At 41.0% G+C, this 144,179-nt stretch overlaps 2 protein-coding genes across 2 annotated transcripts; one reads left to right on the plus strand and one right to left on the minus strand.

The window, feature by feature from the left end:
* Positions 1 to 18,229: 18,229 nt before the first annotated feature.
* On the minus strand, positions 18,230 to 61,411 carry Fam91a1 (family with sequence similarity 91 member A1). The gene is made up of 24 exons (XM_047539277.1): positions 61,064 to 61,411; positions 56,135 to 56,219; positions 54,642 to 54,793; positions 53,072 to 53,129; positions 52,283 to 52,350; positions 51,642 to 51,755; positions 50,285 to 50,375; positions 49,812 to 49,874; positions 46,110 to 46,216; positions 45,079 to 45,117; positions 44,435 to 44,547; positions 43,523 to 43,638; positions 42,608 to 42,720; positions 42,226 to 42,312; positions 40,218 to 40,350; positions 35,020 to 35,168; positions 33,621 to 33,755; positions 33,377 to 33,490; positions 28,830 to 28,902; positions 26,403 to 26,552; positions 24,299 to 24,403; positions 23,630 to 23,753; positions 22,360 to 22,429; positions 18,230 to 20,235 (listed from the first exon to the last, which is right to left on the minus strand). The coding sequence occupies exons 1-24, from the start codon at positions 61,133 to 61,135 to the stop codon at positions 20,050 to 20,052; spliced, it is 2,517 nt and encodes an 838-aa protein (XP_047395233.1). The 5' UTR covers positions 61,136 to 61,411; the 3' UTR covers positions 18,230 to 20,049.
* A 24,552-nt stretch (positions 61,412 to 85,963) lies between these two features.
* Anxa13 (annexin A13) lies at positions 85,964 to 140,365 on the plus strand. Its single transcript, XM_047539285.1, has 12 exons — positions 85,964 to 86,065; positions 87,176 to 87,298; positions 110,286 to 110,361; positions 121,658 to 121,752; positions 124,801 to 124,971; positions 127,824 to 127,857; positions 127,962 to 128,041; positions 129,430 to 129,498; positions 129,900 to 130,001; positions 133,918 to 133,993; positions 137,161 to 137,273; positions 139,838 to 140,365. The coding sequence occupies exons 1-12, from the start codon at positions 86,051 to 86,053 to the stop codon at positions 139,955 to 139,957; spliced, it is 1,074 nt and encodes a 357-aa protein (XP_047395241.1). The 5' UTR covers positions 85,964 to 86,050; the 3' UTR covers positions 139,958 to 140,365.
* Positions 140,366 to 144,179: the final 3,814 nt, after the last annotated feature.

A 144,179-nucleotide genomic window follows, 5' to 3' on the forward strand; every position in this document is an offset into this window, starting at 1 on the left:
CCACAGAAGAAACTGGAGCCCACCATGGTTATAGCTCCAAAGTCCCAGCTTGAGGCCCATGGCACTCCCTGTGACTTCAGGGGGCTGGCAGGAGCAGCCCGGGCTGGAACATGTGCCAGCTGTGTTGATTTAGGCTGACCTGACCCCCTTTGACCCCAGCGTTCTCTGTGGAACGAGGGTGCACCTTCACAAGGTTACTGCAAGGGTTCAATTTGATAACACAAAGATAGTTCCCACACCAGGGATGACAAACGAGTTTCAGTTATCCCAACTCCAGTCATTGGGAACACTGTGTTCAGGTCTCTAACGCAGCTGAGGTCAAGGGAAAGACTGTTGGATTGATGGTGCTAGGGATAGGAGACCGATGACCCAGGAGAGTCTCTTTTCTCTTTTCCTTTTTTCTTTCTGCACCTACAGGGTATTCATTAGGACCTTCTCAGTTATAGGAGACTTAGGCCCAATTCCAAAGGTCAAAATGAGGTTTATTTGGTAGGATGCTAGAGTATCTCAGAGAAATGAATAAGAGTCACAGGAGCCAGGAGGGCAATGCAGCAACCTTAGCGACAGAAACCAGTAACCAAAATCAGCCAGGATGTCGAGCACACAACCCTTCTCCCCTCTCCACTCCCTCCCTCCCTTCTCTCCTCTCCACTTCCTGTGTCTGCTCTGCTGGGGTCCATACTCACTCTCTGGCCTTCCAATCCCTTGCCTGTAAGTTTTGAGGGATGGCCTCAAGTCAATGTTCCTTTCCTCTGGTCTCAGGACCCCCACGGGAGTGCCCCTTATCTATCAGCCTCCAAGCCTATTTGTGATGCCAGGTATTGTTTTGATGCCAACTGCCAATCCCAGGCACTTGATGCTCCCTGAAGCTCGCTGAATGCATGGCTGGTGTGACTGCCTTTTCCTTGATTGTTACCACATGGAGAAGCTCTTGTGTATCGAGTGCTTCTCCACTGAATACATAACTAGGGCCATTTTTAGTCACTGCCAACCAGACCAGCCGAAGCCATAGAGCAACTTAAATAAAGAAGCTGGTAGGACTCAGGAGGTTAGGGCCAAAGGCCCACCACTAAAGAGCTAGCCTCTGAATTTCCTTTCTTGGCTGAGATTTGGAGATGGAGACCATCATACCCTGCACAATGGCAACAAAGGGTTAAGACCTTGCCAGTCTGCCAAGGCCACTGGAAAACAAGTGACCACTGCTGGTTTAGCAAATACCTCTTTTAGTTTACTCCTGCTCAAGTGGGAGGGAGTTAGGTTGTTTCTTTGACTCCCCACAGTCCCATAAAAAGAACTAGTAGTTCCACGTAGTCTTGAGAAACTGAGATGGCTCATTCATTCCTTCACTCATTCATTCACACATTCTTTCATTCACAAATGTTTACTGAGCGCTTCCATTTTCCACTCTAGAAGATGGAGAGGCAGAGTAAACAGAGCAGAGAGAAACCCCTGAGCCTCGGAGGTTACATCCTAAGGAGGTGGGGACAGAAAATAAAGAGGATAAAGAAGCATGTGCTATGCCAGGTGGTGACAGTGGTGATAAGGAGGGGTGGCGGGGTCACTGCTATTTGATTTCAGGGAAGGTTTCAGTCAGAGGTCAGCTGAACAAAGCTCCACAAGCTGAGTGACCAGAAACAACAGAAATGTATATCCTCTGAGAGGAGGATACAAAATCCAAAAGTCCAAAGTCAAGCATGAGCAGGCTTAGTTCTTTCTAGAGGCCCTGCAGGGTCCATTCCGGGCCTCTCTCCTGTCCTCCTGGGGTGCTGGAAATCTAGTCTCTATTCTGTGGTTACCTGGCCTTCTCCCTGGTGAGCCTCTTCTTTTTTAGTACCTAGTCATGGGATTTAGGCTTCACCCTACTTCATTATGACCTCGTCATTGCTAATCACACCTGTAAGGATCCTATTTCCAAATAAAGTCACGTTCTGAAGTTCCAGATGGAGGGGATTTGGGGTAGGGGTGACACTTCTCAACCCAATGCAGCTACAGTCATATTTTTTAGGAAAGACCTGAAGTAAGAAAACAGGTATCATCGCAGCAGCTGGGGAGAGTGTTCTAGAGAGGGAAAGAGGCAATGGGAAGGCTCTGACGGGGCGTGCACCTGGACATTCCCCTGCCAAGGAAGCTGATGAAATAGACTCCTCTAGGTTACACCATGCAGCATTGCAGAACCCCAGACCTCATTCTCCAAGACGAGGGACCCACCACAGCTACCAACTACAGGGTGCCCAGGGTCAGAGGGTCCCATACTTAACCTGTCTCCGAAACACCCCATTCCTATCCAGCCTCCATTCTCCAGGCTGGTGAACTTGTCCATGGCCTTCCTCCCCAGGGTTGGCAGAACCAAATTTCTCTTTCTTCACTCTCCGTGTCTCATCATGTTGGGATTTAAGAAGGTTTGGATTAGGGACAGCAGTTAGACCTGTTACCCAAGCCACATCCTCCAGCCAGCCATGGGGCCGTGGGGACGGAGCACTGACCGGCCTTGCAGCCCTTGGTAGAATGGTATCTTGTTTCCCACTTGGCTAGTGCTCCTTACTGGGGCAATGCCACAGGGGAGAGGTGATGGAGCCCAGTAAAATTTGGGCCACCTGGGCCCTGAAGTTAACATCAGTTTAAAACATGCCCCAATTCTTCACTAATTGTATGTGCAAAGAAGCTGCCCACAGTCTGCTTGATAAACTTAACAGTCAGCATTACTGATGCTGCTCTCATGGCCCCTTCTCCCTGCTTACTCCGTCCAGGGAGACTTTTCTCATGAGACCCTGGGCCTCTTGAGGGCACGTCCTGTTTCTGTTTCCTCCAGAAACAGAAGACCTAACAGCATCTCTCCAGAACATGCAGTCACCCCTGCCTTTGCCAGAAGCTCTAAGAAACAGAATCCCCTGCAAGTCTGAGACCAGAAGCAGCCATGATCTGCAGGGAAGGTGGCTCAGGAGCCCTCAAGGACCCTTGGAACAGTTCTAGACCTAAGCTCTATGTCTGAGACCCCAGAAAATATAAAGACCAATATATTTAGGAGTTAACATAAGCAGAGAAAGTTCAACTAGTAGATGTAGAAAACATTCCACTGTAGTCCAGAAAGAGGGGACTTGAAGCTGGTCTCATCTGCCCTTGAAAAGACTGACCACCCCCGCGTCGGTGTCCAGGCCTGGGCAGTGGAGAGAGTGAGGGATCAGCTTCAGATTTTAAATGCCACTAAAAAGCCTTGACAGGTATACGCTTTCATATCCACGTGGAGGTAAGTAATCTTGTCCACTTTGTAGATGTGAAAATTGAGGCTGAAGAGGGCAAGCTGGCTACCCAACATCACAGAACTCATAAGGGACTCCCACTGTCATGACAGTCTTCATGGCTGAACCAGGTGTCGGCAGAGCATGCTGCCTGGGCGTGGATGACACCTGGAAAGGTACGTAGTCTCCATCTTAGGGTCTCCTGCACTGTGGGCTCATCCTGGGTCGCTCTGTCTGTACAGCACAGCCCTTCCTTACTGTTCCAAATGCTAACATGGTGAAAACCTCTTTAAGTCATCAAGTCACCTGATTAGCAATCATTAGGAAAGGGGTTCCAGAGTCCCAGCAGCCTGCATTGAATGGAACTGTCTGAATGGAGACTGAATCTCTCCCTCACCTTCTCTCTCTCTCTCTCTCTCTCTCTCTCTCTCTCTCTCTCTCTCTCTCTCTCTCTTCCTAAAATGACTTATTCTTCTGAGCCTCTTGCAGAATACCTCCTACCTGACCACCCCTCCCAGAAAGAGACCACAGTGTGGGTCCTTCTGTCTCCCATAAACTCACCATCCCCATCATTCACACAGGTGTACTTGCAGGGTGACGGAACAGGGCCTGGCCCATTGGAAGTGCTGGGGAATGCAGGCAACTCTCTTATTGCTCTGTGGTTATCCAGGAGGGATCAAGCTGACCCAACATCAAGGGCAAGGGTAGCCTTGAATGAGGCAAAAGGCAAAAAAGACCGACAGCTCACCCGGCAGCCCCACCCACCTTCGTCCACACCAGGGAAGGTTTGTGGGTGACTCTAAGGCAACCAACGAAGTGCCCGCGGGGGGAGCTGCCTCCTCCTCAACTCTGCCTCCATGAACTATTGGGTGCCATCAGGCCTGGGATGCAGCAGCACCCTGAAGCAAAAGAAAACCTGGTACCTAGCATCGACCCTTAAGAGAGGCAGTTCCTCAGCTTCTCCCGAGTGACTTCTGCAGAAAGCTTTGCTGCCTTGATCAAGTCCAAGGTGGCACAGATACCCCAGCCATCTCTGGCTGGACTACAGGCAGCTGTTTCTGCAGGCTAGCCACAGCAGTGAGCCCAAAGCCCAAGTCCGCAGAATAGAGTTCCCATTCCCCACGGCGGCCGCAGTCTCCTGATGCGGCTGCCTCACTCTGGTAAATGTTCTCCAGCAGTGAAACCTGGGGGATCTCTGCCCAGCCACCCTGGGCTTTGGTTTCTTTATCAGACATCGGAGGATCTCTTAGGACCCACGTCTTCAAACACCGCACAAACAAATTGTAGTGGATGTGCTTTTTTGCCTGCTCAGATCCATCCCTGATTCCACTGGCCCTGATGCAGCTGTCAATTACAGAATCACATGACCCCAGGGAGCCAATCAGACCACCCCATTCTCCACAACAGTGATGGGGGCAGGGACCCACCTTCCTCTTCATGACTTTTTCTCTGGAGCTGATGGGAAAACACATTTTGCCTTTGAGAGGACAGAGCAACAGGGACACAGAGAATGAAACGGGTGCAGAGAAAGAGCTGGGTTTCTGTCACTTGCCCCTGAAAGCTGTCAAGTCCCCAGTACCAGGAAGTGTGTGTGTGTGTGTGTGTGTGTGTGTGTGTGTGTGTCAGGAGAACGCCAACCTGTAGCCACAGCCCAGAATGCTACCCCTGACGCAGTTCCCAAGGGGGCTCTGTGCAGAGGCCAACCTGGTGAAATCACAACAGGCCTCCACACACCTGGGTCCCCAGCCCCACTGATATTCCCCTGGTCTTCCCCAGAGACCACCTGCAGCTTCGGTTCCTGTATATGCTGGTGCCTTCCTGCCCCCAGCCCCTGTTACTCTACCTCACAGAGTCCTCTGGCCAGGCCATGTGCTCCGTCCTCTGCAGCATAGGTCAAAAGTGCCCGAGTTAACAGGAGCAAGCCTCAGCCAGTGAGAACCAGGCTAGAGAAGCAATTCCCCACTCCTTGCCCCTCAGTGGGACAGCTCTCAGGTGGGCCGATTAGAGTCCCCAGCGGGTCCTTTTTGAAATTGAGTACTGATTGCTCACAGCCTTAACCCTCTCACTAATCCACCCAGTAATGGCTTTTCTTCTCTCCCTGCCCCCACTTAACTGTGCTTCTTGGAATCTTTGAACTATTTGTACCAAATCCTTATCATCTGTGTCTCCTTTGGAGATTATTCTTCTCTCTCCAAAAGAGCACACCTTTAAGTTTACCTGAAAAGCAAGACACGGGAGCTGTCACTATCACTTCACCTTGCATCACTGCACTGCTTCAGTGCCAAACCTAGGGCAACTCAGTGCTTGACGCTGAGCCAGAGCTGGCGTGCACCTGCTGAACCAGCCGGTGGGCCTGGCCAGAACCAGGTGCAGAGTAAACGTCAACGTCTCTTTCCTCCATTGTTTCCATGCATTGTTCATGACTTTCAAACTCCTTTAAAATTTTTCTAAGGTATTGCTCTTGGGATAGTAAGAAGAAGTACTTGGGAACTAATGAGGCTTAGCGTGCATGCTATCTCAGCCTGCGTTCTGCCCGCTTCCTGGGCACAAGGGTCTCTGGTCAAGTCAAATTGGATCACTGAGGCTTAAGAGCCTTCAGGAGATCTTCTGCTTCTTCCAAGAAACTAAGCTGACCCCTTGTTCAGCACTGGCCCTCAAGTATGTCAGAACAACGCAGAAGTGGGAGACCAAAGAGGCACACCTGGGTTGGCCTCAGGAGGCCAGTCCTGCCCACCTGCCAAGCCGAGGAGGAAATGCGCTGCGCAGGCTCCTCTGTCCTCCTTCCGTTCCTCAGCAATGCTGAGCTCCGTCCGCCTCTGCGCTGACTGCTTCAGACACCTGGGAAGCTTCTCCAGCTCCTCCCTTGTTGGCTCCCCTCATCCTTCAGTCCTCGGCTCAAGGGCACCTCTTCAGAGGCCTTTTCTAGAGAGCCATGGAAGGTGAGAGCTGTCAACAGTCATTCAGTACCTCCCTATTTATTTTCTTCATGAACACTTTATCTGGAAGTGTCCTGTCGATTCAACTCTTTGTTTATTGTATGTCCCCCAACCTAACGTCTTGAGCATGTAACTCCACAAGACAGGGAGCTCGGCCTTTTTGTGGGGTTCTAAGACAGCTCTGGTCTTAGTTCGTTCAGGTTACTATAACAAAATACCGTGGGCTGGGTGGCTTATGAACAACAGAGATCTATTTCTCACAGTTCTAGAAGTCAAGAAGTCCTAGATCAAAGCTTGTGTAGATTTAGCATCCGGTGAGGACTACCTCCTGGTTCAGAGACAGCCATTCAGAGACACTGTAACCTCATAGGGTGGAAGGGTACAAGGGAGCTCTCTGGGTTCCCTTTTATAAGGACTTTAATTCCATTCATGAGGGCTCTACCCTCGTGACCTAAATTACCTCCTAAAGGTTGCACCTCCTAATACCATCACAGTGGGGACTAGGTTTCAGCATATGAATTTAGGTGGACACAATCAGTCTACAGCAGTCTGCAAGACTCCCAGCCCCTGGTACATGCACACATGCTCTCAGTTGTCCAACTGGACAGTCATTAGTGGTGCTGTGAAGGGACTGAGCAGATGGAGATAAGGTCCCAAATCAGGAGATCATGTGGTGGGCCTGGAGGTGAGACTGAGAAATCAGAGTGTCAAAGTTGAGGATTCAACAAGGGAGATTATCTGTTGCCTTGGAGATAGCCGGGGACATGTGTCAAAGAATGCAAGTGGTATCTAAGAGCTAACAGCAGCCCCTGGCAGATGGACAACAGAGAAGCAGGGACCTCAGTCCTACCAGACCTCAAGGAACTGGGTTCTGCCACATCCTGTGAGCTTGAAAGAGGGCCCCAAGCTCCCAAGGATGCCTTGTCTGAATGCCTTGATGTTATCCTTGGGGACTCAGCGCAGAGAATAAAGCCACTCCATGCCCAGACCTCAGACCTTCTGAGCTGTGAATAAATAAAGGGATGTTTTTAAACCACTAAGGTTGTGGCAATTTACTACACAGCAAAAGCAACCTAATAAACCTGGCATGTTTTCATTTAAGTGAATGATAGCAAAGTGTTAGCCCTTAAGCCTCCAAAATCCACTTCCTTCCCCAGCTCACCTCTGCCCTTGCCTTGTGATGTCAGCACTGAGTCAGAGGCTCCTATGGCCCATGGTTAGGGAGAAGAGTGTTTCCTGGAAAAAATCAGATAGGAAGAGGAGGCTGGGGATGCTGGGCAAACCAACCGAGTGGCCTCTCACCATCATTGCCACTCGAATGCATTTAAGTCACCTTCTAAGAGAGCTTCTGTGTCATCCTCCACACTGTGACAGGCTTACAGATTTGGCTCCGTGGAAATGTTACAGGCCAGGCTATATGGGCAATGACTAAACAGACTCCATTTTGCTCTGAAACTCCATGTTATGTAGGAAATGCTTCTCCCATGGGAACACCCCACCTCTGTACCTATCATCAGTTTCTTAGCATGACATGTTTAGCAATACAGAATGACAATTCTTTTATGATGAAAAATCATTTTCTTTTGATTCCTCTTTCTCCTAAACAATGCACCATGTGAACGGTGATGTCAACAATGATTGTGTGGATGTTAGCAACCATTATTTAGTTTGTACCTAGGTAGGGTCGTTTTGACCCACTTCCCCCTCTGCTGATGATTTCATGATGTTAGTTGTCATTCTGAATCATAGCAGCAGACACTTATGATTGATGTGATTTATGGTACAAGAACCCCTGCAACTCTATGGTCAGGGCCATTCTCCCAATAGCCATTTTGGGGGCATTGTGTGAGACAGTCAGCTGCCGGCTTAATAAAGACTCAAATTTGGACTTCTCATTGGTCGTGGGTCTGTTCTTAAATTGCGCCCCATAACAAACACCAACACTCCCAGATGAGACCCTGTCCCCTGGAAATGCATTCACAATCAACCTGCAGTGTGAAGTCCTGATGTTCTCAAAGTAGTTCTGAAAGTGACCTCAACATTTTTGGTTGAGACTACACTTGGGGTGAAGAAGAGGATATGTGAACTCTGCTGGTTCTTTCGGAAAGAAAATCTGCCACCCTCATGCAAGTTGAGAAGTCCTAATAGAAATGAGGATTTGAAGGTGAAACACTGCCGCCCACAGGAAGAGAAGGAAACCAAAGCCACGAGGCTCCCCGGCTGCTAGGGCCGCACAGCCACCAGAGCTGCCCCCGCCCTCACAGTGAGCTGGACCATGGCTGGGTCAACACCGACAACAGAGCAAGAAACACAGAGAGAAGGTAACGAGGCAACCGTGCCCTTGCGGTGTTCTGGATTACTGCAGAATGGTGCTGTTCAAAGGACAGAGCGAGAAGCGCGTGAAGTTGAAATTCTGCTTGACGGTTCTGCTTGGGATTAAGTCGATTCATTGCTTTTCCTCATGTGGAAAACACACAAATGCAAGAAAACATTCCAAAGGAGACTTGCAGTTTCATAAAACTCTGTCCTTGTCTCGTACATGAAGAGAAAAGCCATACGTCTGGAGGTGGAGGCCTGACAAGGGACCCTCAAGGTGTATTTAACCAATGCTCATTAGACTGTGATTTGGAGGCTTTTGATTGAGGAAATGAGCCACTCAGCTATGGACTTTGTTCTAAAATAAAAACTTGCTTTTCCTTCAGTTGCCCTTGGAGTACCAGGAAGTTTTTATCTCCAGGAGATTTGAGGATGGTGTATTTCTGGGGCTCATGGAGCACACCGGGCAATGATGAAATTGTTCACCGATTTTCTTTTTTTTATAATTGGTCATACAGTGTTATTTATTTCCACTGTAGGACAGGGGTCTGTGGGACAAAGAGAAAGCAAGCCCCTTGCTGTGCCATTGTTCCCACAATGCCGGGACTTGGATTGGAACTGAGGCTGCTGCGGCCACAACGCAGAGCACTAACCACTATGCAATCATGGCGGCTGCCAGGGCCCTTGTCCGATGATATGTTGGAAGTACAGTCTCAGAGGCTATCTAATATGCGAAAAAGAGAATTTTCTAACGAAATTCTAACTTTAATTCTGTGAAGTGGAAAAAAACAAGAGACCAAGCTTCACATGGACTGTGGTTCCAAACTCTCAGGCATTTGTGTGTCTGCATGGTTGTGCTTCTGTGAGGATGTGTTTAGGGGCTTAGTGGGAAAAGTGCTGCAAAGAAACACCCCTGCTGTTTATCTCTGAGCCATGAAATTGGGGTAACATTCTCCTCCTCTTTCTTTTCTACATTTTCCAATTGCTCTATATTGAATGTGAATTATTTTACTATCAGAAATAAAACTACAACTTAAAAAGCTTTCTAAAACTAAAGTTTAAAATAAATAACTATATAGGCCATGACTAGTGGCAATTTAAATGTGTACATCCATAATTTCTGAAACACTCAGAATAGTGTAGGTCAGCAGTTCTCAAACTTTTTGATCTCAGGACTCCTTTACAAGTTTATCAAGGACCCCAAAGAGTTTCAGTTTGAGTGGACTATATTTATTGATGTTTGCTGTATTAGAAATTAAAACTGAAAAAAATTCTAAATATTTAAGTTAAAATTATTTTAAAAACTCAGTATATATTTACATATTTTATGAAAAATAAGTACATTTCCCAATGAAAAAATAACTTAGTAAGAAGAAGAGCATTGTTCTCAATCTTTGCAAATGTTTTTCGTGTGTGACAACTGGATTCTCACCTACTGCTGCATTCCATCTGTTGTGAAATATTATTTTGTTGATATATATGAAGAATAGCTGGTCTCATGATAAATATGTCTGTGGAAAAAGGAGGAGTAGTTTAATAACCAGTTCAGATAATCGTGGGTATTTTTTTCTAGTGGCCATCACAGGTCAGTGGGGGAGGGGGTGGCCACTCGCTGCAGTCCCAGCTGGAGCACCTACCATCTTCAATGTTACCAGTCACCTCATCAGACAGACAGGTCAAGAGGATGCTGCACCGGCAATTAACTCTTCTGCCCAGAAATGCCACCATTACTTCCACTCACCATTGAATTATGAATTTTCAGTTGCCCATTATACTTCTTTTATGAACTGCCTGTTCATACCTTGGTCCACCTTTTCATGGTCTAACTTGTCTTTTCTTCTCATTGGGGGTTTTTCTATAGTAAGTGCAGCAGGCACAGAGATGGACCCGTTAGTCCCCCTTCAAAAATGGATGTGCTGTCCAAACTGCAAAAAGGGTAACTGTCTGGCAGCCTCCTGCTGTCAGTTCCTTCAGGGCTGGCCTCGGTTTTCTAACCCTGGGCGACAGTCTTCTCAGGGCAGTCCCCAGTCAGTGACCATGTGAAGAAAGAACATTCAAGAGAGACAAGAACAAGATGGCCACCTAGCCAAGTGGAAGGCAGACAGACAAGGAGTGTGCACACACGCATGCTGACCTCCTGACTGCAATGTCCCACCCAGAACACCCACCACCACGGTGGTTTCCCTTGAGAGAAGCTGTCTCCTAAGGAAAGAGGGGGAAAGAAAGGCAGCTGACATGCAGCCTAGCCATTCTGTCCCCCAGGGGACTCCTCCACAAGGGACCCATGGCTCCATGCTGACGGGTCTGGCCGGTGCGCATCATGGACTGACAGATCCCCACCAATCCTGCTTCCTCGCTTTTCCTTCCCAGGCATTATAAGACTCCCTAACCTCCCTCTCAGCATCTGCCTCCTGGAAAACCCAACCTGCAATGGTAAAAAGTAAAACAAAAGACCAGGCTTTGTTATATTTATAAGATTGTTCACTGTCATTTGTCTTGAGGTCTACTTTGTCTTGTGTTAATATAGCGTGTATTTTGGTACCAATTTCTTTGTATATCTTCTTCATTGCAGAGAGTCTTTGACTTATAATGGGGTTATGTCCCAACAAATTCATCAAAAGTGGAAAATACCCTAAGTCAAAAATGCACTGAATACACCTAACCTGAACATGATTCTATATTTAGAAGAACCAAAAAAATTCCACCAGAAAACTTCTAGAACTCATAAATGAATTTAGTAAAGTAGCGGGATATGAAATTACCACCCATAAATCAATTGCATTCCTATACACCAATGATGAATCAGTTGAAAGAGAAATTAGGAAAACTATCCCATTCACAATGGTCTCAAAAAAATAAAATACTTGGGAATCAATCTAATAAAAGAGGTGAAATACCTCTACAATGAAAACCACAGAACATTAAAGAAAGAAACTGAAGAAGATCTTAGAAGATTAAAAGACCTCCCATGTTCTTGGATAGGCAGAATTAATATTGTCAAAATGGCCAAACTACCAAAAGTGCTATGCAGATTTAATGACATTCTTCATAGAAATACAAAAGGCAGTCATGAAATTCATTTGGAAAAATAATGAAGCCCAGAATAGCCAAAGCAACTCTTAGTGTGAAAAGTGAAACAGGAGGTATCACAATACCAGAACTTAAATTATAATAAAAACAGCATGGTATTGGCACCAAAACAGACATGAAGACCAATAGTCACAAACCCACGTGAATACAATTATCTCATACTAGACAAAGGCATCAAAACCATACAGGCCTCTTCAACAAATGGTGCTGGGAAAACTGGAAATCCATATTAGTAGAATGAAATTTACACTGCACAAAGCTCAACTCAAAACTAATCAAGGACCAAGGTATTAGATCAGAGACCCTGCACTTACCAGAAGAAAATGTAGGCCCAAAACTTCAACATATTGGCTCAGGAACTAACTTCCTCAATAAGATATCCAAAGCATAAGAAGTAAAATCAGGAACCAACAAATGGGATAGTATCAAACTAAAAAGCGTCTTCACAGCAAAGGAAACAATCAAGAATGCAAAGAGAGCCTACAGATTGAGAGAAAATCTTTGCCACGTTAATCTCCAGGATATACAAAGAACTCAAAAACCTCAACACCAAAAATAAAAACAACCCAATCAATAAATGGGCAAAGGAACTGAACAGGCACTTCACAGAAGAAATATGATTGGTCAACAAATATAAGAAAAAAAGTTCAATTTCTCTAGCAATCAGAGAAATGCAAATTAAAACAACAGTGAGATTTTATCTCACTCCAGACAGAATAGAAATTATCAAAAATACAAGTAACAAATGTTGGCAAGTATGTGGGGAAAAAACTACACTCATACATTGCTGGTGGGACTGCAAATTGGTGCAACCACTTTGGAAAGCAGTATGGAGATTCCTCAGAAAACTTGGAATGGAACCACCATTTGACCCAGCTCTCGCATTGCTAAGTATATGCCCAAAGGACTTTAAATCAGCATACTACAGGGACACAATCACATCAGTGTTCATAGCAGCTCAATTCACAATAGCTAAGTTATGTTACCAACCTAGGTGTCTTCAACAGATGAATGGATAAAGAAAATGTGGTATATGCACACAATGAAATTTTTACTCAGTCATTAAAAAAAAAAAAAAGAATGACTAGGACTTTGGCGGGTAAATAGATGGATCTAGAGACTATCACGGTAAGTGAAATAAGCCAGTCCCAAAACACCAATGTCTGAGTGTTCTCTCTGATATGTGGATGCTAACACACAATAAGAGGGGGCAGGGAATAGAAGTTCACTGGATTAGACAAAGGGGAATGAAGGGAAGGGAGAGTGAATAGGAAAAGGAAAGACAGTAGAATGAATCAAGACATAACTTTCCTATGTTCATATATGAATACATGACCAGTGAAACTCCACATCATGTACAACCACAAGAATCAGATCCTAATGAGTTATACTCCATGTATGTACAATATGTCAAAATAACTCTACTGTCATGTATATAAAAAAAGAACAAATTAAAAAATACATTAATAAAACATTGGAATAATACTAAAAAAAAAGAGTACACTTTGGATCCAGATGGTTTCTTTAGCAAACTTAAAAATATTTAAGGAATAAAGCAGAACTTCCTAATCTCTCCAAGGAAACAGAAGAGGAAAAAATTTCTAACTCATTTTATAAAGCTCAAATTGCTTTAATAACAAAGCCAGATTATGATACCGCACAAAACTATATACCAATATCCCTCAAGAATACTAACATAAAAATCCTCAGTATTAGAAAATCAGGTCCACAAGTATGTGAAAGGATAATCCATCATGAATACACGGGGTTCATACAAAAGCACAAGGCTGATTCAATGTTCACAAATTAATAAAATTTATCCATATTAACAGACTAACAGAAAAAGCATGTATAAAGCAAAAAGATTTGACAAAAGACAATATTCATTCATGGTAAACTCTCAACAGAACAGAAGGGAACCTCTTAACCTAAAGCTTATCTATTTAAAAAAAAAAAAAAGCTACAGCGACTGTTATACTTTCTGACAGATCTGCTCTCATAGCTCGTGTTCAGTACTGCACTGGTAGTCCTGGGGTTTGTAACAGACATAGAAGAAAAATAAAAGGGATAAGACTGGAAAGGAAGAATAAAATGTCTTATTCATAGAAAACATGATAACTATGTAGAAAATCCCCAACAATCAATGACAAAACAAAAGTTTATTCATAAGTGAATTTAGCAAGGCTGGAATATACAAAGTTAACATAATCAAATTGTTATGTATCAGCAATGAAAACTTTCAATTTGACATTAAAAAACATTTCTAACAGCACACACAAGAAAATGAATAACTTAAGTACAACTCTCACAAGATATGTGCAGGATATGTATGCCAAAACCTACAAAACAGTGACAACAGAAACCAAAAAAACTGTCAATAAATACCGATCTCAGAAAAGATGTCAATTCTCCGCAGTCTGACCCATACATTTAGTGCAATTCTGATTAAAATCTTTGCAAACTTATGTGTGGATAGCAACAAGCGGATTCTAAAATTTATGGAAAGGCAAAGGAACTAAATGTGCCAAAATCAACTCTGAGAAAGAACAGAGCTGGAGACCTCACACCACCCAGTTTAAGGGTGGCACCGAGGAAAGGGCACACTTAGTGGAAATGAACCCAGACCACAGACAGTTCACATAAACGCTGTCCACTGATTCTTAATAGTTTTATTTAAGTATAATTAACAAGATAAAATGCACTTAAGTACCCTGTGCAATGATTGTTTGTAAATGTACAGGTTCACAACCATCACCACGTTCGTTTTTGAACGTCTCCATCACTCCACACAGATGTGTTATGGTCATCTGCAGTTGCCATGCCCCATTACCCCACCAGGCAACCACCAATCTGCTCTGTCTCTACAGATTTGTCGAGTGATCTTTGAGTAAGGCGGTTCAATGAAGAAAGGAGCACCTCTTCAAGAAACGGTGCTGATTTATCAACTGGGTGTCCACACACTTCACAGCATTTATAAAAATTAGTATAAGATGATCAAAGACCTAAACATAAAACAAAGACTTTTAGAAGAAAACAAAGGAAAAATCCATATGGCCTTGGGTATGGTGATGAGTTTTAGATAACAGAATCAAAAACACCTCCTTTTAAAAAAATAATAAATTGGATTTTATCAAAATTAAAAATATTTGTTCTTCAAAGGCACTAACTCTATGACCATAGGACTATAAAGTGAATTAAAAGGCAATCCAGACTGGAAGTAAATATTTGCAAAACACATACCTAATAAAGGACTCTTACAGACAACATACAATGAATTCCTAAGTGTTAACAATATAACAACCCAAATATTTTTTTTTTTTTTTTTTTTTTTTGGTGGTACTGGGGATTAAACCCAGGTCTTTGATCATTCTAAGCAAGTGTTCTACCACTGAGCTACATGCCTAGCTCATTTTAAGACTGGTCTTAAACTTGGGTGACCCTTCTGCCTCAGTCTCCTGAGTAGCCAGGATGACAGATATGCACCGCTGCACCTGGCAACAACATATTTTTTAAAATGTAAGCAAATGATCCATACAGACAAGTCACCAAAGAAGATAGATGGCTGGCAAATAAGTACATGAAAAGATGTGCAACATCAATTCAACCACAGTTCCTACTGCAACAGGAACTCTCGGTCACCGCTAGTAAGAGGGAAAATGATGGTTGCTTTGAGAATGGCTTGGCAGTTTCTTATAAAGTTAAATATATACTCACCAAATGACTCTGCAATCCCATTCCTAGGTATTTATCCAAGAAAGTTAAAATCTCATCATGAATGTCAAGTGATAAACCTTAATTTATCCATAGGTTGGAGTACTCGGCAACAGAAAGGAAAGCTACTGATTGATACAGACATGGATGAATTTAAAATGTATCTTGCTAGACAAGAAGCCAAACCAAAAAAGCTACATACGGTGTAATTCCACTACTTATAAGACATTCTGGAAAAGGCAAAGTTAATAGTATGGGAAAACAAGTAAGTGGTTGCCAGGGGTTGGGGGAGGTGTTGGGTACAAAGGGGACTTTCTAGGATGAGGAAAATGTTCTGTGACCGTATAGAAACTGTGTGGTATTGTACTTGGGTGTTAGACACAACTCAGCACATGTTAATGCCCACACAGATGAATTTACTGTATGAATAAATAAAATCAACTGTCAGGATCTCAGATGGAATGCACAGTGTAACCAATGAAACTGTTTCACAAATGTGTGACAAACCTCAATGAAAGGAGTGGGGAATAAAAGGAACCAAACCAAGTTACTTGGGAAAATGGTGTTTGGGTTAGATACTGTAAGGTTAATGACCCCTGCACCCCACAAAAAAAGGAAAGAAAGAACATATTAAATGCTGTATTTGGTCATCATCTTTCTCACAGAGACATAATTTAAGTATTCTGAAATCACTTTTAAGTATACTAGACTTGGACATGTAAGTATATAAATTGTAGCTAAAAGGAGCCAAGTTTTACTGTCAGACAAAGAAAACAAATAAGCAGAGGTAAAGTTAGAATGAACCTTGAGGTACTGGATTATAGTCAACATAACCTCATGCTTAACTTAGATCTGGATAAACAGATCTTGAAATTGTAATTCAAGATGTGTGCTAGTACATCCATTGTTACTTCCTCGTGAACTCACTGAGAAGGCCTGGAAGCAGCACCAGGGCAACAGCACGAAGCGTACCCACTTCTCAGATTTTAGTTTCTAAATAAGTTTCCAATAAAGGGAACCAAAACTCCCCAGAGAAGCCGCTAATTCCAGGGCTGGTACCAGAAAGAGGAATGATGGTTGTTTAAAAATAAACAAACAAACAACAGGGGGTGAAGGGGGAGTTATGTTTAAAAAATTTAGGTGCCAACCTCAAAGAGCTCCCATGGCCAAAACCGAAACAATCTGCCAAACCCAAAGGATGAAAAAAAAAAGAAAATTAAAAAAGCCATGCTCATACCAATATAAATGATCAAATAAATTTTAGAATGGGAGGAAGGAACACATTTTCTTTAAAGAAGTTTTCTAAATAATATATGTAAATACTTCCCCCTCTGGGAAGTGGACTTGATTTCCTTCATCTTGACTCAGTGACCGTCTTCAAAGAATAGAGTACAAACGGTGGGCGGGGGGTGGATAGTTAACTTTTGGTGGAAAAACCTAGGAGCCACCATGTTAATCAATGAAGGAACATCAGCAGTAACGCGTATTAACATCACTGTTCTCCTTGACATGACATACAGAGAAGAGTGCATCACTTCTGCTGGATCCTTCCTGATAGAACAGCTTCAACCTAGTCATGAGAAAACATCAGATAAAACACACTGAGGAATAACCACCCCCAACCCAAGCAGCTCATCAGTACTCTTCCTAAGAAACTGTCACATATTAGAAGAAAGGAGGCTGATGACCAATTAGGTACAAGGCATCCTGGCCTGGATTCTGGAACAGAAGACTGACATTAGTGGAGAAACTGGTAAAAGCCCAATAAAGTCTGTAGCTTACTCAATGCCCAGGTTAATTTTTTGAGTTTTGACAACTGTGCTGTTATTTACTTAAGGTGTTAATATTGGGGGAAGCTCAGTGAAGGGTACAAAAAACATCTGAAATTGGTACAAAATAAAGTTTTTGAGACAGCATGGCTATATTTAAGAAAGGAACTTACAGAAGATTGTACACAGCTTCACAGCAAGTTGATCAACACCACAGTTTATTTGTAAACATGTTATATATGTCAATAATCAAATTGACAACATTTTATACATTTCATTGTGTAATATTAACAGAAAACAATCCACTGTACTATTACAGTTTTGGTACTTTAAAATCTTTTAATACAAACTGTTTCTGAAACACCGAACATAAAAAAAGAACATGAATGGCAGAGAAAACAAAGCAAAAGAAACCAGTATTTCCCCAGAAAACAAATGAAAAAATCATCTGATACAGACTTTAAAAAGGAAAGAAGATAAGGAAATGACACGGTAGCATTTTTCTAAGTGATATAAAGTTGCATTTCTTTAGACCCAGTGGAGATATGAAATTTTTCCCCTACCAAATTATATTCCCTTTTTGATATTTGCTTTTTGTTGTTTCTAAAGAATGTTTGCCCTGGTTTATGATGCATTAAAGGGCAGGAGAGGAAAAGAGGGGAGGTGGTATGAAGCCAAATGAAATCAACCATTTGCAAAAAAAAAAAAAAAAACAACAACAAAATTGAATACAAATTTTTCAAGAATCTTCTTTGGCAAATCACAAAGTATTATTTAAAACTTTTTGTTGTTGTTAAACTGGATCAACACTTGTAAGACTTAGGAGATACATCTTTCTTTACATGAGTCAACGTATAAATGAAACAAAACTACATTCAGACAGCAAAGCAGGAACATCAGAATTTCACATTTTGCTAACAGCTCTAAAAATGCAAATTCTCCCTTTGAAAGATTATGAGAGGTCTTCAGCTGGGTATCAGATGATTACTGTCCTCACTCAACAAGAGGAACCAGAGTGGACCCCGTGTCCTCTCGAGTACTTTCGCTGAAGTTCATGATCATTATTAGGTTCTACTTCTCCCTCCATTCTCTCTCAAAGGAAGTACAGCAGCAAATCACTCCCATATTTTAAGCTTTCGACTCAGCAACAACTGGGTTCAATGTCAACAACTACAAATGTTCAATTCTTTATTAGTGTGCATGTCATTACAGTTGGCTTAGATGGTTAACACAAAAATAAATAAAATAACTACAGTTAATTCAAACAAAGCACATTAAAATGAGATTAAAGAGCCCTGATCAAAAGAAATACAACTTTCAGTTGAAACTGTAAAAGTTACATACATACATACATACATACATACATATATAACTAACAGCACTAGGAATGTACAATATCAATTATTGGAAAAATAAATGAGTGATTCACAGTCATAAGAAATTATTTTAATATTAGTATGTAGTTTTCCTTTTATAGACGCACAAAACACAGACGTGGTTCCTACCTTCTAGAAAACAAAGTAGAAAATTAAACATTACCGTATTTACCCCAAACACAGCAGGACTGTGCGATAGGTAATCTGGTCCAAAATATTCAACTCTATAGATAGGCCATGTTATTAAATGCATGGTTAACAATTTTAAGAAAGGCATATATTTCCAGAAGTATGTTAAATACACAAATATCAGTTCTATAAATAACGAAAATCACCAGCAAAAATGTTTGGTTATGACATTCCCAAATTTTCTAACTTTGTAAGTGTTTTAGATATATGCTGCTTAACTAGTTAGTTTGGTTACAGTTTTAAACTAGCAAAGCATTATCCTATAAGAGAAGCCTAAGCTAAACTATAACACTGCACAAACTTCCCAAGGAAGGTAACTTGAAAAGTCTTTAAAAAGTGATTCCAATTATTCTAATTAACATTTGAGATGCTAAAGAATCAATGACTCAAGAAACACTTTGAAATTATTCAATTTTCCTTATCATTTCCTCCAAAACTATTAACACAAATTTAAAAATCCAAATTGCTTAAGAATATGCCTTCACAATAGGTTTATCACTGAAGTGTTCTGATCCAAAGACATAGTCTTAAAGCTTCTCATATGTACTTCTAATCTAAACTCACAATCCTTGGTTTGAAAACATCAAATTCAATTTCTAAAAAAATTCATTGGTAAAGCTACAAAACAAAACAAACAAATCAGGGTGAAAACATGTAGCAGTCTCAGCTATGAGTGGAAAATAAATTCTATTTTCCCATAAAGACTCTATGAAAATATAAAGCCCAAGGTGAATGACAACAGAAGTCCATATATAAACACTGTTTAAAAATAGAATGTTTTCCAAAGCTTCTCATGAGATGTCAATGAAGAGTCATAGCCTAAGACCTTATGAATCAAGGTTAAGTTATACATAGCTTCTGCTTACATACCTTCAACAATGTCCAATTGATATACATAATTTACAAACATCCACAGGAATTCTAAATGCCCCATCATATCACCTCTCAATACCAGATGTTTACTGTTTTACAGTTTCACTACTTTAAGTACCAAGAAGCCTTTTTAGAGGAAGAGTTCTGTCTCTTCCCTTGATCCCCTAAAGTATAGGTAACAAAATATAAAATTAAACAAGATTTATGTCTGATAAACTAACATATAAAATTACCATTGCAATATTCATAGTGACTGCTTATAAACATAACAGTCATTATAAAGCCTATAAAGTATATTATTAGTATTATAAAAGAAATGCAGATTGTCTCAAGGTAAAAAATACAGTGCTGGCTGCTAAAAAGCACTTTGTTGCAATAAGATGTGCAATAATGAACAACATGTCAGAAAACATGAACATGTTCCCCAGTTTTAATATCAGTTAAGCAAGAATTGCACTGTAGCAGCAGGATGCTTTTTAGTGGCTGACACTATAAAGCTAACAGTAAGAAAGAAAAAAGGCAGGAAGTGTGAGCAACAAATAGTGTAATCAAATTACTGCAAATGAAGATTAGCAATAAGAAGTGAGGAAGGTGACCGTCCACTCCATTCTGATAAGATGCCATCTTTAAATATTAAGTTTTTTGCAGGCAGTGGAACTCCCATATCCACATAGGATGACTGTGAAAGCAGACTTGAAAAACTGGGCTCTGTGTGGATATCCAGTGTTGAAGCACCTTCCTAAAAGACCAAGAAACAAGAGAAATAGCCCACATTCAATTTCACCAAAACCACTTACCAAATTAAAACCATTTAATTATAACTAATGAGAAATAAGGATCCTGATTACCCAAGAACTATTCATAGACTATAAAGCACTACAGGAGATTGAAAGATCTACCTTGCAAGCCCAAAATAATCAATGGCAGGTATTAATCTACACAAAAATCAAAGTACAAGTCAGACTATAATAAATGCTTTGAAATAAACTGAAATAACATGCTATGAGACTGGGATAAGAAGAGGTTAATTTTTAGAAGACTGGACCTACCTTAAGGTATCACCTAGTATGAAATCACCCCTAAAACCTGTTACAGCACTAAGCACCAGAACAATACACACACCCCCAGGTTTCTTAGATTGATACACTCTGCTCTCAGTCCTCCATCTAACTGACCTGTGTTCTCAGCTATCTCCCATGTATTCCACGCTGACCATGTCCATAATTGAACTCTCCAAGTTCTCCCACCTCTTCTTCCCCAGTCTTCCTTACTTTACACATCTAGCTAATCAAGAAATACAAGAATTGTTCTTGATCCCTGCCTTCCTCCACATCCTGTCTTTTTCTCACATTTAATTCATCATCAAGTTTTGCCAGTCTATCTCCAGAGTATATCCCAAATTAGTTTATTCATTCACCACTGCCAAGGCCAGTGGTCCCTGGAGTGAAGTACAGTGCTGAGAGAATTTCAGAACTTCTCACCTATTTATGTCATCCTTATAAAATTTCTCTTCTGTGTATTCTACAATATACTTAATTTATTGGTACAATAGTATACACACATAACAAACAAACCCTTATTAGAGTTACATCTAAAATTGGTTTGGTTTGGTTTGGTTTGGTTTAGTGAAAAGAGTGCTCAGCTGTCAGCATCTCTTGGGAGATGACAATGGCCTCTGAATGGATCCTGCTTCTACCCTTGTGACTTTCCAATGAGAACATGTATTTTACAACACTGAAACAGAAATAATGTCTCTCCCTTGATTAAAAGCCTTTAATCACTTCTCTTTGCACTTTGCATAAAATGCAAATCCTTTCACACACTACCCCTGCTCTCCTCTTGCTACCTGCCCTCCTTCATGAGGTCTCTGCTACTCTGGTCTTTTGTTCCTATGCACTGAGTACTTTCCTGACACAGGCCCTCTTTATCTCCTAGGCTCTGCCTGGAATACTCTTTTCCATCCTACAGATTTCATTTTATATATTACTTCTCACCCTTGAAATTAGGCCTACCTTTATAGTCTATCCTAGCCTGGCTCCTCAAACTAGTTATCAAATCTATAATTAGTTTTACATATTTCAATGTTTATTTGACTGTTGTCTCATATAACACTGCATTCTCCATTAGAGTCTAACACATCACTTTTGCCCTACTATTGAAACAGGCTCTGGCATAGGGTAAACTCAAGTATCGACTAAATGAATGAATGAAATAAAACTCCAAAATATTGATTTCCTAAGCTAGATCAGATGTTATGAACAGAAATATTCTACTCTAAAAATCTGTCCGTAAATCAAGTTTAGAATGCCCTTTCCTTCCTAAGGGAAGACACAAGGTCCACAGCACTGGCCTCTACTGCTGCAACAGACAGAGACATTTCATCCCACCCAGCACCTGGCACGGTGTGCAGTCCCCAACGAATGCTTAGCACTGGCAAAGAGCAATGCAAGATTTAGTTTAGGAAGATCTGGTCAATAAAATATGCAAGTCAGTGAACTTCATGAATATCTGAATCTTCATTTAAAAAGCAAAATTAATGAAATCAGTACTTATTTCATGTCTTCCTGCTGTGGAAACTCAAAAACAAACATGGAAGTGCTTCAAATACTATAGAGCTATATACACATACCATTTATTTGGCTGTTATTTTAGCTGTGGCTTTGGCTCTGGGGACTAAACCCAGGGGCAGTTTACAACTAAACTACAATGCCAGACCTTTCTATTTGAGAAGAGGGCCTCACTAAGTTCCCCAGTCTGGTCTCAAACTTGCAATCCTCCTGCCTCAGCCTGTCGAGTCACTGGGACTACAGGTGTGCACCACCAAATCTGGTTATAAATGCCATTTGGAAATCACTTTTGTTACCTGGAATGAGTGAACAAAGTTAAGTACTTGTAGAGAGAGTTTTCTACTGGAATGCAAAAGATTTTGAAGGCTGAAAAAAAAGGAAAGAGAAAGTTCAAAACAAATATAATGGCAAATTAAATCTCACAAGATAATTTCAGCAATTTAAATGCATTTATGTATATATATGTATATATATATATACTTTCTAATTAATCACTAAAAATTTTTAAATACAATTTCAGTGATTTTCATCACTAACATTTTTGCCTATGAGGATAGTAATAGTGTATAAAAAGGCCATTTTGAAATAAAACAATAACCAAAATTAAACTGTTAAACATATGTAAATATTATGTGAAAGAAAGTTTGAAAATAAAGACTTAGGCACACTGAGGGACTTCTGACTCTGACACAAACTTCAAATTTCCAAAGTAATTTTAAAAGACAACCTGGGAAAAGGCCTGACAGATTTAACACATGGCAACTCATGCACATGAAATATTCTTCAAATCTGTAAATTAGTGAAAATCTTTAAAATTCTATATTTCCACTTTTTATTCATGTACGTTATTTTCAGAGGGCAGCTACTGAAATTATCAGGTGAGCACTTTTAATTTTCTGATATAAGCTACATTAAGCCATCTAAATAAACTGTTATCAAATTTTGTTTTCCTAAATAAAACGGTGATCTGTGGCTATCACTTTCCCAGCCACCCATCATGACAACAGACTCAGTGTTATTCTTTCCTGCTATCCCTTCCAGCACTGCCTCCTAGCAGCCACTCCCCAAAATTCAGAGTTTAATGAGATAAAACCTGTGTGTCATCTCTTAGAAAGGGGCGGGGGGGACACATGCTCATTTCAAAAAAAGGTAGAAAGTAAAAAATTTTTTGCAAAGTCAAAATTCCACCACAAATACAATCATTATTAATATAACTTGAGTTTGTATATGCTGAGAGAAATGCATAAGATAAATTTCCTAAAGACATCTACATATTTTTCTATATATTTTTAAAAAACTACATTCACATTCCATTATAGGCATGCCCTTTTCACCACACCCTCACCAAACCTAGGTACTAAATACAGTTAACCAAAACATGGCAGAAGTTTGCTTGTGACTAATTTCTGATATACTGAAACTTAATTTTGAAAAACACAGCAAAATCTTTAAACTAGCAGTCTTTATTCAATCAATAAATATATAGAGAGAGCAATTACTACACTATATAGAAGAACAGTTTCAAATTAAGTAGATGAAAGTATGACAGTGACTACATGCCCTCACCTTTCTTTTCTACAGAGACCATGTGTGGCAATCTTCCTACAAACTTTGCGGTTTAATTCAGAACTGAACAGAGGAATTCCAAAGCACAACTCAAGAGGAACCCAATCTGCTTCTGTTGTGGCACCTAAAAAAGGACACAAAACTTATCCTGAACACCACACATACTGATATGTACTGTATAAGCAACAACAGCAGCTCCTTAACCTGAGGTCCCTAGGTTCCTCCCACCCAGTGATATGCAGCAAGGGCTTGCCAAGGGACAGGGACTCAAAGAGACTCAATTAATCTCTGAAACAGAAGAGCATGTCTTTTTTGAGTATGTATATGTATCTAGGGAGAAGGCACAACACTTTCATCAAATATTTGAAGGAGTCTTTTGCCTCATAAAGGGTATTACAAGATAACTGCAAGAGAAAATGAAACAAAATATTTACCGTTAGACTAATGAAATTGAAGTCACTATTCTCAGGTCACAATTTTACAGTATTAAGTTATTATTCTAAGTATATAAAAATGTTTCTTAGAAGATTCATATTAAAAAGTCCACTGTGGATAATAAGAACAGATGAATAGTATTCAAATGACTCAACAGAAAAGTTGAGCCTCTGAAATCAGTCCAATAAAAGAATTATTAAAAATTGGTATAATAAAGAATTTCTGACAACTTACCAGGGTTTTGTTTCATTGCTGAATCCATAGTTGCTTCCTCAATAACCATTTCAAATGACTCTGTACTCCCATTTACATCTGAGCCAGAAGCCAAATCAGGTTCTCCTTATAATTAAAGGCCATACACAATATTAGGATTCTAGTAGTAAGCAGAAGTTGTCAATAAATCAGTCCTAACATAAAGAAGACTTCAGGCAATAGACACTGTGCTGGGAAAGAATGAAGACTCACTGGTCTAGCATCATGGTTCTAAAGCAAGGGTATACTGCAAAATGTCAATGTCTGGAGCCCAGCCTGGCTAGCCCCAGTGGGAACAATGCTGTAGATACCCATGAATGTTAAACATCCACCATGTACAACACCCACCACAAAGAACTGTCCAGCTCAAAATGTAATTGATGCCAAGGGTAAGAAACCCTGGACTAAAGAAATTAAAATTCAAAATGCAGAACGCAAGTTAAGATTTTCACTTAGGTCACTTTCAAAGTCATTTTCATTCCTGATTACATTAGTCCTCTTCGAAATTCTTTTTTAGACTCCCTACATCTTTTTTTTTTTTTTTTTAATAAATTGCACACAATACCTTTATTTGTTTATTTATTTTTATGTGATGCTGAGGGTGGAAACCAGACCTCACACACACTAGGTAAGCACTCTAACACTGAGTCACAATCCCAGCCCTCCCCACATCTTTTAGTTTATAGATCCTCCTACATCTGACCTAATTCTCTATTCTCCAACAAATCTTTTCTTCTGGCCAAATTAAAGTGGTTTTTCTAATTCCCTCTGCCACCCTCAAAAAAAAAAAAAGGCAACCATCTTCTTGTTTACTCCCCTTTTTCAAAGTTCAGTTCCAAATGTCCCTTCTCATTTAACAGGTCTTCCCCGCTAGCTCAGTGGGCTGAGATATGCCTTCTCTGACTCCTCCCAGCCCTCTAAGCAGTCCCCCATTAGTATTTTAACTTCTCTCTTACTCCTTAAAATACGATCTCCAGCTTTTAAACAGGCATTTATTGCTTACATGTTTTGTGAAATGAATGACATAAAAAATGACAGCTCTGAAATGACTAAGCCCTCTTCTCTGGAAAATGCCCCTGCAATATTTGGCAATGAACTGTTGAAAGCATCTCAACTCCTCTGGCAAAAGACAATGGACCAGGAGTGGAGAACTAACTCAAAGGGAGACAATTCAATCCACTGGATGAGTAGCAATCAATCACATTTTCTCAAGATTTCAAACTAAATGGAATAGGGTCAACCATAACAGACACTTGAATTGAAAGGTCTTGCAGAGTCAATGGCCTAGAGCTGGCACCACGGCAACCAAACCAGATTCAAGCCAATATTATAAAAGCACAAAAACAACTAGTAAGCAGGAGAAGGTGATTTGAAAATGGATTTTTTAGATTAAAAAGAGAATATGGCATAATAAGCTGGTGTTAATATGCAGGACAGATTGGAGATATAAAAAGGACAGAAAGGCTAAGCAGGAAATAGTGCAATACAGGTTTAAGGTATCAAGAACCAGACTAGATTGGCAACTGCAGAGAATTAAAAAAGGAAAGGGAAAGAAATGAATATAAGAGACACTTCTAAAATCTGATTCACAGAACTTGGAAACTAACTACTAAGTCTATTTTTTAAATGTTTATAACAAAATGACTTGAGTTTCAAAACCATCAATACTGAGGCTAACTTTAATTCAAAGCCTATAAACACAGATGTGACAGTAAAGGGTTAAAGTCCAATAGCCACTCAGTATTCCAACCTGATATCACCATTTTTTAAAAAAATATATTTTTGTAGTTGCAGATAGACAGCACACCTTTATTTTGTTTGTTAATTTTTATGTGGCGCTAAGGATTGAACCCAGTGCCTCACACATGCTAGGCAATCACTCTGCAACTGAGCTACAGTCCCAGTCCTGAGGTCATTACTGTTTAAATTATGCACCTTGGTGTTTGCTCCATTTAAACAACTGACATTTGTTGAAATAACCCAGAATATCATTAACTAATTCAACATTCCCACAAAGGTCTGCTGCTTTTTATATATTAAGATTGTGTTAAAACCAGTTATTAAAAAAACTCAATTCTTAGCTAACCTCTCTCATCAGAAGCATCACTGAGTTTTCTACTTGCAAGTTGGCTAGAAGAATTCAACATGGTGATATATCCACAGAAATGCTGCAAGTCCACTTTGTTCCTTAATATTTGTAATGCTTTATGAACACCCATATTGACACGAGTAAATTCTAAGAACAAAAAGATGATGTTGCATTAATGAACAGCTTATTACATAACACCAAATACTTAAAAATACTTTTCTTTCCTAAATAATTCTTTGAAGTACTTTTATTCTTTAATCAATCAAGATTGAATCCAACAAAGAAATATATATATAAGAGACATTTACTATAGCAAAACAAATCACCTGCTAAGCAAGCAAACAGGCAAATTTGGCAAAATTTGCTAGTATTCTCTTTGTAGTTCTATTCTGCTTTGAATACTTGGAGGGCTATAATCAGGAAATGTACTAAGCATAAATTATGTTTTTTAAAAATCTGAATAGTTATTGAAATTGATACTAAAAATCATATTTGAAATCATGTCTGATAAATTATTTATATATTAGCTTTTCATAAATATGTGAATGAATAAAAGAGAAAGATGCTCTATATCCCACTGTGAAGATACCTTTCCTTTAAATTCACACTATAATTTTCCATTAATCAGTTCTTGAAATTTTAAATTTCTTTTTATTTCTATTCACTAATATTTCAGTGGTGGGGTTTGAATCCAAGGCCTTGTACACACTAGGCAAGCACTCTACCACTGAGCTATAGCCCTAGCAGTTATTAAGATTTTATAAAACTTAAGATCCTCTTGTTACTGTCCTTTATGTCACTATCCTGTAGCTTCAGGTAAACAATTATTTTTTTCTTAGAATTTATGAAGTAGTATAGATTAAGTAGAAAAGTTAGATGCAGACAAGTATTCATTTCTGAATAAGACTATTTTGAGAAAGAAATCTCTATTTTCCAGGTTTTGTACATATTTACTCACAACAAGCAGAAGAAAGCATCTTAATTTCAAACATGATAACATATAAAAAGGAAAACAAAATTCTCCTTCCTTTTCCCTGCTTTGGAGAAGTGGGAGGGTAAGTGGTGGCTAACTGTGGAAGAACATTAAGTTCTATTAATGTAAGTTCAATTATTTCAACTATTCACTAGTCTCTAAAAGCCATGTAATATGGCTTTAAGAATCTGAAAAACAGATTACAATATAACAGTTGTACATGAAGGAGGAAAAAGAAGTGCTATATAAATATGTGTAAGGTTTAATCACATAGAACTTTTCTTTTGAATAAAGTTGACCCTCTGTATCTGAGAGTTCTGCAACCACAGATTCAATAATCCATAAATCAAAAATATCTAGGGAAAAATAAAGCTGCATCTATACTGAATAGACTTTTTTTTCCTTGTCATTATTCTTTTAAAAACAGTCTAACAACTATTTATATAGCATCTACAACATATTAGGTAGTATAAGTAATCTAGAGTATGCTGGGAGATGTGTGTCAGTTATAAACACCTTATATAAGGGACCTGAGGATCTGCAGACTTTGATATCCTTTGGAGGGGGTAGATTCTTGGAACCAATCTTTCACAGCTACCAAAGGACAATTGCATATCATTTCTCAATATTCAACAGAGGAAAGTTAACTTCTATATTATAAGAGGACAAATGAATTTGTTTTTACAGAAATTTTCTGAGCATCTTTCATCAAATGTATTGTACTTCATATCTAATTCTAGAGATGATAGTAAACAAAGCCTCCTCCCTTATTTCTCACTAGCTCAACCCAGCACAAACCCTGCATCCACTCAAATCCCTTCTACTGGCAAACTAAAATTTAATAGCAAAAACAAATATTATAACAAGAAATATATGCATGTGCTCTGCATACTATAAATTCATACAAATGTTCATTAATTCATTTTCAAACTATCTAAATTTTTTTATGATTACCATTAAAATTCTAGCAGCACTCCATAAGTGTATATTGTGTGTACACACAAATGGATTTCCAATGACATTGGAAACTGCCTTGAATACTTTGAATAGTTTCTGAAAAAGAACGTATCAAACATATGGGGAAAAATATGAACTTCCTAAGCACAAAACAGTCCCCTATTCTGGCTTCTTCCTCAACCTTTAAACAACCTCTCGAAGGAAACTAAAAGGCTAAACATACAGAAAATCTTCCATCTAGGCAAATATCTACTTACTCTCATCATTTCCAAGACAAACTAATATTCTTTCAAAGATATTAAATGGGTATTCATCTATGAGTTCCATGGGGAAAAAGCAAATAACAAAAAAGCTACCTTTTCCAATATGCTTAAATAGCAGAATGGTAAAAATCTAGAACTTAAAAATGCTAAGAATTAACTTCCTGTCAAGTTTTCCATCAAACAGTTGACATGATTAAGGATAAAGTCAAATGGATACAATTCAAAGAATACCTCCTTGCAGTTCTGTTTCATCAAATGGAAACGGTATATGGACAGTTTCTCCTATCCCATGCAAACCATGTCCCTAAACATAAGGAAACAAGAGTTGAAAAGTGTACAAGAAACCTACACTTCTAATCATTGATACACAAACAATAAATAAGATTGTGACCTCTGATGCTATTTTCCACAAAAATACTCCATCAGAATGCTTTCAATTATTTTTTTTTTATTGTTCTACAGACAACAATGACAATCTTATGTGTATGTGAACATATAGGGCAATATTCCTCAAATTGAGCACATGAAAAAAAATAGAGGCTTATTAACAGATAAATCAGGTAGATGTGAACCAAGTGAGGAGTGAATGAGGTAAAGTGCACAACACTGAAGAGAAGTGCAAGAATCTCCAGCCACATGGCATACCACAGACAGGAACAAAACTCAAAGACCCACCCTGAAATGGCATATAACCAAAGACACCTGATACGACAATATAACTACATATAATTAAAAACAAAATAGTCACTGACTGTTTAAATAAATTATGGTACAATTTTCATACAGCAGAAAAAAAAAATAAAGCCTTCTATGAACTAAAAATGGGAACACTTCCAATTGGCAAATGGAAAAAGCAAGAACATGGGTGTATAACTGCTTACATTTACGTAAAGGATGCAATAAAATCTAATAAATGTGATCATCTCATATGAAGGATAGATGAGTGCAAACTGGGTAGACAGGTCAAGAAGGAAAGGGACTTTGTACCCCTTTACTAGTATTTTTAAAATTAATTAATCAATTTATTTATTTATTAAATTTTTTTTTTAGATGTTGATGGACCTTTGTTTTATTCATTCATTTTTATGTGGTGCTGAGGATCAAACCCAGTGCCCCACGTGTTAGGCAAGCGCTCCACCACTGAGCCACAACTCCAGCCCCTGTTTATTTATTTATTTTAGTACCAGGTATTGAGCCCAGGGGCACGTAACCACTGAGTGACATCCCCAGTCCTTTTTAATTTTGTTTTGTGACACGGTCTCACTAAGTTGCTTAGGGTGTCCATAAGTTGCTGAGGCTGGCTTTGAACTTGTGATCCTTATGCCTCAGCCTCCTGAGACACTGGAATTACAGGTATGTGCCACCACGCCCATCTAGTATTTTATTTTTGAAGAATGTGAATATACAATTAAATTAAAAAATTAACTTTAAAAAAGTCTGAGTCTACCCACGCCACTCCAATGTTATAATTTAATTTCATCCATCACATTCAATAACTTCATTTTAATTTTGTTTTAAAGTTTTACTTTAAATTTTTTCTCAAATTCATGAATCCCTGGTATAAACGAGAGAAAGCACACTCATTTTAGCAGTTTGAATATATTTGACAGCACTTTTGTATCCTATTAAAAGATATATGACTTAGTCCTAAACTGGATGGCTGCAATAAAATCATGATTTTAATTAAAAAATCTGTAATATTTTAAAAATTACAAAAAAGGTGAAAATTTTCTGTAAAATATAATTAAGGAGGTATTCTTTTTTTTTAAGCAAAAATACAATTCTTTAAAAAACACTTTAAAAACAGGTGCCATCTATTTATTTAGTTGTTTTTCTATCCATGTTTTTCCATACCAAAAAAGTTAACTTGGCTTGACTTACTGAAAACTGCCTATAGAATAGACCTTGGCAATCTCACCCATTGTTTTACAGGTAAGGAAAACTGAGGCTCAAAGAAGTGAATGACTGATCAAGAGTGACAGAAAAGAGTAATGGGTCACCACTGCCCCCTCACTCCACTTCCATTGCCAGTACCACCACAGTCAACATCTGTGAGATCTGCCTATGTGCTAAGTACCACGCTAAGCATTGAGTCAATTATCCACCTCAGCCTGGGGACCATACTGGGAATGGATGGGCAGGGCAGACACCTGAAGCAAGAGGGCAAACTAGGATGGTGTGTAGCAGTCTAGTTAAGGAATTAGGTTACAGAAGTGGTAAGAAGAGAAAAGAAATAACAGACTTAAGAACTACTACAAACAGATTTGGACTTTGTTATCTCCAGGTGACAAGTAAAGACACTCAAGTTCAGGGAGGTTATTTAACTGGCTCATAATGACTAGTAAGTGGTAGAGTCAAGATGTGAATTTAGGTCATCTGACTTATTATGTCCAGTCAGTTCCATTATGTTCTCTCTCACCACCACTCCTACCAAATGTTTTCCCTGGCTAATTTCATCCTCTTGGGGGTTCAATTACCACCTCTGTGCAGACATGGACACTTAGGACATTCCCCTTGTCCAACCTTATTTGAATTTCACAACATTCCTAAATGCCTCTCTACCACCTGAACAGGCAGTTTATACTCAACATGCCCAAAAATAAAATGACAATTTCAATCAAAATCTTAACTTGTAATATGTTTTAAATTCCGATAAACCAGCTCTTTCTCCTATGTCCTCTTGAATAGTGGCATCAGCAGCACCCTGTACCTTCACAAGCCTAACAACCAGGGCCGTTCCTCCTCTTCCCACAGCTTTCTCAGACATCTGCTCGATTCTATTTGTTTGTAGTAGTTCTTAAATCCATTATTTCTTTTCTCTTCTTACCACTTCTGTGACTTAACCCCTTAGCTAAAGTACTACACACCACCCTAGTTTGTCCTCTTGCTTCAGCTGTCTTCACCCTGCCTATCAATTCCCAGTACGGTCCCCAGGCTGATTCCTAAAATACACTTGACCGTGCGGCCACCAATCTATAGGCTAAAATCTAAGCTCAATAGCAGGACATTCAAGATACACTATACTCCAGGGCCTGCCTGCTTCTCCAGACTTATTTCTGTTCATGATCCCCAAATGCTCTAATCCACCTCTCAAAACTACCAAACAACTTGCAGACCCCAGTGTATGTTATGCCACTTTATATTACTATTCACTTGTTCATCAAACATTAATTAAGCAACTACTGAGAGTCAAGCGCTATGTTAATACTTAGGGAAATAACAATAAAGGGAAAAAAAAAACCCAAAAACCTTCCTGCTGAAAGATTTATTCATGCTGACCCCTCTGCCCAGCCTGGCTCTCTTAAATCCTCCTCTTAATACTTACCTGACTCTCGCTTTCTCTAAGGAGTTTAGCCCCCAATTCCCAAGGCTGGATTAGGTACTTCCCTTTAAACAATGGAGATAATTCTATTCAGCATAAAGTAAAAACTGAAACATATCATTCAACTTTTCCCACCAGACTTAAATTGCTGAAGATGGAAAAGATGTCTCATTTGCATATTCATATTAATTAGTACAGAATTTAGCACATTCAGCTGCTAGCTGAAATAATTAGTGAGATCTCTATTAAGAACCTATCAAAAAATATCACAAAAAAGAACCTATCATATAGGAGAAAGTATGTTACATACTTCATATGCATATTCTTATTTCATTCTCTCAACAACTCTGAGTGTACATTTCCCACCTCATTACTGGCTGCTATTATTATTTTTTGTTATTAAACAGTAGATACTGCCATCTATTTTATAGATAGGAAACAAAACATAAGAAATATTACCAAAATGTCACATAGTCCAAGAAATACATGAAAAGAGGTTTGATATTATTAGTCATCAGGAAATGGCAAATCAAAACTATAATGATATGCCACTTCACACTCCCTATGGTGGCTATGACTAAACAATCAGATAATATCAAGTGATGGTAGGAATGCAAATTGGAACAGACACTTTGCTCAGTCTGTTCTGGCAGTTCCTTAAATGGCTAATAAGCAAAGAATTAACACATGACCCAGAAATTCCACTCCAAGAGAAACAAAACACGTGTCCATATAAAACATGTACACAAATTAGTCTGATAGCACTACTCATAACAGCCAAAAGATGGGAACAATCCAACTATCCATCAATGTAGTACATTCATACAATGGAATATAATTTAGTCATAAAAAGGAACAAAGTACTGATACATGCTTTAACATAACGAACTTTGAAAACGCCATGCTAAATCAAATTATCTGTCTCTTTCACACACAAATACACACACACACACACACACACAAAACACAAATATGAGTCTATGTACATGTACACTCAGAATAGGCAAATCTATAGAAACAGAAGGTTTATTGAGAAGTTAGGGGGAAAATATGAGAATGATAACTAAAGAGTATAGGGTTTACTTTTAAGACAATGAAAATGTCTAAAACTGAATATGTTAACAACTGTATATCTGTAAATATACTAAAAACCACTGAATTGTATAATTTAAATTCATAGATTATATAGTAGGTGAATTATACCTCCATAAAGCTATTATTTTAAAAAATGATACTGGCCACAGAGGTAGCAAAAGGTGAAGCTGAAATTCAAACCTGACTCTAACTTCAAAACTGTCAAAGGACCAGGACTAAAACCTGGATATATGATTCCCTATGTTTCAACTTTATAAATCTGAATTACTGATGTCTGACTGCAACTCAGTAGAAAGCTAGACAAATTAAGATCTTTATAATAAAAATGCGTAATTAATTTTTTCAAATGAGGTAAGTGTACCTGAATTAAAACCGCAGAATGTGTTAAAGCATCATTCAACATGGTGAGTACATTTGACGTAGGAACTACCCCAGGATCGTGACCCCAAGATGTTATAAGTAATCGATCATAACCCTATTGGAAAAAAATGAATAAAAGATAGAATGGCATTTATAAATGAAAAAAAATTTTTAATTATCTGTAATACTGCTTACCAATTTCTATCCTTAAAATTTTTAAATAAGAAAAACCCTCACATACACACCTGGAATATATCTGGCAGTTTTCGAAGTCTTGTACCTTTGGACAGTAATAGAGACGGTGGTCCTTGTCCAGTGACAAAGTAAATGTACAGTTTAAACCAGACAGAACTGACCTCTGGGATAGCTGGTCCAATATGCTACAATCATAAAATAAGTAAGCTCAAGTTGTAATAATTATCTAAAGAAACCAAATCTCACAAGTGATCAAGTGTAATAGTCTTATAAACAGCAAATGCCTCATGTAAATTTTAATTGCCATTGTTGTTTTGAAAGTGAATGTTAAGTGTTCAACTAAAATAGTTTTGCTTTATATTGTAATTAAGGAGGCACAACATTTCCCTGCCGTTAAGATACTGGACTGTCCACGTCTGAATCTGGGCTTCACCCCTTCAGTCATATCACTGTACAGTTACTTATGCTCTCTGTGCTTCATATTGCTCAGTCTATAAAAGAGCAACAAAATATCTACATTATGAATATGTTGCAAGTTTATTCAAAAAGGCTTACAACAGTACCTAGCATATAGTCAGCTCCATATTAATAATGTATTAACTACTGTTTTCATTAACCTCGTGCAATTTTTCAAAAAAGGGACTACCTTCTTTTTTTCCATCTTCCCATTTATCCAGACAAGAACAGATTTCTACTACACATACTGGTTGAGTTAAAGAATAAAATGGGAAGGGGAAAGTTTAAGGAATTACACAAAACTGGTTAAATAGAAACTCTGAAACATTCCTCTTAAATACAGAAACAAAAATTTGGAGGGGAGCGAGGTGCTCAATGCAACAGCTAGCACATAGGCAATAAAAACACGAGAACGCTTTTCTTCCATACTATTAAACTCTGCACACCTAGGAAATCTGATAGGCTATAGCACTGAAGAACAGCAACATGAGCTCCACTCTGAAAACGGAATAGTTCACAACTTCCTAGCTAGATATAATTGATTTATTTTTAAAAAGTAAAAGACCAGAATTAGTTTTCACATATAAATTTCTGTAGTTAGCAGAATATTTAGAGTTCTACCTTTCGAGTACCATCTCTGGCCAATTTAGCACCACAGTTCCCCTTCTAAAACATCTGATTTTTCCTAATTAAACTTATCATACCCTTCAAAATGATCCAGACTCTCTTCTTAGAGCACCCCAAATATTTAAAATATTCTGTACAGGAATAAATTTTAATCTAATGTATCACAAGTCACTAGATGATACATCAATTAAACATACCAACTGGACTTCATAAATTAAACATAAAATAGTATAAAATATAAAAGAGCTTTTTGAGTCAGTATTTTTAACATTTAGTATCTGCAAACTGAACATTAAGAAAATAACAATTTTATTTTCTTAATGAAATGATGGTACTACCAAATGCATCTTCCACGTAGGGATTTACCTGAGGGGTACAGCTGCTGATGGGCCGGATTTCATTGGTGAGAGGAGCCATGGAAACAAGCAGGGTATAATTTTTGTTTAAAACTCTGCTGCAAGTGGCAGGGTCCAAACCAAGGAGGCTTTCACAGCGTAAGAGATCCAAGGGAAAACCTAAATTATGATTAAGCACATACAGAGAATAAAACAATCATGTGAAATGAAAATATTGAAGATAAATTATTGGTAATTGCCTTTAAGCACCCCTGGGTTTAATTCCTGGTACCAAAAAAAAAAAAAATTAAAGGTAAAATACCTCTATTTTAAGAAGTACCAAATTTCCAAGGAGACCACCAGGATACTTTGAGATATAAAGTTTTTATTCTGTGGTCTAGAAAGATAGCTGTCTAATAATGCTTCTTTGGTCTGTCTTCTACTTTAACAAAACAAGCTTGTTTTCCCCTAATATCCCAGCCACTATATGGCATATTGCGACAACCTAAGTGCCAAGGGAAGCTGTGTCCCCCTCTCTCTCAGCTTCTAAGTTCTACAAAGAGAATCACAGTTAGTTCTGATTTTAGCACAAGGATAAGCATTCCCCATTTAGAAATCTGTGCCATAGACCACTGGTCCATAAAGCATGGATTCAGTGTTCCTGTTCTTAATCCTTTAGAAAAACACCAAATCCTACTGCTCTCTAAAATGAGAAGGTTGAAAGACATTGCAGATCAGTGCACTATCTCCCCCCTCAAACAAGAATGCATCTTTAAAAAAATATGACCTAGTGAAAGGGGCCACTGAGCATAACCATCATCAGGATCCTGATCTCTAATACTATTCCCCAGGAAAAGAAACTGTGCTCCCAAGAGAAATGACCAAATCCAAAGCTGTGCAAAATAAGTAAAAGATAAGATCAAATCTCCTTTTGACATAAAGGAAATGCCCCCACCCCCAAAAAAGGAGGCAAGTCACAAGGAGACAGGATCCAGTTTGAAGGGATTCCCACTGACAAAATCTAACCAACTAGACTACAAAAATAACTAAGACAGCAATGACTTAATTATAGGAATAAATCCACACTAAGAATATAAGAGAATGATTAATTTCAGCTGTTAGATATGGAGAAAGTGCTGAAGTTGGGGAAAAAATTATCAATTTGCAACCATTATAATTCAGGCAAGAACCATCACTGGATGCTAAATCTAGGGGGAAATACTAATGAGTTGAATGCTTGCATGGTCTTAAAAGTACCTCCTCACAGACTGCTTATTAGTTGTGGGAAAAAAATTAGTTAATGATACATAAATCAAACAACACGATAACTAGGTAATAAAAACACATCACCAATGACAGGCAAAAGGATATCATGCACCTTTAAACATCACATCCTTAGAAACACCCAGTATCACTTATGTAGTACTCTAGACAGGAATTCCTAAACTCAATCTATTCATGAGAAATCATGCCCCACCCAAAATATAACTCTTCAGGAAAACCAAAAGTGGAACAGTATTCCCTAAACATAGGAATGTCATAAAAGGTAAAGGCTATGTGTTCAGTGTAGAATGAAGAGATCAAAGAGACATGACAACTACATATGTATTATTTGGTACTAAACTAGATCTTGAACTTGAGCGGGTAGAAAATGCTACAAAGGATGTTAACACTTTATCAGCTGACAAACTGAAATGTGAATGTTAGATTATCAATATTAAGTCTTCTGAAATTGTTATACAAGAATAGCCCTATTCTTAAAAAAAATATGCCCTAAATAACTTAGCAGGGAAAGGCAGGAGAAGCAACTTACTCCTAAACTCTAGGTTACAAATTACTAGTCTTATTATTGCAATGTTTCTATACATTTAGTTTATTAAAGATTTAATAGTCTGATTTAATGGAGGAGATAGAGTCCTCAGATTTCTGGAGGAGCACATGTTCCGCACTGAAGAGCAGGTAAAAGCAAAAGAGTGGAAGCATCAGTAGAAACAGCTTCTACCAAGTGACATGCGTGGCTGGAGCAGAGGATATAGCCTGAAGTGAGGAGACATTAGCAAGTCGCTTGAGAAAGAAAGAGAAGGAAAATGTAACAAAACTAAAATTCTATAGAGACCAGAGACATTTATGTTTCACTAAGTATACTGAGGAACTGTACAAGACATGAGTGGGGAAACATCCAATAAAAATGGGAACTTAAAAAGGAAAGATTATGTGAAAGAACTCAGGAATGGAGTACTGGTGCAATAGGAAAGAGGATACTATAGCAACAGTGATCTTAAGGTCTGCAAGAATCTGGAGAATTAGGCAAAACATGGTTGTTGTTGTTCTTCTTTTACAGAGTTACAAGTCAACAAAGTATAATGAACCAGGTGTGCGGGTGGGATCAAAGAGTAGGAAAGAATGTTCTACTATAGGGTCTGGGTTGTTTTTAAGTATGGGAACCTGAAGAAAGGAGAGAAGCATAACCACAGTTGGGTTAACAAGTATTCTGTTCTGATTCATCGGCTGGGATCAAAAGTTCATCAAATCATTTATGAGGCAAAGAAAGGGAATCTGAAGAGTCTGTTTCTGGTCTTATCAAAGGTGAACAAGGGGACATCTATGACTCTTATCTAACTTACAAGGAGAAAGGGTAGGTCCTTGTAGTAAGACACTTTGCCAGCACAAAAGGATAAGATTTTCTGAACCTTTAGGCAAAATTCAGCACTGTCAGTATCAAGTATAGAAAATATTTAAGGTAGACTAGGACACAGAAGGCATGAAGTCTAAAAAGTTCATGGTGGTTACACATTTTCTTAAGATTTTTACAACTGTGATTGATCTTTACAAATGTGGCTTAATTTAAAAACATTTCCACAGTATTAGGCTGCCGAATTACAAACAGTAGTTTTTATGTTTTATACTGATCAGAGCAAAAAAAAAAAAAAAAAAAAGTTCTTATTTTTCAGCAGGGACCTCACATTATTTAAAACCAAAAGATTGCTAGAAACTAGTTCTTTTCACATACTTCAGAGTTTGTTTCTAATGACAATATCACAAGGCTTTGCTTTAAAGTAAATTCCAAATACCACATAATATATCTAAAGTATAAATTGTTAGTGACATAAAAGGAAAATCCTACCTACACAAGGTGCTCATTAAAACCAATACCACAGAATTTCTTTTCTAAAAAAGATTAAGATTCAGTAATCAAGTCAAGCACCTAGAAAAAGCACCATTGCTCAATAGGCAGGTTGAAGCCTTAGTGCCTGGATATCCTCTGTATGGAATGAACCACCTTCTCCCATTGTACTAGTGATGCACCGTCATTCCAGTCATCTTCTGGGTTCTCTGGTTCAGATGAGAAGGCCAGCTAAGAATGGCTAATTGAATAAATGAAATTCACAAGTAACTGTAGGTTTGGTCTTATGGGACGGAGTTAATCATAATTCAATTCTGGAGTTCTAACAATAATGATAAGCAATTATAGCTCCGCCTGATGCAAGAAGCAGTTGTCCATTAAACCTATCTTAAAGGTCAGAATTATACTTAACTATTTTCATACAGAATATTTACGTTTACCATTTAACTTACTTGTTGGTACATACACTATCTGTGGCAAAAGCAAAGTATACTCCAGACTAAAGCAACAAACTGTACATGAGTAAAACAATAAAAAGCTTAATGTCCAAGAGAAGAAACTATAAGGGACAAAGCATTAGAAAACATGTCAAGAAAAAAATTCTGCCATTCCTAGCTTTTCTATACACTAATCATAAGGGCCTTGATGACTAAATGGGCAGGAGATCTAACCAAGATAAATTTCAAATTTCTTAACTACAAAAGGAGTTGACTGGTCACAATCACTCTCTAACATTCTCAAATTCTATGACAGGTAGGAAACAACAATGTATATAAAGGCAGCTGAAATATATGCTTTCAAATGTTCTTACCCACTATCTATAAATCACTAAAAAGTCCCAGAAATTGCAGGAATTTTATATCCAAAGACATCTTTCAAGGTTGGACCACTGTCTGATCATGTGATCTAAAATTTAGTAACAAAAAAGGTTACTCATCAATAAATCAATATTAGTAAGTGCTTCAGACTCTTGGCATTTGGTGACTTAATATTTAAATTCAGTTTTAACTATTTATGAATGACCTCAAAAAAAGAGCCTCAGTAAATGACAATTTGTAATTCTGCTAAGACATGATAAGGCTGCAAAAGTGAGTCACTAGATATTGAGTAAGTCCAGCTTCATTTGGCTAAGCTACCAAGCAACTTTGTTCTCAATTATTAGATAACTCTTGTTAAAGTGCTAATTGATTCCTTCCTTAATTTTTTAAACTGAGCTGAAGAGAGAGCCAGATGCTAGTGAGAGAAATAAAATGAAAATGGACATGACTAAGAAAATAATGGTTCTTGGCCAGAAAAACAGATTTTTTTACATAAATGAAATTAAATGTTACAGTGGCATTGAGAATTTACAAATTCCCAAGATGAACTCTTGTGAAGGTCCAAGGACTTGAGCCAAATACTGTTCCAGGAGTGCCCAACCCCAGCTGAACCCTAGAATCACCTCTTTTAAAACATGCATTTCTAGGTGTCCTTCTCCAACTCAAAATCTTCTGAATCAGAAACTCTGGGTAGAGATGCTGGGACCATCAGTGCAACTGAAGTGTGGGAACCCTCATCTGTCACAAAACTGAGTGACTAACAGAGCAACAGCTACATTAGAGTTCAGCAACACACTAAAAGTGCTACCACTTCTTTTTATTTGTTTCCATTTTCATATTTCAAAGTAAAATACTTTACTGAATATCATAGTAGCCTTTGAACAGGAAGTTCATGTTTATTATACTCATATGATGGAATCTATCATCCCTACATTATCCTCCTACCTTAACTAAGTTTTAGCACTTGTTTACTCCTCAAGAGCTGATTGACGCCTGTTCTAAATTCTAGTCAGCTACTTAAATATATATTTCAATCCTATTTGTAGGTATTAAGATTTAGATACAACAAATGTCAATGGCAAATGAGAAGAGAAAAAGTAAAAGTAAAAAACAGTTGGCAAAGAATTCATAAAGCAGCCTCAGTTATAAATTCAGTATTTATACAAAACTTATTAAATAAGTGATTATTAAATAAGTGATGATAAAATAAATGAACATGATCTTTTCAATGTCTTAAAAATACATTTCTTATGATCATGTCTTCAAAATTATGTATACTTATCATACCATAATTGGGTTGGTCTGGTTGAGTAGTATGTGCAACTAGATCTTTATTATGTCGCAGAAACAGTATTGTGTTTCTCAGAGTAAGTGCATGATCAAAATATCTCTGTGCTTCTCCTTCACCAGTGCTCTGAACCTAAACCAAAAGAAAACAGATTTTGCAATGAAAACCACTTTCATGCCACTGAGGCTGATAAATAATCATGTAATAGAGACATTAGGACATATTTAAAAGCAACAGATCAAACACTTGCCCAGGCAATACCAAAACAATCTCTGTTGAGTTTCCAATTTTATTCATTTATAATGATGATAGAAATTACTCCAAGTAAAACTAATAATTTTAGCAAGAGAATACTGCTAACTTACACCATTATATGAGTTATAGGTCCATATATCATTCAAACAGCGTGCTTAAAAAACTCTAAAACCCATATGCTGCTTCATCCAGAAAGTACTCCAATCCCTGGCCCCCAATTATATCTTTAATTCTCAACACTTTGCTCACAATTTTGTATCATCAGTTATGAGGCACACTGGAACATGTGAGTGAACATGGCTATACCTCATTGCTGGACACACAGCTTAAATTCATTCACCAAGATTTACTGAATAATTTCTACATCATGTGACCTGTCTGTGAGATAAAGACTAAGCAGACCAAAGTTCCAACTTCACTGACCTTATATCTAATGCATGCTGTTTGAACAATGAGACTGTCACTTGTTTTTATCTATACATACATATAATATATAAAATATAATTTTACTCATATATATCCCAGGAATAAACACAGAAGATGGAAAGATAGATCTAAAGGGAAGAGATAATTAAATTTGATTGGTATTAAATTAACAAGATCAACCAATTAAACTTAAGGACAATCAGCCTACTTAAAAAATAGCTAAGAAACACTTTTAGAACTAAACTTTGGCCAGAAACATTTTATAAAGAATGACTATATGGTAAAAAACAATACAGACATACAATGAGTAAAAGAGCAGACATGATCTTGGAATTTGCTACAAATGATAAAAAAAAAAAAAAAAAAAAAAAGACTAGCTGATGTAAAAAATATAAAAATCAAGAAACCAGAACTTAAATGTGCAGGAACATAGGAAAATGTTAATTAGCAAAAGATGATACATTATAAGAAATAGGGTTAACAAGTGATTAAAAAAAGCCCTGAAGAATAATGAAACAAATAAATGAAAATAAAACAGACCAATTAATAGCAAGGATTATCTCATATGCATTTTGTTTAAAGTAAAACTCCTATGAAGGAGAAGCAATAAAATATACTTTAAGATAAAAAAGATATACAAAATCATCAAAAATTCTATAAACAGCACATTTAACATAGAGTTCATTTAGAGTTCTTTACTAAATTATTAGCCAAGGAACAGATTAGGTACATAAACTCATGCACAAAGAAGAGCAGAAGACAGAATAATATATCCAGAGAATAAAAAACACCAATAAAGGGCAATCAAAATTTAGAACTAAGAAAAACTGGGGCTGTACTCACAGGGAAAAAGGTGGTTAAGAGCAAATATAGCTGAAGTCTTCAAGATACTAAAAGGGATAGTGAGAGTGGACATAAATATGATACCTGGGGACACTGTTCCAGGTTCAAGATAACAGGAATAAAAACTTAAAATAAAACTGCTTAAAAGGTGAACTTAAGAGTAACACCAGAAAAAAAGAAAGGTTATTTTAGAAAAAATTCAATTAAAAAAATTACATATAGATGAAGATTTCTATTCCCCATTTCTCATATGAAGACAGAAATGAAGTAGACATACCGTCTTAAAAGAATTTTTTAAATTCAATCACCCAGTCAATGTTTAAGTCTAAATGACTGCCATAATACTAAGGTGAGGAATGACTAACAATGAGCAAGAGTATGCCAAAAATCCATGAAAATTGACAGCCAGCATAAATGATGCTTCATCAAGCAAGGAAAGGTTTCAAATGCCCTTTCATCCCCTAAAATGAAATCTAAATTTACCTTTTCTAGTTCTATAAGAAAGCTGTCCAGAGACTCATCTGAGAGTTTGCCTACTTCAAACATCGTGACTGCATGACTTTTCAAGTTCTGCAAAAAATAAACAAAAATAATAAAGTTCTAACTTTCCTTTTTTACGCTAAACATAATCTTATATTTCTAATACACTTTCCAACACATTTAAACTTGAAAGTAGTTGAGGTAAGGAGTTGATCCTTCCAATTACAAAAGCAATCCTCACTAAAAATTATTATATCCCATAAGGAATATAAAACAAAGTCAGATATGTTTTCAGAAATAAATCCAATTTTTACAGTTATATGAGCACTGAATTATTTTAATCTAATCAGTATGCATCTTTACATTAAACAAGCATTTGACTTACTGGTGAAAGATTTCCCATCATTAAAAAGGCAGTAAGAGTTGAATCAAAAAGGAAGGCAATACGCTTTGTATATCCCGTAGACAGACTCAAACTGCTTATACTAGCTGTATCAGCTGAAAAAAAATCATAATTAAAAATTAAGCAAATAAAAATTAATCTTTGTTTATTTAGAATGAGAAAGTATTTCATTTTAGCTTTATGAAAGTACATAAATTAAATATAAGCAATATTAGTCACAAGAGGTCCCAAGCATACCTATCTCAAAGCACAAAGAATTTATTATTAATCTTTTTTAAAAGCATTTACTTTTGTAATAAATTTCTTGAAAACTAATAATAAAGACTTGGTAACTGTCAGATCAACAAGACTAACTGGCCTAACCCCTTCAGACATGTTACCTGGCTCAGGTAACAGAAAGTCTCAAAAGAAAGTCCAGGTTGCACTCCTCTTCCCTGGCAACGTTAAACCCTAAGCAGCCCCCTCAGGCATTCCTCTTTACCTCCCTTTGGGCTTAGCCCACACTGTTCTCTTGGGCTGAAATGGCCCTCCTCACTGACCAGCAGGCTTGTATTCATTGGTAACCCAAATAACATCTTTGCCATGAAGGCTTCCAAGACCACTCCAGCCAATAAAGGGTCTCTTCTTTGTACCCCACGAGCACCATAATTAGTGCTTTCAATGTTACAGTTTTTTCAGTTGCACTCTCTTCTCCTTAGATTTAATTCTTAGAAAGAAGGTGCAATTTTTTGTCAATTTTATACCCCACGACTTAGCACAATGTCCAATATGCTGGTAAGTAATTAAAAACTGCCTACTGAATGAAGAAACTTTAAAAGAAAAAAAACTATAAATAACTGTAAGAGTATATGTTTGGACAGATACTGCAACCTCTAAATAAATGGAGTTATTGCTAACCTGGATCTTCTTGGCTATTTGTATCAGTGTCAGTAGCCGAAGAAGCTTCTTGAACAGGACTCCGACTTTCCCCACCATCCCATGATAAAAGCATCTTCTGTGGATCTAAAGTACTCCTATTAATGAAGAATACATTCACTTAAAAATCATATAAATGATCTTACATAAAAATAACTATCTAAATTTAGAACAATCTAAATTTAATCTTACACTCAAGTCTGAAATTAAGATTATAGGCCAAAAAATGCTCTGCCCACATACAACAGAAGTTTTTAACCAAGACCCATGGACCAGCTTAAAGGAATTCAAGAATTCTTCAAAATTATGTGTACAGTATTATATATGTTTTTTTCTATAATGAAGGTTCTTAATTTTTACCAGATTCTAAAAAAGATACATTTTATACAAAAGATTTGAAATTACTAATATATAGGGTTTATACCACAACTGACAAATTGAATAAAATTTCCTTGTATAAAGTTAATTTCTTTTCTTTTTTTTTTTAATTGTAAACAAATGGGATACAACTTGTTCCTCTGGTTGTACATGAAGTAGAGGCATACCATTTGTGTAATCATACATTTACATAGGGCAATGCTGTTTGATTTATTCTGTTATTTTTTCCTACCCCCCCACCCCTCTCACTCCTCTTTTCCCTCTATACAGTTCCTCCTTCCTCCATTCTTGCCTCCCTCCCACCCCCCATTATGTATCATCATCCGCTTATCAGTGAGATCATTCACCCTTTGGTTTTTTGAGAATGGTTTATCTCACTTAGCATGATATTCTCCAATTTCATCCATTTGCCTACAAATGCCATAATTTTATTATTCTTTATGGCTGAGTAATATTATACTAAATAATAGTAAATTCATACTAAATTTATTTTGTATATCATAATAAATGAGTTACTTTAATCTGTTTACGGATGGAACATTCTTCCATGATGAATGAAGTTGATCCAAATTTATTACTTGTCCCTTCTTATGGGCAAAGCCCAATCGGCAATACATTGAAACAGCATTCTGAAAGGAATGTGAAGAGAATTAGCATTTAAAATAAACTACACATCAGATTATCTGTAAAGAAAAAAAATATACTATAAGAGACATGCCTCCAGTGATACTCAAACATTTTCATACCACAATAGAAAAAAAAAGACAGTCTCTTCAGCAAGCCTGTTCTTCCCTTCAGGTCTTCATATGTGCAATGGGGCTGCGGGGCAGACTGCTCCCCTTCTCTGGCCTCGCCCTTCTACATCTACTTCAATAAGGCAAAGTTGTGGCACTGACTGGGCTCCTCCCTACACGATCCCAATCAGGCCTTCATTGGTGCACACATTAATGCGAGTGCTCTCTTTCATTTCATCAGCAAAAAACTGATTCAGGGCTCCTCATCTTACCCTTTTGTTTCTCTGCAAACATGCCTGTAGTGTGCATTCTCCCTGAAGTGGCTAATAATCTCATACCTCTGTTACTCAGTAGTGTATCAAGATAAAAATCAACTTGTAAAATGTATCAGTCACATTATAAATAAAGAGTATAAATATAACATACCTTAACCAGAGATAAGTCTATCTCAAGGACATTGGCAAGCTGGAAAATAAAATTAAAATTTATTTTTTCATTCTTAGAATTATTAATCACTATACAGCAATAACAGATAAATGTAATCATTATCAGCAAAATTTAATTATCAATAACTGAAACTGAATAAATTTTGAATTCAGAATTTTCTTCCTTCCTTATCTATAAGATATAAGAGTTAGTGATCATACAATTTAAAATTCCTTACTCTTTAATTTTGTCTCATTTAAAATAATAAAATTTCTAAATAAAATAAATATAGTCAGTAAAAGTAGGAAAATGAGGAAAGAAGGAAAGGAAAGGGAAAGAAATACAAAATGAATCTAACAGAATCATGTTATATGTATATATAATTAAACCAAAGAGAGTATCTCCTTTGAGTAGATGTAGCAATCAAAAATAAAGGAAGGCTGAGGCAGGAGGATCATGAGTTCGAGGTCAGCCTCAGGAACTTGGAGAGGGCCAAAGCAACCGAGAGAAACCCTGCCTCTAAATAAAATATAAAAAAGGGCTAGAGATGTGGCTCAGTGGTTGAACACCCCAGGGTTCAATCCCCAGTAGCAAAAAGTAAACACACATATACATACATAAATGAAAGGAAGATCGATACAGTACAGGAAAGAGAGAAGGGAGAGGGGGGAAAAAAGGGAAAGGAAGGAAAAGGGGATTGAAATCAAATTCCTTATATGTATAATTATGTCAAAAGGAACCCAAATACTATGTATAAATGTAATGCTCTAATAAAATCATGGATATAGTCTATAATCCTTTACTATGAAGAGGCATATAGTTATTTAACCAAATTATAAATTATTGATGTAAAAATTTTATTATGCATATGCAGGAATTAAGAATGGTGACCTTTAAGTAAATTAAAGGTCACTAATCTCCCAATGAATGGAATTTGAAAACATCTTAACCAAATTATTAAAATATTTTACATATTCTACGTAAAGTTAATTTGTAAGATTATTTTTTTCAAAAAATGTTACCATACTTACCTCTGCAACATTAGTGTGCTCATCTATTGAAACAAATATTTTATACAGTAGAGTTTCAAAATAATCACCCTGCACTCGATTCATTACAAAACCTTCAAGAGGAGGAACTAAAATAAACAAAATAGACTTTTCTCAGTTACATGATTTTATAAAAGAAAGCATAATTATCTATTCAAAAAAGAGAACCCCACCCCACTTAGAGACTGAATATAAGTTTTGATTTATTTTATCCACCCCACAGAAAGTTTTCTAAACTCCCAAAGTTAAAGTCATATACAATAATAACTACATAGAAGGAACTAAAAAGGGAGACCACAAAATTTGAAAAGAATCATTTAATTCCCTATGGAACTCTCACAGATACTGAGGAGGAGAAGCTGCTGAAAGATATGAACCTGGTCAAAATGCAGAGGTATGGAGGCTGCTTCAGAACAGGGAAGCCTGCATGTGCCATGCCTCACAGGCAGTAGGAATCATTGAGCCAAAGCAGAAAAGTAAAGGACTTCAAGAAGAAACCAGGTGGATGGAAAGTACTGGCTCTCTGCCTTTCTCTCTGTCTCTCACTCTATCCTGAGAAGAGGGGGAATTCAATCTGCATGTCTGCCACAATCACCAGCAGTCACCAGTATAATTTGCTCTTTGGGACTTTGTCTTTTTGGTACTCTATCTTCCTCAGTAGCAAGATGGCTAAGACATCCTTCTGCACAGCAGGTGGCCCAAACATCACTCTCCACCTGAAGCTTCATTCATACTCATCTGATCCAAATGCTCTAAACCTCATCTACTAGAGAGTTTTGCCAGCCAACGATAAAGAAGCACTACGCTTTCCTTTGCCATTCTCCCATTTGTACGCTTCCCATGAAAATATTCTGGGAAAGAGGAGTGTCTAGGCATAGCAGCATTTGGGTATTCCTGTGTCCCCTGGCCCTAATGCCATCTCATTGTACACAAAACCTAAATTCTTCCTAAAAGTAAAAAATAAGATACAATTCAAGTGAGTAAAATTAAGACACTATAAAACTACAACATACATTTCAGGATACGTTATATACTTTATAGGTCTGGCTCCTGTCATTTTCTAACTTACTGCTATTATTTCCAGTCATCTAGGGACTTTAAGTATGAAAGTCTTTTTAGAAATATTTTGGAAATTCCACATTTAATGCCATAAATTCTTACCTGCACTATAAGCTGTGTGAAAATAATATTGAACAATTATGAAACACTTACTAAGCACTGGACTATTCATATACAATTTCACTTAACCCTCTTAACCTCATGAGTTATACAGTCTAATTACCCCTATTTTAGAGAAAGAAACCAAGACACTAAGAGTTTAGAAATTTTCCTACGTCACAATTTTGGCAACTCTATATAAAGAAACATGGAATAGTCTCTAATGTATTGTTAAAATTAAAAGTGTGAACCAGAGTACATACCTCATTTGTGTAAAAATAAAACACACCAAAAAGTATATATACAGAAATGCACATAGGCATGTATGCAGACGTGCCCATGTACACAGATTTACTCCTAAAAGAATACACCAGGAATTGGGTGGCTTGAGCACAGAAGTGGGAGGCAGACTCTTACACTCATTTGTAAATTTAAAGCTTTGCATCATAAGTAGTCCCTACTCAAAAATGTTTAAAAAAGAGTAAGTAAAAAGAAAAAAATATCTTGGAATAATCACAAGGAAAACGTGGTCATAACAAATATTAAAAGTTATTCTATGTTACCATAATCAAGAAAACATGGTATCATTGAGAGATAAAAATTATCAGAATTAGACCAATATATAAAGGAATTCAGTATATGACAAAAGTCATACTTCCACTCAACAAAAATGAGTTACTGAAAAAAACAGCTAGCATTTATATTGGCTATTCAAATAGAAAAAAAATCAAGTTGAACCCTTATTTCACATTAAATATTAAAGTTCCAAACAGACTACAGATTTATATACATATATGGCCAAAGATTTCAAGATTCTTAAGATTAGTTATATATCCTAGAAGCATTCCACTCAAAGCATAACAGAAATCTAGAAGCAATAAAAGGGCAGACATAAAATACAAAAAGTATGATCAATGATGAAATACATTCAATTACAGAGCCTTTAGAAAGATACTCCCTTCAGAGTACTTGTCCCCTCACATGTGTTTGTTCTACCACCCACAGTGTTTGTACTTTTGTTGAAACACATCTGAAATGCCTCCTCTGAAATCACCTTCAGGTGTCTTTTGTGTTGAGCTTCATGGTTTTCATGTTGCCAACCTGCTTTTCTCTCATGGTTTATTCCAACTTAGGACCCAGCTAGAGAGGTAACATGGTGAAAAGCAGGGTGAATTAAGCAGTTACAATACCATGGATTTGTCCGTACCACCAAAAACTGTCAAGTACCAAGTGTGGCAAAACACATCACTGAAACGGAGCAGCCATCCATTTGGCCCTTCTATGAATGCTTCTTTCAAAAGAACTTAGAGCTAATGTGAGTCAATGTTCAAGCTGTCAGTCAAAATGAAACAAAGACTAATCTTTTTAGGTGGATCTCAAATTAGTCAATGTCAGTTTATCAGATAAGAATGGGAACTAGAATAATGTTTTCATATTTTCCAACTGCAACAGGAAACCACTATCACTTGTCTTCCAGAAATCATTTCTTTATTAAACAGTTTTCAAGTTTTTAAACTAGTATTCTATGAGCCACCATCAACTATAGAAACCCAAATTAGTATTTTAACTTTTTTAGCTGTCTTTCCAAGTTTAAAACAACTTATGTATGCACATGATTAAAAATGCACTATTAAAGAATTGGAAATACATGTTAGCCCAAATGAAGGTCAGAATATAGTACAGCATGATAACCTGTCAAGATTCAACACTGACATGAGGGAATATTTCCTTCATGTCCCCAAATAATTCTTATCACCACTCAGTTGTTAACAGTATGGTCATTCCCTGTTATGATTACATAATTATTAAATATCTTAGTATGAATAAAAAAATACCATGAACAAGAACAACAATTAAGACACACTAGAAAACAGACTTACTTGTAACACACACCTGTATATTTTAAGTGCTTCTACAAAGTGGCAAGAAATATAAACTACAGAAAAAGGATGTTAATGACCTTAGTACTATTGTAGGGGCAAAAAACTAAAAATGACCTAAATAATGAAGAACAGGGAAATGATTTAATAAATTGATATACCCATTAGATATAGAAGGAAATAAAAACACAGGCTCTTAATATTGGTTTCACTTAAACAGATGGGAGGGAGGGAGAGAGAAGGAAATAAAGACAAAAAAGACCACAGTAACATAAAAAAAATAAGACACGAATGTGTTAAAAGGAGAACAGGTTCTGTGATATTGCTGAATATGTGTAAGAAGTGCTATGTGCTGAACAATGACTAAAAGGTGACAATGAATTTATAACAATGCAGATCTGATCTGGGATTGTGAAAACTCTGACTTAAGGTTTTACTACTTAATACAGGGTGAAAAATGAAAATAAAAAATGTAAGTAAAACTATCACAAAGGATTAAAATATAACAAATAATAAATGTTTTTCCTTGAAAAATCTTAACACCTAAGATTCTGGAATGATCTGTGTCTAATTTATTGGGATGATATGTAGTGCCTAACACCTAGTAGCCATTCAAGAACCAGTAAAAATGTTAGCTCAGACTTACCTGCTATACAACTGTCATCAGATATTGGTACATCCAGATAAATAAATCCTTTGTTATATAAACCTACAGAAGTAAAAGCATCTTGTTTTATCTTTTTTATTAAATTATATAATAGTCAATTAAAAAAAAAAGAACTGACTCCTAATTTCTATAAAGATTCTTAAAGCAATGCTATGTAAAGAAGAAAAAAGTAAAATAGAAGAGAAAAAGAATTATATTAAAGTTTTAAAATCTTGGTTTCCTACGTATGTTCACAACTATAAAATTTTTCTTACCATTTGTATAAATTTCTAGTGTATGTCACTAATTATAGCTACAGTGGAAAATTAACAGACTAGGGTCACACTTTAAATATTAACATCCCTTAGGAAATGGTAGTATTTGTGCCTAATTCATAAGTTATTGCTATTAGTTATCCATAGTTGAAAACAAGTTTTTATGTTGACAAAAGACCATTTCTACTAACCACTTACTATGTACTACATTGTAATCTAGTGATCCAGAGAGTTGAGGGCCTGAATCGATGATCTTATCAATAGCGCATTTCTCAGGCAAAGTGCATATCTAAGAAAAGCAAAATATTTTCAATTAAGTTCTGTCCAAATTAACTAATTCATAATCTCCTGACTCCTGAAATCTATTCATTATTGAAATCAATGATTCCATGTCATTACTTGAATGAACTACACTTTCCTCATTTATCAGTCTAGAATTCAAAGATCTACAGAAATAAACATTACTTAAGTTGCCGAAATCTATACTACCAATAGAATTTAGAAAATGAAGTCACTATAAATACCAATATTTGTTGGTTAGTAATAAGTGCACACTAATAAATACCAAATCTACTCCTCTTCTTTGAACTGGCATCAGATCCATTTGCTAATTCTGAATCTCTCAAAAGAGAAATTGATTTAAACCCCACATATTCACATATTCCTTATCAGTGACAAGAAGGTTCATTAGCTTATGACACAGTTTAATGGCTCCAACAGAAAGAACTTATACTTAAGCCAAACTTCTAAAATTTCTATTTACTAGCTTTAATATGCCCTCCAGAGAAAAATTAAATAGAGACCCCCAAAAAAGGCCATCTACTCACTTACATTCAACTACACATAGATATAAACTGGTCTCTAGGCTCCCTCAATACTTCTCCCCAACACTTTCCTCTAAATCAACATCCCTTCCAAAACACATAAAGCTTTTATTAAATGTTGTCAGACCAATGGGAATATCATTTCCCTGATCTTGACACTATTACCACATTGAAGCACCTATCATTTCAGTATGGTAATTCAACAAAGTGATTAACACACAGGTTCCACAGCAAACTACCTAAGTAAAAATCGTTGATCTCTACTTACATTATGATTTGAGCCATTAACAGCTCTGTGCTCACTTTTCTCATCTGTGAAATGAGATACAAACAATACTTCCTCCTGGGGTTGCCATAAGAACTACATGAGACAATATGAGTAGTACTTCCAAGAGTACACGTCACACAGAGCACAAAACAATTTTTCAAAATTGATGGTAGCCATGTCATTGTTGTTGGTAGCTCTAGCACTATATAACACTTACATGAAACATCTGCCTAATGAACATGCCCAGATTACTGTACCTGAACCAAGTCAAGTCTCCCCCACTGTTAAAAAGCATCTTGAAAACTACAAATAGCGTAGCCTACTAAGATCATTTTAATTTAGAATTAGTTTAATTTTCTATAAGAAACCAAATAGTGTTATTTTTAAAAATAGTATATAACAGCAATTAAAAGTTGTAAAGTTAGTTTAAAAAAATTCTGTTTTTAATTTTAAAGATCTCTACCTTGATGTCATCTTCTGTGATATATCCAGACTGTACCACCCACCATGCCTCTATGGTGATTTCTACTGGCTTTATGGGCAGAAGATCCCGGGCCGTTTTCCTTCTGAAAAATTTCTGCAATAGAACAAACACTTGAGAATTTACAAACAACCTAAAATGACCACTTTCTTCCATTTATCCAATCATATAAGGTTGTTTCTAACAGGCAAAATAAATACATTTTTAAACTCTCATGTTTTAAAATCTTACTATTCTAGATAAACTGAATGGAGAAAGTCATTCTTAAACTGTTTCAAGTTAATTATCTTAAAAATTAATCATTGAACCTGAATCAAAATCCAGAACTTCAGAGGTGAAAAGTATACTTGAAAATATATACTTATTCACCCATTAAGTGAACTCCAAGTCTAGAATGGGAAAATAAAAAGATAGCAGAGCAAAATTATTTTAAAAACTAAATCTTTTGTGCTATGTTTTTAAATTTAATAATCACTTAAAATTATAACCTGGAGAATACTAAGGAGTTATTTTTGTATTGCATTTGTTCAAAGAAATTACATACAATTCACTACTTTCACCCCTTCAAAAAATGACAAGATTGTGATAAAGAGGTCAAACAAGGAAAATGGGAAATGACTTACTTTTGATGATCTACACTGATTCATAAGATCAATATACTGGTTTCTTCCTATGCCAAGAAGCCTCAGACCTGAAAAAAAAAGTCTTTCCTTTAAAAACATTTAACAGATCTTGAAATGTCATTTCACACTAATAAATAAGTTTATTAGTGATTTTAGGAAAAACCCTCAGGTTATATTCATCTTTTAATTATTAATTTACACAGTTCATCAATATCAAATTTTAAAAAATTCTTCAAAGTATAAAAGAAAACTAAACTAAATAGTGGGAGTGATGAACTCAAGCTAACACTGAAACAATGTCAAAAGAGAACATTTTTAAAAAGCAGAACTGCTCCCAATTTTAAGAAGTAAATGTGTACTTCTCAGCAAAAGCTTCTCATACAGAACTGTGCCAAGTTTCAGATACATACTTTATTAAAATAAGCATAATAAAACACCAACAAATTATGTTGATAGAAACGGTACATATTATGTTGTAAAAATATTGTGCAAACATTTTCTCCTTCATTTGGTATATACAGTCCAAATACCAAAAAGAATTCATTCTCTAAAAATATGATTAGTCCTATTGTCCTTATCCTACCACTCCAAAATGTTCCTCTTTTAGACATTTATGTTAAATCTTACACTTGATGTGTATTACACAATAAAATTTCCATTAGCAATATTCTTGCTGTTCTCATTTTTCACATTTCAAGCTAAACCACACTGCAATACTGACAAACAACACCATGCATTCACAAGGACAAAATCTTGGTGTTATCTAACTTGGTACAATTAAATACTTACAGTCAGCAGCAGTAAAATTGGGCAATGAATCATAACTTTTCTCACTGTTCATAATGTCCTTTTAAAAAGAAAAATATTTAAAATTTAAAATGCAAAATTTCCTTACATGAAATCATGAGTATAAATATATATTAATATTGACAAACAAAATACCAGTTAATTATTACAGGAAGCAGTGAGATCTTAGTTTAGTGACCTAAAGCAAACATGCCACACTGTGGTACCCTAACCCTCCTAATAAGGGAAGAATAGACTTCTGGGTCTGAGTTTCTCACAACACTCTGAATCAATCTATGAATTCCTAGACACTTGCCCTGTACCCTCTGCCCTATGGAAACTATACAAGGAATGCCTATTACAAGCTCAGGGTTCTAATCTCTCCACAATTCATACCTGATCCGGGATTCCTACCCTAAGAAAAGGTCACAGCTCTACCAACATGCACCTAAAATACATACTACCAAAAGTCACTTAGTAAGCTTTTACTCCCGTGAGTTCCAATTAGTTGCAGCGTTTAACTCAGTATGTAGCTTTTTCCACCCCCAATTTCTTTGTCCAACTGTTCACTGCAGATTAAGACCCATTTTCAAGCCAGGAGCTATACCAAATGGTGTAAGAAGAGAAACCAGAAAGCAACAAGCACATGAATGTAACTTGAATGAAAGCTGGTAAATGGACAAAAACTCCCATCTATCTTAACCCCCAAACATTGTGGATGACACTGAAAAGCAATCAGAGACAGCAATAAATATTCTACCACTAACTAGCTGCACTGTGCCACCCTGTTTCTTTGTCATGCTACTAGGGCTGTTTGATCTCAAAAGGAGGACAAAGGAAACAGGACTACAGAAGTGCCCACGGAGAAATGGTTTATGGCGCTAAGTAAAGCATGCCACGTCAACAAGGGAGCTAACCTCTCCTTCACTGCAGGTTCCCAGCTTCTTTGATTCTAGGCTTCTCTCTGCAATTCAAGTGGCTAGTAAGCCCAAAACAGCAGAACTCAAACGTAATTAAATAGTGATACTAGATAAATACTGCCAATCCTTACATAAAGCTCACTCGAAAGCAGCATATAACTAGTATTAAAGTTATTCGCCATAAGCCAAACATAAATTTCCTTTGGAAAAAGGCTAAAAATTAAAAGTTAATAACTACACAAAGAGATTCACAGCTCTACTGATATATTTCTCTCTTTAGACACATGTATTACATAATGTTGGGTTTGATTCTGTCACCCACATTTTCAACCTTAATTATATATTAAAAGCAATAAATTTTATATAGATTCTGCTAAGATATATGACTGATTAATGCCAAAATAGCATTAAGGGTCAACAACACCTTCAAGAACACAGAATATAAAATAGGTACCTCCCCCCCAACGTGGACAATTATACAAGTGCGCCTCCAACAGCTAAGTTATAACCAGCCATTCTTTTTACTTTGTAATTTCAGAAACAACGTTCACTATAACTGGGGGCTGAATTGAAGAGCTGGCCATCCGCTACGAAGTGTCCCTGACATGTAGTCCCACCCCATTCTTAATGGTTCAGTCACCCTGTAAACTCACCTCCATAATTCCAGTGTAGTATGAAAATGGTGTTATCCGTAGACCCTTCACCATAATATCTGATAAATGGTAAGGATACAGCATGAGATGATCTCTACTGTACTTCAGCAGCTCCTCATAGTACTTGCGTTCATCTTTTTTGACATGTTTAACTGCAGAAGAAGGATATTTTTCAGTTTTTTTCAGGTTTCTTTTAGTTATGTAGTCACTATAAATGTAGTAAGAAATACTTTACAAACCAATATTAATTTTTTAAAGTATATGTTAGAAGAAAATAAAATATTCTAAGATGGAAAAAAGAACAATTATACCACAAGTAATAGACCTAAACATAAAAGTAAAATGTATAGTGGTACATTTAAGTAGAGAAATAAATCTTAAATCAGAAAACAAACAGGAAAAACACAAAAAGGTAGAAAACAAAAGCTAGAAGTCTCAAATCTCTTACTGTGTTACTTTTCTTCCTTTTTATGAAGCAAGGTCAGGGCTGGGTTTATGGCTCAGTAGTAGAGCACTTGCCTAGCATGTGTGAGGCACTGGGTTTGATCTCTAGCACCATATAAAATTAAATAAAGATATTGTGTCCACATACATCTTAAAATATATATATATTTATGAAGCAGGATCTTAGTAGATTGACCAGGCTAAGTTCAAACTTGAAATCCACCTGCCTCAGTCTCGCAAGTAGATGGGATTACAGCTACTTGTAATCCTATATTATATATCACTGTATCCATCTTGTCTATTTCAGAATAGACAAACTGCATGCTAGCTTTGAATGAAGTTAAGTATATTTTTGAAAAATCATTTAATTTTTTTTTTTTTTTTTTTTAATGTAAAGAGCACTCTGACTTCCATGGAAAAGGCTTATATAGAAAAACCATCTTAGGGCTGGAGGTACAGCTCAGTTGTAGAGAACTTGCCTAGCATGTGTAAAGTCGAGGGTTCAATTCCCACATTGCAAAAATAAAAAATAAAAATAAAATATAAGAGCTAATGCATAGTAGGTTACAAATAGAACTACCAAAGTAGTCTGACAAATAGAAAGCAAGTATTTTAAAAATGGAGATTAAAAAATGATGAAACCAATTTAAAATGTGTTCTAATTATTATAGCAAGTTTTTCATTAGTCTTATTATTTAGAAAATTTAAAGCAGCAAAATAAAACTCAGAGTTTAAAATTATTAAGAACTAAGCTTTTCCTTTTATGACCCCAGACAAAAAGAAGAAACTGAATTAGGATGAATATTCTATAGGAAAAACGAATCTATAAACAACACTCTAAAAAGTAATTTTCATCTGAAATGGAAAGAAAGTTGTACGTTCTAATACAAATTGTTTTTATTTGGAATGGATCAGTACAGTTCCTCGAAGTTTGTACATGGAATAATTTAAGTACCATGAAATATATATTGAAAAAATAGGATGAATTTATGAAAATGACAAATCAGCAACCATCATTTCCACCTCAATATAAAAATGTCTCTACTCACCTAAGTTATTTCTGTATCGTAGCTGATTGCGAATACTGTACAGGACAACCTGCTTTTCATATTCTCTCTGTGAATTTCCAAGACTCTAAAAGAAATTTCAGATAAATATTAAACAGCTTCCAAAATGAACTACTTGTTTCACCCCACAAAAATTAAAACCATGACTCCTAACTTTATCCTGGTCTCTCTAATTTCCAGAACTGAATAAAAAATACTTCCTTAATTGTTTTGCTATGTTAACTTTCCCACTATGTTATTAGAGCAAAAGTTCAACGTTTCTTTTTAGTCTGCCTTTCTAAAGTTATTTACTAAAATTGCCCAGAGTATCAAAGAGCAGCATGAGTATAACTTCACTTAACAAAGTTTTACATATAAAGATTTCCTTCTTGGGTGCCCCCAATTTGTGTTTGTTAAATGGATGGATGGATGGATGGTTTCTTACACCTACATTTATTCAAACTGAAGAACAGCAACTATGGATCAGATTCCTGACTCAGTCACTTGTAACAAAGGGTTAAGAGTATTAAAGATTAAGACTTCTAGATAATATATATTTCAAATGTACTTAAGAATGCTTCTTTAAAATGCCATTTCCTAGTGGCCTCTTTAGAAAACTGTTTTAGGATTCTGGCATACAGTCATCCCTTGGACTCTTCAGGGCATTGCATCCACTACCCTGAGGATAAGAGGGATGCTCAAGTCTCTTACCTAAAATGGCACAGTATTTGCATATAACCTACACACATCCTCCTGTATGCTTTAAATCATGTCTAAATTACTTATAATACATAATACAACAAAAATGTTATGTAAATAGTTCTTATACTGTATCACCTAGGGAATAACAGTAAGAACAAAAATTCTGTACATGTTCAGTATAAATTTTTTGCAGTATTTTTGTCAGCAGTTGGTTTAATCTGCAGATGCGCATCCCACGGATACAGATAAAATTGTATTTCTTAATAAGTAAAACACTTTCTAGTTGTGCATCTAAGTGTTTTAAGTTCAAAGTTGGAGTCTTCATGAAAAGAAAGACCAACTTTGCTTGATTACAGTCAACATTATACTTATTGTGTGTCCCTAAACTTAATTTAATATATGTGGGCTCTTTTCCTTCTAATTACTAGGTACGGTCTTCCCAACACACTATAAAGTGAAACTAGACATCTTCAATGACAGATCAGAGGATTCAGTTCATCATATTTCTTGCCACAGGTTTTTGAAAGCAAAGCAAACTTCCATACCTATCTTTTGCTTAAGGCAATCTTCATAACAAGACAGATGAAACTCATATGTAAATAAATTGGCCCATAACTGAACACACTGGTGGGACAAGATGTGAGAAAATTAAGTGTCCTCCTGCATCTAAATTACACTATCACAGGTTAAACAGAACTCACACTACCGCCAGAATATATGTGCTTATAGTATTTTCATCTGCTTAAACATTACAAGTGATTAGGAGTAGAGTTCATTACACATAAACTACTCCACCATCCTCTATGTAGCACCAAAGGCAGAGTCAGTAATGAAGATATTCAGGGGATTCAAAATGACAAGCTTTCTGTGGAGCTTTTAAAGTTTTCCTGTAGCTCTACTGCCAAATAAAATCTCTTTCTCGAGAAACACAAAACATATACATGCATACTCACAGAGCACGAATTTTGTTAAAACTTTAGCAAGTTCGAAACTTTGCTCTTCTATTTCAAAATAAGTCTTTTAACAATCATTTTCTCCGTTTCAAACTCTATTCCTCATAAGTCCAGAATTAAAAGTATAAATCAAACCACTCACATAAAATATAAGGGTTCATTACTTATAAGTCTCATAACAAAATACAAAATCTATTAAATATGTCAAGTTTTGCACTAGACGGTAAGCATTGACTGGCCCCAATCAATCAATATACAGATGTGTACACATATACCCAGAAACTACAATAAAAGTTAACTTCATTCCTTTCTAGACAAACATATACAATAAAATGTCTTTGTTCAGAGATTCTTTGGCACTCCTTTCTACCCCAAATCTCCCATCATTCACATTCTAAAACACTGTTGCCACCACAGAAAGAATTAAAAAAAAAAAAAAAAAAAAAAAGTCACTTTACTCAGAGACAATGCTGGCCTTGCAGAAATACTGACAAGGCCTGACAAATGAAGTTGGTCTGTATATAAAAGGAGCTATAATAGAAGAAAGGGGGACATAGGAATAAGGTACTAGCTATAAAGCATTGTGCAGATTAAAAGCACCTTTTAAAGCTTTTACTCCTACAATCCCCAATCTCAATGTATACCATCCCAGTTGTGTACTCCTCTCCTGTAAAAATGCACGCTTTTTTAAATTAACCCTTCTTGGATTACACAGAACTTCATCATTTCCTTAAAATGAAAGGAATTGTTTTGAACAATAAATACAAGTTATTGACAAACTACAGAAAAATCCAGAAACAAATGGTCCTACTCACAACTTTTGAAGGGATTTTTTAAAACTCCAGTGTGACCTATATCACATAAAAAATAAAAAAGGTTTCACCTCATCCACATGAAAAGAACTAGCTTGAAATACTTCTTTTTTAATCTGAATTTCCTCCCCCCAACTTTCAGAACTGGGAAATGTGACTCATTTCCAAATTAAACTCATCAAAACTTATTGGAAATCATCAGAATATTCCATTTGTATAATGTCAAAAGACATCCTTCCCTTACAAAGAATATTCCACACTTTTAAAACGACTGCGTTTTAGTTCCCAAGGAAAAAACTCAGACTGATCGCATCGTCCAACTGAACAAATGTTTACTAAACGTCAACTCTGTAGAGGTACTCAGGGTTAAAAAAAAAAAAAAAAAAAAAAAAGTATAATAAGTAACCAAAAAATACACCATTGGTGATTGCCATGAATGAGAAATAAAACACAATGACAACACATCCAAGGGGCAACTCTCCCAGGTTGAGGTTAGGAAAACCTTCCAGGAGGAGTATCTGAGTGAGATTCAAAAAGAAACTATAATATAAAGGAGACATTTGGTATTAGGACCAGGTATGATTTAGAAGTCCCACCCCAGCGTCGTATGAAGAATGGATGAGAGGGTCCTAGTGTGTGGGCAAGAGACCAGGCAGCTAATATACATGGAGTCTGATCTAGAGAAACAGTGTTAAGAATGAATAGAGAAAGTCTAAGGAAGCAAACTTGTGCAGATGGATTTTGCAACATCTACAAGTGGCCAAGCTTATACTAAGCTAAAACAGCTGATGTTTTAAGTGCTCTCACCAGAAAAAAAAAATCTGCAATTTCAAATTTGGGCCTAATTTTAACATTGTCCTGTGATTATTTTTAATATTCTTAAGTAAGTTTTGTCTTTTGCCAATACTAGTTAAAATCAATTACTCATGCTGGACATAATCTAATCACGTATCTTTCATTATGCTATATTTATTTTGATAAAAATAGGAGCAGAGAAAAGGTGGAAATAAAGAAAAATAAGGACTATTGGTTCTTGCAATCATCTTCAGTTATGCCATAGAACCCTAAAGAACAAAACTGTCCACTAAAGCCCTCAATCAAATTTAACAAGAGAAAGATATTTCTTCAGGATTAGACCTTTTTTTTTCCAGTTTTAGATAAATGAATGCCACAAACACAGCCACTGATACCCAAGAATTCTAATCCCTGATTTATCTTTCCACTTTCTTGGGTTTGGATGTCTTAATGTAAAAACTTTTTTTAGTCACATGATGCATCACCAGACCCTAGATTTAGGAAATTATGCATTTCCTAGATATACAGAGGAAGGGAGGCAAGTAAACTACAATAATTCTTATGCCAACACCACCAGCATTCCAAGCTTTCCAAAATACTTTCCCCCAGTACTAATAGAAAACAAAAATTTCACTGTCCACCAAGTACAATGAGAGGAACTGATGATCAGAGAAACAGTAACCAGAAAAACAGTACCTTAAACAGCACATTATCACTATCTTCATAATATTTAACACCAACTGCTGTGTTATGTATTTACTCACTTGTTTACCTTCTCTTTGCTAAAATATAAGTTCCCTGAAGGTAGGGTTTTTGTCTTGTTTACTGGTAGAAATTACCTGTATAAAAGCAGAGCACAAAACCTAGTAGGTGCTCAATAAATATCTGTTAAACAACTGAGTAAAAGTGCCACTCAAAAACTTTAAGCATTGCCTCAAACATCTTATCACTCTTATTGAATCATCATCTCTAACTGATCTTGTCTACAAAGACCAACAAAACAAATAATGCAATCTCCTTCAAAACCAGTCCCTGACCTTTTATTCAGCCTCATCTGCTACTATCCCCACTCACTCAACAAACTCCACCTCCTAATACATTAATATATACACAACTCCAAATTGCGGTGATATTCAGTTGCTCACTACTCTTGAAATTTGTCTTTCACTGATACAGGCCTTCGAAAATGACGTTCCCTTACCTAGGAAAAATGTTTATTCCTTCTTATTTTACTGTTCTTAGTCCTCTCAAGGCCCAATTTAAATGCCTCCTCTACACATCCTCGCCACTCCCCCTGGACTGTAGTGCTCACTCCCATATACACCTCGATGGAAACACGTTTGAGCTGCTATCTCCCATATCATATTCATTTTTTCGTCCCTTCTGGATCTTCCTGAAGTTCTGGAGGTCAAGGACCACGTTTTAAATGTGGGTATCCCTGGCGCCTGGTGGTTCAGCGCAAAGGCATCAGGAGTCCTTTGGACACCATTCCATCCCCTTCAGCGACTGCCTGTGGCCCCCAAGCCGTGAATCGGTTTTCCCGAGATCCTGGCGAGGAAAGGGCAGGAGTCCGGCGAAGGAAGCCAGCCTGGGCCCCGCCGGAGGGACGAGCAGGTGACAGTGGGGCGGGGCTGAGCCAGTCGGGGACCGGCCCCAGGTTCCGGCCGTACCTGTCTCACGTTGGCTGGCAACTTGCTCCAGGGGTAGTTGTGCCGGATGTGGAACTCCACGTCTATGTTCATGATGCCCGAGCAGGAGCCGGAGCCCGAGCCGGCGGCGGTGGCCGCGGCCGCGGCTGAAAGGACGCCTCCCGCCTGCCGGTCCCCGGCCTGTCAGGGGAGCCCGCGGGAGGCTCCGCGCCTCACACTGCGGAAGGCCCGGGCTGCCCCATGGTCAGGCCTCCCGACAGCTCAGCGCGGCCCGGGCCACGGGGCACAGCAGCGGCGGCAGCGATTGGTAGCTGGAGCGCCTTGGCTGCTACAAGTTTCTTCCTAGTTTCTGCCCGCCGGAAATGGCTCTGGGCTTGCGTCACTTCCGCCCGTGACGCGACTTGAGGGGCGGGGCTCCGGACGGGCCCGTCACACCCCCTAAACTCTGGTGGGCGGGGCAAAGAGGTGGTACCCGGAGATGCTCGGTGGAAGTCGCCCCCTGTCTGCCTGCGTGGTGTTGGGTTTTCAGTCCCTGGATGAATTAAGATGGTCGATTGGGCCTGCGTTGCGTTGTTGGATGGACCAGGTTCCTCGAAGTGTGGGTGGCCCAAAAATCAGAGGGTTATAGGCACTGGGGTCGGTTGTCTAAGAAAAAGCATCCTGAGAAAGGACCATTGCTGCTTCAAATAGTGGAAGAGTAGTGAGCACCCTGGCGGTTCTCCACCGCCCACACCCCAAGACAGGCCAGGTGAACAAAGTCCAGGCTCAGGGGCAGGGGGAATATGTAAATCAATACTTTCCCCTGATTGAGGAAGAAGCCGTGTTTCATCAAAGCTACGGTGAACCTTCCGTCCTTCCAAGTAGTTGCTGTATCTTGTGGAAGAACAACTGTGAGCTCCTTCAAAGATTCAAAACCTTTAAATGTAGGGATTTAAGGAGCAGACATTTTAAACTGGTACTGACAAGTCAAGCTGCCCAAGAGTATCTAGAAGACCATGACCCTTGCCAACCTTTGGTATGTAGTCTCTGGGTTTCTTCTGCTCCACAAAAATGCCTCCAACATCACTTTTTAAAGGCAGAAATCCAGCACATCTCCATTTTAGCTCCAGTGAGAAGGTCTTTGGAAACGGTTTCTTCAAAAATTGTTACACTGCCCAAGCAATCTCATGACTTTTGTTAAGGGCAGCAACTAGAGACAAGTTCTGTATTTTTGCAACTATTTTTCAGTTTTAAACAATGGTTTTAAATTTTTTTTATACACTAACAGATATAAACTCAGAACTTTTTCTATCAAATGCCTAGCCCACACCTAAACAGCTGAAGAATCTGATGGATAAATCCCATAATATCTGATCTATTGAAACAAATGTGATACACCCTGCCTTTGCATAGGTGTAGTATTAGTCACATTTTAGCCAACTGTACATAGAAGCTTTGAATCCTATGTTTACAGATCCTCATCAGCATAGTTGAAGTTAACTGAACTCCAACCATGAGACACATGTTTAATAAATAGTGGTTGCCTACCTACTAAGTGTTAAACCCTTGACTTGCAGGAGACTGTCATTCCTCACAATCCTGATTACTATCCCAATTTAATACAAGAGTAAAATGAGGCTTGGCAGGGCTACATGACTTGATCACAAGAGAACTCAAGCAGCAGTGACAGAGTTGTCTTACTCTAAAGCCATTCTTGGAATTCCCCAAGTCCAACTCTCACTAAACTATTCTGCCTTTTGTTCCAGTTTAGATAAAATTCATGTAAAGCCAACAACATAAATTCCTCCATAAAATAACCTTTCTACAGTTCAAAGTGTTTAAGAGCCCATATCCTTCCAAAGTCTTAGATCTAATGTAACAATGAATATTAAGACAAATTAGTTTTAAAATCTCTGTAAACCATTATTTTAGCAATTAAGCAAGAGGGTGCCTGTTAAACTTATCATAAACATCATTTTTGCTTAGCAAATGTTAAATATAATGTGGACATATCACAACAGAAAAGCAATGAGGGTATGTAGAGGTAAACTTATGCCTGCTAAATCCAGAAGGCACAGAGTTTTGAAAATTTGATCATGGTGAATACAGAAAATTCTAACTAAATAAGTAGTTGAAAAAAATCAGAAATTTGAAAGAGGAAATGATAATGGGTCAAAGCTATGTGAACAGGAAGAACACAAATAAAAATTCCTTCAGAGTAAGAACTGGTGACAGAGTTTAGTTTATGAAAATACAGAGTATTGCATTTTTATTAAAGTACTGAACTGCCTCCTTTATCCACAAGGTGACCAGTCTTTGAGAATTTGGAAACACAGCAATTTGGTAGTTCATGTGTTAACTTGCAAGGCTAAGGTCTGTAAGTTTAAGACCAGGACTGCTTCCCAAACATCAGAAAGCAAAAACAACTGTTCTCTGGGCTTCAGATACACACTCATTACATCATCAAACCTTTGTGGTAAATAATAACGTCCCTTATTCAGGTCTCTGCTGTTTCGGCTTCAGTAGACCTTTGTCTTTCAACCTCTAGAGAGGTTGGTCCCTTATTCAGGTCTCTGCTGTTTCTGCTTGTCTTTCAACCTCTAGAGAAGTCTGAAACTACAGAGTGTTAGAAGCCCCATCCCAGAAGTTGTTGTGGGCAAGCAATGTTTTCAAAAGCACAAGTGTAATGAGATTTGTTCTTATCTGGCTTTATCAGATTGGATTAGGGAAATTACCCAACTGTCTTGAGTAATGTACCCTTTAGTAAGAGTACAGAGCTGTTTTATTGTCATTTTCAACAGAAACAATAAATAGAAGAACCTGAAACTAGGAAGCTGTCTGAAGACCCTACTCACAGACCCCAGAATGTCATGCCCTATTGTAGAAAGAATAATGGCTCTCTATCTAATCCCTACAACCTGTGAATGTTACCTTCATGGCAAAAGAAGCTTTGCAAATACAATTACATTAAGGATGTTAAGATGGGAAGATTATCTGGGATTATCTAAATGGACTCAACATAACCCTGTGGCCCTCATAAGAGGAGACAGGAGGGTGAGAGTCAGAGAACAGGATATGGTGATAGAAGCAGAGGTCAGAGTGAAGGGAGACCACAAGCCAAGGCATTTCATTTCTAGAAGCAGAGAAAGGAAATGGATTCTTGGAACAGCTCTTCCAAGCCAGTCTGGACTTCTGATCTCCTGAACTGGAAAGTAATAAATTTATAATTGTCTTAAGTCACTACATTTGTAGTAATTTGTTGCAGCAGCAGTAGGAAATTAATATACTCCCCCAACTATAAAATACTCCAATACTCAACTGATGCATCAAATTTTATAATTAAAGTCATTGTAATTTAAGCATAAATACACAGAGAAAAAATAATCCCTTTTTGACCTTAGCATTTGGGGGTGTTTGAATTATCACATCCTTTTCCAACAGTAAGTATGAAAGAGAAAGATCTGAGGGATTAAATGAGGTCATGAAATGGTTTCTAGAAAAAAGAGGAGAAAGTCACTGTAAACATTTTCTGTTTCACAGTTTTGCTGGGCCTGACCTTGGTTGTGGGTTTCCATACCAGAAGCACTCTACTCTGTTCCCATGAATCAGGCCATCTCCATGGTTGTTTGACATCTTGGCCTAGCTTCTCCCCCACCTTGATGGTTTTTCCCTGGACCCTTGTACAACAAGCTCCTTGTCACTTAGGGAAACCTCCCACTACCCTGTTCAGCCTATCCATCTCTGTAACACACTACCTTGGTTTATGTCCTTTCTTGCAAGGAATCACTATCTGACATTCTCTTTGGTTTCTTGTTTTTTATCTGTCTTTCCATGGAAGGAAGGACTTGTCCGTCTCATTCATCAGTGTATCTCCACTACCTTGAATCATGCATCACATATAGTAAGTGCTCAGTATTTGAATGTATTGAGTGAAAGAATTACATGAGCTCACAAATGATGCTTCTTCGTTAAACCTTCCCTGACCACCTCATTCAGAGTTGTAGTACATCTCCAACCTTCTGCCTCCTCCCCTGCATTATTTTTCTCCATAAAACAGAGATGGCACATACTGCCATCTAAAACATTTACTAATCATTTTAATTAATTCCCCATTAGACTGAAGGCTCCCCTCTTTTGTTCTCAAGTTTAGGTCAGCACATAATAGGTGCTCAGTAAATACTGAGTAGATGAACAAATGAGACATAAAAAGCAGAATTCTCATTAAAATCCAGATATGGGCATTCTCTGGAAACTCTGGAAAGTCCTGCCACATGGCCCTCCTTTCTCACACAAGTCAGTGGAGCTGGGAAGAGCCTGCCTCACTGAGTCAGGACACAGGCCTTCTCACAGGCCATAGTGTCCAGTCCTTCCTGCTGTGTCCCTGCTACGGAGGCCGATTGTGAACATTGTCACACTTGCAGTGTGTTTATCTTGGAGTGGAGAAACACATCTGTACCTTGTCTATGTTGAATATGAAGGAAATGTGAGCTAGACAGGAAAGCCCAGTCCATCCTACCCTGCCTCACATGCTTCATAAATTCACCCTTACAGATTCCTTGACTTGCCTAGGGTTGAGTCCCTTTTGGTCTTTGCAAACAGAATACCCATCTCTGCAATGCTCATCCCTACTTCTCTACCTGGAAAACTTAGCATCCTGACACTGTGGGAGGAGTTCTGAAGAATCCCAAGGTGAGGTCGGAGTGGAGGAAAGGGTAAGATAACATGGGACTATGTTCCTTTTAAGAAGTTTCTGGGATTTCTTTCTGCAAATGAGGAAAGCAACTGAAGAAGTGCAAGTCTTTTTTAGAGAAAGATTAATATTATATCATCTACATGTAGATCATGGTGTATGTCGGCCATCTGGAGTCAGCCTATGTTTGGGACACCTTTGGGTCCTGTGTGGCCAGGAACATGCCAATATCAGGCCACCTCCCCTCCAAACTCTGGCAATTGTAGTAGTCAAGGTGACCACCAGGGGCTGATCTCACACAACATTTCTATATTTAAACCTTTAAGTTGTTCTGTTTCTGACTGTTGACTTTCAAACAAATCATTTTCTCAGACCTTACAGTCCTTGGAATTCCTTCTCTAGTTTATCTCCAGCAGCTAGTAGACCAAACACTGTTGCTTCTTCCTTTGAAATTGTTGCACTTGGGCATGCTGGGCAGTGGTCCAGCTAAGGTTTGCACAATCTCAAGGTCATCATTAGTGCCTCTTTTTAGCTCCAGTCCATTGCATGAGTTGTGTAGCTATGAAGTTAGCTTTATCCTTAATTGAAAATATTTTCACAGAATCCATGATGAGGAGTAAAATCACATTGTGAGTGAACGAGGAGGGTCCATATTGGTATTCAGTTTTGTTTTTTCAAGAGGTTGGACCTGTTGGAAAAATAAATAGAGGCCAAAGAATGAGCTGAAGCAAGTTCCTAGAAGTGAAGAGTCCCCTAGAGAGTTCTTCTCATTTTTTTTTCATTTCTTCATCAAATTAATTTAAATACATAGGTAATCTTCAAGGGATAAAATATAGAACAAAAATTTTCAATGCCAGTTTTTCTTTAATTGGTGTGGGAGGAGGTAGTCCTAGCAGCATTAGAATATGAGGAATGTTTTAAATCACCAAGTCCAGGCCTCATTGCAGATTAGCTCTATCATAGTTTCTGGGATTAGAACCCAGAGTCTGCACATTTATGAAGCATCTCCAAGTAATTCCAAGTAATTCTAAGGGTTGACTTATCAGGCATCTTGGAGCCTCAGGTACTCAATAAGCATTTCTTGAGATGAATTTGAAAAATTAGAGATTGAACAAAGATAATTTCTAGTGTCCAATTCTAACTCTATAAGTCAATTCCTGACAAAATATAATAATTCTCTTGTATATGCTAAATAATTTCCCCAACCTAGGCCCTTTGCTACAAGAAATAAGCAGTATCTCCTCAACATGCATATAGCCCAAGGAAATTACTTTCTCCATTCCTTGGTAACAATCAAGACAGTCTTGAGACAGAATCACACACTATTGGGCCAATGTGGAACTTATCTGAGTTTACATTATTCCTGTGGCACTGGCCCTCCTCAGATCTTTTTAGCTTATTTAGATATATTGTTACAGTGGCTTAGAATTTGACTGAAATATTTTTTGTTTCCTCCTACATTATGTCATTCAAACATGACACCTTTAGCAACACGTAATTTCTCAACTGTCTAACAAGAAATACAAGTCTATCTACTAGTATTAACTATGATCATGGATTAGGTTCAAGTACAGTAGGACAGTTTCGTGACCTCTATAAACAAGATGTGAGAGAGAGATAGGTTACTTTCTTGGCTACAACTATAACTGATTCCAGGAAAATGTCAATTGACTATTCAGTGGCTCACGTCTATAGAAGCATTTGTTACTCCCTGTACAGAGAGGTGGAATTCTGTTCCTTTTAGATTTAATTAATGACCACATCTTTTAAGAAATTATATAGTAATTTTTTCTTCATTTTCCTTTCCTTCGTGTACATACCACACATACATACTCACAGACATGTATAGCTAGCTGAATCATGTACCTAGAAAAATTAGGGCTTAGGAAACAAATAAGCAAAGGGTTAAAAAAAAATCAGAGACATCTACTACCTTTGAAAAAATTAAGAATTATTACAAAGAAACGCAAGAAGAAAGTCAAAATTGGAGTTTCAAGTCTAAGCAAGACAATAATAGTCTTGAAAGCCAGGTTATGTGAAGAAAGTTACAGGGGTGGAGGAATCTTTCACCAGGGAACATTTTCCAGGAGAAGCCGCTGATCCCAGAAGACTGCATCTAAACAGGAAGAAGCCAAATGCAGAGTCTTTTAATTGGTAGCTTTAAGAATGAGTGCATATGCATGCAAGTGCACGCAAACGTATACACACACACACACACACACACACACACACACACACAAGGCTTATGCCTACCTAAGGAAATCCAGCAGCTGGGTTTTCTTTGTGTGTGAATATTCACATATAGACATTTTCAACCCCCAAAAATCTACCAACTTAAATATGAACTAAGAACTATTTTCTGTACACAGGAGATAAGGAGTGAGACTGAACTGAAGTGACAGTCCCTCACTATCTGCCTGCTAAGACAGCATCAGTGTCCACACATTAGGATCCCCAGGAGCAAACAGCAGGGCTTGTCAGCAGGGGGGATGAGGCAAGTTGTCAAGGCACATTTTCCAGACAACTCAGAAGGAGAACCCAAAGAGCCCATATCTGATGTGAACTGCAAAGATTTTAAAGGCTAAAAAATTCTGTGGGATTCTTTAAGGCATATAAACCTGACTCAGCCTATCTAGAGCAGAGGGATCAAGATTGCTTCCTGGACTCCACCAGTAAAATATGTGAGAGATCATAATTCATTCCTAAGTGTGAAAAAAACGCATTTATTAAGTTCGGAGTCAACGAAAATTGCCGAGGAAAATCTCTCACTCTATAAACAGTGGAAGAGTACGGAAATACTCCATACCAAGATCCCACCACCAAGATGATCCTTAGGGTCCAACAGCAAAAACAGTGTTAGTAAATGATTGAATTCTTGAGTCTGGAAATCTGAAATTAATCTGGGAAGGATTGATTTAAGGAAAGGATACATTATTTCAACAAATATAGACTAAGGATTGCTATGTGCAAGGTGTCATCCTAAGTATTTGGGATGCACCCTTAAATAAGCATGATCCTACCCTTCAGTGATTTACAGACTGGTAGGGTTGAGATAGTTCAATGGAATGTAAAGTAGAATGCAGAGATGGGTATAAGGTGCTAGTAAAGGAAATGGATCTTCTCAGTGAAGATTCTGGAAGCAACTGTGGAAGAGGAGGCTTTTTTACTGAGCTTGAACACTGTGACACTGTGATCCGAAGTAAGTGAAGGATAAGATATTTTAACTGCCAGGGAATTATTTGGGAGATGTCACAGAGGACAAGGGTGCACTAAAATAGATTGTCACTCCTGCCAGACTCTGGGGTCAGGGATTTAAGGACCAGAAGCCCCTCCTGAAAGAGAACTTGTCCTTATTTAGTTCTTCAATGTTTTATGATGCATTAATATATTATAGTCATAATTATTAATTTTTTTTCTTTAAAGTCCTAACAAACATATTCAAATGTAGAGAAAGAACCTAGTTTATAATCTGTTCTATTTTTACACAGAATCAGGAAAAATTCTTGATATGATCGAACACCAAGTCAAGGAAGAAATGTGGACTGACTTAAATATTTAAAGAAATTCAAAATGATTTCTTGCTGAACCAAAAATACCAAATATTCTTGTTCCCGGTGTGGCCACTGAATTCTAGAAAATAAGAGGCTGGTTCTTTAGTTTATAAGTAAGCCACAAAGTTAAAGGTTTACCACAAGTTTCATTAAAACCCAGTAGCTGGCACCAGATGGTACCATCTATTTATTGCTGATATGCGAAGCAAGGCACACCCACTATTAACAAGAAATGACTTGATACTGCAAGAGACTACTCGAGGAAACATACCAGAGCCTAAGAGTCACATCACTTCATCATGCTGGCAATTATTAATGGGCCCCTCACGGAGACACTTGGTAATTCTCCATGCCAGTTGCTTTCCATAGGGGCAGTTGTGTATGCCCAGGGGTCGTTTGGCACTGTCTGGAGACACTTTCCATTGTTACCACCAGAGAAGATGCTGTTGGCATCTAGTAGGTGGAGATCAGAGACACCGTGCTACAATGCGTGGCACAGCCCCGAATGCCAGACGTGCTGAGTATGAACACTGCTCTGAACTACACAGCATGACTACTTGGCATGATAAAAAAGTATCCAAAAGCATTCACCCCCGTATCTGACCCCTGATCCAAGTCAGTCCTGAAGGTATCAGGTGCAATCACTGCAGGGTAATCCATGTCCCTGCTCATCCTATAGCTCTCAGAACAGGGATGTGGCCTGACTTCAAGTCCTCATTTGCCTTTTACCATAGCCCCTGGTCGTTTAACCACTTTGTGCCTCAGACTCCTAATCTGTAAATTGATAATAGTTACCATCACATGAACGTGTTGTGGTGTTTAAATCAACAGGATCATCTAAAGTGCTTAGAACAGAGTCTGGTCCCTAGCAACAAAAAGGGTCAGTTTCTTGTTATAAACACTATTACCTGGCACAGAAATAAACTTAGAGAATCGCATCTATCAAGCCCAGTTTCCAAAATCTCACTGCCATTTACTTAAGTTTCTTCTTTAAATTGTTGCAATAGATAATAAAACTTCTAAACTAAAGCCTCACAGGTTTGATATCTTATTTGTATTTTCCTGATACACATAAAATAATGCAATGCTATTAAAGTTTCGTGTGTGTTCCACCCAAGATCATCTCACATGCCTTGGTGGTGGACATACAGTAGCCACTGGGAACCACTGGCGTACAGAGCCTCCGACTGGGAAAGAAACTCAAATATCCAAACCCTTTCTGAGGGACCTTTGCCATCATTTAGGGGAGTTCCCTTCTCATCAAAAAAGCTATAAATGCAAATGTCCTCCTTGCCAGTTTCCTTTCTGTCTAAGGTCTCAGCAGGTGCCTCAGTTTCACTCATTAGAAGGGGTGGCACCTGAATTGGGATCTGATGACCTAAAGAAGCAGACTGTGAACCTTGTCCTTTGCAACAATGAGCTCCTGGGGCTGAGAGCATCCAAGGGAGCAATGGTTTCTCAGTGATTCAATTTTGCTGCATGATTTTTTGGTGATCTTATTTTCCAGCCTGGTTCAGCAGCCTTTTCAGAATGTCTGTGAATTATCCAATATTGTTTGATGAGACCTTTAAAAAAAATCCTTAGTCCCACTGGTGTCAGTTCTGTGTGCAAATAAAGTACTGAGCAATATCTTCTCCGTTCCAGATGAGGAAACTGAGCCCTGCAGAAGTTGTGTTCTGCACTGCACAACTGTGGCAAAGTCAAGATTAGGACCCAGGCTGGGGCTTTTCAACCATAGCATAGTGTTTTTCTAGATTCTAGACACACTTTGCTGATGTTGGTTCTGGGGAAAAAAGTTGGCTCTTCAAAAATATTCGTAGGTTGCTTTATTGGTCAGTTAAACTAAATGTGGTAACATGTGTAGACAGGTTTCTACAACTCAGGATAACCCCATATTGAGTGAATTCCCAGAATTACAAACTGAAATGCCAAAGGGACAAGGTGAGCCAATGAGTGACAGGTGCCAGGTGAGGGAGTGGCGAGTCTGTGCACACTTGAGCACCTCTGCAGCTGCCGCTCAGCCCCACTCATCTGTTTTCAGTGGAAATGAAATCTAGTTCTGACTTTGCAAGAGAAACAAGACTTTTGATTTTTATATGAAATTGATGGACAACCAACAAAAACAAAAAAAATCCACTGAGCGGCGAATACTTACCGGTACATGCCCATGAGCTAGTCAGACCTCAGGTCACACGTGTACGAATTCCAGGATATGTTTAAACCCTCTTTCTTCTCACCTCCTTCTCACTGGAGGTTCATCTGAGAGAGGATGAAGCAGGCCTCCATCTGCCCAGCGGTAGTGTGAGGAAGACCTCAAAACTCCCACCTCTTCCAGTTTGCCAGGCAGAAGCCTCCTTCTCTGAATGCAGCTCGTCTTCATGGCCATTTGGGGGCTTATGTTATTTCATCTTTCATCAGCCCCACTTTGCCTGCCTCCTGTACTTTTCCTTCTAGAAGGGTCACCTCCTTCTGGAAGCCTTTCCTGATTTCATTCCTTCCCCAGCTCTCAACACATTTCCCCTTAGGGAGGGCACCCCTCAGCTCTGGAGAGTAATGTTCCAAGCATTTAAAGAGCAACGGTGGCCTCAACCCGCTAGTAAACAGATGGCTACCCCTGGATGGTAACACATGGTCAGAGGACACCACGCCCAGGCAGACAGGGTTGGCGGGGCAGACAACATAAGGTAGGAAAGGCAAGAGGCAAGTACAAGATACTATTACCAGCAGACCACGACTTCCTACCAAAGTAGCTGCTCAGTCCTGTGCGGCCCCTCTCAAGAGGCTGTGTGAAACCGCCGTCCCCCAAGATGGTCACTTGGGGGAAGGAGGAGTGGGGCTCCTTCCTTTCTTCAACCTTCTGTTGGTCAAAATGCGAAACATAGAATAGCAGCTGCCTTTTACCAGAACGAGCCTCCAGGTGCACACAGGCCTGCCAGCAGGAATCCACCACCCCAGCACCTGCCACGGGGTGTGAGATGATGCCCTAGATAATTATTCAATCAGTGATACCAACAACATCTGTATCACTTCCATCTTTGGCATTTACGTAGTGCTCAGCACTTAGCTGGGGGTGAATTTGCTTTGTAGATCAACAAATGCTTATAAGACACCTACAGGCTACCAAGTGGAATGAAATGCAAAGGTGGGTTATAATAACGTTAAAATATCAAACCTATCTTTCAAATCAATGCCACACCTTTAACGAACCTTTGCAACCCTTGCTCTCCATTCCAAATTCCCTCTGGCTTCTCAAGCACGTGGGTCCTCTTTAGGTATCAGAGGAAAACCTTACCCTTAGTGGTTGCTCTAAACAAAATTTCACCAAATTAAAAATCAAACTGTGTGTATAATATTTACAATCGTCATCTAATGGTTTTAATATTGTTGATATTGACAATGTTCACATGCCTACACAATGCCATTGAATTTTTAACAAAATATAGAATGTTCCTGCCAGGTGTGATGTGCACACCTGTCATCCCAGTGGCTCGGGAGGCTGAGGCAGGAGGATTGCAAGTTCAAAGCCAGCCTCAGCAACTTAAGGAGACTCTAAGAAACTTAGTGAGATTCTGTCTCAAAATAAAAAATGAAAAAGGGCTTGGGGGGTGGCTCCATGGTTAAGCACCCCTGGGTTCAATCTCTTTTACCAAAAAAAGGTGGGAGAGTTAAAAAATTAATTCTGGGAACTGAAGAAGTCACTATATGTAGATTAACAAAATGACCAGTAATGATAGATTCCATTTGTTACTTGAAGAATTCTGCCTCTAAAAGTAGGCTGGACTATCAGGAAAGGTTGGAAAGCCTTAGTTTTCTGCTAACAAATGATGTGAAACCCTTTGGCAGCTACATTTTCCATGGGCACATTAGCCAGCAGGTAATGTATTAGCTTCCTATTCTATTAATCATTTATCCATTATCACTCTACATGACTAATATTACAAATTTCTACAGCTGTCATTTAAAAATTACTTGGGAGTATTCATGAGAGCTAGCAGGCTGGAAAAAGATTATTATGGTGCTTGGATTTTACCTTTTTCCAGGTGTAGATAATCAAAGCCTGGTCTGGCCCCTGAGTGGAGCCCACACATGTGTGGTCCTGGGGAGAGCAACCAGCCTCAGAGCCAATAGCTTTCAACACAGGCTTTTTGGAAAGGTCAGAGCTCAGATCCAGTCAGTAGCACAAAGCCAGAATACGGTAACGTCCAAAAGACAAGGAATTCTTACCATAGGCATCTTAGTCACAGTATCCCCTGGTAAAATAAAATTTAATTTCTAACATAGAACAGGCGTTAAGCTGCCATAAAAATGATGGAAGTCTGAATATGGGGCTCTCCCATCTTGCTATTGGAACTGCTTTTCTAGAATTATGAATTGAAAAGTTGGCAATAAAAATATTCCTTTGCCCATTCCTGCAGGTGATGCTCATCTTAGGCAAAGTTTGGAACCAAAAACAAAGAGAGTTTTATTGATGCAATTGCATTTTAAAAAGGACTAGACAGATGCCCCTAATTGGGGTGGTAGAATCAAGGAGTCTGAGATGGAAGAGGATTTGCAAGCCATCTGGTCTACCTTCTTGCTTTAGGATTATGTACATGGAAGCTGTAAAGAAGGGGCTGACTCACAGCCATGCAGCTAGTTACAGAGAAGTAGCACCATGTGATAAGGTGACCAGCCAGACCCAGAGATCCTCGGTGACCTCATGAGGAGCCACCTGCTCTTGCTCATCCCATCAGACTGATACTGATTGTCTCCAAACCTCTTTGCACAAATCAAAATAAGTTAATTTTATATTAAATAAAGTAAGTGAATTATCTGAGAAAAGATGCTTCTGTTCACATGAAATGTATGCTCCTGTGAGGTTGGTTTTAAAAATTAAATGTATTTTGGACATTTTACTCTCTTCAGATGACTCCTGGGACTATCTGCTTTCCCTCTTGAAGCGCTCTGATCTCACCACCTAGACCCTACATCCTTCTGCCCCGCTTGGCTCCTGCTTGCTTCTCTGTCTCCTCTGCCACCTCCTTCACTTCCTCTCTCCAGCAGCTTCGTACAGGCACACCTGAGGCTCACGCTGGGCCCTCTTCCCCTCCTCCCTTCCCTATCTTCTCTCCTCTTCCCTCCCCTCCCCCTGCTTCCCTCCTCGCCTCTCTGCTTTCTTCACGCTTCCCAGCAGTAACAGTAACTGACTTTTGACTCGTGTAAATGCAAATGACTCCCAAATGAACCTGCAACCCAGGCATCGCCCATACCCAACCGTCACTTTGACGTCCCCACCGGTTGTCTAACAAAAATCCCAAACTTAACACCATCAGAGCCCACATCTTTATCCCCCTGCTCCACAATCTCTTCCCCCACTAAGCCTTCCTCTCCTCTATGAACGGCACTATCGTCCACCCAGTTGCCTGAGCCCAAATCTGGGGGAGACACCCTTGATTTTCCTTGGCTTCTCTTGATGGTTTCCCCTTTGCCACCATCCAAGTAAAGGTGTCTCACCTAGCTTAACTTCTTGGTCTCAGTTTCGATTCTCCCCTAAACACACCACCCTCCTGACCACCTCTGATCATCCCAAAGGACTCTTGCCGCTCCCAGTGCTGACCCACGATGCCCCTTCCCCACACCCCTCTCAAGTCCCTGCCACTCCACAGAGTGGATCCCAGAGCACCAGCTTGAGCTGCCAGGAAGTCGGCCTCACTCCTTAGGGCAACGACTTCTGCCTTCCCAGCTTCTGCAACACACCTGCTCTACAAGTCGTTCGGTCCTTCCATCCTATCCTGGCTTCAGATCGCACACCTTGATGTGCTATCCTCTCCAAACGGGTTTGGAGTTCCTGGGGCGCAGGCGCTCTATTTTCCCCTCCTTTTCTTCTGTCCCATAGTGCCGAGCACAGTGCTATAGCATCCCACTCCCACCACCAATGCTTTTGTGTTAGTGAGTGGAATTCTGCACCAGGCTGGCCATGGTGGCTCATCCTCACAGAGGCCTTGGTGACACAGCGCTGTTCACCAGCCAGCACCGCAGCAAAGCTCAGGGTGAAGCAGACCAGGAGTGGATGCTGGGTGGGCACATGGACGCAGCTGAATGTGCCGCTGCAGTGACCGACCACAAGTGGGCAAAGCTGTAGGGGAAGTGAAAGCCCCACAGGGCAGGGCATGTCCCTCTCTTGGTGGCTCTAATGTCACTGCTCGGCCTCTGAGCTACTGTTTCCACCTCCTCCCACTCTTCATGGTCTCTCCCCACCTTTCACCTTTTCTTTCTCTTCTCTCAAGTCCCTAAAGATACTCCTTTTGCTCTCTGTTTTAGACATCTCGAGACATGAAATCCCTTTGAGAGGGGAGAAGCAAGCACCGAGAACTGGAGAGAGACAGTGCTTCCTGGGGCATGTATTTTTAAGTAACTGGATCCAGCCATGCCTGAAGCTAGCATACCTTTTCAAATGTTATGAACCAAAAACATTCCCTTATTTGCCCAATTTGTGAGTCAGATTCTCAGTCACTTATGTTCAAAAGAGACCATACCTGATGTAGCTTCCCAAAGTCAAATCGTTCATAGTATTTGAGATCTGGAAGTAAATTTAGAGATAAAGAAGTAGAGGGAGTAAGTGACTTGGATATACCCCTAAAGTTGTAGCAGAAACCAGCCTCAAACCCAGGGCTTTGCTGTCAGGGGTTTTTCTACCACAAAATGCAAATTAAATTAAGGTGTGTTTGCTGATGTGGATGTTTTATTTCCTCTTCTGGAGCATAAGCCACTGAGAGGGTAGGAGTGGGACACCTGTCCTCGATCTGTCGTATGCCCTGTAGCTCAGCGGTGTCTTGAACATGGCAAATATACGAGAAGTACTTGTTCACACATACATGAGCTGAAGAAGCCATTTCTTTTCTTTTCTTTCTTTATTTTTTTAATTTTTTACAGACTGCATTTTGATTCATGGTATACAAATGGGACACTTTGTTCAGTGAGATTTTTGTTTTTAAACCTACAAGTTGAACGTGTGACTTTTGGTGTTTTTGATACCAGAAAGGTGTAGAAGTATAGAAATGTAGCTGCTTTCACAATTATAATCCTGTGCTGTCAATTTCAGACTTTTTGTCTTAGTGAGGCAACAACTTTGAGGAAGTAGCCATTGTTTGCAGACACTGCGAAATGTGTCAAGTAACAGGCCTGTCTTTGCTCTTGGGAATTTATTAACTAATGTTGGGGGAAAAAAACTATAGGTAAACATGACAGAGATACCAACATTTTTGCTTTTGTTTGTGTGGAGAAAAGTTATCAGTGCAAAATTAAACTAGAATTCTGGGGTTCTATCTAAATTACACTGCGGGAATGAAATACTCTTAATTCTGTCTGCACAAAGGAAGATTGGGCATGTGTTCAGGCCTAGAAAATTAGTGTTTATATACCTTTCATATTTTATTCAATACTATATGGCTATAAAAGAATCTGAAATATTTATGATCTTAATATCATATTAAAGTGATTGTCTCATGCCATTTTCTGTTGCTATCACAGAACACCTCAGTCTGGGTAATTTATAAAGAAGAGATTTATTTTATCTCATGGTTCTGGAGGCTGGAGGTTCAAGGTTGGGTGGCTGTGAGGGACACAGGCACTTCAACTCATGGCAGAAAAACAGAAGGGGAAATGGGCAAGTGTGAGAGAGGCAGATTCTAGGGGCAGCTTTGCTTCTAAGGACCACTCTCACCAAGACCAGTCCACCCCATGAGGATCACTTCCTAACAGCCCTGCCCCCCAGGACCACCACAATGGCGCCAAATTCCAACAGGTTTTGGAGGGGACAAACCATATTCATACCACAGCCATATTTTCCCAAAGATTTTCTAAATGGAAACAAATTGAATATAAATTGTACGGCATAATGTATTTGCTGTGAGAATTAAAGCAACCGGTGGATCCTTTTTTAAGTGTTTACTTCCTAGGGCTGCCCTATCAAAGCACCACAAACTTAAAATGACAGAAACCTATCATCTCTAAACTCTGGAGGCCGAAAGTCCGACATCAAGGTGTCAGCGGGGCCATGCTCCCTTTGAAACCTGAAGGGGACGATCCTGCATCACTTCATCCCAAATTCTGGTGAAGGCTGTCAGACCCGGACACGTCGCTCCAGTCTCTGCCTCTGTCTCCCCTGTCCCTGTGTGTCTGTCTCCACAGAGCATATCCCCATCTGCTAAGGACCCCAGCCAGATGGGATTCAGGTCTACACAGATGACCTCAGCTTTACTCGGTTATATCTACAAAGATCCCATTTCCAAATAAAGTGGCAGTCACAGGTGCTGGGTCTCACCATAGCATTTTAGGGGACACAATTTGACCCAGAGCAGATACATGAACCATCTTTTTAATAGAAAAGTGTTAGAAACTTAACTTTGGCAGATGATGCAGAAGGACCAGCTCTCTTGGCCAGATTGACCTAGGCTTGCTTCTGAGACGCCTAAGGTGAGCGGAGAGTGAGGCTTTGTCTGACCCACCTTACCCAGGGCTGCAAAGGATGAAGTGGAAATCGACTTTCGGTCTGAAGCAAACTTACTTCCACCTGCGGTTAGAAACCCGGAAGTCATCTTGCCCTTCCTGTTCTCCCTCATCACCTGCATCTAATGAATCTGTTAGCAGGTCCCCAAACCCCCGGGTCACTCATTCATCACTACAGTAAGCACATACGAGTGCCAGGCCCTGCCCTAAGCATGGGGAATACTGTGGACAAAACAGAAATCCTCGCTCCCACACTCATACATTGCTGGTGGGGTTGCAAATTAGTTCAGCCACTCTGGAAAGCAGTGTGGAGATTACTTAGAAAACTTGGAATGGACCCACCATTTGACCCAGCTATCCCACTCCTCAGCCTATAGCCAAAGGACTTAAAATCAGCATACTACAGAGATACAGCCACATCAATGTTCATTGCTGCTCAATTCACAATAGCCAGAATGTGGAACCAACCTAGATGTCCTTCAATTGATGAATGGATAAAGAAACTATAATATATATATATATATACACACACACAATGGAATATTACTCAGCTATAAAGAATAGTAAAATTATGGCATTTGCAGGCAAATGGATGAAATTGGAGAATATCATGCTAAGTGAGATAAGCCAATTTCAAAAAACCAAAGGACAAATGATCTCACTGATAAGCAGATGATGACACATAATGGGGGGTGGGAGGGAGGCAAGAATGGAGGAAGGAGGGACTGTATAGAGGGAAAAGAGGATGGGAGGGGTGGGGGGAAGGAAAAAAATAACAGAATGAATCAAACACCATTACCCTATGGAAATGTATGATTACACAAATGGTATGCCTCTACTTCATGTACAAACAGAAACAACATGTATCCCATTTGTTTACAATAAAAATAAATTTAAAAAAAAGAAAAAGAAAAAAAAAGAAATCCTCACTCCCCCTGGAGCTTCTACACCAGTGAGGAGAAGAGACAGAGAAAAAAGCAACCAAACAACAAGTACAGAGTCTGGTGGTGCCATGTGCAAGGAGGACAAATTCACCAAGGAAGGACTAGGAGGTTCAGAGAGGAGGGCGGAAAGAGGCAGGGAGATTTACAGGTTTGAAAAGGGTCATCAGTGAAGGCAAATCTGAGAAGATATTTTATCAAAGACTGGAGGAAATGAGGAGAAATCCACACAGACAACCCGGAAGAGCAGGTAGAGGGGACAGTGATGCAAAGGCCCTGTGGTCAGAGCATGACTACTGTGTTTATGGAACAGCAAGGAGGCCAGTATACTTGGAGCACAGGGCATAGGGGAGAAGAAATAGGGGAAGAGGTTAAAGAGGGACAGAGAATGGAAGGGACACAGACCTTGCAAGGACTTGATGGATGGTCATGGCAAAGACTGTTTTTACTGAGTGCAACCGGAAGCTACTGGAGGGAAATGATGGAGGAGTGACATAATCTAGTGTCAATGGGATTGTTTGTGCTGCTGCATTAAAAAGAGACTACAAGGAACAAACATGGAAGCAGGGAGACCTCTGGGTGCAGTGATCCAGGCAAACTGTCACGGTGCTTGGACTTCAGGGGTGGAGAGAAGTGGGCAGGTTTTACATACACTTCTTAAATAGAGCTGACAGAATGTGTTGACAAATGGCGGTGGGGAAGAGTCAAGATGACTCCCATGTTTTACTCTGAGTGTCCAGACAAATGCAGTCACCATTCACAAGGTCGTTGCTTTATGCCTCTGTATCTTTGCTGACGCTGTTGCCTGGGACTGAAATGCCCTATGTCACGCCTCTCCTGCCAGGCTGACCCCGTTCACCTTAGCCTCAGCTCAGGAACCAACTCCAGGCAACTTTCCCCAGTGTCCCCGCCACCCGCCCACCTATCCCCACACACGAAGCTCCCGAAGGACCCAGCTCCTGCGCCTGTGGCCACCACACACACAGCTCCCATCGCACCCGCCTCTTTCATTCATTCATTCAGCAAACATTAGCCTAGCCCTGTGCAAGGAACTGAGCTCACTGAGAAATCAGCAAACTGGTCGCTGCAGATGTGACGTTTCTAATCTAGAGCTGTGCTCCAGTTGGCAGCCACCAGCCCCAGGTAGACAGTGAGCACTGAGGTGGGACTGAGCTGTGCTAAGAGTGCAAAACAGACACCACATTCCAGAGACTTGGTGCCAAAGACTAAGAACATAGGGTGTCTTCCTGTGTGTTGAAAAGGTAACATTTTAAGTTGTGTGTTCAGACACTGGGTTACAGAACATATTATTAACTTACCAATTCTATTGCTCATTTTACCTATTTCTATTTTTATGTGGTTACTCTCAATTGTTAAATTCCATACATGGCTCGTTTTATATATCCGTTGAACAGTACTGGAATAGAGGACGTAAGCGTGATACAAAGATAATGAAGTGTATGCATCATTGTGAAGAAACGGAGTGGGACTCCCTTGGAGAGTCCTTCTTAGAATGTCCTAGAATGGCTCCTGAAGCTGGAAGGACAAGGTTGAGTCATGAAGAGTGAGAAGGGAAGAAGGCCGTGGGGGTGGAAAGGCAGGACTCTTCCTGGTGGGTAGGAAGCTTCTGTAAGACCCTCAGGGAGGAAGACCTTGGCATGGGGGGGGAAGCCTGTGCAGCCCCAGGGAACACTGGGGAAATGGCGTGGTGCGTGGAAATGACCTAGCGGTCCAAGCCCACACTAGCCAGGATCCCCCTGTGGCATAAACATACCTTACTGTTGTTTTACGAGTAGCACCTAACACATTTTCTGCTGAATCCCGATTAATTAGGAACAGTCTGCAGCACATTTTTGATAAGCCAAAAATGTGAAAATAATTTGAAGCAGTTACTCATATGTTTTCATTTCCTCAAGTCAACTTGGTGTGCTTCAGGAAGTGCCTGGAGGGAAAAAATTGAGAATCATAGATACTACATATTCTCATCCCTCTGACTTCTCTAGTCACTAGCTAACTGAAGCTGTGTAAGCCACAGAGCTTCTCTGGACCCGAGTTTTCTAATCTGTAGAATGAGGGAGTTGTCCTCAGTGATTTGTCCCTTCCAATCGACCAGCTCACTTACATGTCACCCATCTTCCATACCTTTCTTGGTCAGAATTACACTCATAACATTGCATCTGTCAGACCCAACAGACTGCAAAAGCCCAGGGACCCTGCAGAAGTACACTCCCCTGCAGAAGGGGAGCACCGTGGGCTTCGGGGCTGGACAATCCTTCCTTATGTGGAACTGTCCCATGCAGTGCAGGATATTTACTGTCCCTGGGCTGGGTTCCAATCCCCACTCTGCCAGTCGTTACAGCAAGCCAGGAGCTCCCATACCACCCGCCAAAGCCCTCTTGGTGGGCAGCTTCACCCCTTGCAGAACAACCAAAATCAAAGAGATGCAAATAAATATGCGCAGTCTAGTAAAGGAAGCTATTACGCAGGACCTGCTGTAATTTATAATCATGAAATATTTATAGTGATACAAATAAAAGACACCTTCCCATCACTCTTCTTGTGCCCTTTCATTCACCTGGATCACACACTCCTATCTTTCTTTCCAGGACTGTTCTTCCTCTTCTCCCCTTTGAACTTTCAATTATCACAGCCTCCCAGAAAAGTCAGGAATGCCCTTTCCTTCCCCAAGGCTGCCAATGCTGGGAGCTATCCCAGTCGCCTTCCAACTGGGGAAGGAGAAAGAAGATGACCACCAGGGTTGTTCCCTTTCAGTACCGTCCAAACTATGTGCACATTTAACAACCAAGAGGTGTCCATAGCATTGGAGATGGACTCTAAAAACCACGTGGGCTTCCTACGTGCCTCCTAGCTTTCTATCTCTCACCTCCCTGGAGCCATAAACTCTATCTCTTCTTTAATGAGGTATTTCCTGTGTTCAACAAGTCAGCACTCTGAACAGAACTTATCTCCACGGTGAGCATTGACATCCAGTGCCCTGCTCCTCCTCCTGACCTTTGAGCTTCAAAAACCAGAGGTGGGAGAGGGAGGAAGGGAGGGGGACATCACTGATGGGGAGTGGGATTTCCTAGGAGGGTTCATGACACAGACAGTGATTCTAAAGCCAGCATCGGGTGGGACAGGAAGGACGTGCCCTGAGAAGAAAACTGGGGTTAGCAACTATAAAGCAGAACTCGGATCCTAAAGAAAAAAACAATAATAGCAAATGGCCAAAGCATTGATTGCTAACTTACATCCTCTCATTTTCTCCATATTCCACTCTGGACTCCTGGACAAGAAAGATATTGTCCTGTTCACTGTGTATCCTCAGTACACAGCACCCTACCTGGCACCCAATCGTCTCCAGTCTCTTTGGCCATCCCTATTTCCTCCGATTTGCACAGCTCTTTCCTATTTTGAGCCTTAGAACAAGCTAATATCATCCACACTGGAACAGTCTGTTTTCAAATGACAACTCCTCCTTCTTATCCTTTAATTCGTGGTTTAAATGTTAGTTCTTTGTCCCCATTTCAAGGAAATCACATGGACACAGACACATACAGTCTAGTCTCTGTTATAACATCCTGTTTATCTTCTTTAGAGCACACATAACCATTTCTTGTCATTTATTTGCTTGTGTCTTTTATAGGAATTTAAATATAAATGCTAGGAAGAAAAAAGCCATATTCATCCTGTTTTCTGCTGTAGTTACAGCGATTAGTACATCCAAGGCCCTCAACAGATAGAAGTTGAAAGGACAAAATGGTGACTATATACAATAAGTACTTAATAAACCCATATAGAATTCTAATTCTGTGTAATAAAAGAATTTTTCGTAAAGGTGGTATCATAAACCAATAGAGGAAAAATGAATTATTTAATAACTATCTAGGATTGACTATCTAACCAAAACTAAGTCAAATCCCTTTCTTCCTTAATCTATATCAAAATCGATTCCTATCAAAGATGTAAATCTTAAAACAATGAAGAAACTGTGTGAGAAGATTTAAGTATCTTAATGTAGAAAAGGCTTTTCTAAGCAAGTGAAAGACTGATATTTGATTACATAAGAACTAGTACTTTCACACACACACACACACACATACACACACATATACACACTCAAAACATAAACAGAGAAAAAAGGCAAGAAAAGAAGCTTGGGGGAAATAATTATTACACTTAACAAAGGCCTACATTTCACTATAAATAAAATGATTTACAAATACAAATGAAAAGACTAAGACATGAACAAGCAAACCACAGAAAAATCCATAAAAATAGCTTATAAGGAATGGAATGTAGAAGTCTAAAGCTATCAAATGAAGGACATATAAATTAAACAATAATCATTTTTCACCTTTGAAATTGGCAGAAATGGCAAGTTTGATGTTAGCATTGGCCAGTATGTGGGGAAATGAGCACTTGCATATTATTGTAGGGGGTGTTCATTTTGTCTTTTGTCATGGGCCAGTTGATCTCTGAGAGAGGCCCAGCATCTGTCCTTCCAGGTGGAGAGCAACTTGGCAACATCAATCAGAATTTGAGGTCTATATGAGAGATATTCATGTAAAAAAACAAAACAACCTAAGTGAACTGTAATGGTGGACTCATGAAATGAGACTTGGTTCACACCCATAATGGATTTCCATCCTGCCACTGGAAAAGAAATGTTCCTATATTAGGCATCTCCTAATATAGGAAGCACAAGGTCTGGAGCCAGCCAAATGCATTGTACAAACTGATTTATTGAGAGGAAGAATAGACCAGAGATAAACAAAGAAAGAGAAGGAGAGAGGTAAACAGACAGACATGGATGGCTGCACGTGCATAGACCATTTCTGGAAGGATTTGCAGGAACCCTTTGGTGGAAGTCTCTGGGAGGTCAGTAGGCTTCCTTTTGTATGATTAGAAAAAATTACCATCTGCACGTATTATTATTTAAATTTAAAAACTACTAGATTACAAAAATGATGACCTAGTAGAACTAGTATGGCCATCACTAAATGATAGTAATATTAATTAAATAGTAAGATTTTTCATTCTATTTGGTTAATGTTTTTATTACTAAAAGATCTAAATTTTTAAAAGATCGTGAAAGAATAATCCTAACAATTCAGAAGTGAGGCAGGGTTAACTTTTTAGTTGTAAATAAGTTATACAAAGTAGGAAGCTTAAATTTTATTTATTAGTAGTTATTTTTTTCTTCATGGTTTTATTTATTATTCCAATTTTAAAAGTAATGTGATTTTTTTTTAATTTAAAGGAAAATATGAATAAGGAAGATGCAAGAAGAAATAATATCCATGGCCCATCAGTAAAGATGATCATGTTAGCACTGCAAAACATTTCCAGGAAATATGTATGTGTGTGTGTGCCTGCATTTATGTTTGTTGATTTTACTTTCTTTCTCAGATTTCCCACTGATTAGGCATCCTGAGTGTTGAGGTGAACCTGCCTTTTCTAGTTGGAAACCAGTTGATTGAGTGACATTCTTCTTTACTCTCTCCAGAAGCAGAAGGAGCCCCAGGAACATCATTCTTCATTGAAGGTCTTACAGAACTCAGCTGAGAATCCATCTGGTCCGGGGCTTTTCTTGTTCGGTAGGCTTTTGAGGGTATCTTCTCTTTCATTGCTCAAAATTGATCAGTTTAAACTGTGTATGTCCTCCTGATTCAGTTTGGGTAGGTCATATGCCTCTAGAAATTTGTCAATGTCATCAAAACAAAGAAGAATTAACAACCAATGCTCCTCAAATTATTTCATGAAATAGAAAATGAGGGAACCCTTCCAAGCTCATTCTATGAAGCTAGTTATCACCCTGATACCAAAACCAGATAAAGACATATCAAGGAAAGAAAACTTCAGATATTTCCTTTTACATCATGAAATTTAGTAATTTGAGTTTTCTCTCCCTTTCTCTTTATTAGCGTGGCTAGGGGTTTGTCAATTTTATTTATTTTTCAAATAACCAACTTTTTGTTTTGTCTTTTTAAAAAATTTTTTTTCTTGTGTTTCAATTTCATTGATTTCTGCTCTGATTTTAATTATTTCCTTTCTTTTACTGCTTTTGGTGTTGATTTGTTCTTCTTTTTCTAGGGCTTTGAGATATAATGTTAGGTCATTTATTCGTTGACTTCCTATTCTTTTTTTTTTTTTTTTTGCGGTGCTGGGGATTGAACTCAGGTGACTTCCTATTCTTTTAATAAATGAGCTCAGTGCAATGAACTTTCCTCTTAGTACTGTCTTCATAATGTCCCAGAGATTTTGATATGTTGCATCACTTTTCTCATTTACCTCTAAGTATTTTTTCATTTCATCCCTTATTTTTTCTGCTATCCATTCATCATTCAGTATTACTTAGTTTCCAGGTATTAGAGTAGCTTCTATTTTTTATTTTATCATTGATTACTAATTTAATTCCATTATGATCTGACAGAATGCAGAGTAGTATCTCTATTTTTTTATATTGCTAATTGTTACTTTGTAGCATAGGATATGGTATGTTTTAGAGAGGGATTCTTGTGCTGTTGAGAAGAAAGTGTATTCACTTGTTAATGGATGATATATTCTATATGTCTGTTAAGTCTAAATTATTGCTTATAGTTTTTTATTTAGTTTTTGTTTGGAGAGTCTATCAAGTAGTAAGAGAGGTATGTTAAAGTCACCCAGTATTATTGTGTTGTGGTCTATTTGGTTCTTGAAATTGAGAAAGGTTTGTTTGATATACATAGATGCTCTATTGTTTAGGATATAAATATTTATGATTGTTATGTATGATTCCCTTGAGCAGTATGAATTTTATCTCTGACTTTACTCCTTACACCATCCTTTACCTCACAAATGGGTTTACCTCTGTACATTCTAAACTTCTTCTCTGACACTTCTTCCACTGTGGTGTCATTGAATTCTATTGTTGGCACTTGGTTTGTTTGGGGTGATTTGTTCATGCTGTTTGTGTGCCTGCCCATCAAGCAGAGTGGATCTGAGGCAGTACAGTTTCTATCCTATAAACTTACAGTGCCCTGAAGGTTTCCAATACCTTACATTTAAGGGGAGAAAAAAATAACAGCAACCTATGCAAATATACAACCTTAAACCAAATAGCTCCTAAGACATCTACTGCTTATAGGAGTAATTCTTTTATCTTAAAAAGGCAGCCTATCAATGCAGCTTGGGCAACTTAGCTCATTCCTAGCCATGGCCACTCCCTACCCATCCTCAACAATGTATTCAAATCCAATGCCAGAAGTTACTCATTAAACACCAGAGATATTGTGCCCTGGGAAAACCATTATAAACTTCGTCTGTGGGAGGACTGATCTCTTAATGCAACACAGACCGACATCTCAGAGAAACGAAAATGGGCAATCATCATGTAAGTTTTTTCACTGCTTTTGGGGATTAGTTTGGATTTTGGTTAGCCGATGGAAGAATTTAGACAATGATTTATGATAACAATTTCATGTTTACCGCTTTAATCACCTTTTATTCTTGGTTTTGGCAACAGCATACCATGTTTCAAAAATGCATTTGGAATATGTTTCTCTCCCATAGACTAAAAATCCCCTTAGGAGGGGCTAAAGAGAAGTGTTTAAAATAAGGCAGCAAACAGTGCCTTGCAGAGAGCAAATGGTTGAGGGCATATATGTGAATGTATAACTAAAGGTATTAATTTTTGGCAAAGTTGTCCAAAACTTCATAGACGGGGCATTTAGAGTTTAATGGGAAAGACAGTTCATGCTACAAGTATCAGTAGGCCAAGGCAAAAGTGCTTTTGCAAGGCCATATAATTTGGATTGAAAGGTAAAAATATTCCAGCACGATCTTTAATCAGCATCAAACATACAAGTATTTGCAAAGATCCATGGAATAGATTGAATATTTTACTTTTTCTTCTAAAATATCTAGGCCTAGGCTTGAGAATAGTGTGTCTATAATTTGCTAATGACTAACAATGAACAAAAATATTACCACTTGGAACGAATTATGCACCAGACAGGTAAGAGTTGAGTTTTGACTTTTTTTACACTGAAATATGTCTATGTCAGGCTTTGTGCATCTACTGCAGTTTCTCACACCAAGTTGATATGTTGCCTGTATCCCAGGAGGAAAGAGAATAGCCTCCCAAATGCCCTGGAAACTGTGGCTTTGTTTATAAGCTGTTTCCTTTACTGTATATGAAAGGAGCACTCGGAAGCTTAACAATCCTACCAAGATTTTCTACAGAGAGGCATTATTTTTGAAATTATATGTAAATAACACTTTCACACTAGCCAAGATCATGAAGCTATCCACTCAGTGTATCTTTCACAGAAATTGACACCCAGTCTTAAGCTTCTTCTTCTGGCTGCAGAGGACCTCAAGAATCATCCTTTGGCCCTTGCATTAGCATTTTTGGAGGACAATTTTGGAAATTCGACCTCATGTGATAGTGGACTTTGACAGTGGACCAGCATCTTTATATATTTCTGTTTTGAATCTTCAGAGCCAGTCTTACTCCCTCTCAGAAGGCAATCAGCAGCTGCCCAAAGGGGACACCCAACCCTCAGCAGCCGTGCAACCCGTCAGCCACCCATCAGGGACTGGAAAGCCAGAGGCCCCACAGTCTGTAAGCACTTCGTTTTCCCTCCCAATTGTAGGCTTTCTCGGAGACCCAATATTACTCCCAATGACCTGTCATTTTAGACCCCCACCATCCTCCAATCTGAAAATGTCATCAATCAGGCATAATTTCCAAGCGGGGAGATTTTCCCCTAGAAAATGTTTCTTACAATATTTGCAGCTAATGTAAAAAAAAAAATGTAATCTGGGAGCTCAGTTTATGTTGCCAGCAGTGTCCCATTAACATCCCCCTAGAGTCTACACTTAGGCCACTATGACACCTCAGAAAATTCTTATAACTGTCTCAATTTAATTATTTTGTGCTACAGAAAATATTAAAATATTTTTCTGTTAAAAAAAAGAGAAAGTGGTAAGGAAATATAATATGCATGATGAATAAATACACTCTAACAAAGTAAATGCAACACTACAAGTCAATGATGTTTTAACATACATTATGAATTTTGTGTAACGGACAATATTATTTCATTAAATTAAATGGCTCTGTTCAATGTGAAACAGTTCTGATTTCCATAACACAGTTTCCTTTGAGTTTCAGCATGTCTTAAATATGATGTGGTGTGACTTCTTAGTTCTGGGGGTTTCTCTATTTAACCTACTGAGCAAATGTATTTTATAATACTCCCTGTAAAGCCACTGGGCCTTCTCTTGTGATGCTTATGTACACTCTCCCACTTTTCTTTTTCCTATGACAATTAAATGAAATTTGGCATATATACAATTATAAATTCAAGGGCAAATGCAGGCATTGAAATCACATGCCAACCCTTTGTCATCCTGAAAGTATCCTTTACATTTGTTTTTAAGTTACTATCAGCGTGGAATAGGCTGTTTTAAAAGCCTCCTAGAAAAGTTTTAAAGCCCCAAGAATATGTCACAGACCAAGGTCCATAGATAACTATTTGACAAATATTTTTTAAAGTGAATAGAACATTGGCCAGGAAATACATTTTCTAAGACACTATGATCTAGAATCTTAGCCAGTTCTCAAACTGAAAATTATTTTTGCTTTGTATTTTCCTCGTTTTATTTTTTGCCATCATTAATGATTTTTTTAAAACTGAAGACCTAGTTTCTGTGAGTAAACTATTTGGAGTGGCAATAACCAAGATAGTGAGTTATTATCATCTGCAAAATCACATGATGTTCAAAGAGCTTACTTAGCCTGATAGATATGTTCTTGTGCTCAGTGAGCTTCACAGATAGAAAAATAAAATCCACTAGGGGGGAAAATGGGCTTAGGTTTAGCTAGATAACTCTTCAATTCTTTTTGTGTGGGTTGTTTTAAGGAGAATTATTATCTAGAGAAATACAGAGAATGGAGCTTGCCTTACCATGAGATTGTAGCTGTGGAAAATGGGTAGAAAAACAGGGAAGAAACATGACTTAGGGAAGCTACTGACAATGTGGAAATAATTGCAAACTCAAAAGGATAATGATTTCTGGGAAATCATTTGCAAGGCTGATGAGGTGGTTCTAGAAAAGACTACAGTTTTGCAACTCAGCATGTAGTCCCTGAACTAGTAGCAGCATCGTATTGCCTGGGCACTTGTCAGAAGTGCAGAATCTCAGGCCCACCCAGACCTGCATTTTAACAAGTTCTTTAAGAGAGCCTTGTGCACATTAAGGTCTTGGAAGCACTGGACCTGGGAACAAGTTCTCAAACTTGGCTGCTGATTGGATTCACCTGGAGAGTTCTTAGCACCACTGATGCCTGGGTGTGAATTAACTGCCAGAGTGTGAATTAATAGGTCTGGTGGTTTTCCTGAGCATCAGGATTAGTAAATTCTCCCCAGGAGGCGCTAACATGCTGCAGAGTTTGAGGAACACTGAAGAGGTGTACAACACTGACCTTAGAAAACAGTTTTGCACACTGCTGACAAAAGCAGGTGTTATGTGAATGCCCACAAATTAAATCCAATTTGTAAATGTTAGAACATCTGTTTAGCGATCTGCCATGATATTCGTGAACTTGGCAAGCTAATCACTTGCTTGTGCCAATATTTAGTCAACATAAATATTATCTAAAATTGAAAACAGTCTGGGACTAGTGGCAGATGAACATCAGGCAAGTTCAGGTGAAGGTGGACCAGGGACACAAGGGAGATGCCTGACAGGTGGGAAATAGGCCCAGATTCCTAGGAAAAGAGGGGAGATTTCTGGGGAAAGAAGGAAGACTCCAAAGGCAGATTAAAATATGAGGAGTTTGGAAGAAAAGTAAGTATGGTTTTAACCAAGAGAGTGCATTAAAATGTGATCCCAAGCAGGGAAGAACCCCAGGGGATCCCAAGCAGAAAGCAGTCTAGACCATGCAGTCATACCCTCCTTATCAGGAAGACTTTTGTTGAAGAAAGTTCATCCTTCAAAACGTCACCATGGGTATAGAAGGACACAAAAAGGACCTCTGACATCAAAGTATAACATACATACCTAAAGCATGCCTTCATTTAAAGACAAGTCTCCATCCACAATCTAGCTACATTTCAAATGCAATTACACTATCTGGGCTTTTTTGCTTTCTTGTGTACGGTAGATTAAAAAGTAGTCATTTTAAGAGGTGTCAAGAAGGCTGCCAAAGACAGATAGATATACAGACAGAAGGAAGAGTATGCAAACTGAAACATGGACACAAGAATTCCAAAGCTGCAGGATCCTGGGGTCACTTAGGGTAAGGCCTAGAATCCTGCACAGTCCAGTGCACATGCTGACCTCTCTGCTCTCAGCACAGCAACAAGAACCAAAAATTCCAGTGATATGGGCACAACTGGAGGTTTAAATGGAGCCTTCTGAGATGCTGATGATAATTGACATCCATCTGATGCTTAATAGACTGTGAGTCATTTTGAGGGCATGAACTCTGGTCCACGCCGTTTGAGGTTTTCACTATTTCAAGCAGTACATGATATGACGTCACTTCAGGCACTCCTAAGAGACAAATACTGTTATTATTCCCTGTTAAAAATGGAGAAAGGGAGACCAATGGAGGTTGAGTGATTTGGACACCTAGTAAGAAGTAAAGCATGGATTTGGGTTTAGCAGAAGTTCTTCACTCTATCTTGGGTTTCAATAAAGGTACCTATTAAAACAACTAGAATCTCACCTTCTAGCAGGTGCCTTTTTATCAGCCTTTTCATCCCTTTCCCTAAGCCTCCTCCCCTCCAAGTCACCTTAGATGTCACTTTCATGTAATACACTATGTATAACTGTCACCACCATGTGGTGTTAAAATCATCTCTCTTGTACATCTGCCTGACAGCTCCATGAGGGCAGGTCTTGTTTTCCTTTATATCCCCATCACCAGCACGATACCTAGAGCATAGCAAATGCTCAATAAATGTTTGATGAGTTCATCAATTCATCACATTTTCCAAATAAGTCTTAATCAAACCAGCGTTTCACTTAGCTGAAGTTCAAATCCCTCAGTCTGGTCATACTCACAGACCAATTTGTGGGTGAGATCCCAGCTTCTACATTTTTTTCAATCTTCCCAAGTGTTCTACTATATCCGAAGCTGAGTTGTGGCCTAATGTCAAGTATTTTTCTAGTGCAGTTGTTTCCAAATGTGATCCTCAGGTCAGTATCATTGGCATCACCAATCATCTTGTTAGGAATGCAAATTCTGGGGCCCCATCTGAGATCTGCTGAGTCAGAAACTCAGGAGGCAGGACCAGTAACTCTATCTGAATAAACCCTCCGTGTGATTGATACACATTCAAGTTTGAGAACCACAGTTGAAGCATAAATCTCTCACTGGCCCAGGTTAGAGCTACATCCCAGCTTTGACTATAGACCCCTTCCTCTACTCAGCCTGCAGAGACGCCTGCACTGAAAGCCCACTTAGCTCTGTACTCTCCTCCCTGGGTGGGCCCCACTTCCAGTGCTACTTGGTGAACTGTTTCCTTTGACTCCCCGCTGCACCCATCCCAGATGCACTCTCTCCCAGCTCTCTTCCCAGGGTTGCACTGGGAAGGGGCCACTGAGAGACCACTCTCCTTCCTTGCAGTCAATTTCATGATTTCAGTGCAGTGCAACACATTCTTTTAAAGAAACTCCCACCATCCAGGCACTATGTGAGATGGTGGTAGATAAAAAGAGGAGTAAGGCAGAAGACCACAATCTGTCTCCTCAAAAGAGCTCAGTGAGGGAGGCAGACAATTCCAATAATGTCTGATGGATGCTCTAATAGGAAAGTGTCCACTGTGGCAAAGTTCTGAAAGGGGATCATGAAGAGACTGCTTCTGCACAGGAGAAATTAAAAGCAGCAGATTCTTAGAGTGGAGGATATCCGGTGCCAAGAAGGAGCATATTCAAGAAGGTCTGGAGAAGCGGTGTGTCCACAGGGGGTGAGTGCTGGTGGCATTTGCAGCTTTAGCCCTGCCAGAGCATGCAGCACACTGAACAGCCATTGCCCATCCAGCTGCTGCCCTGTCTCCTTAGGCTTCGAGCTTCTGTAAGACAGTCTCAGTCATCACCATACCCCTTGGGCTTGCCACATAATGGGAATTCCTTGCATATTTTTGATAGGAAGATCAATGAACAGGGAAGAGTGACAGGAGATGAGCCTGGACAGGTGCATAGAGGTGAGCCCCAAAGGCCCTCTCATGCTGTGTTCCATGTATTGTTTCCCTGGGTAGAGCAAAGTGCCACCAACTAGGCAGCTTAAAACAACAGAAACTATTCTCTCAAAGTTCTGAAGTCCATGGGTTCAAAATCAAGGTGTTCACAGGACACAATCCATCTGAAGACTCCAGGGAAGTATCCCTTCTTGCCTCTTCCAGCTTCTGTTGGGTCATGACATTTCTTGGTTCGTGGCAGTATAGCCCCATCTCCATCCCTATCTTCACCTGGCCTTCTCCTCTGTGTGTGCCTGTATGTTCTCTTTTCTGATAAGAACACTAGTCACTTTAAGTCCAAGATGATCTCATTTTGAGATCCTTTGCTAACTCCATTTTGAGATCCTTTGCTAACTCCATCTTATTTTCCAAATAAGACCCATTCTGGGACTCTGTCCTAATGCTAACATGAATTTGGAGAAGACACTATTCAACCCACTGTCCCAAGGAAATTGGATTCTATCGCATTGCTCGGGTATTGATTTCAATCTTAGCACACCAGATTCTCTTGGAGGGCTGTGTAGGCAGAGAGCTGGATCCCATCCCCAGAATGTTAGTTCAGCAGACATGCTAAGGTGAGGCCTGAGAATTTGCATTTGTTGAGTTCCTCGGTGATGGGGTTCCAGGTACCACACCTTGAGAACCACTGTCTTAGGCAACTAGAGAAGCCCTAATGAATCTCAGCTAAGGAAGTCACAAGGGCAAAACTGCTTTTGGTGCACTATCTTCTTAATATGTTTTTGGATACAGTTTGCCAGGATTTTGTTAAGGATTTTCGCATTTATATTCATCAAGGATATTGGTCTAAAATTTTCTTTCCTTGATGTGTCTTTGGTTTGGGTATGAGGGTGATAGAATATTCTTCATAGAATATCAGCTTCATGAGTTTGGTAGGGTTCCCTCCTTTTCTATTGCCTGGAATACTTTGAGAAGTATTGGAATGAGTTCTTCTATTAAGGTCTTATAGAACTCGGCTGAGAATCCGTCTGGTCCTGGGCTTTTCTTGGTTGGTAGGCTTTTGATGGCTTCTTCTATTTCATTTCTTGATATTGATCTGTTTAAATTGTGTATGTCCTCCTGGTTCAGTTTGGGAGGATCATATGTCTCTAGAAATTTCTTGATGTCTTCAGTATTTTCTATTTTGTTGGAATATAGATTTTCAAAGTAGCTTCTCATTATGTTATGTATTTCAGTGGTGTCTGTCATGATATTTCCATTTTCATCATGAATTTTAGTAATTTGAGTTTTCTCTCTTTGTTAGTGTGGCTAAGGGTTTGTCTATTTTGTTTACTTTTTCAAAGAACCAACTTGTTGTTTTGTCAATTTTTTGAATTCTTTTGTTTAATTTCATTGATTTCAGCTCTGATTTTAATTACTTCCTGTCTTCTACTACTTTTGGTGTTGTTCTGTTTCTCTTTTTCTAGGGCTTTGAGTTGTAGTGTTAGGTCATTTAGTTGTTGACTTTTTATTCTTTTCTTGAATGCACTCCATGCAATGAATTTTCCTCTTAGTACCACTTTCATAGTGTCCCAGAGATTTTGATATGTTGTATCGTAATTCTCATTTACCTCTAAGAATTTTTTATCTCCTCCCTGATGTTTTCTGTTATCCATGCTTCATTCAATAGCATATTATTTAGTCTCCAGGTGTTGGAGTAATTTCTGTTTTTTATTTTGTCATTGATTTCTAATTTCATTCCATTATGATCTAATAAAACACAAGGCAGTATCTCTTTTTTTTGCATTTACTAAGGGCTGCTTTGTGGCATAACATATGGTCTATTTTCAAGAAGGTTCCACTGCTGAGAAGAAAGTGAATTCACTCGTGGATGGATGGAATATTCTATATATGTTTGTTAAGTCTAGGTTATTGATTGTGTTATTGAGTTCTATGGTTACTTTGCTTAGTTTTTGTTTGGAAGATCTATCCAAAGGTGACAGCGGTCTGTTAAAGTCACCCAGAATTATTGTGTTGTGGTCTATTTGATTCCTGGAATTGAGAAGGATTTGTTTGATGTACATGGATGCACTGTTGTTTGGGGCATAAATATTTACTATCGTCATGTCTTCCTGATTTATGGTTCCCTTAAGCAGTATGAAATGTCCTTCTTTATCCCTTCTGACTAACTTTAGCTTGAAGTCCACTTTATCTGAAATAAGAATGGAAACCCCCGCTTTTTTACTGAGTCCGTGTGCATGGTAGGTTTTTTCCCATCCTTTCTGTCTGTGGATGTCTTTTTCTATGAGATGAGTCTCTTGCAGGCAGCATATTGTTGGATCTTTCTTTTTAATCCATTCTGCCAGCCTTTGTCTTTTAATTGATGAGTTTAGGCCATTAACATTCAGGGTTATTATTGAGATACAATTTGTTTTCCCAGTAATTTGGGCTTATTTTTGGTTTTTAACTTGACTTGTTTTCTCCTTTGAATGGTTTTTACTTTAAGGTAGTTCCTCCCTTTGCTGACCTACATTGTTGTTTTTCATTTCCTCCTCATGGAATATGTAATCTGATGCTTTTCTCTCGCAGCCTTCAGAATCCTATCTTTATTTTGTATGTTAGGCATTTTCATTATAATGTGCCTTGGTGTGGCTCTGTTGTGATTTTGTGCCTTTGGTGTTCTGTAAGCCTCTTGTATTTGATTTTCCATTTCATTCTTCAGGTCTGGGAAATTTTCTGCTATTATTTCATTGAATAGGTTGTTCATTCCTCTCGTTTGTATCTCTGTGCCTTCCTAAATCCCGATAATTCTTAAATTTGGTCTTTTCATGATGTCCCATAGTTCTTGGAGGTCTGTTCATGATTTCTTACCATCTTCTCTGTTTGGTAAATTTTATTTTCAAGATTAAATATTTTGTCTTCATTGTCTGAGGTTCTGTCTTCCGAGTGGTCTAGTCTATTGGTGATGCTTTCCATTGAATTTTTTTGTTGTTGTTGTTGCTGTTGTTGGTTTTTTTTTTTTTTTTTTTTTTTTTTTTTGCAGTACTGGGGATCAAACTCAGGGCCCACTCTACCAGCTGAGCTATCACCCCAGCCCTCCATTGAGTTTTTAATTTGGTTTGTTGTTTCCTTCATTTCAAGAATTTCCTTTTTTTTTTTTTTTTTTGAGAATCTCTATCTCTCTGTTGAAATGACCTTTTGCTTCCTGCAGTTGCTCTTTCAGTTGCTTATTGGTGTGATCATTCATTGCCTGCATTTTCTCTCTTATCTCATCCTTTGCTTCACGAATGTATATTCTGAACTCCTTTTCTGACACTTCTTTTACCATACTGTCACTGGATTCTATTAATATAGAATCTATGTTTGTTTGGATCATTTTCTTCCCTTGTTTTTTCATGTTGTTCATGTATCTTCCCCTCTAGCAGTGCAGATCTGGGGTATAGGCTTATAGTGACCCTATAGGTTTCCAATACCTTTTCTGACAATGAGCTTCCAGTCTCCAGCAGGTGTCTCTGGATGAGATTTGCCCCACCTAAAGATGGGAGATATGGTTTCCAGGGTTATCAAGATGGCTTCTCTGGCTTTCAAATGTGTTAGCAAATGGGGAGCTGCAGCACAGGGTGTGGGCATGGTTAGCTGGAGGTCCTGGAGGCGGGGCGTGGTCAGTCTGGTTGCGGGATCCTGGAGGCAGGGCGCAGTCAGTTCGTCTGGGGGTCCTGGTGGTAGGGCACAGTCAGTCAGTCTGAGTGCCCTGGAGGCAAGGAGTGGTCAGTCAGGCTGAGGGGTCCTGGAGACAGGGCTCAGTCAGTCCGGCCATGGGTCCTACAGGTCCTGGCTACAGTCTCAAAATTGCAGAGCTGCTTGTGGATGAACCATCTTGGGATCTGGTAGAGTGAGGTTGGGAGATGAACAAGACCAGAGGCAAGTAGAGTACTTAGCAGACAGTGATCCTGGAGAGGAACGAAAAATCTCTGCCTCCCTCCTGCCAACTGAAACCGTGACAGTGAAATGGAGAGGAGAAAGACTGGGGTGTAAAGTACACCCAAGCTGCCAATTGATTGGATGTGAGAGGCAGGGGGAAATGAGGACAGCAGAATAACTGCTAGGTAGCCAGCCTTTGTACCCAGGTAGACTGGCACATGGCAGGGAGGAGGGCAAGGTGAAAGCTTGCTAAGTGAGAGGGCAAGTTCAATGTTGTGACCTGTTGGGTTCGAGATGTCTCATCTGGGTATAATGCCCAACGGGTGCATGTCTGAAATTCAAGAGAGAAGTCTAGATTTGAGGAAATTGGGGAAGTAAGAACAAGTAGTTATTTTCACTTGTTCATTATTTAAACAACCAGTATGTGCTTAATTACAAGCAGTCCAGTACCTGACCAACATTGGCTTAAAGGACAAAGACATTTAATTGTCAGCCTTAATGGGAAGTCTGGAAGGAGGGTTCCCAGGTTGCTTCAGCTCCTCAATCACATCACTCAGGACCTGAGCTGTGTCTGCCTTTCCATTTTGCCACCCACCATGTGTGGGCAAAATCTTCCATCACATGTGAACTGGTGATCTCACATGATAGGGTGACAAGCAAGAAGGAAGGAGACAGACGGAAAGTGACCTTCGCTTCAGGCACCACTCCCCAGTCAGTGAGGAAAACCTGAAAAGGTTCAGGCAGATACTCCTTTCTACCTCACTGGCCAGAACTGGTCAAAATACCAACCCTAGACTGGCAAAGGGAAAGGGGAGAGCCATGACCCATGATTTGTACCTGGGCCAAGCAAATCTTCTTGTCCCCCTCTCTCACACACTCTCTCTCTCCCATGTTGGCCACATTCTCTTCTGAAAATGAGTTCTTGCTTTCACTGTTCAATGGTGTGGGGGCAAAAGGGGCTGGTGGAAGGAAAGCCTGGTCACAGATAGCTCAGGTGCCACCCAGCCCCAGCTTAGCAACTGCAAGGAGAAGACAGTTGTCCCTTGGTATCTGTAGAGGATCGGCTCCAGGATCTCCACCTCTTCCATGCCAAATCCACAGGTGCTCAAATTCCTTATATAAAATGGCATGGTATTTGCATGTGACATATCCACATCCTCCTATACAATTTCAGTCATCTCTAAATTAATGTCTACATAACACCGAGTGCTATGTAAACAGTTATACTCTACAGTTTCAGAATAAGAAAAACATCTGTTCAGCATATACACATTCTTTTTCTCCAATATTTTTGATTAGTGGTTGATTGAATCTGCAAAAGGAGAATCCATGAAGAGGAATGGGTGACTTTATCTTCTTTCTCTCAGTATCTACATATAAAATATCAGAGGAGAATTCTGGTTGGCTCAGGTCATGTCTCTACCCCTTGGATGATCCCTGGTCAAGGTTGATTTTATGTATCCTTGGGGGTGGGGACATTGCCTTGCCATTACTGATGTCTTATAACTATTATTTTTATTAACATTACTTCTATTCCCAGTACTAATTCTAACCCTTCGGGACAAATGAAAGGGAATGAAGTCTTGAATATCTGATAGAAAGGAAGTGAAACTATTCACCCTTCAGGTGATGGGGCTTGGATGTTTACAGTGGGAATGAAAAGGAGAGAGAAATATTAGAACAAATTTTAAAGAAAGAATTTGTGGATTTGGACCCAATGCATATTTAAGCTCTCTTACTAGGGGAAAGAATAACACTCCTTGTTTTGATACTGATTGAGACAGGAATTTGCTCAAAGCAAATTTAGCTATTTCACCTCATTTCCTTCTCTGCAAATCAGAACTTGTTCACCACAGTTGCTTCTACTTAACTAGCAGCACATTTGATACCATGAGGTCCTCCTCAGCCCCCAGTATTTTCACTTTTCAGTTCCATCCGTCCACTTATCAATGACCCTCAAGGATTCCAGAGTACACTAATCTCTCTCTTTTTTTTTTTTCCTGTAAATAATGAATTCCACATTTATACTCTCCATCCAATTGGCAGAAGAGAGCCCTTGGCAATCTAAGAAGGAAATGGGCCATTCCTCTCTAATGAGACACGTGCTTCCTTCTCTGTAACTCCCAAAGGCTCGGCTCCTCTCACGGCTGAGGAACGGTGGCCATCTCCCCACAACCACCTTTCCCCAAAGCTCACTTTTGTCGGTGAAATACATCAGACACAGGATATCTGGAAGTTAAACACTCTTCAGAGGTCTCTAGCTCCCAAAACAATCTGTGACAACCTCAAAGCACACTGTCATCTTCCCCTGGACACAAATCTTATTTCTAGATAAAGAATGCTATTCTACCTCTAGCAGAAGTTTCAAGTTCTCAACCCAGTTCCAACAGGCCCTAAAACGAGAGCTGTCACATGGCCATGACATTCTTCCAGCGAGGCTGGGATGCTCACAACAGTCATGAGGCTGATGAAGGAGCAGGAGGTGCTGACCGGCTTCTCGCTTTGGTCCATCTCCACTCAGATTCTTCCCTCTAGCTGCTTATCCTGCTACTCATCTTTCAGATTTGTTCTCCGGGTTATTTTACAAACAATTAAAGAGAGACATCACAGACCACATCTAATCTTCCCTGTTGGGTAACCACAGCAATTCCCTTTTGGTGACCAGAGGCCTTGCCCTTAATCAGCACCCATGTGACATTTACCACTGGAAGCTCAGCCTCCTTGACACAACCACGAGGCCAGGGTTATAGACCCTTACACCGAGGACCTTAGCACCATTGACATCTGGGCCTGGATATTTCTTTGTTGTGAGGGGACATTCTAGGCATAGGTGGTCTAGCAGAATCCTTGGTTTTTGTCAGTAGGTATAGCGGTAGCATTCCCCTATTTGTGACAAGCAAAAATGTCTCCAGACATTGTCAGCTGTCCCCTAGGAGGAGAAATTGCTCCTGGTTGATTGAGAGCCACTGCATTAGACACAGACCTGAGATAAGCAAGGCCGTGGGGCAGGAGAGGTCTCCATGACATCCTTCCTCTCTGGGTCTCTACCAGCAGCCCCACCTTCCATCCTTGAGGCCCTGGAACTCCCTCATACTGATTCCCTCTCTTGTGCCAGGTGGAATCCAAATGCTGTTGAAGGTTGGCTCTTGTTCTCCTGTTGAGGAAGCAGTAGCTGAGGTCGCAGTTGCTGTCCCAAAGGCCATCAGCCCACACTGTCATCTGATGGCCAGGGCATTAGAAAGGCTTCCTTCAGGAACACTGAGGAACTGGGCTGCTGGGCTTTGAGCTGAGTGTTTCCCACCTAGATGAGCAGTACTGGCCTGAAAAGACACTGCCTAAAAAGCTCCTGCCTTGGTCTGCTCAGCTCTCCTGTGCTTGGGGGTTGCCCCCCAAAAGGCTGGCCCACTTGGTGTCCCCACACCGGAGCACAGGGCACAGCAGGTTGGTTATGTGGCTTGCACTTCTGAGTCTCTCATCATTACCTGCAGCAACAATGGTGCCACCATATTAAGGCACCAGATGTTAAAGAACCTTAAGGTCAGATTTCCTTGCTCCTGCGCAATTCCACAGTCAGCCTTGATAGGTAAAAATCACATCAACACGTATAACCCAGAGAGTATACAGTCCAAGGATGTTGGTCTTCCTGGAAAATGACCTAACTGTACCAATCTTCATCAAAAGGTACTAAAATGCCAGTACAAAAGCAATCCCAAGTGTACAAGAAAGTCCTTCCTTCCTTCCTTTCTTCCTTCCTTCCTTCCTCACTTCCTTCCATCCTTCCTTCCTTCCTCACTTCCTTCCTCACTTCTTTCTGTCCTTCCTTCCTTCCTTCCTTCCTTCCTTCCTTCCTTCCTTCCTTCCTTCCTCCCTTCCTTCCTTCCTTCTCTCCCTCCTCCTTTTCAGTCCTAGGGATTCAATCCTGGGGTTCACGCATGCTTGGCAAGTACTCCACCACTGAGCTACATCCTCTGTCCTTTTTACCTTTTTTTAAAATTTTTGAGACAAAGTCTTACTAAGTTGATGAGGCTGGCTGCAGACTTGGAATCCTCCTGCCTCAGCCTCCTGAGTAGCTGGGATTACAGGTGTGCAATGCCATAGCCAGCTAGGAAAGGTCATTTTTTTCATCTAACGAGTTTCCCTCCTTTTTTAAAACACATAGTCAACATATGTAAGTCATATTGAGCTCTGATCACATAGATGTTTTCCTTTCAGCCTTATTTGTTAAATGATGAAAATATTCCTACCTATGTCAAGTGACAGTCAAATTGTTAATTGTTGAATGTGTCACTTTAAAACTGCATTTCTTTTTCTTTCTTTCTCTCTCTCTTTTTTTTTTTTTTTTTTTTTTAGTTGTAGATGGACACAATACCTTTGTTTTATTTATTTTTATGTGGTGCTGAGGATCAAATGCATGCCTCACAAGTTCCAGGCAAGCACTTTACCTGAGCTGAAACCCCAGTCCCTAAAACTGTATTTCTAAAGAAGGGATCATTGGTCATCAACAGCTCGAGAACATTGCCAGAACCCTTCTGACGGGGCAAAGCTCAGGCTTCCTGACACACTTTCCTAGCTCTCTGATTCATGCTCAAGATCAATAAACTTCCAATGGATTTAAGTGGGAAGGGGATCCAAGAACAGGGAGGGCTTTGCTCTTAGTTGGAGTGGTCATGGGAAATCCTAATGAAAATAGAGCAATAACCACATGATGAAATACAAAATATTCTTATTAGATTCAAACTGCTTACATATACCCAACAGAGAATACAGACTTTTTTTTTCCATTTGATAGTTTTACTTTTTGCTCATACAAGCATTTAAGTGGGTTGACTGAAAACCAAAAAGTAAAAAAGAAAGGAAGATTTTCATCATATTTTTTTGTCCTGAGGAAACCATACTCAAGAAACAATCAACTTAATGAAACCAATATATGGCTAATCACTGAAGAGTCGTGTTTGAAATGCGGACCGCCTCTTGATTCTGCTAAAAAATGCACATTAGTCTCTACTAACCATGCCTGCGGAAATATTACCAGCTTATTTTCTTGCTCTGAAATCCGTGAACTTTAATAGTACAATACTTTGTATTCACACTAATGAGCTTCAAAGTACAAATGAGTAACAAGTTAGAGGCAAAAGAATATTGTCCTGATGTTGTAGGATTCTCTCACAGTGACACAGGACTCCAGGGCTATCAGCAGGAAGCAGTGTCTGTTAGTGCCAGTACTGGCTCAGCGGATTCTTGTCCCAAGGCTGACACTTTATGCAGGGCAGGGGCTTGGCCTTACATACTTCTGTTAGTTTTCTTTTACATACTAGTTCTTTGTCTCCCATAGAAGACAAGACACATTCCTGGTTGGGCTTTCTATGTCTATACTACAGAGTGGCAACAATATTGCAACTGAGTTGTAAAAGGCTCCCCTTGGTACTGAAGGCGTTATGTTATCTTTTTCTTTGTTCTGAGAAAAGTCAGGTATTTCCATAAGCAAGTAGGTGACCCAGTGCAGCTGACCTAATAACCAGGCTTCTGTAAAATGAGGGTATTAGATAACTTCGATGTTTCCCAAATTTCAGACATAAGCATGACCCCCAATGGTTGCCAAATACTGCATCATCAGTTCTGCTACTAGTTCTATTAATTATTGTCTTTTAATCCACTCACTTTTTTACCTCCATCAATTTATCTTAAAGTCAAGTTTAATTTAGTACCATAAATGGGGAACTAGTGACAGTTGACACCAAAGTACATGAGTAAATGAAAGTAAAAGAAATGTATTAAAGACCAAATTTCAAGTTGCCACCTGAAGACTTGGATCCTGTCACTTGTTCTTTGACTTAAAACTGCTCAACTGCTTGCATGGGATAGAGCAGAAGGTGACAGAATAAAATTTAGGCCTTGTGGGCCATACAGCCTCTACCACAAGTACTTAACTCTACCATTATTATTATTATTATTATTATTATTAGCCACAGATCAAATATAAATGAATGAGTTGGTTGTTTCCCAATAAAGTTCTATTTAAAAAAACAAATGACAGGCTGATGTAATTTACCATCCCCTGGGCGAGAAGAGTGAGAGAGTTGCTATCACAGGCGAAGATGTAATAAAAATTGAGACTGAATTTAAAAAGGAATTCTTTTTCCTGTCAGAGGTCCAGTGAGCTTTAATGGATTCAGGGTTCCATGTCACCTATTTGAAAAAATATGGGTTGAATTTCCACCCTGAGATCCTATTATTTGCCTCTTGTCTTTAGCTCTAGCATCTTAGATAAGTATTACACATGCATACCCTCAGTACATTTTTATCTTTCACCTTCCTTGAGATGTCAACAGGGAAAGTTCCTGATGGCTTTTGTTAGACCAATGGCTCTCAGTACTAGCTATATATTAGAACTTCTGGAGAGTTTTAAAAATGTCCCTGGTGTATTCCTATGTCTCAGAGGTCCTGACTCAGTAGAACCAGTTTGGAACTCAGCTATCTGTATATTTTAAAGCATCCCAAATGATTCTAATGTGCAACCAGGACTAAAAAGCTACTAATCTCTATCTTGGCCAGGTCATTTTCCCCAGAGTCCATTCTTCCCTCCATGTGTCATTAATTCTAAGAGCCCCAAGTTCTAATTAGCTCAAACTAGTCCTATTGCTCTAGGATCTAGGCTGTGTGGACAGAACTCCTTATTCCGTCACTCACTGGCCACAGGACCTTGGGCAAGTTATCAGCTTCCCTGTGTCTTGGTCTTCTCATCTGTACAATAGCAGGTTATAATACCTACCTCATGGGTTATTGTGAGGATTAAATGAGTTATTATACATAAATTGTCTAGACCAGTGTCTGATATATAACAAGTGCTCTATAGTTTGTTGTCATTCATAATTTTAAGGGATTTTTCCCCACAAATTTCTTTTAGACTTTTAGCCCCTTCCATTACTTATATGTCAGTACAAAGTGATTTCTGATTTAAGGCAAAATTCTCTCATCAGTCATTTTGAGCTTAGGGTGGTTTTGAAGTCACCACATTAAAGCACCATGGAAGGGGCTCATTCAACACTCACTAGGAAGCAGGTGAAGACAGAGGAAGTCATTGATAATGACACTGAGCACTCCCTGTGCCAAGCGCTCTGCCAGGCACTCTGAATATGTTCCTCATGACAACACCTAAGAGGGAGAAGCCACTATCACCATCTTTCAGGTGGGAAAACAGACTAAGAAAAGATAAGAGGGAAAAAGATAGCTCCATTCCTGGTCAAGGGTAGATACCCATGAGGCAGGAGGGGGAACACATGTGATCTCAAAGAAGTCCCTTCCCCAAACTGGACCTCCATGTCCCCAATTCTGTAATGTCCCCAAAGTCTATACAAAACAAGTTTATAAGAGAATATTATTTGGCCTTAAAAACAGATAAAAATCCTGCCACTGGTGTCAGTCTGAATGAACCTGTAGGACATCATGCTAAATAAATGAGCCAGTCACAGAAGGACAAACATGACATGAGTCCTCCGACGTGAGGACCCTAAAAGAGCCAAACTCACAGAAGTAGCCAGTAGAAGCAGCCGGGAGTCTACCAGGAACCAAGGGGAGGAGAAATATGGAGTTTTTCAGTTGGTATAGTTGTTTAGTTACAGCTACTCTAGACGAATTTGTTTTAGAAATCTCCGTACAACATTTTATCTCTGGCCAACAACACTCTACTGTACCCTTAAAAAATTTTTGTGACTAGGGTAGATCTCATGGTAGGTGATCTCCCCACACACAACAAAGGGACACACAGACACTTTGGGAGGTGATGAGTGTCTATTATCTTGATTGTGGTGATGGTTTGGTGGGTATATGCATATATCTAAGTGCATCAAATTGTATACACTAAATGTGTGCAGTTTACTGTATATTAAGTATAGCTCAATAAAGTAGTTTAGATGTTTTCCAGGAATTTTGTTTTAGAAAAACCTGTGCGAGGCAATTTAGGCAGAACTGTTGACATGGCTCAAGGTGCCACCACCTAGCAGTGCCATGGTTACAGGTCACACTGAGGAGGATTCGGGCACATCAGAGCCTGCCCCAGCACATCCTTCACCTGCCTGCTCTTTGCTCCTGCTTGCTAGATCCCGCCTGGTTCTAATCCTGGTCTTTCTTTAATCTCCTTGGTCTCCTCCTATTTCATGCCAGCCCAAACGGCAGCTCTCGGTAGATCAGTGTACAGCAAGCCCTGTGCCCTCTGCTCCCTGGCACTTCCTGAGAGCCCTCTTGGCTCAGAGCCTGGATACCAGGCAACCACTTTCAAATATTTACTGAGCAGAGTGCAGCAAGTCAGGGCTTCTGAGGAACTACACTGGAAATATTAGACAATCCAGGGGCCACTCTCCTTACATTTTTTATCATACCTCAGTGTTTACAAATGACCCTTCCATCCTTATGTCACCAGGCATCTCACCTCCTACGTGCCAACAACTGAGTGCTCCCTGTAATCCAGCACGGTGTTACTCCATCCCAAACACGACCGCATTAAACGTCACGTGCTACCAAGAGCAGGTGCCGCTCCATCCTAAAGATGAGACAACTAAGGCTCAGAGAGATGGGTCAGCCTGCCAGGGGTCAGGCACCAGCAAGGGTCAAAGTACAGTTGAACACAACAGATGGGGCCCTCAGGTCTATGCAGTGTAGAACAATGTCACCTTCAGATGCAACTGGGTTTGCAGCACTACAGCACATTTATAAGTCACAGTAAGCACATGAGCACGCTGACCCCAAAAGCATCATGCTGCAGTCCCTCCCAGCCATGTCCTCCCTCACCTCCACCCATCCCTTCTTACTTTTTGCTTGCCTAACTCCTACTTGTCTTTCAAGTACCAGGACAAATGTCACCTCCCCCATGAAAATTCCTTTCTTGTCTCAGTTATTTGCACCTAAAGTTCTTACTTTATCACAGTGCAATCATTATTTCTCTATCTGTTTATTTCCCTGGAGACAAGGACTGTGCTTCCTGGATCATTGTGTCCCCCTCACTTAGGACAGTGTTTGGTACACGATAGCTCTTCAATACCTGTTTTTGAAGAAAGAGAAGAGGAAAGAGAAACAAGAGGAAGGAGGAGAAAAAGGAGAAAGGAGGAGAAGACAGGGCAAGGAAGTATACTGAGGAGAGTTTAATCTGTCTGCAATATATTTTTCAATGAATTCCAATGTCTCTCATGAATCAGTATATTCTTAGTGTCCAGTCTCGATGCTATCCAAATAGAAAATCAGGACGTGAGGATTGACAGGCATGAGTGTACTTAAGTGTGAATGTACTTTAAGCTATGTCCTAGAAAATCTTTGCTACTGCACAATACAGAGAGCAACCATATGTAAACCATTTCTCTCAGCCAACTCCTTCACAAACTCCACCCCAGAGTTTGCTGCAACCTAGAAGAAGGTTTTTCTAGAATGTTCCATTTCCATCATAAGTGTTAAGACTTCCTTGCCCTGGAAACTGGACTGGGACAGAGGCCTTGATTAGGTGTCTGTCTTGCATTCTGGCCCTCTGGCTGGGAATACCAGGAACTTGATCCAAGAGTCTACTTTCCTCTGGGGCCGTCATTGTGATGCAGCAGGGACATCTGGGCCATTTCACAGAGCACGTTTCAGCATTCTTTCTTCCCCAGGTGACATTGCTACCTAGGATCATAGCATCTCAGTTTATTTTCTGTGTCTCCTCCCTCAAGAGCAATGGGTCACTTCCTTGTTTTAGGTATAAACACAGAGACTCAGGGAATGACATGTACGCCTTCTAGAAGGAAGAAACTCTAAGATAGAAAGTCCCAGCTGTGCAAACAGGGGGTGCCTCTGGTAGGGCAGACAGTACTCACTTCCATGTTGAGTTGTTCTGGGATGACTGGCAAGCACCTCCCTGGGATCGTAGCCCGGCAAGATCCCGAGTCCCTTGAGGTGTGAATTCTCACACTTGTCAAGTGAGACAGCTAACAAGGTGTGGTGTTAGGGCTTCATCCCAGGCCACCAGACTCCACAGTCAGAAATTTTAACCACTTTACTACCCCAGTGCAATATGTGCCTGAAACTCAGGACCCAAGTTGTAGGTCAGAAAGGAAACATGGATCCTTAGGGTGCTCTTTACAAGATAGAAATTTCTCAAGCAAAAAGTATTCAAAAGATTCCAGAAAACTCATTGCTGATCTGACATTTATTATGCATAGGCTCTGCTAAGCTTCATTTTTGATGCTTGGCATGAATGACTTCATTTAAATTCTCACAAGAGCCTTATATAAAATAGGCACTATTATGCCCATTTACCATGAGGGAATTATGGCACAGAAAGGTTTGGTAACTTGCCCAAGTTCTCATGACTAATAAGTAGTCATGCTGGGATTCAAATTTAGCCTGACTCGAAAGCCTTTTTCTGAAATTTGACTTCTGTATTTTCAGTGTTCACCTATTGTAAATTATGATATGATATTGTTTGGGGTGTTGTGAGATATAGATAGATAGATAGATAGATAGATAGATAGATAATAGATAAACAAGTTTGGAACATATCTAGATAGCTTCCAAACTTCTTGAATCAAAATGTGCGGAATTAAAAATCTATCTACATATAATATATGTGTGTATATACATATACCCTCACACATCTAATTCTTTTAAACTTGTCAAATCAAAATACATATCATTGAAATCTGCATAAACATCACCTTATGAAGTTTTATAAATATCATTATATTATTGACAAAAAGCCAAAAGATGGCCCAAAGAAGCAGGGAAGGACTAACACTTGTATAGTTCCCTAAACCTGGCTCTTGGAATGTTATTCCATGTAAGCTTCAACCCTTGAAAAGTGTTGAAACCCATTTTATTGATGAGGACATAGTGACCTGCAGGTTAATGGCCCAAGTTTGCATGGCTGCTAAGGGGCACAGAACCACATTCAAAGCACTATTCCTGTGGGCTCAAAGCCCAGACTTTCAAAAGGGTTGTTATTGGCATCTAATTTCTTGTGCCGTCTTTGTTTTCTGAGTGTCAATGCAAATAATGTTAAAAAACAAACAGAAGGCAACAAGTCCTGCAGTTCTGCCTCTCCAACACTTAAGGGAGGAAAGCAAGTGGAGTCTCGCAGTCTCAGGAAGTGCCTGGTCATGTGCAGGAGTCCCTAGCATGTCCACTCTGGACCTGACTTGAATTCCCAATTCATGTGGAAGTTCTGTTCAGTGGCTGCAAGTTTCAAATTAAATCTCCTAATTGGCAAGCAGGACTGAGGCCCCAGAGCCAGCTGCCTGTCCTGCCAACAATGGACAATGGGTGTGGAATGCGGTCCCTATACATCCAGAGAAGTGCTTTCCTAGCTCAGCTGAAGGAGCCACAGCACACCCTGGCAAGGACACTGGCATCTCTGATGGAAGCGTCCATTGTTGAGGCAGCTGCAGACACAGAGGGGAAGATTCCAGGCAGTTCTCTCTCTGTCTTTCTCTCATTTTTAAATTGTCACATCACATGGTTCCTTTGCTCCAACACCACATATCCTGCTGCTACAAGGAACAAGACTGTGTTCTCTTCTTGAGCGGATTAGGAAGGAAGACCAACATGACTAACAGCGGTTCCTACAAGGAGCCAGGGGCCAGTGACCTCCGTCTGCCCTGCTGCTGGCGGTACCTCTGACATAGACTCCTAGCCCTCATCATTGCCAAGCAAAAAAGACGTAAGCCTCGGCATCATCCTCATTCCTAGCACGTGATCAGCACCTGTCCACTGCATCCCCCAAGCCAAATGTCACATACTGACTGACCTTTTGACCTTGGATAAGCAAACTGGACAAGTTCAGAGGGTCCTTTTCCCATCTCTCAGCTTCTACCTTTGTATGCTATTTGGATCGTGGAACAACCTTACTAAAACAGGAAGGGGATGAGGGCCAGGAATGTCATTTTATATCTGCCAGAATCAGAAAGTCCTGGTTTGGTCCTGGCTCCAGCCCAGCCCTTGCTTGGCCAGGGGATCTCAGACATGCCTACACATGGCTGCTGCAAACCCGCACAGCTTCTTTGTGTGAAGAGGAAAAGGTGCCCCTGTGTGGGGAAGAGCCCTGCCAGCTCTGGGTGGCAGGAGTGACCCCAGCCCTCAGGACCCCCAGGTAGGGCACAACCTGCACAGCCGTTTCCAGAGTCTGTGTGTTTCCATTTATCAGTGAAGTGGGACTGATAAATGATAAATGATAGCAAGTGTCCCATCACATGCTCTGCCCTAAGAAGACTAGCATGACCCACAGGACAGTTTGTGAACTAGTCTGTTAGTAGATTTCTGGTTCAGGTCTGCCTCTCTCCTAAAGCCCTCCATAATACTTCCAATGAAAAGCAAAGACTCCCATACACACTTCTGAGATCGCCACTTCCACCCTCTCTAGAATTTGCTGGAAAAGTAGGGTGGGCCTCTTAGGTGCACAGTGGGCCCTGTGCTCAGAAGGGTCTCCCGTTGGTCTAATGCTCTGATGCACGTCACCATGTTAAGATTCTGATTTTTGAGCGAGGGATCCTACACATTCACTCTGCATTGAGTTCTTCAGAGGACGTAGCTGGCCCTGCCAACAAGCCTTCAAAGGCACCCAATAGCTTCCTTACACCCCATGAAAGTTGCTGATGAGGAGAATGGGCTGTGTCATCCTCTGCCTGAACACAAAGTCCTTTGACATATCCAGAGTGCGAGAGGGCGGTGGCCAGGTGGAGGGTGTGCTTCTGTTGATCAGTTGAGCTGGCTGCAATTCTGCCTCTTGCAAGACCTCAGACAAAACCCTCACCTGTCTGAGCCCAGGTCTCCTCACCTCTAAGGAGGCCCACTTGTATTTACTCTTCCTTATGAGTGAAGAAAAAGGTCTAGAAATTACCTGGTACAAGGCAGGTGTTCAGAAAAAAATCCGCTTCCCTCCCAGCTTGTTTCAGGAATAGATACCTCAAGATGAACCAGGCCCTCATGTTCCGAAAGGCAGTCAGGTGATCCGTGGCCCTGCAGACCCTTTGGCTCAGGAGCTCGTGATTCTCCGTTAACCAAACCCCCTCCAGACCATGGCTATCAGTCAGGACACTTAGGTTGCCAAGGCAGAGATCCAGCTCAGATTAACTTAACCAAGGGCAAGTCTGTCGTCTGTTGCACCTGACTGCTGCACCTGAGGATGCTATTCCCTTTCTGTTTCTCTTCCTCTCTCCCTCCTGCCCTCTCCATTTCTCTCCCCTTTGTGTTGAGGACAAGATGGTTGACAACAGCCCTAGATGCTCTCAAGCCCGGTGGGGAGAGACATCTATCTCATTACACTAACTAAGGGAGAGACTAATGGATATGGTGTGGCCCACGTCCCCACTCCTGAACCAATCACAACCACCAGAATGACAGGGCATGTGCCCACAATGGCAATGGGGCCTCCACCATGGTAAAGTTCACGACTCCTTGAGACCACAAAAATGGGGGAAGGGGCACTCCCCAAAGGAAATCTGGTGTCAGGCAGAAAAAACGCAGCATGTGCTCTGAGTCCTGCATGGTCTACAGATTACTCCCGCTAGGAGACAAAGGACACAAAAGGAGGGGAGACCAGCGAGAGCATTTCGGGAACTAGCACTTAAACCAGCCTTCACGGAAGGATGGGAAATACGCGCACATGTGCTGCCTTGCTGAGGAAGGGGAGGCAGAGAACCGAGAAAGCTCTGGGCGTGCTCCCGGTTACCAGCTGCATCATGGCAATTAGCCTCACATCTTTAAATTTTTAATAGTGATGCATATATTTTTATGGTTATCTTCTACTTATGCAAGCAACACTGGTTTTCCAGTTTAGTGCTAATGAAAGTTTCTTTTTAAAAATTAACTTTAAGTAAAAACAAAGTAGGTCGGTCGAAAGAAAAATAATAAGTAATGATGATATCGACGTAGTAACTGTGGACACATTAGTGCATGAATTAAGCCAAAGACTGAAGTATGGGACATGGCTCGGCATATAAACAGGACTTTATCTACCCAAAGAGCACTAAAACTATGTTCATACTGGTTCTTATAACTTACCACTGACAAATTAAATGTATGTACCTCATGTGTGGATGGCAAAGATCCAAATGAATCTGTAGTGAGATCCTACAATTCTTAGTTTCTGGCAAATCCTATTCCCTAGATAGACTTGTGTCTCATGGCAAAGGCAGAGAACCCACACTCCAGGACATTGGCCCACTGTATTATTCCCTGTTTCAGAGACAGGCACACAAAGAAGGGGTTGATATGAAAATTGCTTTTGACAAAGTTGGCCAGGACTATTGTCCTTGAGAACAGAAGGGTCTATTCTTCAGTGGTCACCAAGGCCAGCTGGCCCCGAGGAGTACCAGTTATCTCTCCAGGGCCAGAGCTCCCCCTCTGATTTCCACATCACCCACGTGAAACGTGGTAGCTGGTCTCTTGTTTGGATGACAGCTTGGTCCTCCAGTTAGCTACTAATTTCAGGCAGAGAAAATTTAAACAACTATATTATCCACTCACCTTTTGAATTATTTTCTCTAGGCCAAAGAGAGAAGTCATCAGGTTTTCAATGTGGATCGAGATACCAGAAAGCTGTACAAAGCCTGCAAAGGAATGGGTACGAAATACATTTTTGTTTTCTAATTTATTTCAGAAATTGATTAAACTTGATCTCATGATCAACTTTCCCATGATGGTGAGAAAATGACCCTCTTATCTTGTGCATTCCAAGTTAATTCAAGTCAATCACTTCTAATAATCTCTTTATTCAAATTCCTAAAGCTATAATCAGATCCTACAACTTCAGTATTCTATATAATAGGCATAAGGTGGATATTGGGACATTTAACTTGACCTTGAGGTGAGAGAAAGTTCATGAGAAGTGCAGTTCATGCAATCTTAATGTCATCTAAATCCCTCTGATCCTTTTGTGGGAAATCAGGTCTGATGAGAACTGGATTAGGGATGTGGGAAGTGCACGAAGAAGTGGATGGAATGGGCACAAAGCTGTGGCCAGAGTCAAGAGTCCCCAGGGTCAAAACTGGAGTTGCTATTTATGCAGTGCAGGAGAAAGGTAAATCCAGGACCAGGAGAGCGTACCCAGGTCCACGGCCATGGTGAAAAGTTCTGGGTCCCAGGGAGGCCACTGGTGAAGCAAGGATTTGATCCAGGAGTTTGGAAGAAGGAGAAATCGAAAGTAGACAGAAGAATTTGCCTTGAACTAGAAGGAGGAGGGAAGGAGCTGAGATTGGCAGCTGGAGGAGATACATTCCACAGTGTCGTCAGGGCAAAAAGTAAAGGTGCTCATGCATGAAAACTGGACATATTCAGGGAAGGCTATCTACGAAAGCGACAGTGCAGTGTGGCCTTGGGTCATGGTTTGGAATAACCCTGGAGTGGCAAAGAAATGGAGACGACCAGGAAGACTGCAGCTAAGGGCCCCACTGAGTAGGAAAACCATGTCTTCTCACGGCTCCAGCCCACACGGCAGCCTGAGAGAGGAGGACAGGAGAGACAGGTGTTAGATTGACCCTGGGTCTACTGATGAGGGGTTTCTGAAGAGTAGTAAGTGAGGGCATTGAAAGGGAGAGAAGGGTCAAGGGACAAGGTTGATTCCATTTCCTAGATCTTCTCTTTACACTTACTGGAAAATTTTGAAGTGTTTAGATACTTTATATACAAAATCTCATTAGGTTCTCCTCATAAAAAATCCATTTTTCCTATGAGGAAATGAAGGCCCTGACAAGTTACATAACAAACCCAAAATCACCAAGCCAGCTAGTGGCAAACACCAGGGTCGATGCCCTTTCTGTCACTCACTCCAGATGTCACCAATTCAGACATTATAGTGAGTCCACCTCAGTCACACAACTGCAGTACCAGAGGGTGAGGATGGCCTGAGAAGTCTTTGCTCGGGGTCATTAACAGCTGGCAGGAACCATTTGAGTCCACAGGTACTTTATTTTTCTTATTGCAATATAACTCACATGCCCTAAAATTCACCCTTTTGCAGCCTATAATTCAGTGGGTTTTAGTATATTCACAGAGTTGTGCAATCTTCACCACTAATTCCAGAACATTTCCATCACCCCAAAATGAAAGGCCAAACCCATTAGCATCCCTCTCTTCAGCCCGAGGCACTCACTAGTACACCACCTGTCTCTAAAGATTCGCCTGCTCTGCAACTTCATATAAACAGAATCATACAATATGTGGCCTTTGTCTCTGGCTTCCTTTCCTTGGCATGTTTTTGCAAAAGCAAATGACAGATTTGTACTTAGAAGGAAATTAGTGGAGATTCACTTGCCTAGGAATGGCTGTCATGGTAGAATAAATACGGCCATATGTTTTTTTGTTTGTGACTGCAGAGGGAAAATAATCAAGATCGATGATGGGAGTTCTCAGGGGACATATTTTGCTTCAGTCGGAGGAATAATCTGCCTTGCCCAAGAAATGCAGAGAAGTCCTGAGGAGCTGGGGTAGGGGAGATCTGGTAGGAAAGTGGTAGAAGGATTTTTACATATTATATATTCTTGAGTAAATCAGAAAGAGATAGAAGAGAGGGAAGGAGGGAGAAAGGCAAGGAAGGGGAAGAGAAAGAGGAGAGAGAGAGATGAGAGGCAGGAGGAGAGAGGGGAAGGGGGATGGAAAGAGGAAGGGAGAGAACGCACACACTGGCAGTGAAAGATGACCAGAAAAGTTACTTGGTTGGGAGGCATGGGAGGAAGCTGCTCCTTGCTCACAGCCACGGGCTAAGTTTGTATTAGGAGGACAGCTGTCGGAAGCAGCAGGATGTTTATGACTCTGAGATGTGCTGAGCGGTGGGACTGCAGGTGCTTTCCAGGCAGGGGAAGCTTGCCTGCTGCTCTGGGGAGGTCCTGACCCCCGGCCTGGGGATGGAGACTGAGTGAGTGTGAGGTTGGCACAGTCCCCACTGTCTTACCCACCGTGAAATCCAGCTCTGTACACACTGACTGAGCGCCTACTCAATGCAAAATTTCACAGCATTCTCTTTCCCCTTTTGGATGTGGCCATTGGGTGAAACCGATATGGGACTGTTTACCCTGTGGAGCACCATTTTTGCGCCCAGGGCTTGGCTGGATGTCACTCACCTGTCACCATATTCATAACCCCCACAACCTGTTCAGTTGGTGTTGTTGGAACCACTTCACCGATGAGGACCCAGGGCTCGCGGTTATGTATCTTACCCAAGGTCATCAAGTTATGAAAAGCAGAGTCGCCCAGAGCTCTGATTTGAAGGTCCAGCCTCCCACCCTCTATTGATAAGTAGAAGCAGAAACAAGGTTACATTGTTGGCCAGGTCTGTCTGCAAGACCATGTGCCCCTCTCATGGACATACCAGCCCTTCCAGCCTGGATTTTAAATGAATAGTAGGGTCATTTAAAATTTTTGAGAAGTCACATTTTAAAAGAAAAACTGCAGGCAAAATGCATTATTTTAGATTATTTCAGTTAACCTCATTTTATATCAAAAATATCACCTCCTTAGATCAATCGAGCTAAAACTCGTTAACAAGGTATCTTGCGTGCTGGTTTTCATCTTAAGTCTCTGGAATCCAACACGCGCTCTATGCTGACAAAGTTCAGACTCGGATCAGCTGCATTCCCAGTGCTCAGCAGCCACTGAGGTTCCGAGCACCACTAAGATTATGTGCCCTCCCCATCCCTCACCCACCCATGTGCGTTAAAATAATAATGGCGTGCCATAAAATTACATTTTATTTCTCCAAATGACACAGAATTTACAGATTTCATTTCTTGGCATCTCTGCTCTCCTGGTGTTCTCTGCATATGGTCAAGGTCATGGGCGACCCCTAGCAGCTCCTTCGTCCCAGGGCTCCGGCCTCTCTGCTGCCCTGCCCCAGCCCCCAGATACTGCACGTATCACCAGAGTCTTCCCAGGCCTGCTTTTGTTGGGTCAGCCCGGGAGGACTCTTTTAGAGGTCGACACTGCCAGAGATGACCGAGGCCACAGCTTCTTGGGTTCTCAGGGGCACTGGAGCCAGCCGGGGTCTTGGTAGAGTGTGGGAGGAGGCAGAGTTCCCACTTTCACTTCCTGTAGGCTTCCAGCTGATGCCCATGATGCAGGTCCCAAGGCCACGCTCTGGGGTCAAGGGCAGTTCCTCCCGAGATGCTCAGCCACATAGGCGCAGAACCAGGCCCAGAACTGAGGCACCCTCTGCCCAGCACTTTCCACATGTCAGGCGTGGGAACGAACTTCAGCTCCCACCCTGTCACTTACTGGTGCCCTGCGACCTCAGCTTTATCATCTATAAAATGGCATAGCAAATGGCTCCTCGTGTGGAGGTGACGAGGATATAGATAGCACCCCGCTGGCCCTCGTCACGTGCCGGTCTCCTCCTTCTGAACCACATGCTCAGATCCAGTCAGACCAGTCTGAGCATGAGGAGGCTCACCCTGTTCTCCAACCAGAGGGAGCACTGGGTTGATTGGGATTCCAGAAGATATATCCGCCCTGCACCTGTGAAGGTGAACTTATTTGGCAATAGGGCCTTTGCAGATGTAATTAAGGGTCCCAAGAAGAGATCATCCTGGATTGCCCAGGTGGATCCTAGATCCCATGACAAGTGTCCTTAAGAAAGACAGACGATGTGCAGGGAAGGTCGTGTGAAAACACAGGCAGATGAGTGACGTGACCACAAGCCAAAGACCACCATGGATTGCCAGCTTCCAGAAGAGGCCAGGAACAGATTCTGCCTCAGAGTCTCTGAAGGGACTGTTCACGCTGACGCTCCATTCAGACTTCCAGCCTCCAGAATGGGACTAGACTGCAGGGGTTTTGTTTGTTTGTGTGGTGATCTTTTTGTTGTTTGGTTTTGGTTCTGGTTTTGGTAAAAAACCAGTGCACCCAGGGGTACTCTACCCCTGAGCTACAGGCCCAGTCCTTTTCATTTTGAGACTGAGTCTTGATGAATTGCTAAGGCTGGCCTCATACTTGTAATCCTCCTGCCTCAGCCTCCTGAGTGTCTTGAATTATAGGCATGCACCACTGTACCTGGCAATAGATGGTTTGAAACCACCAAATTTGTGGTGAAACTGATACGGAGAACAAGCAAAAGGCCATGATCTGCTCAAGCAGGCCAGATTCTGCCATTTGTTGCTTTATCTCTCTTCCCTGCACCACCCCCATTTCCAAGGAGAAATGAGAGGCTGGGCATCCTGGTGGTTGAGAGACCAGCTCTTGGGCACCAGAAACGGGGCTGCTGCCTCCTGGCTCTGCAGGGCAGGCCAGGGCTGGCATTTGGAGCCCAAAGGGAAAGCAGAACTCTGCCACTGGCTCAGACTGTTTATCTGGCACACAGTTCCCTGGGGCCTTCAAACTCCATGACCTCCACCCTGTCGAAACAGAAACCCCACTCTGTATCTTCCCAGAAAAATGCTGGGAAAGCAAACCACAGAGAACCTCGGGCACTTCCTGAGGCTGATTGTCACCCGGCTCTGACCTCCACTGTGTAATTACCCCTCCGTGTCCAATGCTCAGTAGGACTGAGGGTCCTTCTTTTCTCAGTTTTTAAAAAGTCTTTCCCAGAACCACTGGGGACTAACCCAGTGCCTCGAACCAATGTAAATGTTTGCTGGAAAACGTTGGGCAGCACGAACTGCTTATGTGACACAGGTATTGTGAAATGTAGAATGAGGTCACCTTTCAGCAAATCACTCGGTTGAGTAGCAAAAACAGCTCCCAGGATCAACCTCCGCCTGGGGCTTTAGGGCTTGAGGGAATTGTCACACCTCCCCCACCTCAGTCGGGTGCGGACCCCTCCCAGTCTGCCACGCGCCAGGCTCCCTCTTGTTGAAAAGCATTCCAGGAAGGGAAGTCTAGAAAATCTTGTTTTTTTAAAATATTAACTCAGTTTTCCAACTATGCAGATGTGGGTTGCTCAAGGCCTCTGAGTAGTGAGGATGTTCTCTTGGTCCTTGCTGCACACAGCCCAGCTGAGTATCTTGCCATTTCCACCAGCACCAGAGATGTGGTTTCATCGTAATGCTCTGCAATTATTAATTCCTCCACTCCTGCACTCACGCATTCATTCAGCAGGTCATGTGATCACTATTGAGAGTCTTTTGTGTGTGTGTAGCTGCAAACAAAATGCCCTGTCCCAGGGAACTTGCAATGTATCATGGCAGAGACACAAGAATATGTAGCCTGAGGGGCACAGCTATCAAGAAAAGCCTGTTGAGTCCTGAAGGAGGAAGTGAAGGTTCAAGGTCAGAGATATAGGTGTGCTGGAGACCCAGGCAAAGACCCTAGGGAGAAAGAAAGAATTGCTTAGGAGCTCAAATTTTTACTAGCAAGGTGAACATGGGGTCTGGGAAAGGAGAGGTAGGGAGGCAAGACTGAGAGGCTCCCGACTGAGCTACTCCCAAGGGCTGTACAGACTCCACTGCAGAATCGATTGAGGCTTCCTTCTGCACTTGAAGGGGCCCACATTGAACAGCTAGAAGCAGAGGAGTGACAGGTCGATCTAGAAAAGCCCTTCTGCGGGCAGCCAATGCTGACTGAAAAGGGGAGAGTGAAACAACCCGCCGTGTAGGCAGTGTCCGCGGTTCTTCTGGGCAATATGGTGGAGGTGATGATGGAGAGGAGCAGGTAGACTTGAGAGGTACCAAGGCCTTGGACGAGAGGGGCTTTGGAGTGACTAGCTGGATGTGTGGCAAGGGAAAAGAGGGAGCCGAGGATGAGCCCCAGGTTCCTGCCAGCCCAACACACCCAGTGGACCACGTGGAAGTGGGAAGCTCCTCCCAGGGATGGCACTGCGGATGGCACTGCCAGAATACAGGCCTGAGGTGTGAGGCCCTTGACATGGACAGGAAGGAGCCGCCTACATGGAAGATCTTGCTGGACCCAAAGGGGCAAGCTCTGGTGATGGTTATGAGAAAAAGAAATCCCTTTCGAGGTGAGATTTCTGGCACTTGGAAATTTAAAAATTGATCATAACATCACAGACTAAGTAACTGGATACACATTACGTAGGTGAAGCTCCGGGAGGAAATGAAGAGGAACAATGTAAATAATGGTGTTGGATCCGAACCAGAATGAGCAATTAATTCCTGCAAGTGAATTAACTTTTGCAAGTGAAGTCATCCCAGGCTTTTCTATTTTTCCAGTTGGAATCAAACAGCTGAATCTTCCCAGAATTATAGAGGTGGAAATAATCCTTGAGATGAAGTGAGTGGTCCAAGAACACAAAGCTGGTGGTCTTGCCAGAGTTAGAAAACTCTCTAACTTCCAGGCCAGACCTAAGTCCCTGCTGAGCCTTTCCAAAGATGATTTTGAGGGCTGATGCCAGAGTTGAGGCAAGGGGGAAACATCTCAAGTTTTGCCAGCTTCCTTTTCCTCTCACTCCTTCTCCAGCCAGGTCCTCTCCATCCCATGCCCACACCCATGGCCCAGAATTTTTCCTGCTACCAACCCGTCAATCAGAATATATCAGCCTTCCCAGGCTTCCCTTATCGAGTGTGATAATGCCACCTGTTCAATTTCCCAACTCTCCATTCAAAAGTTACCGGCACATGCCCTTCAGAGACAGCAGACCATAAGAGTCAGACTAGTCAGCAGCAACTGCAGGAATTTCCAGATTTTGGGCTGTGACAAAGGGTTTATTGTTCTTCCCTTGACACCTTGAGGCATTGCTGAGGATAGTAGGCATATTTGTTTCTTAGAGCTGCCATAAGCAAGTATCATGCACCAGGTGGCTTAAACAACAGAAATTTATCATTGCACAGTTCTGGAAAACAGAAGTCCAAAATCAAAGGGTCAGCAGGACAAGGTGCCCCCTGAAGGCAGTAGGGGTGGATGCTCCTTGCCTCCCTCCAGTTCCTAGTAGCCTCTGGTTTCTGTGGCTTGTAGATGCCTCTCTCCTCTCCTTTCCCTCACGGGGCACTCTCCTTGTGTGTCTTCTTGTGTCATCCTCCCTCTGTGTGTATCCTTCTCTGTGTCCAGATTTCTCCTTCTAATAAAGACCCTAGTCATATTGAATCAGGACGCCCTCATGACTTCACTTTGACTTGATGACCTTGTAAAGACCCTATTTGCAAATAAGGCTCCATTCTGCAGTACTGAGGGGTAGGACTTCAACACTGCACTTTGTGGGGACACAACACAACCCCTGCAGGTGCCTCTTCAACAGCCAGGATACAGGGAGCTTTGGATAGGAGGTTCTGCCAGTGTACCCCTTCCTGTGGAAATGTGCATGCTGTTGCAGGGCCCAGGATGGACAAAGTACTAACACAGGACAGAGCTTTACTGTTGTCTAGGCAGGAATTTTCAGAGGCTCCCTCCTCTCAAAGCCCCTGAGAGATCAGTATTATGATCTCATCCACTGGCAGGGAGACAAGGCTCCACAGGGCAGTGCTGTCTGGTGAGCCAAACATGTAAATTCAAATTTTCTAGAAGCCACATTTTTAAAATGAAGAAACAGGTGAAATTAATTTTAACTAAATTTTATTTGACCCAAAATATTATCATTTTGAAGTAACAGGCAATCAACATAAAATCTTTTGTGTGTGTGTGTGCAGTGCTGGGGATTGAACCCAGGGCCTTGTGCATGCAAGGCAAGCACTCTACCAACTGAGCTGTATCCCCAGCCCCAACATAAAGTTATTAATGAGATATCTCACCCTTTCTCTATATATGAAGTTGTTGAAATCCAGTCTGCATTTTGCATTCCCAGCACATCTCAACTTCAACTCACTCCATTTCCAAGGTAGCAGATGCCACATCTGCTACAGGCTGGGACAATAGAGCCCAAGAGTCCAGCATCTTTTGGCTCATGTGGGGCAGAGCTGGAAGTCCAGTCTGACCCCAAAGGTCATCCTTCTCCTTCCACACCAGTTGCTTCTCATCCCTCGGGCCTGCTAGGGAACAAGTGATCTCCATGAGCTATTCTCTGCTAAAGTTCATGTGCTGGTCTATATACCAGTTCCAATGGGCGCCTTCAAGAGACTGCCTTAGCTTAAGTTCCAATAGCAGAGAACTTGGGGCGTATGACAGGAACAGTAGAAAAGGGGTTTGGTGACCAAGGAGATGCTCTTCCCTGAAACCTGGAGTCTTCCCACGGAACCTGCTGTCTACTTGCACCCACCTCTGACTTCAGAAGCATAGGATCAACTGATATTTGACCATGGGATAAGGGAAATGGCTTCAGCCCATTCCTGGTCTCCATTGCCTCTAACAAAGCTGCTTCTGAATGATGTAAACCAAGGAAAAAGAGCATTTGTTCCACAAAAATTCAGGTTCAAACAAGTCCCCTCACCTCCCTGCCCACTTCCTCTCACCAGAATATAGCACTGAGGTCCTCCATGTAGAAAAATCTGGAGTAACAGCCCACTCTGAGGTAGGAGATCATGGAAACTCACGAGTTGTACAAGAATCAAGAACTTCAGTTGCTCTTCTTTCTCCCCTGTGTTGGGCAAGACCTGACCATGAGCCAGCAGCCCCTCTCTTCACTTCTCCCTCCAATCAAACAGACTTTCCTTGCCTCTTCCACCTACAACTGGCTGCTAAAGTCCTCTTGTATGTCATTCAAACAAGATGGCAAAACATTGGATATATCCCTAGACCCTCCGAGACCAGTGGTGCTCCTAGCCTCACGGTGATGGAGCTTCCCCCCCAGCACACAGCAGGTCAGTGCATTGGGACAGGACCAGAGAAGGGGATAGAGACCCTGCCTTCAGAGAAAGTCCCAGCCACATAGATGACCGTGGGCAATTGACAATAAGATCGTAACTCAGAGGACCAGAGGGGTTGATCTAGGGTCATCAACAAAGGGAAGGGGTCATCTGTGGGAAGAGTGACCATACAAAGATGTTCTCCAGGCAGTGCAGCTGGGCACAGTGGCATACACTTGTAATCCCAGCAGCCTGAGAGGCTGAGGCAAAAGGATCACGAGTTCAAAGCCAGCCTCAGCAACTTAGTGAGGGCCTAAGCAACTTCGTGAGAGCTTGTCTCTAAATAAAAATATTAAAAAGGGCTGGAGATGTGGCTCAGTGGATAAGTGCCCCTGGGTTCAGTCCCCAGTACCACCAAAAAAAAAAAAAAAAAAAAAAAAAAAAAGAATCAAATCAAATTAGTGCAAGACAATACAACAGATATTTGGAAAATAGTAAGTACAGCAAATACCCACTGGGGGGTGGGGTTTCAACCATAAGACACAATCTGTCACCAAAGAATCAACTATCCAGTCAACAATCCAATCTAGACCTCAACCATTGAACTTCCATGATTTTTGCTGATCTGAGTACTATTAACTTAGCATTTTTCTTTTAATCAACTCATTTTAGCTCTATTTTAAACACTAGGTTCACATTAAAATAAATTTGAAACTATTAAAATAAAAAGGTCCCAAGTCACTTTTTATACCTTCAATGATACACTTGGAAAACAGTTCTGGTGTGCCAGACAGATGCCACTCTCCAAGCATCCAATTATGGCCCAAGAAATATGGCCATAATTGGCGCTGTAATAGTACACACTACCATTTAATGACCACTCCCCGTGACCCAGCCACCAGGCTCAGAATGTCTCACTCAGGCAATCCTATAATCACTGCAAGGATCCTAGAGCTCTGTAAGCAATGGGCTAAGGAGAAACAGAGGAAGCTGGAACTTAGTTCTTCAAGGTTTATAAAAGCCCTTGATCCACTGGCCAATGTGGTTGAGATAAAGTGAGTTCTGTGTCCGTGACAGCAGGGATGGGTTTGAGACCAAATTACAGGAAGTCTTGATGCTCCACTGAGGGATTCTGATTTGATTCCAGAAGTCATGAGGAATCACCAAAGGTATTTAAATTGTGAAGTGAGATGAGCACATATGCGGTCCAGGGTGGAGTGTGGAGCCTGGCATCAGAAAGACTAAAAGCAATCAGGACCTACTAGGCAGTGGTGGTGGGAATGAAGGAGAGGGACAGATGCAAGAGTTATCTCAAAGGCGAGACAGATGGGACTTAGTGATGTTGGAAAGCAAAGGAGACAGAAGGTGGGCACCCAGAGGTAACTTTGGATCTTCCACTTCAGGGGCACTGAAATGCCCCACAGCCACTAATCTACTTTCTGCCTCTATGGGTTTCCCTATTCTGGAATTGCATATGAATGGAATTTCATATGTAGTTTTCTGTGCCTGACTTCTTTTACTTAGCATAAGGTTTTCAAGGTTCATCTTTATTTTCCAGCACTTTATTCTTTTTTCTGGACAAATAATATTCTTTTATGTGGATATACTATATTTTGCTTATCCATTTGTCCATTGATGGAGTTTGGGGTTGTCTCTACCTTTTGGCCATTAGGAATAATGCTGCTATGAAAATTCATGCAGGGTGTGAGGGAGGGAAGAATGGAAGGTAACTGGATGAGACAAAGGGGAATGAAGAGAAGGCAGGGCATGGGAATGGGAAAGACAGTGGAATGAGTGGGACATAACTTTCCTGTTCATATATGAATACATGACCAGTGTAACTCCACATCATGTACAACCACAAGAGCAGGAAGTTATACTACATGTACGTATGATATGTTAAAATACATTCTAAAAACTAAAAAGAACAAACAAAAAAAGAAAATTCATGCACAAGTTTTGTGTGAATGTGCTTTTGCTTCTCTAGGACTGAAATGAGGGATCAGCTATATGTGTTCCTCTTTCCACTAGGATGCATTGCACTGTGCTTCCTGCAGAGAGAGGGCTCAATGCACTTTGTCAGAGTGAGTGCTGAGAGCACACTTTTCAGCACAGGACATTAGAGCTAAAGGGGCCACCTCATTCCACCGCAGCCTCTGATCACCTTGAAGCCGTGAGTCATGGCCTCCGACTTGACTGACTTGGTACTCTCTATCTTGTGTCTTGCTCACTCTGGCTTTGCTTCTCTCTCCCGTACTTTAGGAACAGATGAAGCCACCATCATTGAAATTTTGTCAAGTAGGACCTCGGACCAGAGGCAGCAGATAAAGCAGAAGTACAGGGAGAAGTACGGCAAGGTGATTGTGGGGTGCACCAGGGTGGCCTCCACCGTCTGCTTCCTCCACACTCCCCCAGCCACGGATAATGTCTTCAAAGCTTTATTGAGTTATCCCAGGAGAAAAACTGAAATAACCATTTAAAACTTGTAATTGACTTCAGGAAACCTGAAATTGCTTTGCTAACTTAATAGCTTATACAATCAATACTCTTTAACTCATTATTTTTTATATTGACTTCATTTTTCTATTAAGCCCTTAGTCATTTTTTCATTCAATTTGGACTAATTCCACATAATAACTTAGAGATGGGTCAGGGATTTGAAAATCAGTTTCCCAGGGTGGGTTTTTATGCACAAATTTTTCATATATTCAACTCTCTTCAAGAATGATATGGTCTTCATAAATATTGTTACAGAAAACTTAAAAAAAAAAACTCTTCATTCCCATCAACACTTTTTTTCTTTCTTTTTATTTATTCCCATTTGAAAATTCTTCTTGTTGATGATGCAGTTATGTAGAGGAATCTTAAAATATGCATTAGGCTTTCTTGTTTCTTTATTAATGTATAATGAACACAATTTAACCTTTTCATAATGTCACTCCAATTATCATTATGCAGAGTGAATATCCACCATTATGGTGTAGTCTCATCCATATTTATAAAACCTTTCCCATTTCAATAACCAGGCAGGTAAACAGACATGTAGAAAGAAAGATGGGTTCTCCTCCTTATTTGACACTGGGCAGGTAACAGTCTCTTTAGGCCTTGGTCTCCTCACACATAAAGATGGTCACTTCCCTCCCTTCTCAGGTTGCTGGTTTATCAAACAAGATAACATCAGCACATACCAACAAAGGGAAGCTATGATGGGTAGGATTGCTCCCAGTGCAGAGACAGGAAAGGAAAAGCTCACATGTTCCAAGGACTTGTGTGAACTCATGAACACAGGAGGGGAAAGGCAGCCGGCTCACATCTAAGTCTCTGACTTCAGGGCCAGCGCCCGTCATTCCTGGAGGACTCAGGGCCGGGAGCAGAGCTATTTCCTCATATTCTAAACAGCCAGGCTGAGCTTTCATGCTTTTCCTGCTTCTTTCCTCATCAGCAGGCCTGTCAATGCCATTTTTTGTGTGTGTGAAAATAAGAGAGTCTCCGTGCAACCGCATTTAATTGACTTGAATAAAGAGGGATTTTGATCCTGGTCCACATGGCAAAACCCTAGCAGCCCCACTTGCCCATCTGTGTCCACCCCACCAAGATGGAAGGTCAGGCACAAGGCTCCTCCACCTTCATCCTGCAGTAGGAGAAAGGAGGTCCTGGGGTCCCTGCTGAAGCTACAGAGGGCGTGTTCCAGCCTGGAACAGGGTGCCCGTCTGCCGATCCGGGCTGCCTTTCTGCTTCGCAGCTGGGTGTCAGAGAGCTGAGACCAAGGAAGGGATGCTCACAGAGTATGAGTGTGCCCAAGAGGATGAAATCTGAGTCCCCATCCCAGCTGAGCTCCGAGGAGAATAGCCACCCCAAGGCCACACGACTGGTTAGCAGGAAAGCCAGGAGGGGAGCTGAGGAGTCCCAAGTCTGCTTCTCTCTCGCCCAACAGAATATAAACACACAAGGATTTATTTCCAGGCTTGTGGCTTCCGAGAGCAGTCACCTGGGATTTCTCTTCTCTGCAGTTCTGTATAATGCCATTCTGACCTAGAAAAGGGTTTCCGGTTTCCAGGTGGATGTACACCACAGAGTCCTGAGCAAAGGTCACAGGATGCAGTATTAAAGGGAGAGGTAGCAGCCGGGACAGAGGTGTCATATTACAGCCCTCTTAACATGGTAAATCCCAAGGCCTCAAACAAAAATCTGGATTTTTTTCCCAGGCCCAGGACTCAGAGGTTCATTTGATAAACAGTTGATTTGCCTCCTCTCAAGACATTCCTTTCAGCATAGGCTAACAATGATAATATTTATATAATATGCAGATTATTAATAAGTACTTATTGAGCATTTCAAATATGCCAGGTACCATGTTCATTATTTGCATGGATCTCTCATTTAAATTTCCTATCAATCCTATAAGTCTGGTTATTCTTCCCATCTTCTAGAAAAGAAAATTCCCTGTTGATGAAATTAAGTTTTCCAAGGTCACAATGCTGCTGTGACTGTACCCTTAGCCATCAGCCCTGCTACTGAGTAGCCAGCTCGATGGGGCCTCTGAGATGCCCACGGAGCTGCGGGCCTCTGATCTGACCCATCCTGGGCTGTGGCTGTGTGGAGGATCCTTCATGTAAGTTGGGCGCATGGACTGACTTCCCCCCTCTGGACCTTGTCCTTATTCAACCCCCTCATCAGAGAGGGACAGGTAGAAAAAGGCAGTTCCCTCACCATGACGACAGGGTGCTCTAAGAAAAGGGGAAGAGTATGCCCCCCAAAAACAGGGAGCCAGGGGGAATCTCCCTGACACTGCCTGTCTGAGCTCTTTCTCACATGCATCCCTCTCGGGGTTTAACAGGTTAACTGGAGTGACTGTACGTCTGGCTTGATCAAGGGAGTCCCTGTTTACTCCTGCTGTCTGCCACAATGATTTAAAACAGCCCCCTTTCTTATCAAAACTAGCCCAGTTTGGATGGTAAATTATCAGATCCCTCTAGAGAAAACAGACCTGCCTTTCAATCCTTTCTAGTTGAATGTTTGGCAAGCAAATCCTTCATCTTCTGAGATTCAGTGAATGAGGACAGGGCCAATACTTCTGCTAGTTTTTCAGGGTTGTCTTGAGGATCAGTTGAGAAAGGTCTCTGAACCCTAGAATGTTCTGCAAATACTGCTGTCCCAGTGATCCATCTCTGGAGTCTCCGACCCTGAGTGGGAAGTCTCCTCTTGGTCTCTCTGCCAGCCTTGCTGAGAGACTGGATGGACAGTCATGGTGACCGCTGTTCTCAAGAGTAGGTCACTTTTTCCAAGTCCCTCTGTACGTGTCCAAGGTAGGTTTCCTGTCAGGCCTGAGCACACACAATAGTGCAGGGAGACACCTGTCCATCTCCTCCCAGTCACTCCCAAACAGGTCTCTGTGTTTCCTTTAGGACCTGGAGGAGGTGCTCAAGAGTGAGCTGAGTGGAAACTTCGAGAAGACAGCCTTGGCCCTGCTGGACAGACCCAGTGAATATGATGCCCGACGGCTGCAGAAGGCCATGAAGGGTGTGGGCACAGACGAGGATGTGCTCATCGAGATCCTGTGCACAAGAACCAATAAGGTCAGTCCCACGTAAGCAGGAGTCCACACACCTGCCAGAGGTGGCGGCAGACCCTGGAGGGAAGCCACTTCCCTGCCTTCTGTCCACGGGTGAGCAGGAGTCTGGACAGAGAGGTGTCCACTTGGCCCATGGAGAGCGGATGTCTCGTCTAGACTTCCATAGGTCAGTCTTGGTGTTGCTACCCCTGCTTGATAGAACAGATCCTTCCAGAAGAGCTGTGTCAATCCAGCTTTTGTTTCTCTAACTTGGTTCTATTTCCCTCTCCCTGCCTGGCTTTGGGGACCCTTGGGCATGAATAGTGCTGTAGGTAACCCAAGTGTGTTTGTCAGTGCCTCGTCCGTGGCTGTTAAAAGACCATAACCAACCTAAAGGTAGGTGGAGTCAGGACCCCAGTGAACAACCCTAGTGGCCGCCAGCACCTCCCTGCAGGATTCTTCTATCCACTGATACAAGGTCCCTCGGGCTCACGCCATCATTTCACGTGCTAAAAAAAGCCCCAGCAGAAGCCAATTCGTCTTTAGTCCCAGAAGCCAGGAAGGTCAAGAACTTCATCGAGAGTAAAGAGAGTCCACAAATCATCAGTAGGTGACCCCTTCTTCTTCCACAACCACCCATCACAGAGGAATGGGGAGACCCAGCAAGAAAAATGCCAAAAAGTCCCCATCCTGAGGCCTCCCCGGAGGAGCGTCAGTGTTGGGGCAGACAGCAAGATCTGAAGCAGGGCTTTGATGCTGGGCATTCTTTGAAGCCTTGAGTGCCGGCACCTGCTGACTCTGTTCAGCCCAGGGCGCAGCCTCAGCCTCTCCGCCCAGAGTTCCAGCACACCCCACGCTAAGGTTGTAAACCCTTCTCCTCCACATCCTCGTGCTCCTTCCTGATTCCAGCTAGGATAGTGCCTCAGAGTCAGGTTACCACCCACCCCTGGTGATGCCATGGACCCAGGGTCACACTGCTTTCCCCGTTCATACCGCCCTTCCCAGATGGACTAAGGTCCCCGCAGCGAGGTGTCCAGTGTGGGGCAATCAGCTCCTGCCTTTGCGAAAAAGGTTAATTTTCTTATTCTTCTTCTCGCCTTGGCCTGATTTCTTTAAGATCCAAGCAATAAGCAAGTCCTTTCTTTCCATCAAAGAGGTCTGATGATAAAGAGAAGAAAAGCAGAGAGAAAGCAGGCACCAGGCGGAGGCAGGTCCTCGGGTGGGCTCGGCGGGCCCATCTCCTGGTTGCCCTCCCTCTACCATCAGAGCCAGCAGGTGGCTCCTCACCTGCTGTCCCCACCTGCTCCTGCCACCACTGCCCCGGACGAAGGGACGCTGTGGGCAAGCTGCTCTGGTACACTGTGTTTCCAGTGGAAACTGAGGCAACTCCCGAGGCAGCGGCGGAGGACATTCAGTGTGAAACAGTCCCTCGAGCTTCATGCCCTGGCAGCAAGGCATCCCCTGAGTGAAGCCTTGTTTGAAGTGGCAAAAAAACTAGAAATAACCTAAGCAGCCATCAGTGGGTGACTGGCTAAACCACAACCTCTTGTAGGACAGAACACTTTGTCTCCCTTTAAAAACAGGAGTTGACTACACACAAGGACAGCTGGATCTCCAGGTCACTGTGGAGACAAGAAGCGAGTCGCAGAATGATAAGGTCCCACCCACCTCTAAACGCATGGCACACACACGAAACCATCCCACATGCTTTAGAAGTCACCCTAACTCTAACCCTAGCCCTCCGCAAATGCAAAGGAAAGTATTTGGGAAGATCCACAGGGAACTTTTTTTTTATGGGGGATTGAACCCAGGGGCGCTCAACCCCTGAGCCACATCCCCAGCCCTTTTTTGTATTTTATTTAGAGACAGGGTCTCACTGAGTTGCTCAGCACCTCGCTTTTGCTGAGGCTGGATTTGAACTCACGATCCTCCTGCCTCAGCCTCCTGAGCTGCTGGGATTACAGGCATGTGCCCTTGCACCTGGCCCACACTAAACTTCTCATGCTGACTATGTGGGTGGATATGGGCCACTGAGACTGGCCTGGAGGTAGTGAAAGGTCCAGCTGTAATATGTCCACCTTTTCATATTTAATTGACATGGAATCATTGTACGTATTTGTGGAATACAGTATGACATTTTGACACATGCATACAATGCATAATGATCACAATTGAATAAGTAGCATATCCATCACCTCAAACATTATTTCTTTGTAGTGAGAACATTCAAAAGCCTCTCTTCTGGCTATTTAGAAGTATACAGTATATTATTGTTGGCTGCAGTCATCCTGCTATGCAGTAGCACAGGAGAACTTCTTAGTCCCTTCTCATTGTAACTTAGTGCCCATCAATCAACCTCCCCCATTCCTTCCTCTTCCCTCTCCCCCCAGACTCTGGTAGCCGCCATTCTACTCTTAACTTCCACGAGACCAATTTTTTAAAATTCCAAAAATGAGTGACTTCGTGTGATACTTGTTTGTGCCTGAATTATTTCACTTAACATAATGTCCTCCAGGCTCAAGCATGTTGTCACAAATGACAGGAATTCATTCTTTTCATGGCTGCATCGTATTCCATTGTGCAAATATAACACATTTTTTATCCATACATTCATTGATGGACACCTAGGTTGTTTCTGTATCTAAGGAGACTGTATGTATGTGTTACTTATGTGTCTGAAGTGTTTACGCAAAGAGGGTCCCTCCACACCCCAGGAAATTGCCTCAGACCTGTGGGCAAGTCCCACAGGAATGACCATCCTAAGAAGTCAGGCAGACACCCCTGTGTCTGGAAACAGACATCTGCCTGGTTGGTGTGCCTCTGCCTCTTGCTGATTGATTCCACCTTGGATATTGATTTGTTTTAATTTTCTTCCAGGAAATCAGCGCCATCAAAGAGGCCTACCAAAGGCGTGAGTGACTTTTTATTCTGACTTTGGATAAAGTCCGTCTCTTTCAAAATACCTCCAGGAACTGAATCATCTGCTTTCTCCTCTCCCTTTTGCTTCTTTAAAAGTGTTTGACAGGAGCCTTGAATCAGATGTCAAAGGTGACACAAGTGGCAACCTGAAAAAGATCCTGGTGTCCCTGCTACAGGTAAGAGTAAACAGGTCTCGCCTGCGTCACCGTCTGAGGGGATCATTCTTGGCCACACGGTACCATGACAAGAAAGGCAAAGTAGATTAATGTTTCCTTCTTTTATTAAAAGTCATCAACCCTTGCTTCATCAGCCCAGGGACCAGGAAGTTATTTGACTGGGATTTCTCCTCATATCAATCTGCCCAGTCACATGCCGTTCACAAAGCCTTTTGGTAAATGAATTACCTCATTAAGCATAACCACCTCATTTGGCCAACGAGAAAAGTCAGGCCTCCAGAGATGGTGAGACCCAGCCCAGGTGCAAGAACTGACCATCTGACCCTAAACCAGGTCCTTTCCACACCACAAATCTGCCCCTACTTCTAGGATCCATCCTGAGTCTAGGCCTGTAGGAACCGCTGCGGGAAACTCCGCCAGGGACACAGCCCCCCTGCTCCAGGGTCTCCAGGTGGATAGCACCTGTGTGTCACTGACATAGCCATCTATTTGAGCTCTGTGCATTTCTTGCATTTCATTTATCCCACTGTGGACAGACTGACAGAAAAGAACCGAAGAAGCAGGCATCAATGGCCGCAGGAAGGTCGCACAAGTTTTCTCCAGCTGCATCACAAATCGCCACAAACTAAGCAGCTCAAAACAACCTAGATCTACTGTCTCACCCTGGCCCTGGGTCAGAAGTCCAGGGATGGGTTGGCTGTGTCCTTTGCTCAGGGTCTCACCAGGCTGCAATCCAGGTTTGGGCCAGGGTTGCCATCTCACCTGAAGCTCAGGGAGAATTCCTGGTCCTCCTGTTCACTTCCCAGCTGTCAACCAGAGACCACCCTCAGTCACTGGAGACCACCTGCAGCTCCTGGCCACGTGGCCCCCAGGAACAGTTTGCAACACAGCTGTTTGGTTTCTTCCAGGCTAGCAGAAGCTCATCTCTCCGACTACTCCCATCTCTCACTTTTAAGAGAGTCCTGATTGGGTTAGGCCCACCAAGAACAACCTCCTTTTGATCCATTCAACTGATTAGGGACCCAAATGACATCTACAAAAATCCCCCAGGCCACCTCTCGTAACATAACCACAGTAGCGACATCTCTGTGTCCACTGCTTCTACCCACATTCCGAGAAAGGGGATTGTAACCAGGTTGTGGGTCACTGAGGTCATTCCATCAGCCTGCTCTGGGGTCAGGGGGTTCCTGAGTGACCCTGATTTCCACAAGCGTTTTTGCAGAAGCAACACTGTTTATCAGTCATGCCCAAAAGATGGCAGCAAAGAGCAGCCCTTGACGGTTTGCCAGGCTGAACTGAGCTTCAGGTCGCTCTGAAATCACCCTCAGCGTCCCAAGGCTGTGGTCCAGTAGAAACTCAAGTAAATAACAATGTATCGATTTTTCTAGGCTAATCGTGATGAAGGAGATGATGTGGACAAGGATCTGGCTGGTCAGGATGCCAAGGATCTGTATGATGTAAGTGTGCTAATGTGCCAGTCTCCACAAATTCTTTTGTTTTTTAAATTATTAGCATTGTGTTCAAGAAACATTTCCTTATTTCATGCATACGGGAGTTACTTGGGAAGTAAGTGTGACCTTTAAGGAATAAATATATGCTTAGATCTGTTCAGATCTTATGTAAGGAATTGTTCCTATTCTTATACTCTGGAGTTAACCTGGATCCATTTCGGAACAAGGAAAAATATAAATAATATAAATATATGACGTATGTTTGTGGGTTAGATGCTCAAAGTGCTTTGTCAATCCATTTGACTTTTATTCAACTTGTGTTTTATAATTGCCTCTAAGTGAGGTCTCATGATAGCACTCAATATTCAATCTTTTCACAAAGTCTTTTCCAAATTGTTTGCGTCCAGGCAGGGGAAGGCCGCTGGGGCACGGATGAGCTTGCCTTCAATGAAGTCCTGGCCCAAAGGAGCTACAAGCAGTTACGAGCCACCTTTCAAGCCTATCAAATTGTAAGTAAGGGGAGAGTGCGCCCTCAGAAATATCCTGAGTTATTTCCAAAGGAAGCCAAGACCTGGGATAGAGAACTGGAAAATCACATGCAGTAGTGGTTCTCAGTGGTGGGGACGCGTAAGGCCCAGGACAGCCCCTAAAAGCTAAGGCTGGGATACCCTGGGATATCAGGGACATGCAGAAGTAATATGTTTAGGAGCAAAACTCTAGAGCCCGGGGCCCAGGTGCAAATGCTGGTTCTACCACTGGCAAGTGACCAAACCTCTTCTAGCCTCTTCTGTAAATCAGGAACTGGAGCATCACTATCCCCAGCCTCAGAGAGCTATTTTAGTAGTTAAATAAGACAAAGGCTCAGAACAATATCTGACAGGTTGTAAACTCGTCTTATTAGGAGTAGTATTCCAACTGGGTTCACAGTGTACCCACAATTCTCAAGAGAGACGTGAGATCCCTCATGCAAAGACGTGCATAAACTGCGTTTTTAATCTCATGATCATTTTAAGCCAACAAAGTGAGTTTCGCACTTTCAGAGTACTTAGTGATAAGTCCTTCCTTGAAAAATAATCTTGGATTTGCAAAAAGCTCTCAGTGGAGCATTGAATGTTTGCCCCTTTTTTTTGCCTCCTATTTTATTTTCGTAGAATGGCTTTACCTGTTCAAAGCACTTCTGCGCCATGTGTTTCATTTCAATTTCACGACAATATCATCACTGTAACGTAGACTGAACAGCTGTGGGGGCCTGTAACTGTTGGACAGGCAAGTCCTCCGAGTGAGGAGCCATCTGTAACTTATCAGGACCACACAGCAAGTCGGTAGCAGAAAGAGGATGAGAACTCCAAGCCTCCCCGGCCCGAGCGCCTACCTCAGCTGGAGCTGGCTGCTCCTCACTCGAAATAGCCTTTCCTGTGAGCTGCCTGTAGATGAAAAGACAGCAAGGCTTTGGGATTTTATCATTACTGTATGTAAGCCTTGAGTGGCCTCTGCTTTCAAATCGTGCCCAGAGTTGTGATCAAAGGCAGCCAAACCAGCATCCCCTGCTCTCTGGGCCTGCAGTCCTCTGGCCTGAGCTGGAGGACCATGGTCCTCCTTCACACAATGGGGGCCACTAATGGAGTTTCCGAGGATGCCTGTCATTGGTGATCACCAGAGACTCACACACGAGTATGTGTGTTGTGTGTGTGCGTGCACATGTTCAACTGTATGAACTAGTGACTACCTGCAAGGACGCACTCTGAGCCGATATCTCTAAGTTGATTCCAAAACAGCAGCATCAGTATCACCTGACAACCTGTTAAAAATGAGAATTCACAGTCTCCACCCTGGACCCACTGAACCAGATTCTCTGGGGTTCGGTTCTAACCATCTGCAGGACTTAACAAGACCCACAGGTGATTCTGATGCATGATGAAACTTGAGAAGCCAGCCCTACACCACTAGCGGTGTGATTTGGGGCAAATTCTTAAAGATCTGTGCCTAAGTCTCCTCACCTAAAAAGTGGGTTAAATGGTACCCACTTCATAGGATTAGTAAGGATCAAATGAATTCACAGAGGTAAACATTAGATAGTACCTGGCATGCTTTATGCATGTGCTCAATAAACATTAGCAATTGTTAGCCGTCTCCCCATGTGAACCAACAGGACCAAAAATCAGAGCAAATCTCAAATGGTAATAAGGCACCCTACAGAGGTGATGATTCTTGAAATGAAACCAGCTCTAAAATGCTACCTGTGTATTCTAAAAACCCTGCTCAAATGTCATTCATCTTGATCTTCATTGCTTGTTTTTTAGAATTTACCCTGTTCTTAGAACCTAGGTTCAATAAGTTTTGGATGATCTCTGACCAAGAGCACCAAGACACTCACGAGATCACTGGAATTATTATGTATTAGATTGTCATGGCATAGAGTTGAATTTTAATTTTTGGCACAAAAACTCAGGGTATGTCCTTTACTTTTGCCTTCTAAGCCTGAGTTTTAACTTCTGACTTGCTCAGCAGTCAACCCAAGCAACAGAACCGGTGCATCCTGCAAGATTATTCCAGTTCCAAGTTTTACCAAACGTGAAACACTTACACTGTCACAAAGCCACAGTCAGTTCCACGAACAGGGCTCAGAATAAATAGTGTGTACACACACCCACGGACCAGCCTCATGCCTCCCCGTTCTGCACCTCACCCTCTTGGCCCTTCCCTTTACACATCCCTTAGCCATCAAGAGCCTCTGACCCTCTGTCATCAAAGCCAGAGTGCAGAGGGCTCTGCTGTGGCATCCATTTTAAAAGAGAGATGTGTCTCCTATATTCTAATAATCTCCCTACAGGTACTGCTACCTGTTTAGTCTCTGAGACTGGTTTGGAATCTACCCTCCTAATGCGTTTCTATCCTGAGATCAGAAAACCTGATTCTGTCCAAAGTCCCCGAGGAATTATTGTGGTAACTAAAGTGAAGAGTAAGCACAGAAGAGTCCAGTAGCTGGGTCAGTCCATTGTTTCCAGACTGTTCCAGAGAGTCCATGGAGATGCCTCTGCAGCTTCCAGGAAGGGGTGGATCCAGAAGAGAAAAGGAGGCAGTAGCATCTCAGTGCAGCGTGTGAATAGTGCCCCCTGGAGTTGGGCAAGGAAGAGCACCGAGGGGACAGAGCATGGTGTCAATGTCCAGGGCTAGCGTGAGGATCCCCTCCCCTCCTCAGACCAGCTGTTTGTCTGCTTTTATCTGATTTGTGGGCTGAGAGTCTACAGAAAATTGAAAATCACTCTTCAGGCCTGGTATTAAGTAGAAACAGAAAGTAGTTTAGTGTGAGGATTTTTTTTTTTTTTTTAAGTAAATACAGATCTGTGTGAACAAAAGGTTGTCTTGAAATGCAAATTTAGTCTGCAGAAGAAGAACTCTGTTTCTGGGAAAGTGGTAGGCATCCCTTCCTACCAACTTCCAGACCAAACCCCAGACGGGGTGTTGGGGGCATGCAGCTGAGGCAGGGACAGGACTGCAAGCCCCTGCCCCTTCCACTCTGGCGACATGGCTGGGGACCCCACAGCACAGCCTCACGGATCTGGGTCCTCCTCCTCTCACATGTATTGTGCCTGCATCTCAAAGAATATCTTGTTTAGCCACATTTCCATAATACAAAGCATCAGCTCCACTGCTGTGTACTCAAAGATCCCAATTATTTATAGGATCAATTGTGCCATATCCTGAAAAGATCATTTCTAAGAAAGAGGAAAGTGCTCAAACCCTGCAAAGAGCTCTCCTTTCTACTTGCCTGCCCTGAGCTTGGCCCAGGCTGTATTTGTGTTAAGCAGAGTCACAATTTACTCTAACTTTAGCTTCTATAAATATTTGGAAAGAAACCTAATGTGCAGAGTGACATGCAAGCCAGCAGTGAATATAAGATCAGCTGCAGTCGCCCCAGAGCGAAGGAAAGTGGCATTTTGATGTGGTCAGCCCTGCTCTGTCAGGAACGTTAGATCATGTCCCCATCGTGAACTTCACAACCTCTACTTATTCCACCCGAGCCATAAGTGACTGAGTCCCCAGTCCTAAGACAAAGAGACGAGGGAGATGCAGGTCAGATTATTATACCACCATCTCCTGGGAAATTGGAACTGGAAGGGATAAAAAAATATATTGGAAATTAAAGTACTGTATGATGTAAAGAATTACTGTTGCAGTCTATGTTAAATGTCTGGTCGAGTCCAGTGCGGGTCCCCTCTGGACTAACTCCTCAGCAGTGAGAGCCCCTCTCAAATAAGGGGCAGCCACCCCCACCCTGAAGAGCAAGAGCCAGGACAGGAGCTCCCCACAGCTGAGGTACTAAGTCTGGAAGAGTTTAGCACTTCATCTAGAGGAAAGACCCTGAGAGTTCCAGAACCAAAAGCAAATTCTAGAGTAACAGCCAGACTTTGCTTGTCTCTCCAGCTCATTGGCAAAGACATAGAAGAATCCATTGAGGAAGAAACATCGGGAGACTTGCAGAAGGCCTACTTAACTCTAGGTAAAGTAAACTTAGGAGGGTCCCTGTCCTAGGTGGGGCTTCCTGGAGCCAGACTGGGAGACTGAGTTCTGCACGCAGGAGGTTTTCAGGAATGACACACCTAAGTGGCATCCAGTTTAGGTGATGCTGTTTCTGTCCCACAGGGAGCTCTGAAATGGGGATGGTCATAGTGGATCAAGGGGGCCAGGTTTCTGCACCCCACGTCAAACAGTAATGAGGTCTTTGCAACCTTGGACAAGCCAGCAATCTGCAGAGGGCACCAGATGTGAGCAGTCAGTAAGCAACCCCTGGGGTGCCTCGGGCCTGAAGAAGACATCTCATGGTGCACCAGTGTCCCCTACAATCCCACCAAGACAGGGAGTCCTAAACAGGGTTTGTCAATAGCCCAGGACCATCATCTAGTCTCAGGTGGTAGGATAGGGCTCAATGACACATGCCCAAGAATTACCCATGTTTAGGATCAAGACAAGTTTTTGCACAAGCCTGATGGCTGGAGGGTTTCCTTTCCATTTGATTCCCTTCAACATTTGCAAAGAATGAGTTTTGTGTAGAAAGGGAGGGGAGGGAGACTAGATCTTGGTCATGCCAAGCAAACCCCAGGACCTTCTCTCTTCGTGTTGCCCAAAGGCAGGAAATAGCAGAGAGATGGGCACAGGGCCGTGTCTGGCAGGCTCCCTTTTCCTTTTTGCAAGCACTGGAATGGAGGCATTGTCCATTGTCCACACTGCTGTGGCGAGGCATCCAGGGCACCATCCCAAATGGCACGAGGAATGGAGAGGCTCATCCCCAGAAGAGGAAGAACCAAGCGAGCAGCCCTGGAAGTTCAAAAATGTTCTCCAGTTTCCAAACTCTTCTTTAGTTGTTTTTTTTTTTTTTTTTTTTTTTAAACAATGTCAACAATTGGGGATTTTTTTTTCATCCATGCTCATTTTGCATTCAAATTAGCAGGGCCTCTACTATAATGTACAGGGACCTCAATGTCCCTGGTATTATCACGACGTGCACTGGACACATGAGTCATCACATGGACCACTGTCCTTAGAGCTTTAAGGAAGGGTCTCTTAAGCAGATGGAAGCCTCTGTCACGGCCTGGTTCTGAAGCTCTAAGTCCTCACAGTGTGGAGAAGAAAAATAACAGAGTGCTGTCAGAGGATGGCCTTGCAGCCGGTCAATGTTTTAACATTATCTCAGTACCTGCCTGGGCACAGGGACAGGGACTGAGCACAAATAAGGACCAGTTCTTGCTTTTTCCAGAGTTTAATATCCATGGTGGATACGCACAAATCAACAAGATTGGGCTACAGTAAAGCAAACAAAAAATTGACAAAGAGAACAAGGAGAGTATAGAGGAGGGAAAAGCTAATCCCTGGGATTGGGAGCCAGGAACTGCAGGAGTGGAGATACTGGGTGATCCAAAAGTAAAAGTAATTAGAAAAGAACTTACGAACAAACCACACAAACAATAGAACATGATTTCGCAACTCCGGTTTCTAGACGTTCCTCACCCTGCCCCCATCTGACTCCTAAAGACACCAATTTATGACAAAAATCTAGAAAGAGAGGCTGGAACCAAATGACTCCTACCATGACCGTGGGGCCCAAGGACCACCTGCCTCAGAATCTCCTGTTACAACAGTGTCCTGGGCCCACTCCAGCTTTCCTGTGAGGAAACCTGATGGAATGGAGCCCAGAAGCCACATTACACTCCCCCCACTTCTCATCTTGTCCCCCCTGGAGTTCGAGAGCCCCTGCTCTTTTGAGTGAGGTACAGAATGTGGGCTGGCTGCCCATCCTTCTGCTTGCCTGAGCCACTTAACCCCATGCTTCCCTGGTTATCCCGCCCAGCCTCCTGAGGAACTCCTGCTGCTAACAGCATGAGCTGCTCCCCAGGGACAGACGATCTGCAGTAGAAATGTTGAAAGTTTTCTTCCCATACTCTCAGGAAAAAGGAACGTGAAGGGAAAAGACCCTGGGGTAGGTACAGAGCACAGTGACGCTGGGCCCACAGTGGCTTCATATCCATTCATGCTGCCTGGAGAGGAAAAGTTTATAGATGTCAATAGTGCCAATTGCCTGGGGACCAAATATGCTGCTCTTCAAAGCAGCATACAGGTTTCTACCAAGGACAACGACCCAGGAGCTTTGGGATTGTTCTTGGGATAAAGAGACCAGACATCTGGGTTGGTACTTTTCATTTCCACTAAAACTCTGGTGGCTGCCATGTGGCCTATAAAAGGAGACCGACCCCCACACTAGGCTCTCCTTCCCTAACCCTGCTCCCCTCCCTTGCTCAGAAGCATCAGCCACGCAGAGACTTAACCTGGAAAATAAGAGCCCCATTCCAGGCCATAATAAGCTTGCACAGTCCACACTTATGCTGAATTTATACTTAGTATTAATAAACATCAAGATATTAAGTATTTAGAGAATACTGATTATTCGAGAGTAAATAACCTGTTCCTCTTAAGCGTTAGTCACGACCGATGCCTGTGAGCTGGAGGAGGGAGAGAAATGGTGATTTAGCCCAGGAGCAGAGACGTACCCTAACGCCCAGCTGATGCATAGAAAGCATACTCCATTAATCTGTGGCTACAGCAAAGCGGCAGACTTGGGGAGGGTCAGAAAGGAGCACAGAGCAGCATCATGGGAAGGCAATCTTCAGAGAGGATCAATCATCTTATCAAACCCACATCCCAAGTCTCTGGCTGAGAAAATCATGGAGAACCTGGAGAAGGTTCGGAGGCAAGGCTCACAAAAGTGGCTGAGCCCAGGAAAGCAGTCCACAGTCCCACTGGGTCAACCTGCGAGATATGACGTTTCATTATCAAGGTTGCTAGCCGAGGCCTGCTCCAGCACCAGGGATCTCCCTGAGATAGGAATGGTTATTTCTGCAGGTGAGAACCCTGAACCCCCAGGACAAACCTGAGGATGAGCCTTCAGGGAGCAGGATGTGTTCTTACTCTGCTGAAGTGCTTTTGATCTGGCTCTGGTTGAAGGCCCAGGTGTCTCCATCTGGGGAATCTTCCAGATTTCATTCCAAAACAGTGTGACATCAGCTCCTTCCAAACCTCTGCCTCAGGGCTCAGTCAGCTCCAAGGGTCGCCAGGGGCCACTCTGGGCCCTTGTAGGGTCCACATGTTACCATCTCCTTTTCTCATCCTGCCCAGTGAGATGCGCCCGGGACCGCGAGGGCTATTTTGCCGGACGTCTGTACAAGTCCATGAAAGGTGTGGGGACTGATGAGGAAGCGTTAATTAGCGTCATCGTGACCAGGGCTGAGGTAAGACACACCCCACTCCAAAGAGGCAGCTGCACCTTCACTTAGGGGCACCACTGATGTCGTGGACGAGTAGTCTTCATTAGGGACCTATTTATAGGAAAAGCAAAACGGAGACGGTCCCTGCCTTCCCGGAATGTGTAGAAGGCTGTACTCTGCTTCAATCCATTTCTTTTTATAAAAAGACAATAGTGATAACTGCTTCTATTTTTGTCCTCTGTGACTCTGGAGAGTTCGTGGCGCTGTGTGGAGGGGAACTTGCAGAAGCTACGCCTGGCTCCATTTTTAAGGAAGACAAAACAGGGACACTAAAAGAGGTCGCCCAGCCACAGAGACAATAAGCAAATGATTCCCCAGTTCCTCAGAGAGGCCTTTTAAAATCGAACACACCATAGAAGCATGATTTTGCCCAAGGAACTCTAGGGCCCAAGAGAGTGTTTCTCAACCTTTTCCTTATTGTCCCCACTAAGGACCCTTTTCACACACATCTTTTTCCTAATTGACAACCTCCCTGCCAATTTTTTTAAAACCACAGATAGTATTGCTGATCCATTTATGTGCCATTTGAATGATTTATTTCTGGGAACAGTAATGTGGCCTCTATACACTAAAAGATTAAGGATCTTTTTTACACTCTATGGACAAATTTTTGTCCCCTGTCAGAGAACGTATGTGTCTAAGAAAGAAAAAGGAATGAATAGCCAAAAAGTTGGGAGCAGCTGCCAAAATGCCAAGCTAGTGCTTCCGGACATTGGGTCACAGAGGGGTGTGACACAAAGGGGAAAGGGCATTTTGCAGTGGCAGCCCTGGAAGATGAGGTGGAACAAAGCAGGTGAAAACCACAGACATCTTTCCCCCATGAAATGTTAAAGGAAGAGGGAGAGATGCCAGCCCAAATTTTGATCCATGCCTTTTGAGGAATACTTAACATCTAACGCTGTTTTTAAATATAACTTCGCAGCAAGACAGTTCTTTCATTTTTCTTTCTATTCCTGGAATATCTCCTCCCCCTTTATCCCTCCTCCTCCATGACTTGTCTTCTTCTCTAAGTCTGTTTCTCTCTCTCCTCCCTCTCACCTTTGCCAGTCTCTCTGCCACTCTCCTGGAGAGCTTTCCTTCTCCTCTGTCCTCTCCTACCTGCTCTGGCTCTCTGGCTCTTACCAGTGCATCTCCCAGCCCAAGACACCAGAGATCTTGAGGGACTCAAAGGAGTCAGGTTCACAAGAGAGCAACCCAAGGTTCTGAAAGAGCCCTAGGGAGATTGGATCCCTCCAGAGGGCCTGTCCACAGTTCCCGTTCACTCTGACGTGGACCGTGGAATGTTCGGTTCCAGGATGCTCTGTCCCACCTCACTATTGACCACGTGTCCTGGGTAGACAGTTTCTTCTGGCCACTTAGATGGAGTTTGGCCAGATCCCTTAATCCCTCACAGCCAGAACAGAGCCCCACTGTGTCCGCATCCTGCACCCCACCTCCCTGCCCTCCCCCAGCACTAGGTAAGGAGCCAGGGAGGGGGGTGGGGATACACACCCTCTGCCTCCAGTAGAGTCTCTCCTCTTGCTTGGCGTCCACTTCAAACAATCCCTCACTCCCCCACCTTCTCCTCTCTCTCTCTCAGGTCAGCCCTCTAACTGGGGCAGGAGAATAAAGAATCAGATACCTGAGCCACAGTTTCTAGGTCTACAATGCAAGGCAGAGTCTAAACCAAAAGAGAGAGAGAGAGAGAGAGAGAGAGAGAGAGAGAGAGAGAGAGAGAATACTCCTGGTTACAGAGAGCTCTTTGTTTCTTTCATGAGACTCATTTTTTTCAAACTTTTCTGATGCAAGTTACCTCTCTCTTAGCTGGAAAGAATCTTCAGCAGAACAATCTTCTTACCTGTTTTTCTCCCAAGTTTTATCCTCAGCGACAGCACCCAGGTTTTTAAACTCTAAAATAAATCCTACAAATGGATATTGATTTGAATTTTGTTGACTGGGTGCTAATACCCACGCTGATCAGAGTATAAGGGGAAAAAATGCTTCACCTCAGGTTTCTATGAAGATAATTTCTTTTACTTTCTACCAAGGGTCAGCAAAGGATGACCTGCTGGCTGAGTGGTACCCACCACCTGTTTTTGTAGTTATTCTATCTAAGAATGATTAATTTCCAAATCAGGACAAAAATAACTCAAAAGAGGGCTGGGGTTGTGGCTCAGTGATAGAGTGCTTACCTAGGGTATGTGAGGCACCAGGTTCAATCCTCAGCACCACATGTAAATAAATAAAATATAGGCCCATCAACAACTTAAAAAAAAAAAAAACTCAAAATAAAAATTGTCTCGCGTTCAGGTTTGGATTCCATCAATACAGTTTTAATGGCACATATACATACACGCAGACCCCTCTGCTACCTCTAGGGAACGGGCTTTAGCTTTCCTGTTCCCATCTACAAAATGGAAGTAACAGTGGCTCTACCTCCAAGGCTGTTTAGAGGCATAGCGAACAAATGAGTGTAAGGGCTTAGAACTGCCTGTTCGTGGGGACCACACTATCAATGTTGATGTCCCCTGCCTTTATCTTTCCTACAGGTGGACCTGCAGGGCATAAAGGCCAAGTTCCAGGAGAAGTATCAGAAGTCTCTCTCTGACATGGTGCGCTCAGACACCTCTGGGGATTTCCAGAAACTGCTGCTGGCCCTCTTGCACTGAACCAAGCCAGAGCAATAGGAACATGGGGAGAAACCGCTTTACCAAGAGCACATTCCAAACCAAGCTTGAAAAGGGACCATAGCACCAAAACCCCTCAAGTCCGGGTTTGTTTTCTTGGCATCTTAAGTAGTTGAGAAAGACCAAGCTACCTACATCAAGATGCTTGGACAGGTCGCCTCAAATGCTGGCTTAGCACATATCTAGGTTGCTTTCTAACCTTCCTTTAGCACGGTAACTGGAAGCCTTCTAAGCACAAATAAAATCAGCATTTGATAAAATATAAAAAAATTTTTTCTAAAAACTATGCCTTTGTAATAAAAATGTTAATACATATCACACAGGAGTGTGGGAGTGCATATGGTTCTGGTAAAGACTGAAGGGTTATGGTACAGCCAGTTTGTTAATTTTCCTTCTGTGTGTTCAATTTCAAAACCTCAATGTTAATTAAAGTTGTGGATTATGACTCCATTCACTGCTTTTCCAAACTGGTTTGATTAGTTTGGGCTCTTGTCCTGGAAATTATAGGACTAGTAAAATGCAAACATATTTGGAAAATGCTAACAGCTCCATTTATTAACAATCACCAAGGACAGGGATCAAGGATGGCATCAAGAAAACAGCGACCTGCCCATGTGACAGGGGTAAACTTCGCTAATCTGCTGCCTGGTTTAATTGGGTTTCTTACTTCTGGAGACTTTTGACTCATCAGAGCATTCCTTCTGATCTTCAAACACCCTTAGGCTGAGCAATGTGCCAACAGGATCAAGGCCAATAACCTGCCCCTCAAGTTCTGCACCAATAGAATCTGTTGCAAGGTGTTGGTCTCATGGATTTAGACACAGAGGGATCTGTCAAGAGAACCTGGGCACCTCTGTCTAATACTTACAGTTACCATTCATTGGATCACTTGTACTTGGCACTGGTCAGAAGCATAATTTTATAGTCCTTCCCACAGTTCTATGAAGTTAAATATTACTCTCATTTATCAGTTGAGGAAACAAAGACATCAAGAACCCTGACTAAATTCATTTGCACACAATAGAATTAAGATTTGAATCTCAGGTTGACCGACTCTAGAAATCATACTAATGAGCAAGGGTAACTTTTTTGGAAAAGTAATTGAAGTGCATGGGAATGCTTAATTCCCTACTAACAACCAGTCACTATGCTGGGGACACAAAGGTAAGTAGAACACAGTCTATACCTTGGGCAGTTCATTCTCAAGATAGTAATGGAGATGGAAATCTCCATTAGTCAACAGAATGCTCCACCAGCTTTGAGAAGGCCAGATGAAGGGCCCTACTCATGATTAAGAAGATGAGCATGGAGCTCCACATGGGGATCTGGAGAATGCTTCACACAGATGCATTTGTGCTGGACTTTAAAGAATGCACAGAGCTCTTCAGAGAAGTGAAAGAAGACAGTCACTGCAGAGGCTCAGAAGCATGCGTGGCAGGATATGCTCAGGAAAAGATGAACTCTGTTCTTTTGGAGCATAGATGTGGTGAAAGGAGGAATGAGCTGGGGCAGGGGCAGCAAGGAGTCTGCTCAAGACACCTTTGGATCCCATCAGCAATGGTTCTATCTGCCAAGTGTGGCCTGGGTCTTGTGGACAGTAGCAGGAAGCAGAGGTGTCTAAAACAATGAGATCAGTGATCAGATCTGGGGAGATCACTGTGGTAGTGTGATTAACAAATAGCAAATCACCCCAACAGTCTAAGAATAGATGTCATATCGGGGTGTGTTGTTTTAATGGCTATGAAACAGTGACTGACAAATTAAGAAGTTACATTCATGTTGGTGTCTTCTCTTCCCAAGGTCAACATCACCCTTATGAGCTTTTACTCATAAAAAGCTACTTTTCAGGGCTGGGGATATAGCTCAGTTGGTAGAGTGCTTGCCTTGCAAGCACAAGGCCCTGGGTTCAATCTCCAGCACTGCAAAAAAAAAAAAAAAAAAAAAAAAAAGCTATTTTTCAGAGACAAGTTCAGTGACAAAACATACCCACTTTCACTTATTTATTGCCAAAGGTGATCTTTACTTTTATAAACAGAAACAAAGCACCCCATTCTTAGGCTCTGAGCTCATGGTAAGAACAGAAAAGCAAGCCAATAAGAAAAGATCTGTTAAGAACAGAGAAATTTGAGATTGCTGGAGACCATGATACATGCAGAAGAGCAAAATGTGTTTCATAGGAGAAGAAATGGGCAAAGTGAGACTATAAAGCAAGATCATTTGCTCAAGGTTAACAAGGGCTAGAGACAGAATTCAGTCTCAAGTCTTTCTGACCCTAAGGTCAATGCTATGTTTTAGGGTCACAATAACTACTTGTATAGGTTGTCTACTGCACAAGACTGCCTGGTGGGGAGATATCTGGGGCCTAAAATTCAGCCCTAGCTCTGTCCAACCCCGCCGGCAGGGCTGCGGCTTCCTAGAGAGGGTACCTTCTGCTCCTTTGCACAGAGCTGCCATATGGGCTGGTTCCAACTGACTGGTGTGGCACACAACCTGTTTTACCTAGGAGAATCCACTGGAAAACCTCTCCCCTTGACAAGATGCCTTGTTACCAGTTTTCTTCTCAAAATCTTAGATTCTGACTCTTTAGGCAACCCGTAATATTATAAAATCAGTCTTTGTAAATCTCTTCTTAGGAGTGTTGAAAAGGGAAGATTAAGAAGAAAAGGTATGATTAGCTAATAAATTCTTAGTCCTGGTTTTAGTTTATTGATTTAAGACTCGCTGTTTCCTTTACGGCCTCAGTTTTGTATGCAACCCACTGTTTTACAGTTGCGTGGAGGTTTAATGACATATATCAACCTGTATATATCTAAGGTATATACTTTTATCTCTTAACATGTGCACCATGAAACCAGCACCACAATCAACAAAATTAACATATCCATTACTGCTAAGTGGACCTAGTGTCCTTTTAAATCCCTCCTTTCTGCTCTTTCTCAAAAATCTTTACTTAATAAATTTGATCTTATTGAGCAAAATGAGAGGACAAATATTAAAATTATACTAAATCCTTGAATTACCATAAAGATAACACATGTATCTACTGTTTACATCAAGAAGTGAACATAATATTCCCACCAACCCCTTTATACCCTCTTCCTCTTACTATCCCCTCCATCCTTCCTAATGGGAACTACAATCTTTGATTTCAGCCAGTACTGTTAAAGTGTTATTGTTTAGTTAGGTCAAAATGAATTAGGATTCATTTAGACTCATGTTATCTATATCTAAAACAATAAAGAAAAATGTACTATTTTAAGACAAAATAAACAAACAATAAAGCAGAAGTGTGAAAGAAAAAAAGAAGGAAAGTCAGATGCAAATAATGGTCCAGCCAGGAGCAGTAGCACACACCTATGTTCCCAAAAGCTCAGGAGACTGAGGCAGGAGGATCTCGAGTTCAAAACCAGCCTCAGCAAAAGCGAGGCACTAAGCAACTCAGTGAGACCCTGTCTCTAAATACAATACAGAACAGGGCTGGGGATGTGGCTCAGTGGTTGACTGCCTGAGTTCAATCCCTGGTATCTAATAATAATAATAATAATAATAATAATAATAATAATAATAATAATCCAGAAGATGACATAGGGGTTTTTACCACATAAAGGAGATCAATGGTGGGGAAGCACAAGGAACCAGAGCATGCCAAGGCACCCACTGGACATCACCCTGATTGAGCTGGATGTGACAGCCCCTGGGAGATATCCCCATCCTCACCTGGCCCAGGAGCATGCAGCCTGACTCCTGGAACTGCAAGAGACTAACACCCAGGACACCTCCAGGCCACAAGCTATGTCCCAAACCACACACGGCCAGAAGAGTGCCTCAGAGAAGCCCCAACAACTAGATCAGCTCAGAGATACAGGTACCAAAAAACCCAGAAATGGACTTCAGCCCTCCAAGTCGACAAGTGAGAGCCCACACATTGAGTACAGAGAGATGTCGGCTGGACCAGCGTCCCTGCTACTCTCTAACGGCCAGGGCATAGAGCGCAGACCAGGTCAGGAGAAAGAAAGGAATGGTCTTGGAAGGGGGAGAGTAAATTTTTCACTTTCATGTGTATAGATTTTAGGTTTACAGAAGAGTTGCCACCCTCTTAGAATTCATAAGTCCACGCTCCCAGGTCCCACATCACTAACATTCGTGTGGGGCATTTGTCACAGTCGACAAATTAGTATTGGCATGTTATCATTATGTCCTTCTT

This window comes from Sciurus carolinensis, chromosome 1, assembly GCF_902686445.1.
Source record: "Sciurus carolinensis chromosome 1, mSciCar1.2, whole genome shotgun sequence".
Taxonomy (NCBI): domain Eukaryota; kingdom Metazoa; phylum Chordata; class Mammalia; order Rodentia; family Sciuridae; genus Sciurus; species Sciurus carolinensis.

What these genes read in the sequence shown, in the direction of transcription:
- Fam91a1 (XM_047539277.1), bottom strand. Translation starts at nt 61,135, where the DNA reads ATGAACATAGACGTGGAGTTCCACATCCGGCACAACTACCCCTGGAGC. An exon ending in TAGACTTATCTCTGGTTAAG is followed by an intron (nt 44,548 to 45,078) that starts GTATGTTATATT and finishes CATTCCTTTCAG; the next exon opens with AATGCTGTTTCAATGTATTG. An exon ending in ACTTTGTTCACTCATTCCAG is followed by an intron (nt 20,236 to 22,359) that starts GTAACAAAAGTG and finishes TTGGTCTTTTAG; the next exon opens with GAAGGTGCTTCAACACTGGA.
- Anxa13 (XM_047539285.1), top strand. An exon ending in TGTGCACAAGAACCAATAAG is followed by an intron (nt 124,972 to 127,823) that starts GTCAGTCCCACG and finishes ATTTTCTTCCAG; the next exon opens with GAAATCAGCGCCATCAAAGA. An exon ending in CCTTTCAAGCCTATCAAATT is followed by an intron (nt 130,002 to 133,917) that starts GTAAGTAAGGGG and finishes TTGTCTCTCCAG; the next exon opens with CTCATTGGCAAAGACATAGA.